Here is a 122,094-nt window from a genome sequence, read left to right as displayed (position 1 = left end):
GAATTTAACGAGTATGTGTAATTTATTAATTTCATTTTACTAGTTTCCCTTTTTCGAAAAACTGGGATTTTAGTCAGTACTTACTCACTAAAAATGGAATACAAGATATTTCTTCTCCCTTCACGCAACAATTTTTTTAATCTGTTAAATTTCTAAACACAAAATTTTTAAATAATAAAAAAAAAAATATGTCAATTTTCCTGGAATTACTAATAATATAAAATGAGAAAAAGAAATATCCAATCCAATATGAACTAATATGCATTGATATTTTTAATATTTGGAGCTATGTAACCGAAAAATATTTATAAATATTTTCGATTCCGTACATAAACTGATATCTTAGAATAATTAAAACTGTTTCCAGTTTATTACGCAACCATTTTTATGACTTATTTAATACAGAAATTCTTAATCAAATATAATCAGTTTCAGCAAATGACCGGCAAAAATTGAGCGATTTTTAAAACTATTCGCAAATGTAGATTTAATGAAATTTACCATGTCAATTTGTTATATTTTTCTGTTTATTTGACAGGAAATAGAAAAAAAAAATAATAATAATAAAAATGCATGAACGGATTCTATTTTGATAATTATTTTTTTTAATCCAAGTTAAAAATAATTACTTGTAAAAATCGTGTATTTGTCACATTTATTTACATCTGAAAGTATTGAAATAGGTTCAAATATTTTAATGGCTTTCTTATAGGAAGTATTCAATAATCAGAAGCAGGAATTTAATGCAATCAGAAAATAAGTTCCTATCATTCTCACCTGCATGATAACATATCTTAAGGATTTTATTATTTCTTTATTTCAAACGAATATATTCAAGTTTTTAATTAAAAATTTTACACAAGTAACAAAATATAAGCGCAATAACTGAATGAAAGAGGAAGAAGGTCATTATTTTAGTCAGTAAGCAAAGGAATTTTTCATATACTTTGACAAAATAAAACAAAATTGTAGATTTTTACAATAAGTGGCAAAAAAAAAAAAAAAATTAGAAATGGGAAGAACAGCGACAGAAAAAAGTCATTTATTTATTTAGACTAAATTAACAGATTTTATCATTATCATATACATTATGTTCATGAAAAAAAGAATTTAATTATTTTATACTTTTCCGATTTTCTAACACTCTGTCTTAAAATTTATTAGATTAAAAAAACAAATTAAAATTTTCCTTAACAAAAAAATTTTCAAATTGCTCAGTCCACTGTTCTCTATGCGCACAGTTGAAGGAAAATTAGTAAGGTCAGTGCTGCCATCTGTTTACAGTTTTCGAATTCATTCAAGTAAAAATAAACCTAATTTGTTCTCTTTTGTTAAACCCGATACGTTCTGAAGTAAATAATAAATTATTGTAATCTTTAATATAAATTATAAATATAAATTAAAGATAACACTTTTCATTTTATATAGCACTATTTTTAGAGAGAATATTAATAAATTAAAATTGCTTATTTGCAAGATTACATCCAGTTTTTAAAGAACGCTTTTAAATTGGCGCTAGTTCAATTCGTCATTTTTTTTATTACTTTTATCCCAATAATGTATTAAATTTGTTTTTACCCATATATGATGAATTTTTAATCAATAGAAATTAACTGTAAATGTATAAAAAATTGTGCACCATTCAAAGAAGCAAAAGAAAAAGCAAAAATATTCACAAACAATATCTAAGTCGAAAATCAATAAATTAAATTAATTTTATTATGTGTTCATTCAGGGTGAGATTCTTTCTGTTGATAGAATTGCATTTAAAAACTAACAGTAATGTATTTTCCCACATTAATTAAAATTCTTTGCATCGGCAACTAATGCTACTAAACATAATTTAGCCTAATTGAAAAAAAAAAAAAACGCATCAAACAAAAGCTAATTAGCGCAATTGAAAATAGCCGCGTCAAATATCCTCAACAACTTTCTCAACTTTTTCTCATTTTCTTGAGTTTTGATTGATTGTTTTGTTGATTGTTGCTTGCTTACTTGCTTTCTGTAGACTGAATCGTTTTTCCAGTAATTCCAGGTTACTGACGACGATGATTAATAAATTATAATTACTTGGTAAGTTATCAATCAGAGAAAGGTATGCTACAGGAAATATCTAATAGAAAAGAAAACGGGAAAGAAAATACAGATTTGCGAGGGAATGAATCTGAGAAAAACAGAAGCTGTGCTAAATGCTATCTGTTCCTAACATTTTAAAATCTTTATAAAATAGTATTGCTTTTTCCAGCAAAGAAGTAACGTCCTGATGGAAATGATAACCTCTAAATATTACTTTAAGCTGCTGTTTGTTAAGCACTCAACCATTAAGTTGCACAAAGAGGGATTTTTCTGACTTATGAAGTGAAGTGAAATTATTTTACGAATCGTCTGTCTGCTTTCAGAACTTGGACTTTCAGTTTGGATGAGATTTGTCTTGAATGTGCATTTCGTTGAAGTGTCTTAAGTTGATCGAAAATTTCTCTGCATGTTTCTTCTAATATTTTAAGGTTGTTAAACAACTTTTTAAAGATCCGCTTGTATAAGAACTTTTTTGCAATTTTATTTTTATTGTTTTTTTGCTAAGAAAAAACTTTTTCATTCGAAATTTTCTGATATAAAGTTTCCGGCATAAAGTTCCTATCCGTGAAAAAAGAACTTTCATCATGGGTAAGTCCATTATATTAACGTAATACTTGAAATTAAATTACGATCGCTATAAACTGTATTCTTAATTTGCTATTGAATGTTTTCAATCAGTTTTTAAATTCACATACAGAAAGAGATTATATCTGAGAGTATTTGACATTTTTCTATCTGTCTTTGGACATATGAATAATTTTGTATATTCTAAATAATTATAAATAAAATGTGTTATTTCTCTTTCATTCTCATTTTTCAAATTCTTTAATTTTTTATGTTGTCCAAAACCTATATCTAAATTATTCTGCTGTGTAAATATATTCCATTTTCAAAAAGCTTAATGTATTATAAAAAAAGATTAGTTTGGTTATGCAATTTAACTAATTATAATTTTTTTAGAAGCATTTTTCTTATTTATCTAAGGTTTCTATAACTGTAAACTGTTTATAATAAAATCTTTTTTTTTTAATGGTTCACATATTTGATATAACTTTTTATACTGAGTAGCATTTGGTATGATAACTTTAATTTTTAAGTTTATTTCATTTCATTTATAAGAACATCTGTTTAATAAAGTACATAGAATCTGTATGTTCAGAGTGTAACTAAAATATGATAAATTTATCCTAATTCAAGTTATTAACGAATGCTGATTTAGCTAAATTTGAGCAAACATATATGTTATGCATATATATTATTAACCATGTTATGCATATATATATTATTAACCATGCAATGTAATATTTGTTTCTTTCTTCACATTTTATATTTTTATTCATATTGAGAAAAAAAAAAAGGAAAATTTCATAGAATTTTGATATTATTTTTTAAAAATTAATGCCTGATTAAATTTCTGCCTTTGTCTTAATATTTTATCACTTTAGCCACTTTATATATATCAGATACATATAAAATATACTTTCTGATAAGTTGGTGTGGTGGGTATATGTGTGATAAGTGGTATAAATTCTTCACTTATTTTTGTAACTTTTAAAAGTTAATAACAGCTTGTGCATTTTTATATATCTTTATGAGCGGAATATAGAAAAATATAATAAATTTATTTAACATTTAGAGTAATATTTTTGTAATTGATACTAAAGTGATATCAAAATCGGATCATAAAATGTCACTTATCAGTAATTTGAATTGAGAAGATTAAATTTAGTCACATATAAGCAATAATGTAATATTACTGTCTTATCTTTAAGCAATTGCTTTTCCTTTTTAAGTGTCTCAAAGTTTTTATTATATTATTTAATAATTCTTGTTAAGTTTTCTGCAGAAAGCAGTTTAAGTTCCGATAATCTCATTTAGTATATCTTTTCAAGTAATAATTCAAGCAGTGATTTGATACAATAGTTTTCATATTAGCTGTTTTCAGCTTTAATTGTCAAAAAAATATGATTAATGATTAAAACAGTTTAATATTGATTAGTAATAGTCAACATGGTTTTATATATTAAGAATACATTTCCTTTAAAAAATTAAAATTTCATTAAATTTTAAAATCCAAAATGGATTCTTTATCATATTATTGATTTCATTTTAAGTTGTCGTTTTAATAATTTTGCCTGTTAAAATGTAAAGTAATTTCTGAGCAATGTATTAAAACCTAATTGTACCAAGTGTACTAATATATATTATAAAATATTTATAAACTAGTCTAGTTATTATAGGGGGAAAAAGTATGCATTCTGATTATTTGATTTTCTGAAGCTCTGAAATGCATAAATCATAGTACATTGTTTTAATAGGCAAAATGGACTTAAAACTGAAATTTTATAGTGAAGCTGTAAATTCTTATGTAGGACTGGTAATAAATATCAATTTTTAACCATTTCCTACATGATTGCTCTTAATCTTATATTTACAAATTAATAATTGTTCATCTGTATAGTGAGAAAATACCAAATTATTATACTTTCTGAATCTTCAAATGAGATTCAGCATTAATTTATTTTGTTAAATTATTTCCTCTAAATACTTATGTGTGTGTATATATATATATATCCTTTAACTGTTTATTCCAGTAAATGCATGAAGTTGCCATTTATCAAATACGTACATTTCATTCTTGCAATGAAGGAAAAAGTAATTTTGATATCATTCTTTCATAAAAAAATATATTTTTGTCAATTCTGAATAGATGATGTAAAAAATAAAACTACAATAACCTTTCTTCATGTAAAGAGTATGTATTCTATACCAGGAAAATTTTTCTTCTACATCTGAGCTTATACAAATGTTGTGCTGTTAAATGAATAGGATTTTATTCCTCTTAGTAGATCTTAGTTATTGATAATTAGATTTATTGCTAGAAGAAAATCAAAAATATGTTAACCTAAAAGTAGCCAGAGATCATCAATCTTATCTTGTAGTATTTAGAAATGGATGGGGAGGAGATGCTTTATTACCCACCATTTAAATGTCAAGTTTAAAAGGCTATTTGGGGTTTTTATCATTCCTTAATCTACGTATTTAGAAAATGCATGGTGATCAAAAGAAATCGAATTTGTATGACTTAAGAATGTCTATGTATATAGATTACATGACACAGTACATTGCATAAGTAGCCCACCTAATTCTGAGTAAATGCAATATGTGATATTTGAATAATAAAACAGTGAGTCATATTTATAAACAGAAATTATATGCATTTTCATTTTAAATCTTGATTTCATTTATGCTAAACTAAAAGTATTCGTTAACTGTATTTATCATTCCTACTGAAATTCTAAAGTTAGATTTATATTGTGAGTATCTGAACTGTGTGAAGATGATTAATATTTTTTATAAATAGGAATAACTTTGATTTGAGACAGTATTTAACTGAAGCAAAACTAAGACCATATTAAAAATTGATCATAAATTGTGCTTAATACTGTACTAATAATACTATTTAAGTACAACACTAATGAAAGTGCAGAACACAACATGAATATAAAAAGAGTTTGTAATGATCTTTATGCATTGTCAAATACCAAAAATAAAACATTGAGAGTTTTTTTTTTAAAGTTAAAATATTTAGCTTATATTTGATCTACAGCTGCCACACTATCAAAAAATAAGAATAAATCAGAGAGCTGTGATATAGTTATGAATTTTTGAATTATATATAAAATTTTCTTTATTAATTTTCTTCTCTAATTTTTGCACCATTAAATAAATGGCTATATGAGATTTTATTTATATGGCGAGATGGCTTATATTTGAAAACAATACAGAGATATTTTTCAGACTTCTAATATTTAAAACTTGATTTTGTTTTTAAAAAAATTGAAGGGATAAATTTGGGTGTAAAAGTTTCATCATTTAATTTTATATTAAATTTCATTAATTTTATTTACCATTTAATTTTATTTAAATTTTAAATATTTTCTTGTAAATTCTAGAATATACATATTTGTAATCAATGTTGCCTCCCTAAAAGTTGGATGAGGATTAGAAATTTGTGCATCATAATCTAAAGTTAGTTTGGGTATAAATAAAAATAATTCTTCTATCTCTGCTTTTACTTAAAATTTGTCGCTGTTATTTATCTTTGTTTCTCACTAAGCATAAAATATACATGAGCATACATTTTTCACACTGAAAAATTTGGCAGAATGAAGGTATGTGCAGCATAGCAAGCATATATTAAATTCTTTTATCGCTGCCAATTTTCTCGGTGTTGAGGGGCTTTATCTAGCTTCGTGATCAGACAGATATTTCTGGTTTAAAAATAAATTTCCGAGACTGAAAGAGAATTAAAAAAAAAAAGAAAAAAAGCGAAACTTGAAGGCTGAATAAATGGAATCATCTAAAAAAGAACTCGATTTGTACGCTTTCACTCATTTTATGCCCAGGCGGATTTCTGACTAGTCAAATGCCTAGGGCAGCATTTCTCATCATATAGTTCGCGTATCCCCAAGGGTGGGTGAAAGGTTTTCAGAGGGTATGTCATGGAAAAAAAGATTAAATGGTGGATATTGATTGATAGATTGAGTATAACAGAAAAGATAAAAGCTGTTTTTAACAGATGGCATTTCCGATCCATATTTTAAATTATTGAGTTCTGCCAAATAACCTCAAGATTCCCATTATATATATAGATAAATATATAATATAAGCACATTTAATATTAATACCTAATTACGAATATACGCCATTTTTGCGTAACTGGTAAAAATAAAAGACGTCTCCGTATTGTAATTTTATTATTGTACCTATATGTAGATGTTACTGATTATACATATTGATGTGTTAGTGGAGCAGTAATGATAGATTAAAGGGTAAAAAAGAGCTAAAAAAAAGGTTTAAAAAAATAAAAACGCTGGCCTTGGGCTTCCATGCTGAGGGGGATCGCAGGCAGTTTATTTAAAAAATGAGTGGCTAAATAAGTAAATTTTAAAAAAATGCATATTTTTTGTATCAAAAAATATTAATATAACATTAACACTTTGTCAAATATCATTGGGCAGGTTCTATCGATTTCGCTATATCCATTGAATCAATACAATATTTATATATACAAATCGTCTGTTTAAATAATATTGTGCATAAACCTATATGTCGAACAGTTATGAGTCATAATAAACACGTTAAATCTTTCATTAGAGGCCGGTGCAACTCGCCCGTAATCACTGTTACACCTTTAATTAATTTTAGTGCATAATCTAATCTCTAATTTATTTAATATTACTCTTATTTTTTAAATCCATTAAAGATCTAAAAGCATTTTGCCTATTAGCGATTTCAGTCTTTTGGCGAAATGCTGGAAAAAGAAAAGGTATACTTTCTTCATTTCGTAATGGATGAGGGATATTTTGAAATGCTGCAGTTTTATTTTACTGTACATGCGAAACAACAATGCTCCCCTCCCTTTTCTTCTACAACAATGGTAGAACGAAAAACTATATAGAAGAGTGCAATCTTAGAAATGTTAGAAAGATTTTTTTCTCTGCTGAAAAATATTTCACCCGCCTAAAATTTGAAAATAAGGAGAGAAAAAAATTACTGATTATTTAAAGAATATCGTATTATAAAATTTATATACATAAATACAATAATTTCCGTACATGCTTTGTTTTGACCATATACTTTAGGGATTTTATTATTATTATTATTAATGTTCAGCCACCATTCTGTAAATCTTGATAAACAAAGGAAGGGAGCATAAGTGAAACAATCTATTTTGAACTTCATTAAAAATTAGAACTTTTTTTACAATTTCTGTATTAGTAACATGCATACATCAAGTAAAAAAATTTATTAAATTTTTATTAACTGATTATTTTGAAAGTCGATATTTTTGCGGAAGTGCAAAATTGCACAGTGTAGTATTATTTATTAGTTACATCTCCATGATTATACTGTTTGAGTTGTCACTGACCAATGTGCCAGTAGAATATTTCATTTGTGTAGAATATAAATTCGAGGAGTCGGGACCGATGCTTCTGACGTCATTCCAAACTTATAAAGAACCAAATCAATAATTCTTGAAATTTAAAATTTAGTTTCATTATTTTATTGACCTGTTCGAGCTGGACGAGGAATATTTTGAAATTTATCTTGTCATTTTGAATTTTGATCGGATGACGGAGACGATACCTGAGCTGATACACCAACGGGATGACGTTTATCCCTCGACGGATTTGACATGTATCAAGTGCATATATATACTCGGTGAAAACCTGCGCCCCACTGATCTAGAAGTCTAGACTTGGCAGCGGGACACCATAACCTACGTGCTATTTTAAAACCATGACGCTAATCTTACAGATCAAATCAGATATGTATATTTGATTATCGGTGCGATGTTTCTTGTTCTGATCATGTAGAAATCTACTGCTATGAAAAAAGATTTGAAAAGTAATCATAACCAATCTCGAACTTCACTGCAAAAAATCTATTTACAGATGAGTATCTTTGTGCGGGGTTTTTAATTTGTAAAAAAAGCATAATCAAAAAATATTTTAATTTGATTTGTAATATTAATATTCTACTTTGAAAGTTCTTAAAGAAAATTCTTGAACAATTCTTGTAATTTGAATTGTGGTCAGCCGAAAATTAATCTGTTGAATAAAAATTCCATTTTTGAGGAACTATTCTTTCTTCCCGGTGACAATGTCTTGGTTTTATTATTAAAGGCCGCTGAATGATGATATTTAGCATGCTAAATTTGTGATATAAATTTCCTCGCACGTTTATAATAAAAGATTTCGGCCATTCGATCGCTCTTGTCAGCTGGCCGCGATTGAATGGCGTAATGTTTCCTCAGTTGCTTTTGGCTCATCTCCAAATAGGTCCTTAACCCAATAAATCAAATATGCAATGTTTGGGCAATGAATCCCGATATTAGTGGAGATAATTTAATTTATATTTTGTAACTGGAAAAGCATTGTGTATTTCTAAATAAATAAAATTGTATAACTTAAATTTGACTAATTGTCTTATTAGTTAAAAGGAATGACTAATGATAAAAGTGCCAAAAAAAAAGTGGGTTCATACAGCTGACTTCACAGAATAAATCCAATTAATATTTCATTGCATCTTAAATGCTTAACTCTTATTTGGTGCTATATAATCAGTCAAACATTAGGATTAATAGTAACTAATTCAAATCTTCGTGTATTAAACACTTGATTTTTTTTTAGCATCCAGTTAAAGGGTGGCAGCTTTCCATTAACCGAAAATCCGACGTGTATGTGGGGTTAGTAGCCCATTTAGTTTCGTAACCAATAAGCTGGCAAATCAAAATTTTCCCTCAATTAAAGATTAAAAAAAACAAAACTTTGTGAGTGAAAATATATTCTTTCTCTCTCAGATAATGAGCGAAATCTTTCCTATTTTACCAGAATCAATTATTTATATGGCGCCGTAAAAAGGAGAAATCGTATTTCTTATAAACGTCAGGAAACCAGAGAACATGTTTTCAGCAATGTAATACCCGGAATCAATTTAATTGAGCTAAAATTGAGAACAACTGCCGTCGAAGTCACTGTTGTAAAATATTAATGGACGTTTCATGATTTGAAGCATCTGTTAGCAATTAAAAGTAATTGATGAAAAATAAGAATTCTTAATCGCTTCTGAATCCGGCTAAACATTTCATTGTTTTTCGTTAATGTTTAATCGGTTTCATCATGTACGTGCAATTGATATTTTTGTTCGAAATGTTGTTTCGCCCTGTGAATTGGATTGTCTTCAGAACTTGGTCCCGCGAATAACAGTAAATTATTGTTTAGCTTAGATCCTAAATTCTAGCTAAATATTATTATAAATCCAATGAACTTTTTTGTATTTATTTCGTATAATTTAAAGAATTCTATACTTCAGTAATATTTCAATAGTATCCATATGCGCATTTGAATTAAGTTGCAAACTCTTGTCCGCAAATATATTTTTCTTTTAATTTGATTACTCTTCTGTTTGGATTGTTGACCATTTATAAATTATATTAGAAATCCAATAAAAGTATGTATCCACTTAATTAATGCTCTTAGTTACTTACCCACGTTTCGAAAGTAATTTTGCTGTCGTATTTTTCAATTTTATTTCACTTTTGGATCTGAAATTCATGAAAATAGAGTTGATCTTTTTCGTCGTGAAGGGCTTGCAATAAAAGGAATTTTGATTGACTTGATGAAATAAGCTGAATTTGGAAGCTTAGAAATTTTGAGAAATTGTGTTATCACCAGACTGTAGTACTAATTTGGTGTTTTATATAATTTATATGCATATTAAACACAGTTATTTTCACTTAATGCAAATTAAGAGGAAAAAAGAGGGGCAAAGGCAGCTTTCAAGCTGAAATTTCCTCACAAAAACATTTTGGAATTTTTACTCCCTTCTTGTAGGCGCTTAAACCTGCAATTTATTCAGAAATTACTCTTTGTAATAAAATTGAGTTTAATTCAATTCAATTTAATTTCTTAGATTTATAAAAGCATGTAAATTCTATATTGTAATTGCATAATAACTTATCTGGGATAATAAGAGTGATTTTTTCGGCAAATTATTTTTTATTTGAATATTTACATTTAAATTTCTTTGGATTCATTATATAGGATCCTGCTTCGGATTCCTTAGCTAGGAATAATTCTTGCATCAAAATTTTCAAATGCAGTGATGTAGCAGCAACTTTCACTTTCCGAAGGGGATTTGTAATGTTCCGCTTTTCCATTTCAAATTAAATTACACATAAACTTGAAAATAAAGAATTAAGGAAACAAATTTTATTTTATCGTGAAAATTTCTTTCCTATAAAATATAATCCTTTAATCGTATGCGGTGCTATCTTTTTGCAGTTCAAATAAAACAAAATCATTTTATTCTCTGAGATGTTTTTCAATTAGAATTAAAATACCGAAAATATCATTGAAGCAGACAAATTTAAAAACCGCCGATATCTGATTTTTTACCATAATTTTGTTATAATAGTACTACACATTTTGTTGACAAGTGTTGAAGTGTAAAAATGGTGTAATGTGTGTGTATACGTTCGGCATGAATTTTTTGAAAAACTCCATAAAATTATAATATTTTTTTTTAATTTTTGCACAAAATAGAATGAAAAAACATCCATGAAACTAAAATATACCAATTCAAAGACAGATTTTTTTTTAATTGGAAAAATGTAGGTGTTTTGGCTAAAAGCAGGTATAAAGCAAAAACCCTCTAGTTTAATAATTTATCAAATCGAATTTATCATTATCAAAATAATTTATCAAATATTTAATAAATATCGCAGATAGCTTAATAAACATGTTTCATAATTCCTGAACTAATAAACACGCTCCTTCTATCCAGTTGTTAAATATTGTGGTTCGACTGATACAAAACATGGAATTTTCAATTTTTTCACATTGTGAAACGTTAAAACGTTTATAGAATATTTTCAAATGAACAGATTTGTACCAAATTTGAACAAAAAGTATGCTCTAGATTTTAATTTATGATGGTTTTCATAAGAAAATTCTGCCAAAATTTGAATTTTAGGAAATAACATTTAAAGGTGTAAAATATCATTAAAACTTGTATTATATAAATATAATAATGCATCTTCCTGAAGAATACGTTTAGAAATAAAATTCAAACGTTTTATGAAGACTGTTCTGAAATTAAAAATACTGAATTTTTAAAAATATATTTTTGCGAAAAAAAAGATTTTTCAACGTAGTTACCTGTCTTAAAAATTTTGAGAGACAATTGAATAGTTAAATTTTCATTAACAAAAAACTTGAAAAAAATTAAATCCGCAGTTTTCCTGGTACAAATTGTTGTTCGTCTTAGCTTTTAATTTTTTTTTTTTTTTTTTTTTTTTTTCCTTGGAACTTGCGAAGAGCTGTTGCCTGATGTGCTCTGGTAAAAGCTCTTCGTATGTAATCTTGTTCTTAGCAATAATATATATATATTTGACTACAAAAAATTTACTTTCTGAAGCTTCGTTTGAATTTTAATGGAGCACTTATATTTTCATTCGATCATTGTTAAATCGCTACTTTAAAACAAAGAGTATTGTCAACAAGTATTAAAATAAGAGATTTAAAAAAAAATAGTGGTAGATTATTCAAAGTCATTGCTTAACCAAATGGTATCTTTAAATTTCCTTCTCGGAATGGTCAGCGCTAAATTTTATTAAAAATATTAATATCTATAGAAATAATTGCACAGAAAGGAAATTAATATCGTTGAAAAGATAAATTTTTGAATTTTAAGGTTTTGTGAAAATATATTTTCTAGGATAATTTTCTTCGAAATTACTATTAAAAAAACGGCCATCTTTTTGTTATTTCTCGTAACCTAAAATCGCTGCTATCGTTGAAATCTGTTTAATTTGTTTGCTAAACTTTACTTTTCCCATCTCCATCTGAGCAATTGACATTTGTTTTTAGGACATATTAAATCATTACGATGTTTTTTTCAACCCGGTATCAAAAGATATGTTTTAAAATAAGAGAAAAGTTTTAAAAAATAGTGTTAGAGTTGTTGAAAGACTTAATTTTGACCAGCAAAGGAGTAGTTACAGATTACCTTATTTCACAATGATCTGAGGTAAATTTTCTGAATTAATAACATTTGAAAGACAATTTAACAAAAATGAAATTATGTGTAACCTTTCAAGTGCTATGCGCTTAACAAAATATCAAAGTTCATTTCAGAGGTTGTTAAAATCTGATAATTTTTTTAAAACTCTGTTCTAGTTAAATTGTCAACTTGTCACGCAGGGTCTGAAAACTCTTTCTATCCTAGTTTTTCATCTAAATAATATTTTTTAGAAAAATGTGAGAGGATTAAGTGAGCTGTTTGCAAAATTGCTGTTATTACCACGATCATTATCATGCCGATATTATGGTGAAATTGTTAAGGTTGCTTATAATAAACTAAATTTATTTTTATAAACGGTACAAGATGAAAAAATGTTTTAATTGTCTGAAAACAAAGTAAATTAAATATCAAATTTAGTTCATTAAATATTTTTTGTCTTTTAATTTTTAAAATTCGCTTGCTTCTTATTTAAAACAATACTCATTCTTGGATGGATTTTTAATTTTTTTTTTTCCTTGCGCATTTGAATTTATCTTGTATTATGAATCATGTATTAAAGTAATATCTTTTAATATTACATAAACATATTTGTAAAAATATAAATAAAATATGTATGTTTTTTACATCGTCTTAATTTAGTTACATATTTGATCCGTAGCATTATCTTAACATTTGACAAAACTTTTGAGATTTTATTTAGAATTAGTTGATATGCTCGACATTACTTGGAATGAAAATACTTTCAAGTCTTTCAGTAATAAAAAATTAATTTCCCTGAAATTTTCAGTAAAACCTTCCTTATGCTTCAGTACTTGCTAGCGAAATTTGAAGATCTTATTATAAAGAAGACTTCACTTGTAACATCCAATCAGCTGCTGTCGGTTCCTTTGTTTAAATGTAACATGTAGAAAATTTAAAATTATGCGTATTAATAGTGCTCGATGGAATATCAATTCACATTGAAATAAACGCATTTAAAAAAAAACATGTATGATTTTTAAGTAAAATTGTACTTCACAAAATATCTTTCATTCGTAACTTTATTTTGAATTAAAGAGAATATCAGCAGGGGTGTTTGTGCTCCGGGGAAACCCCGGAATTCCGGGGATTTTGAACTTTGATACCCGGAAATTCCGGGGATCGTCGTTCAAAAGGAAGTAGGAATAATAATGAATTATTTATTTTGATCTGGGTAATTTTGTTTGCTTTGAAAGCAGAAAACGCAAGGTCAGTGTGTGTGGTGAAAACTTTTCCTTTCTTTCTCCAAAGGAAGTGATAATGCGTGAAAAGGGGGGAAAACTTCTTTTTTGTTCTTTCCTTATTGCGAGTTATGGCTCATTTCCCCGGTTCTCGGACATTCTCTTCTGGATTCTTTTCGGCAAGTAGGCGCGGCAGAAAAAAAAAAGGGAGAGACTTCGTTCGACCAGATGTGCGATTACGTGACTCTGGGTTCAAAGGTCTTATCTCTTCTGGCGTGGCGCCAATAAGTAGAGAAGGGGGATTTTTCGCCGTATTAGCTATTATTCATTGATCGCTTCGCAACTTTTTTTTCTCCGCTGTATAAAATTTTCGTTTCATTTATTGATGCACGTGTAAATTTTTCGTTTCGTTTATTGAAATATTTTTTTATTTATATACGCAAGAGAATTTCACTATGAAATTTCTCGATATAAATAGTGATATTATACAATTAGAAGAAGGTGTCCGGAATGCATTTAGGTGGAATTGGATTGAACGGAGAGATGGTAATGGGGATACCATCGGCACATGGTGCAAGAAAATAAATGTTGCTGGACAAGCATATTGTGTTTTTTGTAACTCACTGCTGAAGTATGGTGGGGAAGGATTCAAGGCTTTCACAAATCATTCTAAAACTGTGACGCACATAAAATATTCAAAGTGCATTAGACATTCAATGACTTTAAGTAATTATGCTAATTCAAAAAATACTGATGACTTACTGGAGACTGATGCTCGGCCATTGGATATAGTGACAAGAAAAGCACGCCAAAAGGTATTAATAACTTCGTTTATCGCCGAGAATTCTCTTTCTTTCAATGTAGCTCCCAATTTAATTGAACTGTGCAAACAGTTGAGCCGCGATCAGACGGCACTAAACTCGTTGGAAGCATGTTATAAGATGAAATATGGGCTCGCAAAAACTGTTAAGGAAAATATCATTAAAACTTTAAAGGAGACTCCATTTTCTCTAAATTTGGATGAAAGTACTAGCAATGCTCAAGAAAGTATACTGGCAATATTGGTGCAGTTTTATGACAACAATCAAAATGAAGTTGTAGTTCATCATTTTGCATCTCTAAAGATGGAATCTTGCAATTCAGAAGCTGTTTTCAAAGCAGTTGTTAATACTATTGAAGATAATAATATTCCATGGGCAAACTTAATTAGTGTATTAATGGACTCATGTCGTTGCGTGGAAAAAAAAAGGGTGTTGAAACCAGACTACGATCAAACAAAGCACCCCACTTATTAGATATTGAGGGTAACACATGTCACACAGCTAATAACTGTGCAAAAAAATTTGCTTCATGTTTTGATAGATACTTAGAAGATTTGTTTGATGACATCTATTTTGATATGAAAAGCTGCAGTAAAAGAGAAAATTTTTTCAAAATCTGTGAATCCCTTGCCATTAAAAAACTTAAGCCCTTGAAGAGACCAGACCATAGGTGGGTGTACATTTTATGTGTTTTAGAAAGAATCAAAGATCTGTGGGATGCTCTTATTGCATTTTATTTTCACTACTTGGATAAAACTGATAAAGGGGATTATTTTTCTTATGTTGAAACTGTATACAATAAAAGAAATATTTCTGCAGCTCAGAAAAAAATTGTTGAAGGGGTGTATTCTTGCTTGCATTCCCAACAACTCACAAAGGATGCTTTAGCTCGGAAAAAAAGAATACTAAATGGGTTATTTGTTATGCAAAACAAAACTTTATTGCATATGGCATTATATTCAGCAGTATTACCAGAGTTCAACACATATATTAAATTATTTGAAACAAAAAAACCAATGCTTCATTTAATACATTCCAGTATTTATAAATTGATGGCAAAATTTTTCTCTTTTTTTATGAAGCCAGAAAATATAGAGTGCACATCTTATAATGATTTATTAAAGGTTGATGCCACAAATCCAGAATTCCATCTACCTAGCAAAGTAATATTTACTGGTGCAGAAGCTTCCACTCTCCTGAAGAAATTATCAAAAAATCATCCAATAGCAAAAGAATTCCAAATTTCTCTGATGAAAGCTTATACTAATACAGCACAGCATATGAAACAGAAATTACCCCTTAAAAATTCATATCTAATTAGTTTTACAGCATTAGATCCAGAGCTAGGAGGTAAAACCAGTACAATATTAGCTTTTGAAAAATTATCATCTTTTATGTCCCATATTTTTAGTGATAATGAAAAGTCAAAAGTAGAAGCTGAAATAAGGTTATACCAGAGTGATATTGATATCACCAAAGAAATGCTTTACACATCTGATGAAAGTGGAAATCAAGTCAAGTGTACAATTGATAAATATTGGTCTAAAGTTTTTAATTTAAAAGATGATTTCACAAATGATTATAAGTATCCTACATTGGCTAAATTGGTCAAAGCCTGCCTTAGCTGCTTCCATGGCCCATTAGTGGAAAGTGCATTCAACTTAATGGATACACTTGTCACTGACTATAGAACCTCTCTTTGAGTCCCTAGATGCAGTGCAGACTATTAAATATGATTTAATGGCTTCTAAAGAAACCTCATGTGAAAAATATGGCTCAAAAAATCCAATGACTGATCCAATTCACAAAGATCTCTTACTCAATATGAACAGAAGTTGGAAAACATATCAAAAGGACTTAAAAACATGTATTTCAGATGAGTCACCTATAAAAGTCTCTGAAAAACCTTCTACATTAGCAGAAAAGCAAACTGCTTCTACCTCTGCATGTGCAGTTCTCGAGGAAATTTCTTCAACTGTAAATGAGAAAAATAAAAGTCAACCTTCCTGCAATTATGAAGTTCACCACAAAAGAAAGACAAGCCCACAAACATCAAAAAATAAAAAAAAGCAGCAGAAATTAGATAATTTTTTTTAAAGAATTAATTCAGGTAATTTAAAATATTTACATAAAATGTAGTAGTTTATATGTTTGAAAATTTATGGTTATTAATTTTGCAAAAAAAGTAATTCATTGAACTTTTATAATTAGGTCATTCAATACTTCATAATTGTAATTTTTCATTTCTCCCCCCCCCCCGCCTTCTCGAAACTCCAAAATGTCGGTAGTAAGTCCGTAAAAGTTTCAGGGGATTTTTTGGGGCCCCACAAACACCCCTGATATCATGTACTTCAAACGATTTTTAAATCTCGTAGTTTCTCGAAAAAATTACACTAAAAAATTTTTACAATCGCCAAAAGCCTTTTTTTTTCTCTTATTTATTAATAATTTTGGAAGAATAATGCAAAATTTAATTAAAAAAAACTTTGTAAATAGCAGATCAAAGACAAATAAAATGATTTGAAATATCTAATATTCTCATTCAACAGCATTTGTACGATTAAAATAAATATTTCTGTTTAAAGAAACATAGTTTTAATTAATAAAAAGTTAATAATTAAAGTCTGCACTGAAACTGTCGTATGCTTAATAATTTATGTGAACAAAATTTTAAGAACAGCTATTCAGTAGTTTGATTTTCTACAGTTTGAAAACTATTTAGGCGTTTCACTTTTATTTATATAAATTCTTCTTCTTTTTCATCTAAATTAATTTCCCCGATTGTTAATTATTTAATAAACATATAAAATAAATGATAGTATTTATTGAAGTTCAATGAATAAAATAAATACTCATAATTGTAATGCTCAAGTTATTTGTTTCCTCACGCAGTCTTAAAGCCAGAAAGACACGCGAATTCATTGACATGTGAAGGAAAACATCATTTCTGTAACCTGCTAACATAGCGAACAGTGATGAACGCTTCGCTCGTATTGATTTGTTGGGACGCTTCTCATTTATGACTTTCAGAACTGTTGGAGTTATTTGCTAGTAAAATATTAATGGCTTCTCGAGGTTTGAGTGGCTTGATAGATGTGTTTCTTTTTCTGTCCTGGTGTTTTTATGAGGTTTGCGGTTATTGGGAATATAAAGTAGTCTTATTGATTTTGCGACTGTTTAGAAATACGCATTAGAGCAAAATATGCTTCACATCTGTAATTTATTGCAGTATGGATTAAAAAAAAATTGATGCTGATGTGCTGTGTATTCAAAGAGTTCTAGAACTCAAAGGTTCTTAACCTCTGGACGTTACTATTGCTGGCAGAAAGTGATATTAAAAATTCAAGTACCTATTAAATATGTATGTGCCTTTCAAATATTTTATGAGTGCATAATGAGAAATGAATCATTTTAAACGCAAGTTGTAGAAGTAAAAAGTTGATGATTGGCATAAAAAGATTAATAATCTTTATGAAATATTTCTTCTATTATGTTTAAAATTATGTTTATGTGTTTATAAATTATGGATAAGCAATGGGAAAAATAAGTAATAGAAAGATCATCTGTAAATATTCTGTTAATTATGTGCCTGCCTTTCAGATATAAATGTTTGACCACAAACATGATAAATTATTGTTCATTAAAAATATTCATACATTATAATTTTTTAATATATCGAATCTATAATAATTGCGCTCAAGAGGATAAAAATATTCACTTGGTGCATTGTACCCACTGTATAAGTCTATGAAGCAAATACTTGGGTAAACAAGTTTTCTTTAAGAAAATGCCGGTTTTCTTCAAATATGGAGTTGATAATTTTTATTGAGATATCATTTTTAAAGTTAATTTATTGCTCATGTTAATATGAATCTTTCCCTTTTTTCTCCCACACCTTTCATTTCGTTTATTCTGTAATTTATTTTTCTTCTCTTCTCTGTGAAGCAAAGAAAATGTTTGATTGAAATGAAAGCAAGAATTTTTTGGACTTGGTTATATGCCATGAAAGAATTTACATAGTAGAAATAAACTTTCTTATTAAATGAATTATGGTAAATTGCATGTTCTCAACGCTTTGTTACTCCAGACAATTTAGACAAATGTGGAAGATTCTCCATAATCCAGCCTCTCCTTTAATTCGTCATTTTAAACCGATGAGGAGATTTGAGAAAACAAGTCACTGTCTGCCATTGTTAACGAATTTGGAGCGACGCAACTAATGGGTTACTGCACAGATTTTAAATTATGTTTTTTAATATTTTCTATATAAAGTATAATTTTCCATGTATATTTTTACATTAAACATAGGTTTCGCTTTCAGACTTTCAGTTTTGTAAAAACTGTCATTCCTGATCGCTCCTATAAAAGCTATTTTTTTATTAAATTTATATGCAGTAAAATGTTTGCTATAAAGTTACCCTGTTTTTTTTATAATGGAAAATAATGCCATAAAACGTAATTATGATATAAACTCTGTATTGCTTTGTATTTGTTTTTTAGAAGAAAAGTAAATTTCAGTTTAACTAATGGTTTTCAACGTTTTCTGTATCTTACGTGTCTGCCAGAAATAAAATTGACTCAACGTATGTGTTTCTTCATCTTTTCAGAACCGTTTTCCACCTCAGAAGAATGATGCATCCGAAATTCCCAACTTATAGTGGGTAGAGGGAAAAAATAGCATTCTTCAGTGCTTCCCCCTTTAGTTATATATACAGTAGTTAGGTTAAAAGTTAGTTACGGTAGATGAACTGCATCGTTAAACTTTCCACCTGAGTTAAATTTTTAACTGCGCATTTAGATTAACTTTCCATTTTTACTTTTGATTGTATCAGTGCCTTATTACTATTCAATTACCTTTTTAGATTTCAATGTATTACTTTATCTGCCATCTTATGTTTAGAATAATATTTCGACTATATATGTAATTAAATCCGGCTATTGTATCTTCAAATTTAACAAATCCGCCACAAGTTATGCATATTGTAGCTTTACTGTTTGAAAATAACCTGTATTATTAAACTTTAGTACTTATTATCTACGAAACTTATCGAACCAATATGAGAAGAAAGTAAATTTTAAAAACGTATTGATGATTTTTTCTTTTAAATAACTATCAGAATTCAAAAAGTGTTGCATAAATTAATACTAATGAATAAACAAATTTTTATATCGTTGCACTAAATCAGATCCCTGGTACATGAAAACCTACTTTTCTCCAAAGCTAAATGAAAGTTTAATTTCATTCCCATTTTTTTCTCTAGGAAAAATGCATTTTTGTAGCAAGTAAAATAGTTTTACACCAAAAAGATATACAGCACACGAATAGTTCACATTATATAGCTCAAAATTGAAAATTTTGTTTTATATGTTTTATCCTATTTGATATTTAATTTATGAGATTTTTTAAACGCTGCACAAAGTGAAACGCCATTCATATTTTTTGATGGAATAATTACATAAGTTTTTAAAATAACTTCATAATAAATTTCCTCTTAAATCAGTTTTTCATTAACAGCCACCTGTATAAAAAACTTTTTTTTTTCCTAGAAATTACTCAAAATAAAAAAAAATTTCTTTTGATTTTATTATAAAAATTTTTGTATTTTTTTAAAGTACTTAGTTTGTGTCTAAAAATATTTATCTATGACACTATCTATATAGAAAACAAAATATTTTATCTTGAGCACCGCCTCAACTATAGACATGTTCGTATGGAGAAGATATTTGTGCCACTTTACTGAACTTCACTTTTCTCTGTCCCAGTAACTTACTAACCAAGATCGGTGAAAAACACTCAAGTCATTAAAAAGTCGTAGAAAAATTCTCTACACCTGTTCTAGTTTTTTCTTCAACCATCTTATGTTACGCCACCAAGCGTGATTTGTGTGCCGAAATCCTTTCGCCTGAGACACAAAACGTGACAAAATTTGGCATCACTCTACCTATAGTGAGATATGAGGAACTGGACGACATCCAACGTTCCACCGGATTAAAATTAACTTAGAAGATGGAGAATCTTCTATCGTAAGGTTTCAATTTTATCTTTCCTCCATCTGTGCATTACATTGGTTTCCGGAAATTTATTCTATACACTTTAAAGTTGGAACATTCCTTTTTATTTGTTGAATTATTTATAACTTTCATTTTATCCGAAGTCATACATCAAAATAAGATCTTCTTTATTACTTTGGAGTAGCTTAGATGCACTAATAATAGAATGCTTTGATAAAACATTGGTAAAAACACATTGATATCTTAACAACTTTCTTCTCTATGAACAATTGGAACAGTTTTTCATTCTCCCTCCAGACACTTTCAGTATGCCTGACAAATATGCACTTCATTTTATAGTAAGGTTCTTTGTGCATCAGTTGCTATCTGGATGGTCGCCCATCACGATTGAGACAAATGAAACATTTGTTCCAAATACCTTTTCAATCATAATGACATTTCAACGAAACTAGTGTCGTTGTAAAAAGATCTTCCCAGTATGTGCCAAGTTTACTAGTATTCAATCTATAACTTTATCAGCATGCATGCACTGATAAAATAAATATTCCAAATGAAGACGATTAAGAAAACTACAAGAACCTAAGCCATTAATTTCTAGCATTAACCCAGCGGTTCTTAACCTATGGGTCGCGACCCAAAATTGGGTCGCGAAGCATATTTCTTGGGTCGCGCTGAGTCGAACCAAAAAAGTTAGTAATACACCAAATTTCAGACATTTTAGAAATGATGACTTGAATACAAGGAACGTGAATACAAGGAAGCATTTTTAGAATTGGGTTTTACTTGCATTTATGATCGAGGAGTGAACAAGCCGCAATGCGTGTTGTGCAGTGAAATATTAAGTAATGAATCGATGAAACCGAACAAACTTAAAAGACATTTTGATGCAAAACATAAAAATTTTTCCTTTGAGGGAAAAGATCGTACTTTTTTCGAAAGAAAAGAAGCCCATTTAAAAAGACAGCGTTTGGATGCACCAAGTAGTAGTGGTTTTATAAATTCTGCCAAACAAGCTACACTTGCTTCTTTTCATGTGGCTTGGCATATTGCAAGACAAAAGAAACCCCATAATATTGCTGAAAAACTTATAAAACCTGCTGCCATTGACATGCCACGTATCATGTGCGGAGATGAAAGTTCAAAGAAATTACAAAAGATACCATTATCAAATGATACAATTCGTGATGATATGTCATTGATATGATAATGATATGTCATTTGATATTAAGAATAAACTTATTTCTGCTATAAAAATTGCTGGTTTATTTAGTATTCAACTGGATGAAACGACAGATGTAAGTAAAGATGCTCAACTCATGGTTTATGTGCGGTATCCAGGTTTAAATGTCAATGTTTAAATGTAAATAAGTTAAAATGTCAATTATTTTCAAAAAGTTATAAATATATTTTAATTTGGTCAATAAAAATTATTAAAAACACTTGATTATTAATTAAATTTTCCTTGGATCGAAAAGTACTTTTGTTTATCTTTATTATTAAAAAATAAATAAAAAATTTGTAAGTTAAAAAAAATCATCATCGTAGGATTGAAGATTTTTTAAAAATACGATCTAAAATAAAGCAATGAAAAAATTTTGACTTTTTCTCAAATATTTCTCAAATTTGGGTCGCGGCTTAAAAAGGTTAAGAACCGCTGCATTAACCTGATTTCTGAAATTCGATCTGGACCCGAAATATATTGATTTTATGCTATTTTGATAGGAAAGTAATGTCAGGCCAATTCATTTTTTTAAGTCCTAAAATACTCAAAAATGGGCGAGGTTTCCGTCCTCTTTACTTGTACGAAAATATTTTGATAAATACTATTGTCGTTATGTGTACAGTTTTGTTTGGCTGTGGTTTAGTGACAGAATGGTCATGGGAAATCGATGCTCCAAACAGCAGTCTTGGGGAAGCCTTTGAAATGAAATCATAATTTAGAGAAGGACGAAAAAATTATATTTTGCCCCAGACGCCATTTACTTTTGTTGTCCATTGCTGATATGTGTGATAAAACCCAAATTTTTGTGTATACTCGAGCTGGCCCAACAGCTGAGTCTTTACCACAAATTAATGTATTTGTAACCGTAAAGTGCTTATTTTTGCGGACATGCTTTAAAACAAGCAGCGATATATAATAAAGAACAAGTAATGATAGTAACATTAAACTAAACACATCTGTGCATTTCGTTTTTTCTTCCTTGTATGATGCAGCATATGTTATTTCCATTAAATGAAATTCAGTTTAGAATACTTTTAGAGCTTTAGCCTAGAAAAAGTTTCAACTTGATTACCTGACCTGTGAAATGACTGTTTTAATTGTAGTTTGTGTATGAGCGAAATGTCGGTATGTCTGGTTGTTAAGAGCATACGCTTGTATTTGGCCCTGTATTTGTATATCTTTTCTTCCGATTCCGACCTGTAAAAAGTAAATGGTACGAAAATTCATTGTGGGTGAGAAATGTTGAAAAATAGTAGTGTTTTTATCATATTATGTAAGATTATTTAAATAAATATTTTATCCATATATGTAAAATGATAACATGCCTGACACAGAAATCTTTCTTGTTACTTATTGCCGAATGGCATCAGTCAAACGTAAGCAAATCCCACATGAATGTTTCAGACAGTTTTTACAGCTGCATTTAATTAATTCACCTCCATTCAATCAGAGGAAAGATGTAAAAAAAAGTCTAGATGATAATAGAAATAGGCGTCTAACAAATTTTATTCGAGCTCGAACACGTTTACTGTCGCATAATTAATTTTCCTGTGGTTTTCATCTACTTTTTAGGTGTTCCGATCCATCTATCTAATTAGATAGTCCTTCTCAAAAGAAGTAATCTAAGTAGATGGTCCGAATATGAGGCGTGAGTCTTGGCAAATAAAGTGTTTATTGTTGCCAGATAGGTAATCGCTATGACTTGCCTGTGGAAATTGTTTATATCTTACAAAACTATTATTTCAAAAAAAATATATTGTTATTATTATTATCTTAAAATGTATCTATATTATTATTATTATCTTAATAATATATCAGTTATTATTATCTCAGAAAATTACCTTTTTAATCATATCAGTTTTATTTTTATATAATTTCTTTATTTTCTATAAGCTTTTAAAATTTGATTTGATACGCAACCTGTAACAACGTTTTTAATATTATGATGAAATTCAAAGTCCACCAAAGCATTCAACTGCGTCCTTTTGTTAGTACTAAAATTGATTAAAAAATTGCTTTTTCTAGACATTAACTCAACGTCAATAATATTTTCATTTCTGCTTTTATTTTAAAGCATATGCACTTTTTAATTTGTACACACCGTAATTTGTAGTAGACTGAGTTAATTAAATACATATTTTCAGTCTTATCAACTGGTTAACGAGTTTCCCCCTTTATTAATAGTTTAATAGCAAAAAAAGTCAATAAATTGGGCGAGCAAGCTAGTCGCCAAAGGTGTTTGATTTTAATTATTGATTGAATCTAAGCGTTAGTTGTTAAAAATTGTCAACCCATCAAGTGTTGGTCTAAAGTCCAGTATTATCCCTAACCTGTGTAAACCCCTTGATATGCGAATTTATTTAATTTCCTAATTAGATTTCACATCCTATCTGGGACATTTATTGTTATTTTAATTCCAATAATAATATAAGGAGCTTTGAGATATTGAAGAGTCTGAGTGATTTTTGCATTTTAAATTACTTATTATTTTCACTTAATTGCAAATTTAAAACTTAAAATTCAGTAATTAGATTATTTGCGAAGGTGTTAAAGTCTTTATCACTCGATTCAATAGCCGATTTCCTAGATGGGACTGAATTTTTCTGTCCAAACTGTGAAAGTACTCTCCAAACTAAAAATTCATTTCAGTGGTAGAAAACTGGTTTCGGAGTGCAGAAACTTACATTTTCTCCAGAAAAATTCGCCCGTGTCTTAAGGGCTTAATAGTAATATACGTAAGTGTTTTAAAAATGCCAATCAGAAAGTGTCAAACAGTTCCATAGAGCTTCTCTGTTTCTTTGAAAAAAGAACCCATCAGCATAATCTAGTTTTTCAATTTTAGTGAGTAGTAGTTGACCTGTTAAGCAGTGAACAAATGGAGTGCGACCACTCCGTCTGGCACTTACTTAAATTGCTAAACATCATCGAAATGATTATTTACTTAATGCGATATTTTATTGTATTATTATTGAAGTTTCAAAAAGTTAATAAATAGTTTGTATGGTTTATATAGAAATATTTAATAATTTTTTTTTCTATTAAGCGGCGGTTTAAAGTCTGTCTTATTACTCAACTCAGGAGTTTTAAAATTTAAGCAATAAATTTCTTGAGATATTAAATTTTCAGTAAATATTAATGTATTAATTTTACATATTTAAATGTATTTTCTAAACATTACGTATAGGATTAGCAAACCATTCAGTTACTAAATTGTTATCTTGAAGATTCTTTTTTATAAGTGTCTTAATGGCAGTGCATAAGAATATTGATCGATTTATTGATTTCTGAACAATTACTACAATTTATGATCACTGACTATATGCAAATATTTTCTTAAACTAGAAATACAGAATTCTGAATAGCTTACGAAGTAATAGATAAATTACTTTTTTTTGTAAACATGCAAAAACACAATTTTATGTCTTGAATTAAGAGAGTTGGCGGTTCTTCATGGATTACAAATTACTCAAATGATTAAATATCTGGTGATAAATCCATTGAACTTTGATATTTCGTGTTTATAGAAAATTTTTCGACCTATGAATTATGTATTTTCTTTCTTGGTCTTGTCAAGTAAAGAGAATTAAGTAAATGGAATTTTTTTTTATTGATTTCTTCCTAAATTTACTGTTTTTGAGGCTTCGTCTGGTTAGCAGTCACGACATTACCTACCTTTTTCTTTTTAGAAATCATTATCATATCAGGGAAAAGTTTTTTATTGATTTTGATAGGATCTAAAATGTGCAAGCTTTTAAAAAGTTTAATAGTAAATTTTAACTGTATGAAGATTAAAGATGAATACGTCGAATTTAATGGATGGGGTATTTTATGATTTTTGTTCAGCTGCGCAAATGTATTCTAATTTTTTTTAAGTTTCCAAACGTAAAAGTAAAAATATTTTTCATATATTCAAATATTTGTTCTTTTATACATTCCACAATGTTGTTAGCACTTGCATCAGTTGGCCTAGATGTTGCTTTGTTGTAAGTAGCGAGATGAATGAGCCTCTGTTTTTTTTTTTTTTTTTCAAAGAAGTTATTTTTATAGACTTTCGCGGTAACAAGGCAAAAGATTTTTTACTTTGGTAGCCTCATCCGTGCTCTATTTGTAGCTCTCAATAGGGTTTGGGGCTAAAAATCACGTTGTGAGATTAGGGAGTTATTTCACGTAGGAGGATGCTCGTTTGCTCCTTTCCGTCCAGTTCGACATAAACCAATGCTTACTCATATACACTTTCTTTTTTACTGCCTGGCATTTAGAGTTCAGAACCTGATGAACGCAGTCTTTTTATACCTTTCTTTCCCTTGCTTTATCGCATCTTTTTGGAGTTATTTTTACCTGCCGCAGTCTCATTCACTAAAGCTTAGAAATCTTGTAAGCCTAAAAAGTAATCGAGTGTAACCTTGTTAGTTTTTTTCCCCCCTGCTCGTTAAATATATCCTAGGAATTTCATTCAGTTACCTGTTGTCATAATCTGTCGCCCTTTCATACTCTGTGAATACATCTTCTTTTAATTAGCTGCTGAATTTTTAAAATACTTATTTTTAGCTTCGCCCAGCTGACATAACAGCGAATGAAGCAGACTGCCACACCTAGGAATCTGGATTTGATTTTTCCGAACTTTATGGTTGTAGTCTGTTGCCAACTCCCTTGAGACTGATCCCACATGGCCACCACTAATCTGTTGGCAAAGCTCCAAAATGATGTGTATGCTCAATAATATTATGTGATATATAATAAAAGTTTTTGTTATGACTTAAGCTTTTCTATTGTTGAATAGTGTTAAACATCTGCTTTCACTGATTATTGCCCCTTGTTTAATATTAACTTCTATAACATAGTGCTTTACGAAACGATCTGTTTAGGCATATCTGTTAGGCATTTCTGCTAAGCAAATTAATCCAATTAACCCTGCTGTTCTGTTCGTAATTACTTCACGTATGTAGCGTTCGGTTCAATATGACCGGACTCAGAAAACTAACCTTTCTTCCAGTAATTGACAGGTGTCATATAAGAAATGGTTTAAACAATGGTAATATAAGTTTAAAAATAAATCTAATAATATAAAGCAGCTATAAAAATAACAGAAAAATATTCGAAATTGAAACTTTTATTTACAATTTGAACAATTATATTTTACATGAGATTTGCAAATGTGATTCTTACAATTGCAGCATAATATATTAGTTTTGCTGTCATTGCTTGACGGACAGAGCTTTCACTTTGCACGTTTGACACACGATGAAGTATTCTCTACAAATCCCGATGGTACGTTTTTCCTTTTTCTCTGTATTCGTTTCACTATTTTTATTGAGTCCTCACTTCTTGATAGGTGTGGCCTTGCTTCAATGTATGGAAAAATGAGTGATTTTCCCAGTTCTTCCAAAAATAGCCTTCGTTTAGTCAATTTGTTTTCGTTCCATTCATTATGTATTGAAGTCCATAGAACAAATGCATTCTACGCAGAAATTTCAAGCATGTTATAGAATATTATCATGGGCCAGCCATTTGTTTTTCTTTTACAAGTGTATGTGTTTAAAAGTTGATCATGAGTATCCGCAGCCCCTTTTGTTGAATTATAATCTAAAATCATTAATGGTTTTTGTCAGGTCTGCTAACTTCTTTGTTATGATGCAAAGTGCTCTTAAGAATAACATTCTTGTTCTTTTGGGGGATATAGTTTACAACTATTGTGTCTTCTGTAAAATAAAATAAGAAGCTGTGAATTTCTTTGTTTGGCATTTGTTCAGGAAGTTCTGCTTTATTTTTTCCAATGGTGCCAAGCATAATCATTTTCCTTTTTAGAAGAAGTTGTCCTAAGTTGTAAGATGTGAAAACATTATCACATGCCATATTGTGCCCCGAATACCCATAAGTAAGATCACACACACACACACACTGCTCACATTCCCCGATTTTTCTCTGGCTTTGACCCTTGTTCTTTTCCAGTGTAAATTTGTGTTTTCATTACCTACGAAGTTTTACTGTCACATAAAGTCCATATTTTGATCCCATATTTAGATGGCTTTTCTTGGTATATACTGTTTGAAAAGACATCGGCCACGAAATCCTACTAATTGTTTATCTACAGTAATATTTTCATTCGGATTGTATAATTTTGGCAGAATTTCTATCCATTTTTCCCAGATATTTCGCACTGCAGCTAATTTATCCAAATTTCTTTTTTCTTGACGAGTGGATTTATTGTCAAAACGAATAACTCCCGATATGGTGAAAAATATTTCGAGAGACATTGTCTCACGAAATATATTTCTGCCAGTTTCTTTATTCCATAAGCTCTTTGTTGATTCTCCATATGATTTATAAACACCAGCTAACAATAATAATCCAATATATCCTTGAAAAGTTTTACTTTCAATATTTTTCCACTTTTTTTCGTAAACCCTTTCTCCTACAATATTAGCCATATTTATGGTTTCGTTTTTAATTGTAGAATTGAATACTACCTCAAATGCACTTTTTACATCTGATATCATTGCCGTTGAATATCTTATGACCCCTGTAGTAGTTTTTATAATATTAGCAACGGTTGATTGAGAAAAAAGTGGCAACAGATCCAACTTCCACTTTATTTCACGATTCTTGGACTGAATACTCCCTTTATAGTTCATTTGTTGAATAGCGGTATCAAAATCGTTGTCAGAACTTTCACTCTCAAATTCATCATTTGTATGATTTTCATACTCCGATATTTCTGCGCTGTTAGAAGCTTCTATTAGTTTAGCTATATCACCGTGACTCAAATTTCTACGATTCGCCATTTTTTCTCTCACATTCGCAGGCACAACTCTTTTGCAGTGTATCAGAAAGTGAAATACAGCAGAAAAAAAGAAACGTTGCAATAAGAGCAAAGAGATTGGCCTCCTGCCAATTGTATCAACTTTTTCATGTGACCAAATACATACGTCAACGAAACATTTTTTGAAAACGGATAAATTACATATTGTTATTCTTTTCTTTTGAATTATTCCAAACAAAAGTGAACATATATGAGTAAAAATAAATGATTTTTTGCATTGGGTGATATTGACCCGAACGATACATTAGGTATAAATTGAAAAATATTCCTTCGAAATAAGAATAAACCTAAATCCGTCTAGGAATACATATATATATTATTTACCAAAGATGTCAAAAAGTTTCATGAAAATATCCCTGTACTATATATTTTTACGAAGGTATAAATATTATTTCGGGTCATATAGACCCGAACAGAACAGCAGGGTTTTAAAAGACCGAGATAACATACTGACTATTAACTGATTGTCTGTTGAAATGTGAAGCTACAAATAACCAATCTGCTTATTGATTTATACTTTTTATTATATTTTCTCAATAATAAACTGAAATTTTCAACTCCCAGTTTAGGTATTTCGATTATTTTTCAAAAATATATTTTGTTATCAATTTTTTGACATTAAGTTAAAATGCATTTTGTTATATTAAAAGATTTTTTACTGTGATTTTAAAACAAGAATTTATAATTGTATAGCTATTTCGTGATTATGATAGTTTATACATTATCAAATGGCTCCATGTATTAATGAAAAAAATTTGGGAGATGCGAATTGACATTAAAAATATTTTTGGAACAGTTCAGATGATTCTTCATTTTGTATTTTATTAGATATACAACATAGTTTAATGCAAAGAATCTGTAAAGCAAGCGTGAAAGATATCAAAACGTTAGTCTTTTCCAAACGTTTTTAGTTTTTAATAATTATCCGTTTTCGGGTATCTTGTGGTATCTTTCAAATAAAACATTTTGGGATAATTTTTTAATTGTTCTTTCCTATCGTTTATGATTACATCCATTTTTTCCGCTATGATGATATTCCTAAACTATCGGTATGGCCACATCTGGCTCTTGTGCCATACACTTCAAACTCAAACTATCGGTATGTAAAAACTCAAAATAATTAAACGGATCACCTCTTTTTTTAGGGGGAGGGGAGAAGGCCTATTTTTAGACCCATCCCCAATGACTATTATATGTTGATTCTGTATTTTCATTATACCTTAGATTTAAAAAAATCAATTTCATTTTGATGGCCATTGGCACCGTAATTTTCTTAATCGCTTTTTTTTTTTTTTTTTACTTGACCCAGCAATTTTAGAAGTATCGCATTAATTTTGAAATTTACGCTTATGATAAATTTGTTGTTAGTTGATACTATTAAGTTTGTCAACCCTCATTTTTCATTGACTAAATTAAAATTTCTGTTACTTAGCTTAATTTCTTTTAATCAGCTAATTTTTCAAATTGTGAACACAATTATATTTACAATGTAAGGAAGAATAAACTGAATACATTAAATGCATAAGTAATTAACAATTTTGAATAATTGAATATAATATAAAATTAAAACATATATGTTTGATCATATAATAAAGAAATACTGAATACTCTAGTGTATATTCTCCATAATTGGTAATGAGGCAACGATCGCCTGGTTTGCAAGGTTTCGATTTCGAGGCCGGAGGGTTCCAGTTTCAAAACCAAATTCCAACAAAAAACTCTGTTTATGGGTCTAGTGCTCGTTAAATCCGTCGAAACCAAAAGCTCTCCTGTTAAGGTGGTGTAGAAGTTCAGAAATGTCGCCCTTGTCATCTGACTGCGGTTCAAAATTATGAGGTCTGTCCCAAAATAGTCGTAGTATTGCGAATAAACAAGTAGTTGCCTAGTAAATGAGACATCAACAAATTAACCTTCAAAAACGATGCATTTACGAAGGGAAAAAAAACAACTTTGGCGCACTTTCCATTGATAAATTTTTTGTTGTTGTTTCTTATGCAAACACTTTCTTATGGCACTTGCCATGGACAAGCCCGCTGTTCGAAGACAGCCGATTTAAGCCTGAGGGGGAGCGTCTCTTGTTTCTATAGTAGCGCCATCTAGGGCCAAGAGAACGACTTTAGCTACACACAGGTCACAACCCTTTTTACGGGGCGGACTTCATTCACGCATCCACAGATCGTAATTTTGACCTGAATCAGAGAACGATCACCCCTGATCTAGTACCCCTAATGGTATTATTCTCGACATGGAGGACTTTGTGACCACGACAGATTTATACGCCACCAAGCACGCGGGGAATCTTCGGCCGGTGGGATTCGAACTCGCAACCTAAAGGACTCCAACGCTTTACCAACCAGGCTATCCAGGCCACAAGCTCATAAATCTGGGATCACTAGTTCTATTTCAAATTGCGTTATCAAAATATATTCGTGCCCAATTCCTTAATTAGAAATGTGTTTCAAGAATACTTCTGTTCATTATGTTTTGAATTTTATGAAGTAAAACTTCAGTTCAATATTTGCACGTTGTTTTGCCAAAGTTTAATATTCCGAAGGTTGTTTTCTGTTCTGTGGATTCAGACTGAAACTTTAAATCGGTTTTATTTACTGGTCGGTTTCTTTGTAGTGGAATATGTACCACTGAACAAATATGAAGATAATTTAACTTCTGAATTTGCTTTATAATTGTTGTTTGTAACCCAGTTGATTTCATAATTTGAATTTAGTTGCCTTCCATTGAAATTTGACTTATCGCTTGATGAATCAACTTCTGAAACACAGTTTGTCAACTATTTGAATAAGGAGTTTGAAGCTGAGTGTCAAATGTTAGTAAAAATAAGTAGTTGGAAAACTTCACATGTAACTCTTCCGCTTAAAAATTTATAGTAAAAATCTCTAGGTAATTACGTGATAATTTTTTCGATTTTTTTTTTTTTTTTTTTTTTTTTTTTTTTAATTTTCTAAGTAGCATCAGCACCTCAGTAAAATTTCAATATCATTTAATTTTTGCAGCATGAATATTTATTTAAGTAGAATGTTAAATAAGATCGTTACCGCGCCTTAGTCATCTAAAGATAAGAAAAAACTCTTCTTAAACAAATGTTTAATAATTCATTCTGTTAAACGCTATTTAAATTTTTTTGATGAATTTAGAATCTTATTATCTACCTCTTTCTGTAAATATATTTCACTTACATCTCATCACTTCTCAGCAGTCACTTTTCAGCAGTTTTCCTTATTTGCAAAGTTCTCATCACTTAACTATGTAAATTGCGTTGATTCCGAGTTATTTATTTTGAAAACAGTCTAAATTTTAGCAGCCAAATATTTAAAAAATATCTTACCTTCACACTTTCTTTAGTACTGACTAATGTAAATTCATCATAACTATATACACTATTTGATTAGGTTTTCTAATTTAGTTATACTTTTATGTACTTTTGATGTTATTTCCTTTGAGTGAGTTAAAATACATTTGCTATAAAGAAACAACTGTTACAAATTTTAATGAAACATTTAAGTATGCCAGTATTTATTGCAAATGGCAAACTATTCAAATTTAGAAATATGTTAATACAAACAATATCGTCTACCTGAATAGCATGAATGTGGTGAGACGTTTGTGAATTTATTAATTTTCTTTGAAATTCGAAGCGTAATAATGTCTTTTATGAATGTAATCTGTATAGATTATTGGAATCGATAGTTTTAGATTCTAAATAGTGACTTAGTTTTTTTTTAAACTTAATTATTCGTATTAGAATTATACATCTCGCTCAAAACTTTTTTGTTATTATGGTCAAGAGCCAACTTTGGGCATAGTGCACCATGCACGTGTTGAGCTTAAAGACTAAAGTAATTTAATAAGATTGCGAAAACAACTGTCTGTCAGTTCAAGCATTATTTAGACAGATTTTGAAGAAAACAAGATTCAAACAAAGTAGTTCACATGAACAGCTTTCATGTATTCATTTTTACTTTATCACCAACATATGAGTTTTATTCACTGGCAATGTTCCAGTACTTTATTACTTAATTGCTACTATTATGCTTAATTATGTTGTTAAAAATGTTTATTATTAAAGCTTTGTATTTAGCATGGCGGTGACCATTGGTATTTTTAAAAATTATTATATTTTTACAAAACAGGCCTACTTATTATTCACTTAATCTGATTTTCAAATTCTCAGCAAATCTTTCCACTTTATTAAAAATACGTAATTTGGGCATTTATTGCAATAATTTTTAATGTTTGGATGTTGTACTTTCGATGTTGTAATTATATTAATGATTCGAATCCTACAAAAATAGGTTGTGTAAACCATTTTATTGGTGTTTAACTAAAATTACATTTGTTCTAATAGTCTTTATGAAAGCAAAACGAAAATTTCATTTATTTTATTACCCAGCCTCCAATACCCTAGCTCTTTCATCAACTTTGAACAGCGCCATCTTGTACTGCTAGTATAAGTGGCACATATCTCGTTTTATTTTCAGAATTAAATAAATTTATATAGCCAACCATACTTACCAGTCTAAAGAATTTATTATTACTATCTATATATGACAGTCAATTTAATCAGTGTGAGAAGTGGATCCAAAATCGGAATCAGAAAATAAAGCAGAATCTAATATTAGTTACAGAAAAAAAAAATTCTCTCTGTAGGGAAAAAGTTTGTGTTGGATTTTTTTTTAATGTTTAATATTATTTTGTACTATTATGACTATATGTTGGATGATTCTAAAGGGTTCCAACTTACTTTAAGGATTAATCATACATACCAAAAAAAAAAATTAAAAAATCTTGGTGGAAACTATCTGTTTGCGGTCTCCGAGACAAAGCAATAAAGTAAGATGAATCTTCATTTCGGCGGCCCTGGCTAGAGAGTATTGTTTCTCTAAGGAGACTTAACTAATTCCATGTGACATGTTTTAACAAAGTTGTTGAGACATTATGAAGGAGTTGTGCAATAATTATAAACTGGCAGGCTTGCATTTAGTTTTATGAAATAGCTAATAGAAGTGAGCGAGCTGCAATGTGTTTATGCCGTGGAATTTTCCAACATTTATGATTTTCTATGTGAGAATAATGACTCAAATAGGTCACCAACTGACATACTGGTAAATGGTAAACTTAAAACTTTAACTGATAAAATTCTTTAAATAATTACCAATATTTCGTGATATATTTTTTGTAAAATGAAATATAAAAATCAACTTTTTATGGGAATTATGGGAACTATGTTATTGGATGGGAGGATGTTAATGGAAAATATCAATCAATATTCTATACTGGTGTAAACATCTTTTTTAAGCAAAACTTGTGATTATTTTTTATTGAAAGCGTAATGACGATTTATTTTTTAAAAGAATCTTCATTCAAGAACGTTCCGCGGCATTAGATCGAGAATTCTGTCAAGCAAAAATTTTCCGTTTTCAAAGAGTTATTAAAGCATTACACAATATCGTTTAATATTATAGTATTCCCATTAAGATTGCGAAGATTAGCTCTCTTTATTAAAAATGCTTTCTTCTGATTGTTGGCACACTTATTGCATGTGGCTTGTTTGCAAAGTGGTTTATTACTTGATGTTTTTTCTTAATCGTGGAGGAAATATACCTGAATGGCTGCTGCGCAATGAGTTGATTGATTTATAAAAAATTATATCTCATTAGGAGTTCCTGTAAATGTATAGAATTCATCTACAATCTACTCTTTGTAACTAATCTGTTAGTTGCAGATGGGCATTTTATATTAATATTTAATATTTTCTTTAACATTTAATATAATTCTTTAATAAAATATATATATTTAATATTTCTATAATATATATTATTTTATATTTAATAATTGTTTAAGTTAAGTTAAACTAAGTTACCTATAAATATTCCAGTTTTAAAGAAGACATATATGAGTGTACTACTTTCCAACGTAAATTTAATTCGTGTAATTCTATTTGAGTTGAAAGATTTGGAGAAAAGTGTGTAAAATATTATTCATTTTGAAAGATTTAAATGGGAAAGAGAAAGAAAAAAACTTTTTCACCTAGAGAGTGTAGAAACTATAAACTGCGGTGAATTCTTCTTAGCAGAAATTATTGCTTGTAGTATATAAATAAGAAACAAAGAATCATACATGTATAACACATATTTTGAATAAAAGGCAAGGGTTGTAATAATAGAGGCAAACTTGTTATACAAACGAACTTACGTCATTTGGCTGGTATAAAATATGTGTTAATCGTTAGTCTTATGATAATGGTGTATTTCATTCTTGGATATTACAAAACTTGCTTTATCATTTATCATCACGAACTACTAACAAATATGTCCGTCGCTTTTAATCGCATCATCATTCCATTGTGAATGACGTCTGAAAGTTAGATGACACAGAGAAATATAGGAAGCTTTTACCAGCGGTGGTTATATTGAACATCTTTTTCTGTGAGCATAATATCTTACGCAAATATCGATGCTGATATTTCTCATAATGCTTATTTTCTTTGGCATATTGTGTCATGCTTCTATCCCTCCCCCTTCTCGGAATATATGGATTAAAAGGTCTTTGTTTATTATATTTTACCACTGCAGGCAAGGGTTCTGGTTGTACAAAATACCTGATCTTGATGGAACCCCTGTTTAAATTTATTTGAATATTTATGATGGTAGCTTTAAAATTCAATCGCTGTTCTATTAATAAATGCACTGCGTTTCATGATGATAAAAAAAAAATCGGAGTTCTTTTTGTAACTTATGGTTGGTTAATATTGAATATAAATGCTTGAATATTAAACATCGTACAATCAGTTTTAAACATCACTATATTTAACATAAATGAGGAAATATATGTCAAAACGATCTTCCACAACTGACCATTATGTGATTGAAGACTCAGTTCCAACAGTTATTTAGTTCTAACATTTAACTTTTTACTTAGTATTTTAACATTTTACATTTTTACTTAGTATTTTCTTTTATTAATTCTCTTCGTTTATCTGTGTATTGCTAAAATTAAGCATTTTTAATAATTATCAGTAAACATAAATATATTCGCAGTTATTTGCAGTTTATGCAACAGTTTATCTGAGAATGGGTTTATATGGATCAGTTTTCTTCCATCTCTTTTTTTACCCTTTCAAAATTTTAGTAATGCTAGAGAGGTTATTTTTCCATGCATACTTTATGAATGAAACAAAATTAACACAATCCTTAAGTTAAATAGAAATCTTTTATGGAAGAAATCATGCTTTCCTATATCAAATGCATTAAAACCTTTAAATATCATTCAAAGCATTACTATTATAAGAAAAAAAGTTATTTGCTCTATAGTTTCATTTTGAGAAAAAATAATTACTTTGCTTCGTTTTTGCATATTATATAAATTTGGAACTAGGCAAGTGTAACGTTAATCCTATCGCCTCTCATTCCACGGATGTTGGAAGCCCATCTATCTTCTATTGCATTTCGCAATATTTACTATCTAATGTGTTAATCTTTGATGGCTTTTAATTATATTATACTGTTATAAAGTAGTATATAAATAACAGTTCGCTTCCTTTTCAAAATATTTGAACAATTTGTAAAGTTTTCATCTGAATAGGGATTTTTAAAAAAAATTGTCTGTTCGAGGATTAATATCGTACTGCAACTTCGATGAAACAAAAGAAAGGGTTCCTAAAAATAATTTAAAAAATATTTTGAAAAGTTTGTAAGGATCTAACACTATATATTTCAGTTTCTTGATTTTACATCGAGTAGTGTCCTTTCATGGAAATTGGAAACGTGGCAGCTGGAAAATACAGGATGATTGATTATAAATGAATATTCCAACTTTGTAGCTCTGTTAAAAGAAAATAGAGTACAGCTTTTATGTCCTCTGGTATCAAATATAACAACTGAAAATTGAAATTCAACACAGTTATAAGCGTTCAATGTGAGTTACTTGAGAAATGCAAAGAATATCGAAGCAGTACGATAACTCATCCCACAATTTTTTCTACATGCGTGGTATGTAGCTTTGAAAGGATGCAGATATGAGTGTGTGGTAGTATTTGATTTTTTTGGAGGGGGGGATATCAAACAGCAGGTGTTTGTGTCCCTGCTACCAACTGACGTTACCGAACTTGAGACATGAATATGTTCAAGCTGTCAAAAGCCTCGCGTCAAAGATGCTGAAAAAGTATGGAATGAGCTATTGTATCGTCTTATTATCGTTCATATTTTGGAGGAGCTTACAATAAACTCTTATAAATGCGTTGAATTTAAACTTTTACCTGTTATTTGACATTTCAATCTAGCAACAGGGTTGTACTTTGCAGGACTATTAAAAGAAAACATAGTTGGAATATTCATTTATAATCACCCAGTACAACTATTAAATGTTATGAATTCATGATGCTGTATTGTTCTTATCAAACATTATATCGCTATTTAAATAACCTATTGAGAAGATTTTTAGAATTTACTAAACATTTCTCTGCAGTGCATTTAACTTTTCTTGCTTCTGTTTCTTTCAGGAAAAGTTTTGTGCGAAAGCTGCAAGAAAAAATGTGTTGGAAGCACTTTAAAAGTGCAAAGCAAACATTTTCACGTCAATTGCTTCAAATGTGTTGGTAAGTTCATAAATTGTTATAAATTTCGTTTATTTTCCTTCTGTTTATTTTTATCATAAAATTGTTGCTTTATAGTTTTATGGAGTAGCATCCATTTTATTGTGACTAAAGCTTTTATAACTTAAATTTCAAACCTGAAACTTCTTTAAGCACTTTTTTTATTCTGATTTTGTAGTGTTTGTTATTTTAAGCATAAAAATTACTAAAACCATTGTGCATGATAAAAAGTAATTAGTTTAGCTTGCAATTTTAAATCTTCCAGGAGATGTTTTCTAAGTGAATTTATTTTTATAAGATTTTAATGAAACATTTGTTATATTTGCTAAAATAAGGATGAGTTTTTTATAAATATCTGCACAGAACAGGATAGAATATTGACATTTTCAGTTGATAGTAAGTTTATGGTTTATAAAGAAGAATATAGGTATGAAAATAGATATAAATCTGTATTCAAGTCTTATAATGTTGCATACCTTTTGTTGCTGTAGTTAATTATGAAATTTCTTTATTTTAAATTTGTTTCGAAATCGTGGTTGATTCTATTATAAAGATACTACAATATAAGACAAAAAAATTTAATAATCGAAATTAGACGTTGAATTGCTGACTTGTTTTCTATTACTACTGAAAGTGCATGATTTAATTTTGGAATTTATTAACACTTCGATTTGGGTAATGGAAACATGTTTAGGTAAGATAGATATGCAAGTGCTCTGCTACTTAATATTTAATATGCATTTTTAGCAACAATAAAAAAATCTTAAATTATCCATATTTTGTGTTTTTTTTAGTGTGTTCCTCTTCTTTGGCACAAGGGGGTTTCTTTTTCAAAGAAGGAAAATATTATTGCACAGCTGATTATCAACGAATGTTTGGAACTAAATGCGCTGCATGCAATAAATATGTCGAAGGTGAAGTTGTTACTGCTTTAGGAAGCACTTACCATCAAAGATGTTTTGTATGTGCTAGATGTCAGTAAGTTTATTTCTCTGATTCGTTGCTAATTTTTTTTAGTATTCTTTCCTAAGACATTCCCTAATGGATATTTTAACATTGCAGTCAACCATTTCCTCCCGGAGAAAAGGTTACATTTACTGGTAAAGAATGTCTTTGTTCCAAATGCATACAGATTCCTGTTGTAAATGCAGCTGTTCCAGAGTCGCCTACAAATTTGTCAAGGCGTATGTATTGCTTTGTTGTAAAAATTTTCATAATGTACGAGTATTATGATTTTCTAATTTCCTGGGGGAGTTGTTTTGTATTAGTTTTAAATGTTGTGAATGATTTTTTTAAAATTATCTTATAAGTAATTATATTGATATAGATGCATACGGAATATCTTTATATATCTAATTTTAAGGGATTCGAATGAAAAATTCACAATTTATAATAAATTAAAATCCTTATAATAGCTTATAAACTATTACAGTAGACTCCCGATTATCCGCGGGCGGGTTATCCGAGGAGCGGATTATCCGCGCCTACCGCACAAAGTTTTTTTGACTGATTTCTTCAAAAAGGTGCAGTTTTACAGTTATGCTTTTGTATTTACATAATACATTACAATATTAAAATAGTACATATGTATTAATTTTTCTGTGTAACCTCGACGCCTCTCGTAAGTACAAAGCACTTTTCTGTTTTCATTAACAAAATGCAATTTAGGTTAGTTTTGAGTGATATACTAAAATATTAAGCGTTAGTTAAACATTTCCTGCTGTTTATTTTATGTTTTATTGTAGATAAAACGATTTTTCAAAGTTGGAATGACTGTTTTCTCTTTTGCTATACCCATTTTTAGCTTTTTTCGGATTATCCGCGATTTTCGTTATCCGCGGCGGACGCGCCACCCAATTCCGCGGATAATCGGGAGTGTACTGTACTTACTTCTGTAGATCCTGAGATTTTTTTCATGCATACTCTTCAATTTTCATCATATATTTATCTTCATTGTAAAATTATTTTGAAATTGGCTTTAAAAAAATTAAAGGCTAAATTAAAATTGGCTAAAATTTAAGGCTTTACGCTAGAATATGTTGCTTTTTGAATTAATTTACTTGAAGTAGTAAGATAATGAAGTGAAATAAACTATATCAAAAATGCATATTTAATTTTGAATGCTTATAATCAAAGTAAACTCCACCCTGCTGTGTCATCTGAAGTGACTGGAAGAACGATCCGCCACAAGAAATAATATTCTATACTTTGGTCCCTCCATTATGAGCGTCACATGTGCCGACCCCTCGCACAGACAAAGGCACCACCCATCATCAGAGATGAATGCAGAGAATAACGCTGCCATTTCTTTATCCTTCAGGGAAATAGAAACCTGCTTACATATATGGTGACTTCTTATGCCCTTATCTAAAATACCCTCTAGGTGAGATTATGAAAGATGGTGAATGCTTATAAGCAGTAATTTTGAAAATACATTGAAATAGATATTATGTATTTGGAATAAATATGCTTTATTTTTGATTCTATAGGGGAGGAATTTGTGATCCGAATGAAATTTCTGCAACTGATTATACCTTATTTATGATTGTCTTAATTATTTATCCAATTTATTACATTGTCGGAGCATTTTAGTTTTAGTTGTTCGTATTAACCAGACAATGAGATCCTGAATTAGAAAATCTGACCCAGTACTTGCTCAAATTTGTACTTCGAACAAAACTGAATTTCACATTGCTTGTTACTGTTTCAAATTAGGCACAAACTTTGAATTTGAAAATTTTTGCCATTATTTTATTTTCCCGTTTCATACTGGATTATATCTTAGAATTTCTTACATTTTAACTTGCGTCGTAATAGTATATATTTCCCTTGTCACAGTTATCATTTTATGCCATTTCAAGAAATTTATAATAATCGTTTTATTCTGATTTTACTTAATTATAATTTTATAAACAGGATGCGGTGGATGTAAAGAAGAATTACAAGAAGGACAAGCTCTTATTGCTCTTGATAAGCAATGGCATATTTGGTGTTTTAAATGTGTCACTTGTAACACTGTTTTGCACGGCGAATATATGGGAAAGTAAGCATATTTTGAAAGTATTTACATTTTTTTCTTGTAATAACTGTGGTGATAGTTGAAAATGTGTAAAATGTGGCATTTTTATTGTCACTTATTTCTCAATCTAGAATTTGATTTCTGGTAGAGATGTCGTTAACCGTTTTCGAGATTTTATTTTTCTCTCCATTAATATTGCTGCCTATACATTACTCTAAACAATTTAAAGATATCATAAGTTTCTTAGAAATAACTGTATGATCGAATTTGTATTTCATGACAATGAAACAAAACAAAGAAAAATGCAAAGTTTCCTCATTTTTATGTATCGGAATTTTCATATTTAGTCTGTAACAATGAAGATCATATGCTATCGCTTGAAAACGAAATACATTGACTATGTATCAATGAGTGCAATTTCAAAAGATTTTGCAATTTTGCAGATAACAAGCCCATTATCACATAAATGGAATGGAATATTTTAAAGAAAACAAACCTTCATTTCTGCAAGAAGAAATGATTTTTGGAAAAAGTGGTTTAGTGGTCTTGGCCAGTCTCTCTATTCTCCACCGATTTCCACATCATTAGAAATGAATCTGGCGGTTCGAAGGATACAGAGATGAAATTATTTTACAGTGCAGCATTCAGAGGGAATTCCTTTTAGTAAACTATTATTGCAGGCCACATCAAGTTCAATTATTGAACGACTTCTTTAACAGCAAAAAGATCGTTCATATGAATTGCTCTTCGATATGAATCCATAGAACATGTTTAGGACACGCTAAATAGACGAGGTACAGATCAGATATCGCGCAAACGTAGGTTCCCTGGGGTAACTAATGATTTGGGGACTTCCATCTTTATTATTTCTCCTAAGCGTAACCATTTTTTTAGTTAATATTGATCGTTTTCTTAATAATTAAAGCAGCATTATACTTTTTTTATGAAATGAAAAAATGTTTAGATAAGTACCTCGTCGATGTGTGCTATTTGTTATTTTTCATATGTTATGTTGATATGTTATTTTTGATTTCCAATTAATTTGGTTTACACCAAAAAAAATTCTGTTCGAAGTTATCCGATGTTTTACAGAGCATGTTATCAAATATGGGTAAGGTAAGAAGTTTACTTGAAAATAATTCTGAATACTTTATTTTTGCACATATGTTACAAAACATTCTGTTTTGTAACTATAAAAAGACAAAACGCTTGAATTATTTTGTCAAGAATAATTTTGGGGGTTCAGTCTATAGCAAAGCTGAACAGGTAAACCTTTTTCGTCCCTTACTGCTTCGCAAATAGGTTATATATATATATAATATAAATTTCAGATTCGAAAATTATCGTCCAATTTAATTACAGTCTCATGAACATTAAGTACTTGATGCAGACTGGGCTTGTATCAGGAAATCTTGACGGAAGTAAACTAGAATTTATTAACTATTCTGCTAATTCTTTGACGTTATTAATTTTTTTCAAGCTCCTATTTTTAAGTGTTTTAACTGAAGATATTTTGGTTGAAAATGTTAATGACATATACTCTGGAAACTTTAACCCTAAATCTACTGCTTTATTGTAGGTCTCTTCATTTCCTTTCATTAAAAATTTGTGTTGAATTGCTTGATAAGTGACGAATATATTTTTTATATTATGAAACGGTGATGAAACTGAACGTTTAAAATATCTGTTAAGTTAAACATATTTACCCTAAAATCTTTACTTTAACGTCTTTTAATCACTTATTTTCACATAATTTATTATAATGTTTCCACTTACCTAACCTTTCTTCTGCAAAATTCTTTAACTATTCCTTATTCTCAAAGATCTCTGAAGCGATAAGTACCGAGATTTCCAAATTTTCGATTACAATAAAAGTCAGTTTTCTCTAATAATCCTTATGCTGATAATAGATTTTCAGTTTCAGATTGTAGAGAATTGAGAACAGTACTTAAGAATCCTAAAAGTTCACTGTATAACTAGAAGTAGAAAAAGTCAAAGGTTTCGTGTTTTTTCTTGTCTCTTAGTTGCTCGTTATTGATGTTTTAGTTTATTGTGTTTTCCTTTTCTTACTTTTTTGGCTATTCAGAATTTTGTGATTGAAACATTTTATGACATCACCAGACCTATGCTTTAAATCATACAATGCATCATATCTACTAGCGCAACTAAATTGGATTGAAAACGTATAGTATCATATTAAATGATTCACATTCTGTTGTATTTTTCCCAGTGAGCAATGTTATGACCAAATTAGCAATACACATTTTAGGCATATTTTTCGAAAAATTGAGAAGTTTCTATATTTCCTTCTGTGACATCTTTAAAACTAAATTTAGTTAATGAATCGCAGGATGTTCAAAATAAGTATATGGTACATTTTTTTTTTTTTTTCGTCTTTCACTAAATTTATATATCTATAAACTTCATTCATTTGGGAAACTTGAAACATTTTAGGTTGTATTCAAAATCAGTGGGGGAAAAAATGGGGACATTTTGAAGTTCCTTCAACTTCAGATACTAGGAATTCGATAAGCTCATTTTGGAATTTCGGATTTGAATATTATACCTACCATGTAAACATTGGAGCAGTTTGTATAACACCGAATCTCATATTTTGACAAACGATGTTTGATTTTAAAAAAAAAATCCTTTTATTGTGCAATTATCTCACTAATCCCACGAAAAGTGAGCCTGCATATTACAAAAGTTAAGGTAACATTCAGGATTCTCTTAATACCTCTGAGCCAGTAGCTTTTTTCATCCCGTGGAGCTGACACAACCTGATTAAACATTGATCATTTCACAGCTATCAAGTTTTAATAAATTAGAAATAAATTTGGTTTCTAATTAGATAATTTCTCAATCTGATTAGTGAAAATGTGAATAATAATAATGAAGTTTAATTTTTCTTTTTAAAATAAAATCTGTAATATAAAAAAACTGTATTTATCCCTCACTCCTGGACCTGTTAAAATCGAAGGCACCTTCTCTGCTATTTTTGTGATAGTTTCGGCCCTGATATCATCAGCTGCATAATGAAGGTAAATGGCACCAGAGCATAGTATTTTTTTCACACACACGAATAAAATAGTATGGCTGGACATCTAGCCACACTTGGAATAAAAAACACGAAAAAACTATGATATTGTATCTTTGCTGCTCCTCCTAAATCTGAAAACCAGGGTATCTAAAATTTCTCATTAATATTCTGATAAAATTCAAAAATCACAAATATTCATTATGAATGTCCAACAGGGGAACCATACTCTCCAACAAACGTGATTTTCTATCTGTATTTTTCCTTTCATACTTTAAACGCAGTAAATTTCATACTAAAACATTTTATAAAATTCATTCCCCCTAGTTCCAAAACTTTTCTTCATCTGCAATAACAATTCAAACCTCATTACTCTTTGTTTTTATCTGCACATAATTTTTAGTGCCATATTAAGGCTGTGATATTTATGCTCTATGCCCATGTATCTGTTATTCTTGTCTTTTAGGGCGTGGTTAGATTTTAGACAAATGTCTGAAACTCTTTTTTGTTCAGTTAAGTAAGATTGTGGGGTAACTTTAGCTCCTATTTACTTTCTGCTTTCCTATTTAAAAGCATATATCTGAATGATATATAAACAAGTTATTTATATTAAAATTTAATCAATATTATCTGAAGAATGGTGACGTTTCATTTTGGATTCTTGTTTGGGTGTTTTGATTGAAATGGTGTGCTTACCAATTATTTTGATCTATAAATGGTTTCAATTTTGTTAAAAACAAATTTTTCTTTAAAGCTGAAAGTTATTTCTTTTTAAAGCTATTTCTTTTAAAACTGAAACTCGAATTTGAAACCCAGTATCTTATTAACATTAGATTTTATTAATCATGTGATGCATTGCTCTAGATATCGTTCTTTTCATATATATTTGCTTAAATTCTTGAAAAACAGGTTGTATTGTTGAATTGCAGCTTAGATTATTAGAAAAATATTCAGAAGTTATTACACATCTAAAACAGAATAACAGAATTTTATCGTGCTCGGCCTTTGGAAATATTCAAATTTTTTGTGCTTTATAGATTAAAAGTTTTCATTCGAAAAATAACGTGCTAGCCAATATTAATCAAAAAATTGTTTGTAATGCTATACGCTCGTGTTTATTTAAAAACTGACAATGGTTTTAAATATTTCCTTCTAAATTTATTTTTAATCCTTTTTCTTATTCTGGTATTATAAAATTGTATTTCTTGCTTATCCATGCTACTTTTTTTTTCTACTGCAAAATATTTTGCGTGAATTGTTCTCAAAAAATCTCTAAATTTTGAACTAAATTTGACTTGTTTTACTTCTTTATTTAATTTTTACAGAGATGGAAACCCATATTGTGAAAAGGATTACCAAAAGCTCTTTGGAGTAAAATGTGTTCACTGCGATAGATTTATAGCTGGGAAAGTGTTGCAGGTGTTGTTTTTTATTATTCTGTTAAAAATTGTTTTGTGCTAAACTAAGCACTGTTATCAGACATACATATACTATGTAATATGTAACATTTTGCAGGCTGGTGATAATCATCACTTTCATCCAACATGTGCTCGATGCTCTAAATGTGGTGACCCATTTGGAGATGGAGAAGAAATGTATTTACAAGGTAATTTAATTTCATTCAAAATAATGATGCATTAATTGACCTAAAGTTTCACATTTAACTGAGAATGAGCGTAACTGTCATTTAAGTTGAAAACAAACAGCCAATCGGCTAAATATATGGCTAAAGAATTTATTTTTCCGAATGGAGTTTTCATCATTCCTGCTCTAAATTTTCTTTATTCTTTAATTATTTTTGGAATTTATTTGAGCTTATTAAAAATTTTAGTCTCTTGTAAAATTTTTACTTTAAACTTTTATTTTAAAAAATGGATTACAATCACTACAGAATGTTTAGTACTAATTACTGAATATAAAGTCATTGTTTTTCAGTCTATATTATCCCTTTAGTGTATACAGTTTTGAAAGTATTTGAGTACAGTACAAAGTAAAGTAACACTTTACTTTTTAAAAGTGTACAAAGTAAAGTGTTTGCATTAAAGTAATGCAAAGTAAATACTTTATTGTGAATACTATACAAAGTGAATACAGTACCTAAAAGATTGAGATTTCATTATTTTCTTTAAAAAAAATTGCGAGATCTTTATTAGTTAATATTCTTCCCTCATTTATTTTAATTGAATATTATAAATTTTTAAAAATATCTATACCAGAAATATTAAAACTATTTATGGATGTGAAATGAATTCATTACAGTTCTTTTTATATTTTATTTGTAAATATTTCTTATGCATAATTTTCACTTTCTGATCAGTTTATTCAATGTTCGGAAAATCAGTGCCATCTAACTTGGAGATGTTAGAATAGTTTGTAAACATTTTTTTATCCTACATAGAATTGCTTATATTTTGTTGAATTTTTCTTTATTTTATATATAGATGTTTGAAAAATTATGAAAAATCAGCTGTGTTTTATTATGCTGATTAGACATGCTTGTGCCTGTTAGATGTATTTACTCGGAATTTATTTTTGTTTGAAGGAGGAGCTATCTGGCATCCTCGATGTGGCCCTGCTCATGATGGCCTAGTAGAAGACAGTGATTTAGATGATTCAAAGAAAGATTTGTCCATCGATGGAATCCAAGTAAGTTACAAAAATCTTGAATAAGTTATTCAATCTTCTGTTAAACTTTTGCAGTTTTGTAAATGCAGAATTTAATTTTTTGTATAAAAATTGTATTTACTTTTTAGTCTAAGTGATTGAATTATTAATACTTTAAACATTTTTTTTAAATATTCAGGTTGTTGTTCACTATGTTAATTTATAACAATAACTTGGTAAAATCCATCATTTTTAGTTCTTGGCAATCTACTTTAAGCTGAAAATGATTTACATATTATTAGTAATTTTTCACCATAAAATAGGGAATGAAATTTCATTCAAAATCAAATTATTTGCAATGTATGGAAGATTTTGATATTTTAGTTTATTTCAAAATTTGTAAAGAAAATAATAAATCATTTCAAATCCGGTTTTATAATTAGCAGATTTGCTGCTGGGAGAGGTTTCCAGTAATTTACTGAAGATTTCTGTTTTCGTCATGAAATCAACAAATTTCTAAAATATACTGGTGCTTCATTGGCTGTTAGTTGATTGTACTAAGTGACATTATTGCCAATGAATGTTTTAAATTTGTAATATGCCCTGAATATTTAAGAAATTTTCAATTATCATTAACTTTCTCTGTGGAAAATGTTATATCTCGGCAGTTATCTCTTATATTCAGGCTTATACATTTGTCGGTAAAAAATTTTAAATTCTTGATCTAAATATATTCATAACACATTATAGTGAGAGCTATTTGTCCTTGCTTGAAATAACTACGTAATTTTTAAGTGAAGTAAGAAACTTTTTCTCTTAATAATTTCAAGTTTTTATTTGCCTAATATTTTTATTATTAGCATGATATTTTTTATTTCTTTTTAAGTTTGCAGTGACACTTGCATGCATAGTCACAATATCTTTGTTCTGAATGATGCATGATGAAAGCATTCCACCCCTCATGCTGATTTGATAGTTTTACTGCACTTCACTTCCCTCAATATTCCTGATTTGCATATGTACAAAAGACAGGTTAGTCAATTTACAGTAGCTTGTCTACGGTTTTTTAAAAGGTGAAGTTTTTGAAAGGTGAAGAAATTCTATGAAAATATCCCGAAACGTTGTGTGCGTGTGTGTGTGTGTGTGTGCGCGTGCGCGCGTGTACGTGTGTGTGTGATTATAAATTTATTCCTTATAAAGTATTATTCTATTTATGCTTTTGTGCCATTTTACAAACTGTCCTAACTATTAAATAAATTAGTGTAAAAACTGAGTAGTGAATTAAGAAATTCAATTGCGACATCTTATGAGGAAATAATAAAAGATAAAAGTAATAAACCAGATTATTACTGATGTACTTTTTAAAATCAAACTATTGAAAGTTATGTTTATTTTGTTCTTCAATTCGTCATTGATTTTTGTTGTTGTGTTGGGATTAGTATTAAATTAGACCATTCTAGTTTAGCTTAGCTGATATTCATCTAAAATGTCTATGAATTGCTGTAGTGGTAGACTAGGTCTGAAAATATTGATTGCCCAGAGGCAATAGGGTTTCACACCTACAATGCTATAATTCAATTCTTATAAAGAATGGATTTAAAAATAATTTAAATGCATGAATTAAAACGAATGAATATAATTTCTGCCGTGAGAAATTATTATTATTTTCTATACAAGTATTTTTCGCATAAAAATATTATAATTGTTTCTAAAAAACAATTATTTACATTACATCGGTATTTTATGAAGTGCTATTATTTCATAATTTTTCCCCCTTCTTTAAAACAATGTTTAACTACATACCCAATAATAATTGATCGAATGTAATGACTGTAGCTTTTGTCATGCTATAAGCTCTTAAAATTATTTGTGAAGTTCTTACTTATATGGAAGATTAAAAAAGTATAAATGAATGTTTTGTGGCATTTGCATATTTAATATTTTATTAATGCAAAATATTTTCAGCCCAATAAACATTAAACTTCGGATGTATCAGCTAGTAAGTAAATATAAAAAATAAGCGCCGATAAGTTGAAGTTCTTTTAATTTGTTCCTAATTTGAAAATCTGCTATATTTATTACTAATTGCAGTATATACGCACTACATGTATGCTATCGGAATTTATGCAGTGGACTTTTGGTAGTTGTATAGCATACTATTATTTTGAGAATTTTTAATAGACTCTCTACAAATTTCTTTAAGATTTAAATAACATTTCTTAATTAAACATTAACAATTCAAAAATATAAAAGTGTATTTTAAAGAGTCCACTTCATAAAGAATTTCAAACAAAAAAAAAAAAATCAACCGTACAATGTCATACCATAAAACTGGGTTCCATAATAAAACTTCGGGGTTTTGATGCAATTTTTTTTAATTCAGTCATAAAATTAAGTTAACTTTATATATATGTGCTTAAAGGTTAATTTATCAAGATTTTTACCATTTAGTAGATTTCAGTGCGTGCACGGTACACATGTAAACAGTATTCAACCTCTTCCCATGTCCTGGCCAGCATGTCCGGAGTGATTTTTGAGTCACAAGTGATTATCCTCTGTCTGAGATGGTTTACATCCTGAATTTTCTCAGCATAAAAAAGATTCTTGACATGTCGCCAAAAGAAAAAAAAATCTAATAGTCAGACCCGAACTCTTTGGAGGCCATGAAATAGGCCCTGCCCTTCCACAATCCATTTATTGTTGAATAGAGTATCCAATGCTTCCTGTATACGCAGACTGAAGTGAGGTAGTGTTCCATCTTGCTGAAAGTAGACAAAGCCGTTATACTTCTCAGTATCAACCAATTGAGGAAAAACATACATGTATAACATATAAAGCGTAAGCAAATACTAGACTGTATAATAAATACAAAATAACAATCTGAAAAGAAAGAGTCAATTTTAACAACTAACTTAACTTTTTAAAATTTATTCATACAGCCTTCTATTTCAAAAATTGATTTCAATTTTTGTATGAAAAGTTTTTGATATTTTCCAACGATTCAAGTCTTTTTAAGATCGATTGAACCAAAAAAAATTAGAAAATTTTGAGTGGAAAAGCAAAAACAAGCATATTTATTGTTATTACTGAGTAATTATCTGAAATATAATTAGACTATTAACTAAATCAAATCTAAATTAATATCGAGGGTATTTTTATCACATATAAGAATAATTAAATGTTTATTAATTGGTAATCATAGTCGTTGGGTATATAATTCCCCAGGCATATGGGGAAGAATGCATCCTAAATTCTTTAAATTTTTGACGGTTACATCGTTTAGAAATATTTTAGAAGAGAAAAAAAAAGTAAAGAGTAAGAGTTTAATTTAGAGTAAAAAGTAAGAGTTTTGAATTTATGATATTTGATCAGGGATGATTGCCTTATCAAAATAGACTGTCAACTTATGCCCTAAGTTTTCAAAATGTACTGCGACGAAGTTGAGACTTCGCTTTCGTTGAAAACCTTATAAGTGACATCTATACCTAATACAAATTTGTATTTGATTGCAGTACTTTTTAATAATCAAGTAGCAAATAGACAGCGAAAGTTATTGTTTTGTCAATGTTCACCGAGGTACACTCTGTCTCAGTACTAATTTCTGGCAGCTCAATCTGAAGAACTTTTGAGCCATCCTGGGGGACCCGCATTGTCTTAAGTGTAACGAGCCCACTTCTTGTCAGGCAAACTGACAACCTAGCTAGTCTGCCCGTAAATTGCTGTAAGAATATTTATATGGTCTTTTCCCACCTATTAGCATGAATTGGTATTGAAGGAAAGTATACATTTTGCTCTACTTGGTGTGCTCGCCAGCTTGTGGCACAAATAAAGTAATGTGGTTTTCTGGTTTCTAGATGTAGACTCTAGTCGCCTAAGATATGGCATTTGATGTTCCTGTTGTATTATAGTAAACCTTGTTATAATAACTTGGACATAATTCTAAATTCTCTGTTGAACATATTTAAAAAACATATATAATACGTATTTAAAAAAATTATTCTTGTAACAAATTAATTCTTGGTGCTGTTAATAAACAATAAGATTTACATTTTTCGGAATAAAGTACATAAATTCATCTTGATTCTTATATTTTATGTAGGGTAAGAAATGAATTTTTAAACAAAGCATGTGTTTTTTATTGCAAGAATTTCCCCTTGAATGTCATTTCATGATATTGTTATAAAATTATTTTTAGATGCATTCATGCTACTATGATGTATTGTGCTTATTAATAAATGTATTTTCTAAAACATATGAAGCTAAAATGGCCGTAAATCCGTAGATTATTCTGCCATTTTTAAAAAATCCTTAAATTAAGTGTGCATCAATTATTGATAACTAATCTGAATAACAAGTGCTAAAATTTGTTCTTATTACTCAGTTTGATTTCAGTTGTAATGTTTATAGAGGAAAATTTTTCACAAATCTTAGAGCACTATTTGTAGTGATCTTCAAAAGAATCCATATTCCATTTATTTTATTTCTTGCATGCTATTATTCATTTCTTGCATTATGGTCATCAAATAGTTTCTTGAAACTTTTTGTATTTATTTATTTTGTTTCCCCTGATATCACAATATGAATCATATCTGCACCACAGATTATATTAGTACTCATACTTTCCTAATTGAATTTGGGTAGTATTAAGAGAAACTTTTTATAACTTTGTCTACCATTTAATTAGATGAGTGATGGCGAAATTTCTCTGAAATATACGGATCTCAATCAAGTAGGAAAAATATTTTTAATATTTTTTAATTGTCTTGACTGTATATTTAATAGTCTGAGTCATATGCTGTTAGCTGAATATATATATATATATAATATACTGTTTTATTGAAGACAGAAAATCAAATATTGAATTAAGTATATATTGGAAAATAGATTTCAGATTGTAATGAATTTAATCTCTTGTGGCTTTTATAATAGTATTCCAGAAACATTTTCAGATTTTGTAAAAAAAATTTAAAAAGCATTCATTATTGATGCAATGTTTTTACATGGTTTTTTTTAATATAAAATTCTCTTTTTAAAGCCTCAGATACATTATTTTCTTTGAATTTTTTCCTTCTAGTATGGAAGATCTAGTCCTGGAAGCTACTTTGAAAGAGATCCACTTTTATCTGACCTTAGTAGAGTATATACATACAGTTATTTAACTGCAGAACCAACTCAGGGCTACTTGAAACGTCCTATTGAACCCAAACCACCGAAGTCGCCTCAGTTCCACCGACCACCCGGTATGCGTTAATTTTTTTTTTTTTTTTAATCTTAAAAAGGGTATTTTGTTTTTGCCATTAACATGTAGATGAATTTCTCAATATAAATTAGTTAGGGACATAAAAACCTCCAGTAAAGTATTATTTGAATTATAATTTGTAAAATCTTCTTAAAGACGGAAAAAACCAGACATGTATATGATTAGAAAAAAAAAACATTTTGACTTATTTCCATGTAAACATAAACCTTGGATCAAATAATGATACTTCTATCTCTGATTTTAAAAAATAGCTGATGACATTTAATAAATTTTATGATTTTTTACTAAATATTCAGTAAGTATTTTATATATTCTTGAAGTTTTTTTTTTTTTCTATTTAAATTTTATAAATCGTTATTGTCTGCATAATAATTAGTTGTTTGAAAATTTGTTTTGAAAATTTAATATATAGCCTCTGAAATTTTATTTTGAGTCGTTATGATTGTATTTTCCTTCATGTCCAAGTACGTAAATCCTTTTTACTGCATTTTAAAGGTATTGTCATGAACGAATTATATATTTCAATGTATAAAACATTGTTACTTATTTTGTTTTATTTTATCAATGAATAACAGATGGGTCCGAAAGAAGACGAACCTGGTGTAAAAGCCCAAGTCACAAGGCAGGTACTATAAAACTTGTAAAAATTTATTTTCTAAATTAACTTTTTTTATTTTTTATTCTTAATTACATTATGTTTGTATAAGATTGTTCAATCGGATATAGTGTTCATGACACAAAAGAAAGTCTAGAAAAATACAGATGACGTCTCTTTTAATTTATATCATTCATTAAAACTTCAGCTGCTCAGTGATATAAAATTAGTATAGGATAACAAAAAAATGTAAGGCTAATTTAATGATTTCTTAATATTTTATATTAAATAGAAATTAATATGGAAAAGATAAAAAGGAAACATTTGTACGAACAAGGAAAATACGCAAGATTTATTGGCAAATTGTGTTATGAAGAAGTTATTGTCCTTGTGACATTTAGAGAGAATTTTTGACCAAGTTGGGATTCAAGTAAACGCATATGAAATAAAAATAAATTGTTATTTGTACATGTCTTTCCAGTTTTTACGGTTTTATTGCTCGTTGTTTTATGAAGAAAGTTTTAATGCAGAAATGAAAACTCAAAATAAAATAATCCTTGCTAGAAATCTTTATCAATATTTTTTGCAATATGTCAATACCATCAACATTCAATGCTGCTTCCTTCAATAATATGTAGGAATATAATCTAATTTGTAACTTGAAACAGTTCTTCAGAAATTAAATTTTAGCTGAAATTTCATCGTAATCGAATTTTTAGTTGAAATTATTGAAATCGTATATCATGCTGGGTTAAATTTTCGCTGCTCACTTATACAATTCTTTTATTTTGCCGTGTACAAGGATTTAAAGATACTGAATTGGAAAAGAAACTTGACAATATCTTGTTTCAAATTACCGAGTTGTTTTAGGAACTTATGATGGAAGAATCTATGCATTATAGACTATAGAGTATAGCTTTATACATGCTATCCTCTACAGTTTTAATAGTAACAAATAATTCAACTATCTGCTAGAAAAGTTTAAATTTACTATTGGTAAAGTTAACATTACATGTATTTATTAACATAACATGTATTTATTCATCCAGTTCAAAATCCATTGAAATGTTTATTACTGCAATTTCCTGATGTATATTTTTATATTGAATTAAGACCATATGAACTAAATCTATCACTTCATTAGCTAAAATTGCAATATTTTTCATATGCTGTAGAATCAACCTTTATGTAATTTTTTTACTGGAAAGCTTTACTTAAAGTTTTGCCTACGATATAGAAAATTTATTTATTTAAGAATATTACTTTAGCTTTTGAGCCAGATTTTCTGTTTCAGACTTGCATAATAATTTGTAAATTTTTGTATGTATATAGCAAATATTGTAACTTTTGTTGCAATCGTTGCTGTAATTTTTTCTATTTATATATTACAAATATATTGTTAAATACTTTGTTGGTATTTTTTTTCTGACATGCATTTTCTTTTTCATGTTTGGCACTTTTAAAGGGATGCAAGCACTTGGTAAGTTTAAGATTATTTTATTCCATTTACAAAAGAGAAAATTATGTGCTTTATATTATAACTCAGCAATATTTCTTCTGTGGAAAATAAATCTTTTTTTTTTTTTTTTTTCATCAAGAATGTGTCTTTTAAAGAATTATGATTTTTAAAATATTACCATATAATATAAATTTTACATAGACAGAGTTGCATTTTGTGATCTGCTGCTTAATATTGTTACAAAATATGCAACTTCTTTTAATTATATCTGCTTTATTAATAAGATGTAAACCCTTTTGAAGTTTTCTTTAAATGAATTGATTTTTAATTATATTTATACTCATCAGTATATTTAAAGTGTTCAGATTAAGAGAAGGAATGAAAACAAAATCTTTAATTTAAAGTTAAAGATTAAATTCTTGTTTTTATCCCTTAACGTTAATGTTTGAGATTTGGCAAAAATTGAAGCAAATGGTATCATGTAATGCGCTGAAAGGTGAAAGAGAGAGAATTTCTTTATATTTAAGAACAACAATAAATAAAAATGTATATATTTGATCTGCTATATAGTGCTTTGATTTGTTTTTAAAAATTTCATTTTTGTAACAGATTTTGAAACGTATTTAATAAAGCATCGATTAAAAACATGTGTTAATTCTTTTTGTGCAAAACATTAAGTCTCAGAAATTTCTGAAGATATTTTTTGGCTTGCCTAATAAGTAACTATATATTTTTTTTTTTTAAAAAAAAGCAATTTTGATTTCAAGATTTAGAGTATTATCGAAATTTTTTTTGACTTAAGTTCGGTCAAATGATGAATGTTTTCTAACTTTTTGTCCCCATTTTAATTCTTTAAAATTTTTTTCTGAATTTAATGAAAGAGCTTATAAAGTTAAATAAACTCTTCTTTCATATGAAAGTTTATTAATACTGCATTATTTTTAATTAGTTGAGTCAATACAATCATCAACTCCTCGACCTCGGTCTCCTCATATGAATAATGAAGAACCTATTGAATACTCCCATTATCCTGGTGGACAACCTCCCCCGCCTAATGATGTTCCTCGTATAGAGAGAGATGATTTTCCGGCTCCTCCTTTTCCATTTACGGATCCAGGTATATTTGGAACGATTCTAAATTGCTGGAATAAAATGTATTTTCTTTGTGCCAAATTTTCTCTGTTTTTATATGTATTTGTATTTTTTCATTGCCTAGCTGATTAACATAAGATATTTTCTTTTTTGGGATTTGTATTTTACAGTTTCCTTAAATGAGTTTCTATATTAAATGATTTTTCTTTGAAGTTATTCTCAGTTTAAAATATTTTTGTGGTATAACGTTTGTTTTGGATACATTTAAAAGAGTAAGTTGTATATATGCGTAAGAATCATCTGAACTTTTATTTCGTAAATTTTGATGTGTTTTAAATGAATGAGTGCAATATTGAAAAATTATCCATTTTTACATTTTTCGGTTTTAGTTTGAATTTTATTATTACATTTGTTACATTTTGTTTAAGGAATTATTATTTCATAAAATATTGTTTCGCGTTTTAGAACGTCGCCGGCGATGGAGTGGTAGCTCAAAAGGAATGGAAGAAGAAGTAGACGTAGATGTAGAATTTAAAGAACCTGTGCCAGAAATTGATCCCCAATTAAAAAGAGAAGAAGAAGAACTGTCAAAGATTGCCACGGGGATTGGAAAGGTAAGAAAAATAACAGTGCAGGATTTGCGAATAATATATTTTTTGTGGCGCTGTTGGAAATTGTTTTATGGATGATGAGGAGGATGCTCTATGGCAAAGTATGATATGTTGATTATCTTCTTGAAAATAAAATGTCATATACAGTAGCCAGTATATTCACCTGACCCAAGTCCATAAAACATGTCTGGATTGCGTTTTGGAGGCGCATGGCAGTCCGTCTAGTTCAGCAAAAAAGACTTTATTGTAGAACTTAAATAGGAATGATTGCATCTCAAATTCTACAGGATAATTTGGTCTAGAATATGCGCAGCTGATATTATGCCTGCAAATAATGAAAGATGAATCATATTTTACAAAGATTTCTTGAAAGAAATCATAATTAAATTGTTATGATTATTTTGTTTATTCTTCCAAAAAAAATAAGGTGTTAGGCTTTGTTTTTGTATTGCATTTCCTATATATTTTCATAAATTTATTTTTTGTATTATATTTTTTCTTAAGATTTGTATTTTATATTTTTCGCATTATATTTTTGCCTAAGGTATGTTTGTATTTTATATTGATACCTTTAATAACATAACTGTTGCAGTTTATTTTTTCTTATAAGATGTTGTGGACTCCTAATTAATGGACACTAGTGTATTAATTCAAGATATTAAGATATTAGTAATTTTTAATTGAATGTTGCAAATGAAATTTATAATTCATTTATTATTTACATTTAGTACTCAGCCACTGCGCCTCCTTCAGTTCCTAACTTATGAAATTTTTTTTTACCATAATAATTCGTTTTTATGATGTTGAAAGCAAAATATTACTTCCACTTTTAAGTAATGAAAGTTGAAGTTTAAAAATTATTTACCTTTTTTTTTATTTTATTTATTTTAGGTGTTCTTGAAAACTGTAAAAGAGAGAGAGAAAATTAAAGCGTGGAAAAAAGCAAATTTAGATCCTAGGAATGCTTCAAGGACTGCTTCAGCAAGCAAAGAGCCTTTTGTTCGTCTGCGATATGATAATCCTGTTAATGCATGTAAGAAATTTAAAATGCGATTTCAAAGGGGTTTTTTTTTCCCCTCAAAGTCTGATATGAAATGTCTTCTGTTTCTTGGAAAATTTTCCACATTGAATAGATGGCTGCTTGTATAGCAGTTTAAAATAATTATAATACTTCATTGAGACGAATTTCTCTTTTAATAGGGCAAAAATCAATTTTATGAAATAATATACTAATATAGTATAGTATTAATAATCAAACATTTGTTAAGGATGTTGAAGATGTTAAATGTGTGATAATAAAATAATGTTTGTTTTGCGCTTAGTTTAATTGTCTAGATTTTTGTAACATTAATCAACTGGCATAATATTTTTCTGGTCTTTATCGATTCTGTATAAATTAGTACCCAATTTAGTATTTGTTTATCTTATTACCTGGCTGATATAATCACTAATCAACAGTTAAAAATTCACTACTTTTGATTACGATATGTTCACGACGTTGTACAGAAGCAGAATATCGAACAAAATCGTAAAGAAATATCTTGTTTTAATAGATTAGTAGAAAAATCAAGACTCTTGAAACTTATTGTAACCTACAATTCTGCATGCAAATGCAATATAAGATCTAGAGTGAGATCAACATTTTCATTTTATTATTGGGAAATTATGAAATTCTTAATAATGCAATTTTATTGTGACTTCAGTGAATTAAATTAAAAACTATGAAGTGAAGCTTCATTAAATTGTATTTAGAGTTTTGCAAAAATTCAAGCGTAAACTTTCATAAAATTCTTATAAAACCTGATGATTAATTTTCAAAGAACTGGTTTTGTTGATTGTAGAGGATAAAACTAATAATTAACTGAAAATCACGCGGGTAAAATTGTACAGGATTTAAAGAATTTATAAGCAATTAATTTAAATTCTTGTTCTGTATTACCTATTACTAATTTATTAAGTCTGAAATAGAAATTTTTACTATACTTATAGTTATATTTATTTATTCGATTCTTTCATACTTTTGAACTGTCAAATATATCACTTTTACTGAGAAATTTCTTCATTACTTCTAGCATTAAACTTGCTGTGTATATCATTTAAAAATTGAACAAAAAAATGAAAATACGAGGCCTTATTTTTTTCCCCTCCTTCAAGCTTCGATTTGCCGTAAAAAGAGACAATTATAGAGAACAAAGTGAATTCATTTCCAAAAATTAATGTACTTTCATGGTTACTTTCTGACATAAATCGCCTTGGAGATGGAGGCGTTTGTTATATCTGTGAATCAGCTTTTCTGTGCTCTCCTCGAAAGATGTGAGTGATGCGAGATGTGGATTGAAGAACTGGCTTTAACTTCCCTTTGAAGCTCCTCATTAGTGTGGATTTGTTATTTTGGCATCTTATCAAGTTCTTCAATCCAGGGAAGAAATGAAGAAGAATTTTGTTGATTTGCAAATTTAAGTAGCAGTTTGCACTAATACTTCCTTTTATTTCTTACGAAATTAATGTCAGTTACGAAAACAGCTTTAATTTTGCATTTAAAGCAGTCATACAACGTATAACGTCTTATTCCTTGCCGAATCGGGAACTTTTTGTTGACCTCTTAAATCTGTCTGAAAAAGTTTGCATCAAAGACTATATTCTTTAGCATGACTTCCACTAAAATTTAAGTCTGTATCCGCATCTGGATATGGGAAATACCTAATCTTTATGGCGATTATGTCAAAGCATAATTGTACTTAACTTTTGGTAATAAATTCATTTTGTTCTCTACACCTTCCTTTTATGGCCCATACGAGGGTCATTTTTTAAATGACCCTCGTATATTGTATAATTTATGTCGTAGTGCTTAACTTCTGAAACAAACATTTGAAAAGAGTTGCAATATTAATTGAATGAATCTTTGTATAGCACCATCGAGAGACTCTGATCATCCTAGACCCTGGGAAGAGGAAGATTTTGACAGGAAATCTAGTTTTAGGTCTTCTACTGGGCGTCTGGTTGGAACTATGCCAAATTACAATGGTAGCTGATTTTAGCTTTATTTAAGGAGTTATCAGTAAAATTGAGCGCTGTTATATGTTAAAAATGTTGTTTAGTGACATTTTTATAACTACCATGGTATTGTGTGACTACAAAAAAAAAATTGTAAAATCATAAATTATGAGTATTATTTTAGAAATATTTTTGCTATTTTTAAGAATTATGCTTATATTTCTCTCCTTTTAAAATTTATTTTCCATATTCATTTCAAAAGAATTGTGCGATTTAAAGTTGCAAAATACGGGAGATATTGAACATAAAAAAAACTTGTGATGCCCTTCCTTGTTAAAAAAAAAAAAGTGACTGTATTTTATTTTTATGAAACTTTAGTCTTATTTTCGCATTTTTTCACAAAATTTAGAAAGATTTTCTTTTTTTTTATGGTACAGATATATAGAATATATTATGTTTGTTACAGCTTCACGCCGATAGATGGCGTATCTGTCGAGTACAAAGTTTTTGTTAATTCTTTTTTGTATCTGAACGTAGTGTGTGTAAGAACGATTCTGTGACTTAGACGTGGCATCCAACTGTGAGAGGTGTCCTAATCTGTAACAGTCTACCTGAAGAGGCACAAAAAATGTGTCCGAAAATAAAATGGTGTTCACCAGAAAGAAATAAGTAATTATCTGAAGAGAATTACATTAAGTGGTCCGTCGAGCCGGAGTCGAACCAGCGACCTATGGATTTAATCCCGCGTTAGCATTTTGCGAAAGAGTTTACAATTTGCGGTCGTGAAAACACATTACTATCGTTTTTAAATTTTGACGATACATAAATATCGCAATGCCTGGCCAAATCTGGTGGCAAAATGTTAATGAACAAAAGATTTGAATTATGTTCCTTTAAAAGAGGGGAATATATATTTGAATAAGGACAGAAGTTTTTACAGCAGTTTTCATACCTAAATTCGATAGTTGCTATTAGTTTGTTTGTTCGAATATTTTAACCATCAGTTTAAATTTTTCCATGTTTTCATTCTTATGAATAAGTTCATTCAGTTTATAAAAGCTGTTAAAGGTTATTAACATTTTAATTAAACAAATTAACATTATATTTTAAACAAATTGTAGGTATTAACGGAAGAAGATTCATTATGTTTCTAGTATCTATATGTAATAAATATGGATTTGGTGTGCCATACATCTTAAAGGAATTGCAATCATTTAAATAAAAAATAACTTGTATTTAAAGTATTCACTTACTGTTATTATGGATGAAAAAGTGGACTTAAAATCTTCAGAAGGTATTTAGTCAAGTAAAACTTTTGCGTGCAAAGCGACATGGATCGCTCGAAAGAAAATGTCCAAAACAAAACGGGAAATTTGGAAATGCGATGCAAATGTTATAAATTCCAAAAGGAATTCGCTTTGTTTTTGTTACTTTAAGGTAGTTTATGAAAATTTACGAATTATTCAACTCATTGATAAACTAGAGGAAATTTTTGCTTCGAATTAAAATGCTAGTGCTTTTAAGTTTAAAATTTGAGTGATGTGAAAAGATTTAAAAAAAAAAAAAAACTCGGATAGAATGAATTTATTATAAATATTTGTTCTTGTATTATTGTGCGTCGTCATTTGAAAAATATGTACCCTTTGTTAAAGAACAAGTTTCTCGTTTGCATTCTGGTTATTTTCTACTTTTCAGAGAAAAGGAAACTTTATCTCTTAAAATTGTATCCTTGAAATTTTAAGCGAGACCGAAAGTGAAATATTGTTTTTTTTTTTTTTTGTTTTTTTTTTTTTTTTTTTTTTTGAAATATTCTTTATTTCATTTTTTTTTTTTAATCTTCATTAAAAGCAATTTTACGCAGATTATTTTGTATATATGATAACATATCAAGAATAAGGACATAAAGTAATTGGAATTCTTTTTATTTCACTTTGTCTTATAAATAAAAGTTATTTATTCTTTTTTTATTACTATTCGTAGTTGTTTCTTCTCTCCGCAATGTACCTAAGCCTGGTTACGGTTTAGCATCTAGGTCTCCTGGGCCAATGACTGGGAGAGACAGTGGTTTAGGTTATGTTGTAAGTTTTTTTTATCTTTCTTTTTTGCAATATAAATCAAATTGAATGCTTAATTTCATTTCAATGTCAATATCTCATTGCGTAGACTTTAGCTTTGCATAAATAGTGTATATTTAATTAACTGATTAATGCTTTATGCTTCGCTGAATATTGTATTATATATTAAACTGATGTTTTTTTTTTTTTTTTTTTTTCAGAGTGATTTAACATTTGGAAGATTAGAAAAGACTCAAAGTTCGGAATTTAGTAGTGGTAAATCTGATAGTAAGTATGAAAGATATATTTTTAAAAGCTCCCTGTTTTAGACTATTTATGCTATCAGCTACTGTTGGTTATTTTGTTTCTAATTTTAATTAATCAAAGGTATTAAATGCGAATATATCTAAGTTGTTTCAGAGCTAGTACTTTTTAATTGTTCGGACTTATATTTTAACATATGTTTAATGATTCAGTTTGATTTAACATTTTTTAAATTATATTTATACAAAATCTTAATTAAATATATTTTCTTGTATTTGAATTTTGAAAAGTAATATTTCTTGTTACTCATTTCAGTTTCCACATTATCTGAACAAGGTGAAAGATTATGTATAGTAAGTATGATGTTAAAATACTCTTTTTACAATACAAACTTCAGAATCCTTTTTCAAGAGCTTATTTGCAGATTACCATTGATTTCTATTTCTTTTATTTATTAATCTATTTCTGCTACATAAATGTTGTTCTTTATTTTTTGTTTTAAAATATTTAAAATTTATCTTAAGAAATTGTTTTCAGCTTAGAAATGTTTTAATTTAATAGACATATTTATACAATTCTAAAGAAAATTTGTAATCTTGTAAGAAAATTTTTATTTTTAAATAATTGCATAACAGAACAATTTCAACTGCAACTGTCTTTTAGGAGGAAGATATGGGAAACTCATATTTGGGAATAAGTGGAATTTGTAAAGATTATTTTTTACTATACATACTATGTATGCACATTTTTGTAATTCTTTTAAGTACATGTAACTAATCAAGCAATTTCAATTAATTAGTAAAATTGTGGTCGCAAAGTTGCAAATAATAAAACTAACTCAAATGATCCTTTTCCATTATTAATTTATTTGTTCGCATCTAAAACAAACTTAAAAGTTAGTGCTTTGCATTAATTCTGATACATAATGTTATTATGTTTTTAGTCAAAATAACATTTTGAGTTTGTTTTTTTTATTCCTTGCATCTTAATTCAGGATCTGGAAAGAGAGGTCTTTGTAATGTTATTTATATATTTTTATTATAAGGCTTTTATTTGTTTTGATCAATTTAGAAGATTGTATAAAAAGTCCACTTTCTTATTTTAATGCATAGTTATGTGAAATTTCAATTATTTCTATATAAGTGAATCATTTTAGTTAACCATTAATTTTAATCGCCAGTTTTTAGAAAAGTTATCACTTATTCAATTTCTGTTGGGCAAAGTTTTCTTTATTACAAAATTCCTTTTCCTCTCCTACTAATATCTGAGTGTTGATATATAATGAATATTTTGAAAGTTTTCTTTAAAATGATAGAAATATTGATTTGTTTTAAATTTTAGAATCATAGTGGCAGTGGACTTTTCAGAGGAACTCCATATTCTGAAGGTTTCAGAGGATTTCGTTACCCTACATACAGTCCTCATTTACGACATTCATTACCAAATGTTACTCTCCATCTTTCTACAGAACCACCGAAGGTATACTTATCATCATTTATATTTCATTACATATGCAAGAACTTTTTTGACAACTTTCATATGCATGCCAGGCTCAAATGATATTCAAATATTAAAGAAAATATTTTCATAGAATCCTATTACCAATTTCATTATTCCCAGTTTTGTTCTAAGTCATTAAGAATAGACTCATTTTTCGAGTTACAGTTACCATTTTTAATATACTTGTGGTGAATAACTTATAAACCAGTCAACAGCTACGCTACACGAGCAACTGCTTTTGTATTGTGGTCATGTTACTAGGCTGCGAACCACAAGGTCCCAGGTTCTATCCTCGCTCATAACAATCCACCATATACTAATACATAATCACTAAGGATTTAATTTGTTGATGCATTACATTAGAACATCTTTATGAAAGTTAGTATTATAAGTTCACAGCGAGTGAAATTTTCCCACTATTACGCATAAAATTCATAAATATTAATAACTGTGTTTGTGATTTAATTGCCTAGATAAGTCGCAGAATCATAAATTATAATTTTTGTATCTAATATTTATATAAGGATTGGTTATATTTTTAAATGATTATATACTATAGATTTAACTTTTTCATGGTAAATTCTTTTTTCTCCTTACGTTTTGGCAGAAATTAAAAACAGAAATTTTCCATGCATGGATTGGAATTTCAAAGCATTTTTACTCTTCTATTATATAAATTTTATATACTTCATAAGTTACCGTTATCTTTTAGTTTTTCAAACTAAAATTGTTTTCCATTTTTTTAAAATTTGTTTTATGTTATACTCTTAAAAATTTTTTATATTCGCTCCTTTTAAAAAGAAAGAACTGTTCAGATTTTTTTATATAGATTGTGGTGGTGCACTAACCGATCTGAAGTGTGTGTGTGTGTTTGTGTGTGTGTGTGTGTCAATTTTCAAAAAAAAAAATCTAAATTTCTTCCCAAGAATTCTCGGAAAATTAAATTAACTTCATAATTTTAGTGTTTCGACAACCATCAAACTTCAAGTATATATCAAAACTTTCAAGTGTTGAAAATAGCCTAATTTATATTTGTTTAATAGCATAAATTGATTTGTTGCATTGCATAGAGATATCTTTTCTGTGATAAGGAAAGTTTTAAACGATCCAAAATAAATCGAAAGTATTTTGTTGCTGTTCAAAACTTTAATTAAGCTTCAAATAATACTTTTCCAATCTGGTTTTGTACTGTAAGAACTTTTACCATTGGTTGAGATAAAATAATTGATAAAATCAAAGAGATAATTGAAATTGAATTTAACATAAAAACTTTTGCGTAAAGCCTGCAAAACTTTAAAACTGTATAAAAAATTTCTTGTAATAATATTTTGCTATTCTGCGAAAATGACCTAGAATTTTTGTAATCGTAAATCTAAGCAAGAAAAAAAAACATAGGCATAGCGTAATTTTAAATAATCATAATTTAAGTGTTAGATGGAGAAAAGCGCTTTTTATAATCTATATATTTACATAAATGTAGCTTTGCTATGTGTAAATGGACGAGGTTATATTCTAAATAAGTATTTTTTTTTTGTTGTTGTTGTTTAATCTTTCGGGAAACTGTAATATTTTTCTTCATTTTTTTCACTTTTTTATTAGTATTTTAAAACGATTTTCATAAAATAAATGAGAATAATTTTACTTGAATGTATGTATAATAAAAGTATATCAATTTCTTTAAGCTGTATCCTTACCATCTACTTATGACAACAAATTATCGACTTCCACCTGATGTTGATCGTTGTCACTTAGAGGTAAGTTTGGTATTAATAATATTTTCTTTAGTTTTATTATTTAGTTCACAGAGATATACCTACAAATTTTACAGTTTATGATCTTTCTGTACCTTTCAGTGTAATTTTAAACAATATAATTTCAGTGTAATTTTAGAACAATATAAGGAAACTGAAAAAAATAGCTTCAGATATTTTAGTTCAGCTCTACTATTTTGTGTAAAAGTCATAATTTGCGTTACATGATATTTTTTTTTTTATTATCTCAAAATATATATACTTTCTTATTCTGTCGATATTTTATCAGTCCTTGCACTTTTTTTATATATCATTGTGGAAGTTTTGGAAGTTAGATGCATGAATTTTATTATGCGTTTCCTACACAAAAATTGTTGTTGAGTTTTTAATTTTAAACTAAATTTATCTTGGGCAAAAATTACTATTCCAAAATGCACACTCGTTTCTTTTCATTATTCGACAAAGCTTCACACAATGCAGAGCATTTTATGGAGCTAAAGCTTATAATCGAGAGAAAACTTTTACAGAAAAGAGTATCACATAAAGATGTTATCATATTGCTTGTTTATGCATGTAGGATAATATATGGAAACAAAAGTGAGTTATTTCATGTGTGATGCATTATACCTAATATTTTGCATTTTGCTAAAAAATTCCATGTTTTTTAAGATAAATTCTTTCTAGAAATATAATAAATACATTTTTCGTTTTTTCCTGTTATTGGAAATATTCCAAGTGAATTATGTTGGCCTATCATGGAATATATTTTTTTAAACTATAGCTGTTAATTTGCAAGTGAAAATATTTTACTTGCTGTGCCTGATCACTGACATTTATTCATTATATTTGTTTTCTTTATATGTTTGACTGTGGGTCTTAATTAATGATTAAATCTTAATGAAAAGCAATATATAAAAGTTTCGGTTTTCTTTAAGTTTTTTAAAATGATGCAAATGTCACTGCTTTGGTTTTCTCTTTGGCTGTATTTAATGTAAACTCAACTTAAATGAATTTGAAAATGTTTCATAACTAAACAGAAAACTAAATCAGATTTTAGGAAATTTTTTGTAAGACGCACTTTTCTCTTCCTTTATGTATTTTTGCACTAACTATTCACTGATAGAAGGCATTACAAAATTCGCATGTATCATGCTTTTTTTATTGCAGAATTCTCATGTATCATGCTATACAGGTTTTGTTTATTGAAAATAATTCAATAAATTTAGTTTATCTTATAATGTCGATCATATTTTTTAATTGTGAAGTTGATTTGTTCTTTTTACATTTTCAGAGGCATTTATCAAATGAGGAATTTCAAGCTCTATTTCATTTAACTCGCCTTCAGTTTTATCGTTTACCAGAATGGAAAAGAAATGACTTGAAAAAAAGAGCACGATTATTCTAATATTATTGATGAAAACTGATTTTTACTTCTGTAAATTAAAGTCATTATATATTTATATTACTTTCATCTGTTATTCATACATGAAATATTTCATACTCTTATTTTCATTTTTTGAATATGGTTACTATACATTCAAATTGATTACATGTTTGTATGAAGATTTATGGATAAAAGGTAGTTTTTATTAATGCTAATTTACTACGTTGCTTCTTGTCATTTTTCCCGCAGATATTTGTCGTACTGAAGTTGGAATTTGACATAAAAATGCCAACCCTTTTTTCTTCATCTTGTAATCATGATATTAATTGTCTTCATTGTGAATATTTATAAGCTTCCTGTTAAATGTCCTGTCTTATAAAATCTATCGCGCCATAATTTAATATTTGATTCTCTTAAGAGCAGAAATTCTAAATTATTAATTTTCTGCAATAAAAATGGCATGAATAAAATTCTCATACTGTTTTCATTGCATTAGTGTGTTCTTGCTTTTGAACAAACAGTTTAGCTATTTGTATGCTTAAATGAAATATCTTATTTATAATGTACAGCATCGCGCCACAAACTATATGAAAGTGAATTGTTCTTAGTTGAATATTTGAAAATATTGCTCTTTAAAAAAAAGCTTTCTTGTCTTCTTATGTCTATAAAACTATCATTCATGACAAAATTACCATTTAATGATGATTCATCTATTTCATGCATATTTTATTTAAAGCAAGAAGTAGTTTTGCAACATCAGAGCTTAATATATAACTGTATATTGCAGTGTTTATACCTGTTGAACATCGTTGTTAAATTTTGCATTAAAAAGTATTGTATATATATAAATTTATGTGTCGTTATACATATTTACAAATACGGGAAGCAATAGATGTACCTTTCGAAGATACTGTCTCACTCCTTAACAATTATTAAAACCTTTCTACCCATTTTGGGATGTTAATCAAATAATCAGTGCATTATTTTGTTTTTACTACTTATTAAGTATCATAAATCCCATTATAAAACAATATGTATTAAATTACATTTACAAGATTTTTCATTTATTGTTTGCATAATAATGATGATATAAAAAATATACGAATCTAGATAATTTTGTAATACTTAACATTAAAAGTAAATTTGTAATAGTAGAGCTTTCAATAACACTATGCCCTTAGCTTCTGTTGTATTTTCTATACAGTTTTTCTTAGTCTTAAAAATATGTGTCATTTCTTGAATTCCTAGATTTTGAAAAATAGTTATTGAATTAATGGCATAATTTTGTTTGTAAATTAAAAATCATAAAATGATTTCTATTTCTGAACGTAAAATTACATTTTATCATTCTTTTAAAATGTAGTTTTTAATGTCCTAAATTCAGTTTTTTCTCTGCTAAATTTTTCTTGGTTCTTTATTTGTATTGAATGAATGGTAAGTAACTATTTTTGTTTGGGAAGTTTTATTAATGCTGAGAACTTATTAATGTTGTGAAAAAATCTTGTTAAAATATGATTGCTTTAATAGTGAAAATTGAAATTATAGTTCTACCCTAAAAAGAAAAACTGTTATTAATTTAATATATATTGTTATCCCTCTTCAATAATATAAAACTGATGTTAGTTCTGACTGAAATGTGAGCAGTCTTGTGAAACTTATATTTTTAACCAAACGAATGCATGTTTTGCACCAGAACAAATTACAATGTATGGATTGGAAATTCGAACGATTTTTACTCTTATATACTTCATAAGTTACTATTATTTTTTAGTTCCTCAAAATCTAAAAAGTTTTCCCATATATTTTTTTAATTTGCTTTATGATATTCTCTGAAATCTTTTTTCTAATCGCGTTTTTAATTTTTTAAAAAATATATTGAGATTGCTGTAGTGTACTAGCCAATCTGAGATGTTAGTGTGTGTGAATCAGTCTTCAATTCAAAGATATGTCTGAGTTCGCATGAATCACAAATTCTCTAATTTAGCTTTTTATACATTGATTGATATGGATGTGAATAAGGTTAAAAGTGAAGAAAATTTCAGTCATATTCTGATATTTTATTATCAAAATTTGCTATATTTTATTGTTTATTCTGTTTTTTATATTTATCTGTTGATTCTTTTTGAAATTATGAGGAGCAACCTAAAATGCGAATATTTTAAATAGCAAAATGGCATTTCCTAAGACATTTTCATTTTAATCATATTATTTTTAATTTTTTGAAAAGTTATGTACCTAATATTCAGTGCATCAAAATAATCTGAATGTTTATTCAATCATATTTCTGTTATTCATATTAAACTTTGTTTACAGTTTTCCTCTTTGTCAAAGGTTTTCTATTTTACATATTATGTCAACTAGTGTAAGACATTGTCTTACGCTATTGGTGGCTATTCAATATGTAATGATCATGGCAATTTTTGTGACTTGAAAGATTTTGGTTTATTTTTCTCTTCCATATTCTTTAATATTATATGCAAAAGTTTTAAAAACTGTTTCTATTGATGTCTGTGTGATTCAACAGAACTGAGTATGTGATTTTCGTAAAACTTCGAAAATGTAAAAAATCTTCATGGTTTTTTTTTTTTTTTTTTTTTTTTTTGACATGCTTTATTTATTTTTCACATTTTTATAAAAAAAATGATTTATTCTTTCATTTACCTTCATTTCTTCCTGTTTTCAGCTTTATCAGACTAAATTTTCAATATTTAAACATAAATGTACTTATATGAGTTTTTTATTAAAGAATTCGTATTTAAGTCTTTAATTTTGTAAAATATCTATGAATGCATAAGTTATATATAATTTGACTACTTTGCTCATATTGTACAGATTTTTACTGATATTTTTTAATAATATTGAACAGAAAATGGTATATAGAAAGTATTTATGCTGGAAAATATGAATTATAATTGGCACATGAAATTGTTTATTGAAGAAATAATATTTTGTAATTGTTTTCTTGTGCAACACTCAATTAGTCATTTGCTAAGTATTCACATGTATAAAATGCCAATGAGATTTTCAGACCTAAATACTATACTTAAACAACTTGATGGCATTGGCCCTGTAGATTTTAGCACTATTAATTTGTTGTAGTGCTGAATGTCAAATTTCATAAAATAGATATATTCATAGATATAAAAACTTGATTTTTTTTTTGCCGCCATTTAGTTTAAATGCTATTAATATCACAGCATATACTTAATTCCTTATTTTATCAGGAGAGACATGCAATAAATTTTGTAGAGAAAGTAACCAAATTAGATATTTTGTGTGCAATTCTAAATTTTTAAATTTATCTTTAAAATTATAAGTCTTTTATTCTGCTATTAAACGTTCTGAATTAAATTCTGGCTAGAATGGTAAATTATGTTTCTGTCTTAGTTAGAAAAATTATTATTTATCTTTGACTTGAGCAACTAATTATGTTATCAAAATAGTATATAAAAAGACTCATAACTGAGAAATGTCAGTGTCATTGTTGAGATGCAAAATGTATTCCTTGAGCCTCTAAAATTAGTTCTCTTCTGCAGTTACCTGAAAGTAATCTTTAAAGTGAGAAAATACATAATTCAACTCTATGAATTAAAAGTAAAAAGAATTTCGGAAGCTCAATTTTGTTAGTAATAACTTATAAATTTTTAAATTATGGAAATGAAACCTGAACTTATTTTAAATATCAAAACTTGGATGTGTGTAGGAAATTTCGTAGTAATTTTGTAGGGGTCCATTTTAATTCCTTTACGCAAATGCAGTTTATAAGAATATTCAAAAGTATAATTAAGATGTGTGACCACTTTCAGTTGGAAAAAATTATACGACAACGTTTCTAAATAAAAGCAATGTTTTCCTTTTCTCAGCTACGAAGTCAATACATTGAGAAAACATATGTTTATGCATATATATGTCTAATTTTTAATCTATCTTTTGTTTCTTTATTTCAAAAATTAATCCATATTTTCAATTTTAACTTTGTTCATTGACTTAAAAATTTTTCAAAATGATGCTTTCTTACAATTTCTGATGAAGATAATTAACGAAAGTAAAAATCAGATGTAAAATGCTGACGTCTCACCAGTAAATAATCACAAGCAAGTAATAACCACATTAAAAGCAAATAAGATTGAAATTTTTTTTTATTTATTGAAAATAGGAAAACTATTATATAGATGTAAAATAACTATATTATGAACATTTGTCAAATAGCTCATGAATATAAAGATAGTAAAGCGCCAGCATTATTGACACAAATTTTAAATCTATAACACTTACTTCTTGATTGATTACTTGAAGATGAATTTTATGTTTTTTCCATCTTCAGGTTTATTCTCTACCATCTATATTAATCTATTGTGATTCTCAAATAGAAGTTCTTAGACTTTTCTTCTACAGCTTGATGCTTGTATAAAACAGTTACTCTTGTCGATTCAATTTGTAAACACTTTTTAGATAATTCATGAATTAGTATATCAGTGCATAATTTATTGTTTTCTAGTTATAATGCTTCGTATAATTTTTTATCAATTACCTAAAGGCTGCCATGTTTTTAAAATAGTTGAATTTTCATATCTAAAAATACATATTTTTATTTCAAAATTCACTATAAAAATTCGAAATATTCAACATATAAGACTTAGCATTGCTTTACATTTTAAAATGTATTTTTTGAGATTATTTTATTTTTAAATTATATTTCCTGAAATCGGATTAATATTTTTTACAAAAAAATCAAAGTGAACATTCTAATTTATTAATTATCCAAACATGTTAGTTGAAAACTAGTGACCAATTTCAAGGTTTTCTTCCTTCATTTTTTTATTCTTTGACTTGGTTTGTTTATATTTTAAGATAGATTTTCACGAAAATTACTAGTTCTTTACTGTTTTGAAAATTAAATCTCTTCATTGAATTTCTTTTTAAAATTAGTGTAAATATAGAAAATTATCTAATAATTGAAAATACACGAATCTTCTTTACTTTAAAAATAAAATAGTCTTCCTAAGATGGTAAATAAGCTTCATTTTTATTCCAAGAGATGATGCTATAAATTTAATAAATTATTCAGTTTTATTTTTGAAATTTACTAAAATATATTTTTTTATGCAGTTCGGAAATTTTTTCTGTTGTGTTGCATGTTGTTCAGAATTTTTAGGTTAAAATTCTTTTATTCAAATATCTGAGGAGTTTTCTTTTTGGTATTTTTAAATGCATAAAAAATTTTCAAATTCATATTAGCAATTACTTTTGTAGTAGATCCTGCGCATCGATATATTTCATTATCATGTAATTTGTTAGTCATTCATCAATATACCTTGGACCACTTTTTCATACCTTTAGAAAATTATCCATTTTTTTTTTTTTCTATTTCTTTAATATCATTCCCCTCTTTATAAGAAGCTGGCTTTTGTGGCTTTAAGCTATTATTGCTTTTGCTTGAATAGTTTTTTTAAAAAAAAGTTTGATAGTTCCTAGTCCTTTCTTTTTTTTATGATAGTTGACTTGTTTGAAGAGGCAAATTTAATGTAAAGACAGTTGAATACCAGAACTCTGTAATTTTCTCATTTATTAATAATTTAAGAAAATTATTTTTTATATGTAATGCACCTTCATTAAAAATGTTTAGCATTGAGAGAGTCCCTATGACTTGAATAGCCTCAGATATATTTTTTTATATTAAATAAAAAATATAAATATTTATAATCAATTTTTCAAGGTTAACTTTTTATGCAAAGATTTTCTATAATAAAATTACCATTCACTTGAATAGCCTCAGTGTTATTACCTTAAATTAAGGCAGAAAACATATTTTAGTGCTTTGTTTCCTAACTTGTGTCCTTTATCAGTTCAAAAATTGTGTTTGCTCAGCAATCATATAAAAGTTTTTATATCTGAAAGACAATCTTCTCTGTAAGGACAAACCATATCCATTGTGCTGATTAAGTCATAGCCAGGGATGTAACTAATTCAAAGATCCATGAATTTTTAATTCTAATTTTATTGCTGTTTTTGAATCAAAAAATTATTTCATTATTATTTTAAACATGTTAATAGTAAAAATATTATTAGTATTTGTTACTGGACAGTCATTGTTCTCTTCATGTAACAGATTACTCTTCTTGTTACATAAACATGTATCATTTCAAAAGTATTCATAACGACTTGTTCAGTGAAACATTTCTGAATAACGCATGTAAAAAAAACTTATATGAATAACGATAAAGTAGGTAGATGCACGTTGATACTTAATATCATAGTATTGTACTATATTTAATTCTTTAATCACACTATAGAACGCTATGTTAAAGAATATAAGCGTTCAAACGCCTCGTTATAATTCTGATAAGGCTCTAGACTATTCTATCCCAAGGATTCAGATTTATAAAGGCAGCTGGGCTGCTTTCATGGTTTGGATTAAGTCATTGCGAATACCATATTGCTTATCATCACGAGACAAGGCGCCTCAGATATTTTCTATTGTATTTAAGTCTTGGGTAAGAGAGAGTTTTCTTAAAAGCTTGGATATTTTGAAGAACAACCCACTGTTTAGCCATATTTTTAGATATGTATCGCTGCATTATCCTGTTGAAAAATATAAAAAAATTGGATGTGATGTGTTTAAATCCTTGGTTGCATGACTTGTAATATCGATTGATGAATTTGCTTTATCTATATGCCGTATAAAATATAAATATCGAAGACACCATTGTTCTAGATATAATAACAGAAATAAGATGCGAATGGGATGTGAAAAATATCATTCTTCCTTTCTTTCTTAAATTATTGTTATAATAGAGCAACTCGTCCGGTCTATCCATATTGAATTTCTTTTGTTGGTATAAATTATGATTCTCCATGCAGAAACACGTTGCATCTTGTATTGAGTTGGGGTTTGCACTTTATTTAAACTGTTTTATATTTCTTGAGTATCTTTCTGACGATCGAAATTAGAACTATGATTTTTTATTTTTTTATAGCAATTCTTGTTGATAGACACGAATTATATGCATACCGAAGAATCAAAAGAAATTCTTTGGCTGTTGTAGATAAAATAGTTCCTTCATTTTTTTTTCTTTTAAATTATTGATACACATCTTTCAAAATATTTATAATTTAAAGACTTGGATTAATTTATTTTGCAATTGCCCGCCTCGAGAAACCTTAGATTACAAAGTTTTAATTTGTGCTATTTTTTATTTTCTATGGCTGTTTTACAAAAGAATTAAGTTTTAATTTTAGTTTACTTATTGATTGCAGGCAATTAAATAGAAAATTTTTGTTTTAGAATTCGTAATTTTGTTAAATTCAAACTCGTGAGGTTATTCATGTGAAACGGTATTTACTGCGTCAACTCATGAAACTGAAATTTAATTAAAAGATAAATATAAATAATTCTCTTAATTAAATGAGTTATAAAAGTTTCACTACTGTTGCTAACATTTATTTATCGGAAAAATAACTGTAATTTATCATATTTTATGTTTTATTCTTGGTAATGCTATTCAAGTGATTCGAACTGTGTGAGATTTATACTTTAATTGCTATTTAATCTTCTAAAATTATTTTTGATGCTTTCTAAGCAAAATAACGTGTTGAAAATTTGCACCGATTTTATATAAACTTTTTTAAATTCTGTTCAACTTGATATTGTTTTCTAAATATCTTTTTAATTCTTTTCATCTAGAATATTTTGAAATGTGGTGACTGATATATCGTTTTAAGCAAACCATTTTAACCTGTTAGTTTCAAATTGTGTTTAAATTTTCATGTCATTGTTGCTGAAATTGCATTTAAAAACATACTGTCCTACTCATGTGTTAAAGCCCACTGTTGCTTAGAGACCAATGATTTTTTTTGAGTGCTATATTGCATCATTTGAAATGCAATTTTTTTACGTCAATTTATATGATTCTTACTTGATTTTAAATAAAAATGAAAGTGAACTGTATTAATTCACTTGCATCAATTAAACTAAAAGGCTTCTATTAATACTATTGATAACAGCATGTGATCAATTGTAAGCTATTATTTTTCTGATGAAACCTCTGTATATTTGCATTTTATACATGAAAATTAGTTTGGAAATTTGCTACAATTTTTACTTGCTAAGTGCTGATAATGAAGTATGCCACAATATTTATTGAAATATGTATTATATTTACGACCTGAAAATTTAAGAAGATTGTAACTTTAGCCACAACCTGCCATAAGAATAAATGTATTTAAATTGTAAGTCTGATTTTTTTTTATTATTATTATTAAGGATATCTTGATTGTTCACTATTTCGTAAAGAACGTTTTATAAGTTTCTGAAATAAGATTTAATTGGTACACTGTATAAATGTGTATACTTAAAAAAATCATTTCTTACATTTATTTATGTTTTTCAGCAGAATTAAAACAAATAATCGCCATGCAAATTATTGCTTTGTAGAATAAAAAGTAAACGCAATAATAAGTAAAAATTTATAAAAAAAAGAAATAGAAATAATGCTTTAACAAAGAGCCATTTCTAATGTAACTGTTGTCATTTTTTACAGGAAAAAATTCAAATTTGATATATCGTGCGTGCTTTATTTTAATGGTTTAATGTATAAAACGTGTGCCTGTTTTTATTTCTAAATTTAAAACATTTCTGATAACTAGAAAGTTACAGATATAGTTAAATTGTAACTTTTGGGTGTATAATTTTACTTCGTTTACAGTGTTTGGTTTTCTCACATTTATATGATATACAGGTGCAGTAAAGCAAAGTAAGCAATAATAATTTTTCGCATTAATCCCCTACTAATTATAATTTTTTAGAACTTGAATATATAATAGAATATTATAATAATGAGAGAGATCAGTTATAGTATGGGTCATGCAGTAATTATATCCAAGAAAAAAAATATGTAGAAATATTTTTCATAGAGTTCCACTTTTTCTCTCTCCATTTCAAATTTTTTCTGCCCTTTTTAAAATTTCGTTGAATTTCATTTTTTCTTTTCGAATAGAAAAATTCATGAAAATAATTATTACTCTCTAACAGTCGCATAAAGACTGTCAGAGATTAATTGAAAATTATCACTCCGTTTTTCGCTGTGAAAGTTTAATGTATGTAGTATGCTTGAAAATATTTTAAATTCATAATTTGAGCCATGAAGTTTTATAAGCAAGATATTAATGTTTCTTGGAACTCTGAAAAAAATTATGACTGGCCCCCTGCATCCAATTGAAATTTTTAATATAACGAATACTGAAGATTCTTAGAATAGAAACTTGATTTTATTTTCCGTTCTTTCTACGTAAAATTTCGAACCAGTATTAAGGTGGGGAGGTACCAAAAGATAATTATACAATATTTCCAAAGATATATTAAATGATATATTGTATATACACGGTAAGATATATTGTTGAATCATACATATATTTCCACTTGAAAATGTATGTATGATTCAAAAATTTGAAGTACATTTAAAAATAATTGCTTGATGACTTTTATCGTTGCACAATGGAAAAATGGGTTTGTAAAAGTTTTGATTAGATGACTATTATTCAGTTGTTACATTTCACGTTTTTTTTTTTTTTTTTTTTTTTCAAAAAGTAGTATTTTGTGACATGTAGGCTTCTATTATTCTTTTAATTATTATTTTTAAACACTTCTTTTATTTCGCTTAACTTGTTTCATGTTTATCTCATTTCGTAATGCGCTTCAGTTTTAAAATGTCATGCACTTATGTTTTCAGTGACTATGCAATATATTAATATTTCTGAAACTTAATTATTTTACTCATTAAGATAACTAAATTTAACTTTATTTCATAGTTGGAGCGTCATCTAGCAATGAATTTCAGAAAAATTCATATGAAGACTGTTATATTTATAATAATGAATAATAAATTGAAGACTGAAAAGGGAAAATTATATATAAAAAAAGAGGACATCATCTCTCATTATCAGCCAAGCTTTTTTTCGCCTTGCATCTATGGAATTATGTTTGCAACATAATAATGATTGCTAATTTGTTCGTTTTGAGATAGTTTGTTTTAGCAAGCTCTGAACGACGAGTTGTAAAAAATTGCATACAATAGCTTCTATATTTTGTTGGAACTATCCTCCCCCCCCCCTTGAAGGATTTAGAATTAATGGACCTTTCTTCCCCTTAAATAATAATAATAAAAAAAAAAACTTAGTTTTGACTTAAAATTCCAAGCTCAGTCTTGCACAATCTGGTAATGCCAAGCAGAGCACGTGCACTGCATTTCTCAACCTTCATTACTTCATCTTGTTAGTGGGGAGTAGATTGCACTCTGACGCGTGGCCTTGTTCCAATCGGCAACTACACGTACTTTTTAATTTCATTATTACCTGAAAATGCGACCAGTGTATATCTAGATAAAAGATCTAAATTTTCAAGAAGCATAATTTTTTTAAAAATATTTAAATTATATTTATAATTAATAAATTTTAAAATATATTTTCTTATAATTAATTGATAGTATTAAATAGTTTCACGATATCATGCTGTATTTTAATGAAATTTAACATTTTACTTGGCGATAAAATGATCCGTTTTAAATCAGTAATGAATTGATTTTGAGAGAAGTTTGGTGTCTATCCTCTAAGATAAAATATTATTAAACAACTGATGAAATATTTGAAATAATAGAATTGTTTTCTCCGCTCAAAAAGTTATTGTGAGTGGTGAAAATTTTAGTAGCCATGAGCTAGACTATTTAAATAAATTTAACGTATTATTCATTAATGTCAAATGAAGATGGTTTTTTCAGGCAATTTATGTACTGCTGTGTGCATAATTGTTTAAAATTATACATTTATTTATCGTAAATGCATATGAGCTTATTATTTTAGTTATAGTTGCCGTAAAAAGACAATTTTTACGATAATTAAGTAGACCTTTTCAAATATCTTTTATAAAATTAGCATTAAAAAGAATTTTTTAAAGATTATTAGAAAGCGAGGGTGAAGTCTTTAAATGTCACTTAGGTAGTGAGAAAAAAAATGAATCGGTCAAAAATAATATTTTGTGATTTGAAAACAATCAAGTTTAATAGTATCTTCAATTTTAATGCTAATTTGCATTTATTCTCTATGTATTCTCTTTAAATTTGTAAACATTCCAATAAGTGTGAGATATATCCATATATGAAGCACTAAACAAACAAATGAATAGGAAGTGAACAATTTTTTATTTTCAAACTCTAAATTTTGACAACAATATGAAAATCTTATTCATTGGTAAATATCGCTGCAAAAGAGGAGAATGTCTAAATATTCTTGCTAGTGCTAATATTCTTGTTTAGTATCAGTAGACAGTTGATAGTTTTCCAAATGCTAATTAGACTACTTTGACTGGAACCAGAACACAGACTACATCTTCGTTGTTGTCATCCTTCAATTCCCATTTCACATCAGCTCGGAGCTACATTTAAGAAGGGGGGGGCAAATTCCGGTTAGATTCAAACATTTATAATTAACATTTCCTGAAATTGAATTTTTCATTATTTAAATTTAGTTATAAGATAATGGTGTTTCTTGCCTGTAAGGTCTGCCACGAGAACTATACTTTGGTAAAAAGTCTGACTTGTGACAATAATTATAGAAACAAATGTCGTAATTTTGAGCGAATAAAGGAAAATGTTCATTTTTATTACTGCTATCTCTAAAATCATACTACTGAATTATTAACGTATTTTGAGAATCAAAGGTCAAAAAACCAACAGAGACGCAGTGGCCTAGTAGTAAGGTCTCAATTCCAGGGCCTGGGCTCCAGGCTCGAATATATATTTCACTAAAGATATGTCGTGCAGGCTAAACCCGACATCGTGAATCAAACATTCTCCTGTTGGTGCAGTGCGGAAGCTTGGAGAGGGAGGTGCTAGTTCAAGTATCGCCCTCGTTATTTGGCTGGTGTTCAAAATTTCGAGATCTACCTTAAGATAGCCTTCGAGTTGCTTCCAAACGGAAAATTAATATAACTAAACTAAAACTTTACAGAAAATGGTATGCTGTATAGTTTTTGAGACAGCGGATGCCAACAACGTTTATTCCCGATATGATGTTTTGGAGGGATAAGTACTTAGTGAAGATATGCTTCAATTATGTAGATAAGAGAAACATCAAAACATTGTGTTATGATAATATTTATATTTCATGCATTTTATTCGGATATTAAGAATGAATAACAGTGTAAAGAGCTATGTTGTTTATAGTGCATTGTCAAAACTTTAAAAATGTTTCTATCTGTAAAATTATTCGCATAATATCCACCGTACATCATTAACTTTTTTTATATTTATATAAATATAAATTAGATGTAATGTTGATAGCTTAAATTATCTATTTATTATTGTAAAAAATTAGCAATTGAATAAAATATTTAAATACAAACTATCAAAATTTGAAACAAAATATAAATTATAACATTAAATTTAATCATTCTTGAGACATTTCTTTTTAAACATTTTCATTTTTTATTCATATCAACAAGATTAAGGCTTTAAAGTTATGAATATGTATCTTAAGTTCCCAAAAATTTTATCCTGTTCCATTTGAAATTTTTTTATCATTCAAAATGAAATTCATAACTAACATTTATTAAAAATATTGGGAATAAATTATGCTTTTATCTTCATCCATATGATGAAACACTGTTACAACATTGTATCGGAATTTAAGCCTGTAAAACATTTAATTTCCATTGGTATTTGACTTTTTTATACAAACGTTTTTTTCAAGGTGGAGAATTAATTTTGAAATTGATAAGCTGAACAAAACTTTAATACTTACTGCTGGATATGATTTGCGAACTTCAATTTCGTAACCGTAACTGTAAGTTTGGCCAGTTTGCAGAGGGCATTCGATGTCACTGCTTTCACAAGCATTGGGATTTTGTACAGGGAAAGGCAGAGCAACTCCTCCAATAATACCATGCACCACAGTTTTCAGAGTTTCGCTGTCCTTAACTGAAATTGATATGTATAGTCGTATATATTGATAAGCAACGTAATGTTTTTTTTTCATGTAAAAATATACATAATTAACTTTTTGAATTACTTATAATCTTTGCATTGCAATGTAAAAGAAAGAATTAAAAAATAAAAAATTAACGTGTAGAAGAACACAGCAAAAAATTATATTAATTGCTTTTGTCTAATTAAGAAATATTTTTAGTGTTTTGTCAAAAACACATTGCGTAGAAAACTGGAATTCCCCCCCCCCTTTCAATGCCACATTTTAAACACAGACTTTATTTAATCCAACAGTGCTGATATACCAAGATTAAAGTCGTCTGTGTCCTCGAGGGAGATTTATTTAGATGCAGAAAAATTATATGTTTCTATGTCTCTTGATTGTTCTCGTTTAATAGCAGCTACATAAGTAACGATTTATCCATTAGAGTTAAAGCACCTTTTGAAATTATTTTTTAAAGTTGCCTTTTCCTTATTTTATCTGATTTACTAACTTTTTCCCTCTGTGCTTAATTTATCACTCTGAGAGTTCGAAGGGAGGGGATACTATAAAAAAACGTGAAGAGAAGACGGAGAATAAATTAAAAAGCATGAGAGACGCAGGTCAGAGCTAGACAATTGGAGCCCATGAAAGCTTACTACGCACATAGTTTATTAAGTGATTCAAAGTCTAAAATCATCATTTCCTTCCTTTAAATTTAGAGACCCCAAAGCTGCAATTCTATCTATCTATTCTATCAAATCAGTCTCCACGAAACAATGAATTCTACTTTTTTTTTTAACTTTCATCTAACGTTCGACTTTATTTTCCAAGATTTTTTTCTCTCTTTTTTGCTCTGCTTCCTCTCGTCGGTTATGGATGAATTTCGGTTTCGCTTTTTGTTGCCACGATGTAAACATATTTGGTTTATTGAATTTTCATTTTTTTTTTTTTTTATTATTATTATTAGAGGTCGCTCTTCGAATTATTACTTGTAACAAACGATGAACATTTAAGAGTTTCGCAATTTTCACTGAACGAAAAATTGAATATAAAAAATATAAGTCCCTATATGCCGGATTTGAGTATTATTCAAAAGTCTCTAAGCAGGGAAACCTAGAGGTAATGAAAATTTTGCAGCGAAATTTATTCTAAACATTCTATGTTATATGGCTATAGTGTTAAAAAATTTTAAAAAATTGTTTTGTCTCCTATGTTTCCTTAACGGTAGAGACGATACGTGGACTGTTGCTGGTGTGAATGATTTAAGTCATGTTTCTGAAAAAATAAAGCATGGAAATTCTGAAAAACATTTAAGAAATGAAATAGATATAAGTGATGCTGAATAGGAACAAATTTCATATATGGTTTTGAAATTTAAAAATATAAGCTACTTATAGGTTAAGTAGAATTTTTTTAAAAAATACAATTTCTTATAAATATTTTTGCAGCACTGTTAATTTCTGGGATGACGAACCGCACTGATCTATCTATATATTCGTTTGGCCTCTAATTCTATCGCAGGAGAAAGCTCGGTGGATCCTATAACCCGTGGCCTCTCGTAGGGACGTTAGGGTTCTATAAATAGCTATAAACGGAGTTGCATTTATGTCAGGGAAGGACCCCAGGCAGAAAAAAAGTACCTGGACCAAATTCATGAATGTAACAAAGTCTACTCGTGTCATTCAATTACTCTGAATATGTGGGTGACGGCGCAGAAAGAGAAGGAAACGTATATATTGTATCAGAAATCAGTAAATCGTTCACCACTACATGAGGATGATCTGCATTAAGAGTATTTTAATTTTTGCAGCGTTTAACGCAGTTAACACTGTTAATCTTTGTTGGATAGTACATAATTTTTAACGTTAGGTTTCTGAAAATAGATCTAAAACAGAACTGCATTGAAAATGAATAAATGTAGAAAAATACTGTTGAATATTTTCAACAATATTCAGTTGAAATCTATCTACAGAAGACAGCTGTGGAATTTTACTTAACATTTCTTAAATTATATTAAATTAAAAGGAACCATTTTTATAGCATTGTAATTTTGAACGTCGAAGCAAAGTCACAGCTGGTAATTTATAAACTTGATTAAATTGTGCTACACTATCTGTAAGTCTTGAAATATTTCAAGCTGGGAAAAAAAAAAAAAAAGCTCTTTTTATATTTTAAATATATAAAAGGGTAAAATGCTGTATTTCCAATAAGTGTAGCTTTCTACTCTCTTATTGTATTTCAAAGAATAAAGAACAACATTGTATTTTAAGTATTTATATATATATTTGTATATAAATAATAAAGTTAGTATTCCTAAATTAAGGTATGCAAAATCTTAACTGAAATTATATATATTACTTTTCCTTTTTTATTTGAATTCCAAAATAATTGCTTATTCTGTTCTGATTTTCTCAATGCATTTTCCTACCAAATAATTAACTATACATTGAAAAACATTATTATTTTACTTTACTGATATTTTAAAAATAAAAGTATTAATTTTGATAATTTCGTGTCGTTAAAATCATAAATGAATCAACTAATATATTTTCTTTATGTTTGTTACATGCTTGCTAATGTTAAATGCTTTTTAACTGATTACTTGTTCATTCTATTAAAAAAAATTAGAATATATGTCTAGTAGAAGAAATAATTAAATTAACTTGATTTTTTTATGAAATGTTTTCTTAGAATTGTATTTCCCCGATATTTATACTATACTATACTATATTGTATTGTATTGTATTGTACAAAAATCAACACATCCATTTCCAGAATCATTAAAATTATAGTTTAAAATTTTGAGGTTCCAATTAATACACGGCACTTATATATACTTAATGAAGAAACCTTTAACGTAACATAATTTATTTAAAATGAATATCTTTATTTATTCATTCATTCATTTCTTATCATTTATTGCATTACTCATCGAATTTAATTATTCATCACTGTTATTGAGCTTGACCTATTCACCAGACACCATAAAAATACAATACGAAGCACACCGAATTAAGTATAGAAGACGAATCAATTAAAGCACGTAAAATAAACTTCTTTTCGGAAAAAAGTAAAGAAATTAATAATAAATAAGACAAAGTTTTATAATAATTAATAAATAGAGCTTTAAGAACTTAAAGGTATACTTTGTCTTAATCCATCTAATATATCTTTTAAACATAACAGAAAAAAAAAGCAACAACTTTCTTAGTTTATCCTTTAGTTTCTTGTAATTTTTTCAAATCAAAAAGTATGCGATAGCTTCCAAACAATTTCCTCCGTTCAAAGAATTGGCCAATATAAGCCAAAAATAATAAGTTCAGCTGATAACTGGAGCTGCTATTTTTGAAATTCTTTGTACGTGTATGAGAATAATTTAACGAGAGTATCATGCAAATATATAAATATGATAAAAAGATTTTTTTGTATGTGTTTTTAATGGAAGTTCTTCAAGCTTGTTGTCTAAAATGAAGTTTCGGGCGTTGTGAAAATTTATTCGCTTTGTTCCTTTTCCTCATCTTTTCTTTGCGAAGAAAATAACTTACGATCGTCGGATAAAATCCACTAGAAGTAATTACTTTCCCTCTTTGGAAACCGGATGAAATTTTACGTGGGAATAAATACGCTTGGATGCAATTTTGATAACGTTTTCTTCTCAGCTGCAAATTCCATAAAATATAATTTCTTACATTCTACGCTGCAGTTTCTCTTAACACAATATTTCAAATATTTCCCCACATTTTGAATTTGTTACGTTGAAGATTGTAACAAATATATTGAAAATGAATCTTTTTTTTACGGAAAATATAGGTACTGCACCAGCAGATTTCCCCCCCCCCCCATTTCCTCTGTAACTGATAGGCAAAGAACTTGAATTGCCCTGAAGTTCATTTTAATCCCCCCCCCATCCTATTGTATTACTAAACACGTGATAGTAAATTGACTGCTAATAAGGTGAAAGAGATAAGAAATCGAAAAGGCGGTCGAAAGAGAAGTCAAATCTTACCTTCAACAACATAAAAAGCGAAAAAGCACTTCACTATTTCTTCTTCGAATTCCTTTTTCAAAACAATATTTAAGATTTTACCTTCTGTAATCTACAAGAGCTTGGTTATCTGCTATTCCGTTTAAAATTCACCGGCTTTGAATTTATTCAAAGCGTCTTTAATGGGAAAATTTAATTTGTAGTTTTCATAATTATTATATGGATATAAATTTTAGTATTTGTTGGCACGAATATTTTATATTCGTATAGGCTATATGTTGACATGTAAATTTCATGCGCATTCTTTATATGTTGGCACTTGTGACATCCGGCTGTTAGACTTTCTAAGACCAGGCCGATTCAACCACTGTAGTGTTGAATGTCATTATTAATCTTTCATTAATTATTTAGCAGGTTTTTATGCTTTAATTAGTCAGAACTTCTTTTGTGTTTTTCTATTTTTTTTTCTCTGAAAGCTAAAAAGAAATAAATTCTAGTTTCTATGGTCAAGCTTGAAGATGAGACAAATGCGGCCAGTAATACTAAAATGACCCTTAAAGATGACTGATGATACTGACGCAGTCTTAAAATACATTGAGCTTCAAGAAGAATCGTTAAGTAAGGATATGATGCTTTTTCATGAAATAGCCTTATACAGCAGCCAGAAAATATGTATTTATGATTACAAAATGATTTTCTACCACAATTTTTTTCAAAAAAGAAACCTAACTGTTTTGCCAGTATAGTATATTGATTTAATTCTGCTCAACTTCTTTTTTTTCATTACTATCAAACTATGTCTGAATTGTTGGTTTGTAGGTCATTAATCATTCTTTTTCTGTCTTAAGTTTCTGAATATTATAAAAGATATTAATTTTAATACACGCCACTAACTATATTATGTATGCATTTTTCTGTTTCCTATTATCCAACACTTTTGCTTACTAAGCATAGTTAATTATTACTCGACTGTAACTGCAAAGTAGTAAATATTGATAAGCACTTCTCTACTTTAGAAGAAAATAATTTTTAAGTTTTATGAGTTCCAGTTGGGTTTTTTTAAATCATTTAATTTTCTTATATTCTGAAAACAAAAACATATCAGGACAAAGGGAAAACGTTTACGATAACTTTTAAATATCGACAAAGGAACTTTTTTTTTTATTGTTGATAATGGGCTGGAGCTCATGTTCGCTTCTCGCTAGTAAAATTCTGTCTAATTTTACAGTTCATACTAAGCTGTGCCACTGTTCTTGAAGCGTATGTGCCTTTAACACAATATAGATTAAATGTTTCATACTTTACAAGCATTTATTTTAGAACATGCTTTAAAATAAAATAATTTTTTTTGATACTTACGGGACTCAAATGATACGTCATATTTGTATGTCTCGCCTCTTTTAAACTCGCACACGTCTGTTTCTTCACAGCCTGTTATTTGAACACTCAGGATCTTGCCTGTCTTGGTTCCTAAGGATTAAAAAAATGTTTATATAAATTCTTTGTGAATTATTAAAATGTGATTTTGATTATTTCTATAATATATTACCTTTTACTTTACAACAATTATTTACAATAAATTAATAGGTAATTTTTATTATTCTTGCTTGGAAACTTACTTTGCTGAAAAACGGTTCAAAGTTAGACTCAGAATTAATATGTAGAGCTCAAATGAAAAGAACGTATAATAGTTTAATTTATAAAATAAAGACTTCGTTAGAATCGTGAAGTACACTTATTAACTCTCAGCAGTACAACCATTTATATTTACATAAAGTGGCATATGAATAAAAGTAAGAAATTCGGAAAAAAAAAATAATTGGAAAATTGAATTTGGAATGAGGTTTCTTTAAATTAAGTAATTAAAAAGATGAATAATTTAATTAAAAGTTCTATACGAAAATTTTTCTCCGGGACAAAAATTTATGAAATAAATTTATTAATCAGTTATTATTAAATTTCCAAAATCAATTAAAAGATCGCAAACATGAACATGAATTAGTATAGGATAAAGTTTTAGAATTACTTGTGAACTGTGAGAGGAGAGTAAAAGCCTCTGTAAATCTATTGTTATTCAAACATCATATTAGATTTTCTTGTCCGACCTCGGTTCTAAACTGCGAGATTTGTTTCTATTAGACCATATTATAACTTAAAAGAAGATGTTAATGTAACTATTACGTGCTTTATTTTATTTACGACATCGATTATATATCGATTTTAGTAAATGAAAATCAACTATTTTGATATAAAGTTCGTTTTCTTGACAAAAATATTCTTTAAATAATGTCAATGATTAAGAAAAATATATACAGCAAAATCTTAAATATCGGGCTTAATTTTTTTGATATCCAGCAGATGGAATATTAAAAAATCTAGATAGACTTAAACTCTGAAAATACTCGCTTTTTGCCCATACCATTAAAAACAATCTTTTAATACCATAACTCGCTCATATTCATGTTTTCTGAATTTTAAGAATAGGGAATCTCTTAATGAATGTTTGTTATATACTGTACATTTTAATACATCCCCTATAAACTTATCATAGGAATAAAAATATTGTACGTATTTTTAAGTTAAATAAAAAATAAGTTGTGATATCTAACTTAATTACAAGTAACATAAAATCATGCACACTCTATCGAACGAATAATATACACTTTTAAAATAAAAAAAAAAGCATTAATACCCAACTACAAAAATTATTTAATATTATTTTATTATTCCTTGCTAAACGATTGTTCTGATTTGGAAGGGTAAGCCTAAGATGGAAACATCAATACCGAGAGTTTTTGTTTTCGAAAATGATCAGCCTTGATTGATGATGACTATTCCTCAACTTGCGCAAGCAGATGATAATTAGCTGCCGTTGTTTCCTCCTGCTCCTAATACACTGTAGAACTGCCTGTATCGTTTCGAGCACTTCTGAATGCGATATGAGAATTTTCCTGTCATCTAAGGATTATTATTCCTCATTTATTAAGGAACATTAAGTCAAATAGTCGAGCATCTTTTGCATTTTTCCTCCCTTCATTACTTTTCATTCTTTACAAATACGCGTTATAATCACACAGTGTGATTAAACGGTTATTATTGATAATAACCGAGTAATGGGATAAATCGATTGGCCACTTTTACTGGCTATTATTAAGGAATAATCGATTAATCATTAATAATTACCAGTTAAAGTAGACTGCAACATACATTTCGCGTAAGAGATAGAAAATCTCGCATTGATCTGAAAGGCAAATAATATTTTTATATTTTGGGCGCTTCGTAATAATTCTTTTTAACAATTTGTTCGAACATAAGGAAGGAAATTCTTAGAACATTCCTTCAGATATTTTATCCCATGAGTATATTCATTCCATTATTTTTATCAATCGTACGTTTGATTTGAAATTGCGCCATCGTAGTGGTGATAAATATTGCTGTTAGATTGTCGTTGATCAAGTTAGCAAACTTCAAACGCAGCGAGCTCTCGTTATCTTGTATGCAGCCAGCTAAAGTCCGGGGTGCTATATATCTTTTTTTTATTTGCATTATGTATGCATCAAACTTTCCCAACAGACAGATAGAATATCAAAATACTGATAAGAGTTTGTGTAAAAACGAAACCAGCCAAAATAATTGTAATGGTGGAGAGGGACTTAAATGAAGCAGATATAAAATTTAATCTCAAAAATTCTGATTTAAAAAATAAGAATGTTTTCCCCGCAAATTTCTTGTATTGACGCACTATATAGCATTTTGTGTTTAGCGGTATTGGGAAGAAAGTCAATTATGTATTTTGAACATCTTCCCTTTGTCGGACTGGAACCAAAGTTTGGTGTCAAGCCCGAATATTAAATTTCATCTATATAGAATTCATCTACCTATCATCTAAATTTCATCTATCTTATTTTCTTTTTGAGTTATTTTGCTCCTATACACAAGATTAAAGAGATCTCCATACTGTTAATTATCGGCGGATTTGTTTCGATTCAAAAATTATGGTCATAAAGCTGTATTCCAAATTTCATCATTCTAGTTGTTGTGTTTTTTTTTTTAATAAATTATTCGTCAGCACAAGTGCTGGCAAGCTTTGTTTTGACAAATTCCACCCAAAATTTTATAGATATCTTTAGTTTTTGAAGTCTGACCTCGCCTCAACAAACATTATATTTATCAAAATTTGGAGTTCTAATTTTTTGATGAGTACACTTTTTCCTCGTCATACTTCATACACGAAAAAGTAAAATAAACTTTTTAAATAATGTAATTGAAAACACTTATGAGAACAATATCGACTGAGTTGAGAGAAACTCTTTGATTTCCGGACATTAAAAATATATATCCACACCAGATAAAACTTGCACTGCAATTACTTACCACAATCTGTGTATTTCAAGGCCCATGCTTGTGAAATCAGAATAGTAGACAAAATAACAGCAGACAACATCTTGTGCACGGTAGTTTTTCCTTTGCCAATGTATAACAACGGATGCTGAAGAGGAAACTGATGCTCAGTTGCAGTCCGGTTCGGTATATAAAGGGAACTTCAACCCGCACCTTTTTATTAAATACCACTATAAGAATTGCTTCATACAACACAGATCAGTTTAAAGCAAACAAATGCTATGCTTTATTAGCCCTCATGGAAATACTTGAGTTGTGTCATTCCCCCATGCATTTGAAAACTCTTCTTTTACGTTAGTGCTGAGGGTCAGATAAGAACTTTTCATAACAAGTGAAAGTATATATTTAAAAAAAATCAACAAATAATGATTTTCGAAATAATTTTTCTTAGTTAATTTTTAATGTGCGGGTTGCTAACATGTTTCTCGAAATTGTTTCTTAAAAGAGAAAAACTAACAAAATACACAAAAGTTTTTAAAATGATGAGAAAAAATTTGAAGAGAACATTGTCTTTTCTTTTAATGTATGAATATAGACACTTCCAGAATCTAAACTCAGATCAGAGATGGATTTAAGTATCTTGAGGCCCTAAGCAGTGCACATTATGATGTCTATATTTTAATAAACTCTCTAATTTAGTCTTGAGGCCCTAAGCAGCGCACATCATGATATCTATATTTTAATAAACTCTCTAATTTAGTCTTGAGGCCCTAAGCAGTGCACATTATGACGTCTATATTTCAATAAACTGTCTAATTTAGTCTTGAGGTCCTAAGCAGTGCATATTAGGATGTCTATATTTTAATAAACTGTCTAATTTAGTTTCGCATTTTTCTCTTAACATGTCAATGATTTATTTCAGACTAATTTTTTATTTTAGTAATTTTGTGAGACTGAACACGTTTTTATTAATGTTTTATGACTAATGACAGTACGGTCCATGATTGCACGCAACTTTATTAATAGACCCTCCGTCTTTATAAATATTATAATAATGAAGTGAATGTAATAAAATAGGTAGGAACCTGAGCAGTAGTGTTTGGTAATATTCTCCTAATATTTAATAATTCATAGAATTTGTATTTTTTACAAATTTATTTATTTGTCAATTAGGCTAAAAGGCCTCTTTAATCGACCACCTGCGCCTTCTTAGTCTAGAGACCTTTGTCTGCATAGTCAGAAATTCCCCACTGAATCAGGTTAAAATAGTATAAATATATTTTAAAAATAATTCATAAATGAATGCAGAATAAATAAATTACTAATCCATTCATATGGTAGCGTTGGCCGCACATTCAAACCACGAAATTGCAATTAGTTAGAATGGAAGATTCGTATTTTTGGCGTTGTACTTACGACATGTAAACTTTAGTCTATTGCTTTACACCGGTTTCACTGTAGTGTAAAATATTGTTCTTTGGCATGAATATTTAAAAAGCTAAGTTATATGATCCTGATTTTATGCTTACTAAAATAGATAATTGAATCAATTGTGATTTTGTGAAAATTTTAGTTGTGTGACGAAACTGATCAAGAAAATAAGAAAACTTATTTTATCTTTATTTTCTTTCTAAAATATTATGTTTCTTTTACTTTAAAATAAGTCAATGAGATATTATGTCATAGTCAATTTCACTGAACATTGTAGAACAGTTCAAATGTAACTGAATAGACCCAGCATTATCTAACATAGGTCAAATAATTCCTATAAATTCTTTTAGTTCAATCATTTTTCATAGTCTCTGATAATATAAAATATGGGTTGCATACTTTATTGATATAACTTTGTACAATAATATTTTTTTAGTATTCTAAAAATTAATTCCAGAATCTAGTATATTGCTTTTTTTGATATTATAGTCATTAATGTTCGAATAATACAATTTATACACCATGCATAAAATTTAATAACTAAAAGTTATACACTTATACGCAAAATTATAATAATATATTTTATATAAATTTACAGTTCCACCGAAATGCGAATATTGTTTGAATGATCTAGACGCAACAACAGCATTAGCGAGAATTTGATTGAGTCCTAAGGGCCGTCACCGGCCAGGGTAAAACCCCTCCCGTAGGACACATGCTCCGTCATTGGTAGGAGATAGACAACCCCACAACATTACTATATTCACCAGGGTGGTGAGAATCAACCACCATAACGGAAGTTTCCCATCCCCATATCTAAGGTGCCCGCCGGTGGAAGTTTTTTTTTTTAATTCTTATTATCTATAAACAATAATTTTCAAACTTGGAGTTGAACTTCTCACAATCCACTTTTCAGCAACACTCGTATTGTTCCTGAAATGAAGCTAATCTAACATCAACTAAATTTGAACTGTATTTTAAAATAATTACTTAGAAAATATCTCTTTACAAAATAAATCTCGACACTGTTTGGATTCATGCAAATTCATTTTAGGACCTAAAAATGCTGAAAGTAAGTGCTTCTGTCACGCATTCTTTATAATTTATAAGCAAAAGTAATTCATGGAACTATCTGAATTTGAGACATTTGATTGAAATTTGCTTAAATATATTATTACCAATTAAAGGTTCATCTTCTTTGTTCTGTTTTCTTAAGTGTATGAATACGTGTAGACCCGGTTCTTGAGATAAAGCCGCTATCAGGCCATTTAATTTCAGCTCCCCCCCCCCTCATCATAAATTACAGAGGTTCCCAATCTCTTTACATTTTGTATATCATAAATAAGAATCTAAATAAATATACTATCACAAAAACAGTTTCTGATTAAAAATTAGTACATCCAAAACGAAGTGTTTGTAATCATAAAAAATATTTTAAACTTATATTCGTGAATAACAATAATATGTGTAACTGAAACTTTTACATTACGATAAGATATTAATATATAATATACTGTAGTAAACAGTGAATAATAGCAAATATTAAGGTTCATTATTTATGAGGATTAATCTGACAAATGTGATAGTAATTAATTGTTGTAACAAATTTCAATATGTCAGACTTTTATCTTTATTTATTGTAAGCGTATGTCAAGTTCAAGTCACAAACATATCCTATAGTTATGGCTAAAAATCATCTTCGCAAAGATATGATGTGTTAAAAAAAGGTATTAAAACTTTTATCACCGTCTCGGAAATATATTCATCATTTCTTTTGAGACAAAATTTGCATAAGTTATTTTTTTTGTACTCATTCATGAGATTTCTGTTACATGAAAAATCCAAAAGCTCATTTTCTCTTGAACTAAAATATTAGCTAGCTTTTTGTTCAAAATAGAAATTCAATTTCTTATCCAGATTTCATTTTCTAAATTTTCAGAAAAGTAGTGACCCAGAGTCCTAACTATCATATGACAAGGGTCGCAGGTACGTATTTAAGGAGGGGAGGGGGGGGGAACGGAACAAAAACGAAATATATGTGTATGCATGTATATGCATAATGAAAACCAAATACAAAATGTTAAAAGGAATGCCATTTTTAGAACATTTATTTAAACCATTTATGTACCACCAAATATAATGTAGCTTATATCGACAATAAAAAATAATCTAATAAATAATGTAATGAACTGAGGCTTGAAAAACCTTACTATAATAACTTCATTCATTTTCCAAATCAGTGCATTTCAAATAAAAATTTCTGCTACTTTCTAAATGTCAAAAAAGTAATAAAATTTGTTCATAAATAGAAGTAAACCTGATTTACGCATTTAACAAATCAGGAGAAAGGTTAATTAATTCATCAGTAAAATTCAGAAGAAAAAAGACATAAGTTAATATATTTCAGTTCCGCTTTTTCAATAGTAAAAAAAAAAAAAGTTTGCTTAAGAAACTCTGAAAGATACGAAAACTTTTGATTGATGTAACTGCGTACTTCAGGTGTTGCAATTCACGCGTTAAAACTTGTTCATTATTTTTATCGCAAGTTAATGACGCTCGACGGAAAAAGACGAACCTCCGTTGCGCAGAGGCGGCGGTAGCAGGGGGCCAATTGCCCTCCTGTCGGCAGCGTCTTGCCCCCCCCCCCCCGTCGGCGAGAGATTCAGAATTTCGTCGGTAAAAGTGTTTTCCACTTCAGGATGATGAGGATGGTGGTATGTGAGGGATGCGCATTTTCGAATATGATTATTTAAAAATAGCCTTGAAGTTAATATAATGTAAACAGTCGAAATATCCAAGTAGCGATTTAAGTGTTTTGACTATATTTGGCAAAATAGCTTTTAATTTTCACTACTTTTGGCAATGTAACAGACAAGGTGACATGTGAATAAGACATAAAATATGTCGCATTTTGCCAAAAAATTTTGATCGGTCGACCCAAACTTCAATGCGATGGATGTCGACGACGTAAAGTCCAAATTCTCAGTCATCTGATTTAAATGTTATAATTTTCATTCAGCATATACTTTATATTATATTTAGCAGAATAATCAATAAACTGACAAGTGAATAAGACGTCACATTTTTCTCGACTAATCTTTTTCCCTTCGGCTAAGATTTTATTATATATTAAGGGGGAAAAAATTATTTTCATCGAGCACTTCGATTACCTTCCAGTGGAATTATTAGAGAAATTGAAGCTTTTATATTATTCATAAATAGAACGATAGAGTTGTTTTCCATAATTCATCATTCAAATTCAAGTTCTAAAGTTAATCGTCGTCTTATTCATCTAATTGTTACTTCTTCGGTAACGAATCGGTAAATTTATTTTATTCATTTCACTATGAGAATTGCCTGACTAAAATCTAATTAATGGTTAAATTAAATTTAATCAAACACTCTTTTTTTTTTTTTTTTGACACGGTTGTGCATATGTATGCTAAAAAAAGTTACTTTACTGTAGCGAAATTATCTGGCTTCATTATAAATTACTGAAGTAAGTAAATTGTACAATTGCAAATTAAGTTTATTTACAGTAAAATATCTGTTTCCTTTCGCAATCTAATTTATGAAGCTACAATTATTACACTAAAGAAGTATTATCGACTACAACTGACGACAAAAAAAATATTTGTAGTATCGTAGCTTTTTAGCTACCTTAAAAGAGTTTAACCAAGTATGCACTAAATTTGCTAAATAAATTACTTTCTAAATTATTCAAACTCTGCATTCAATATTATGACTATGTAATCGGGGAACATATCTTTTTATTTTTTTTCTTTCAATTACTAATCGCAGCAAAAACTATATGATTTCAGATGTTTTTAAATTTTTAATAGACTTTATATAAATATGTCTTCTTGATAAAAGGATGATTAAAATTGTTATTCATAGAATATTCATATATAACCCTTGACATACGAATTTACTTAACTTCCTAATTAGATGGCAGATCTTATTTGGGATAATTATTGTTATTTTAATCCCTAGAATAATATAAGGGCATTTGAGGTAATGATGCGTTATCCAGCGATTTTTTGCATTTTAAATTATTTAATAGTTTCCCTTAATTGCAGATTTAAAGTTAAAAATTTAGTAATTCCATAGCGAATCAGACTCGTCATTGTATACGAAGGGGTTAAGAAAAACCAATGCATGCAATTGAGGGGATAAAACTCACTTTTGGGGAGGAAAATATTAGTTTGCAATAACTTTGAATTAAAAAAGTAATTAACGATAAGAACGCATGCCTAAAAATAAAGATAGGGGAATTCATATTCAAGATCTAATTGTTTCTTAGTAAAATTCACAGGATTTTTAAGCCTAAATATATATTGAAAAATAAATATATAGGGGATCTAATGTTTAAGCAGTCCATTTTTCATGAGAATATTTTTCATATCCTACATAAAATAGTATTTGTACATATATTTACAAAATATTTTCACCAGTATTCTTAAGAAACGACATCATTGTATTTTTTCCGCATTCTATATTGATCGTGTCAGAACTATAGAAATTTTTTTGTTGTATTACATGTAATTTGTTGTATTTTTGTTGCGCACTAAAATCCTCGGATTCGAAACATATCTGAATTCCTGCTCGTTGCTGCAAATATTTTACGGGGGGGGGGGGGGGGAGAGCTACGCTAAAAAATCGGTTTTTGATGAAAACATCGAATATTTTTTATTTTAGATTTCTGAAAAAGTTTCTTTTATAAAACGTTTTCTTTGAACTTTTATTTTATATAGCTTCTGATATAAAATAAAAGCCTGCATTTATTCATTTAGCATGACGCGTCATTCTGGCGCAATCTGTGTTTCTATCTATATACTACAATCTAGAAAGGAATATAACATATTTTTTCTAATTTTAGATATCAGAGAAATTAAATCTCAACAGTCTCATAAAGAAATAGACTAAAATATTGACAATTTTTTTATGGTCATTAAAAGATACTGAGAACATTTTTTTTTACAAATTCCTTTGTAAAGTTTTAACATTTAACAATGAAAGAAAGGATCCGCATCTGAATAAAAAAAGAAGTTAAATAATACTTAATTTTCTTTAATTAAATGTAAAATTAATTGTTATGAGTTATTTTGAACCCAAATGAGAGATATTGTGCTTGCCCCCCCCCCACTGTCGGCTTTGTCTTGCCTCCCCGTCGGCAAATCTCTGCCGTCGCCTTTGCCGCTGCGTTTCGTCGAAGGCGACCATTCTCTAAGCCAGTCCGTCTATGCGCACGTTGCACGCCTAGCAAAATTCGCTGAACGCATTTGATTCAAGAATAAATGGTCTGAAAAACTCTCACAGAAAGCAAAAGAAAAGTTCCTATATGTGTTTACTTATTTTTCAGCCATAAGTATGCTTAGCAAAATAGTATTTAAGTTAATTAAATTGCATTCTGAATTGGAAAATTCATTTATTCCTTTAATGGTTTTAAAATATGTTCTTTCATTTTTCAGCCATCGAGGTATTTAACAAGATTGAAGGAAAAGACAAATAAGTTGAAAAGTACTTAAAAACTATTATGAAAAGTAAAATAATAGTAATCTGTACGCTTATGTTTCTGCTATAAAAAGAAAAACAAAATAGTATTTTGGATAGTCAAAAACATTTTTAATTAGGCATGTTCATTTATATAGGTCTATCTCGAGTTACGACCGTGTTTTTCTTTCCGAATGAAGTCTATACGTTGGATTTATATTTTTCAGCCCTATTTTCATTCAAATGAATTATAAAAATTGCATATAAAACACAAAAATTCAATATGTGTGTGTGTGTGTGTGTGTGTGTGTGTGTGTGTGTGTGTGTGTGTGTGTGTGTGTGTGTGTGTGTGTGTGTGTGTGTGTGTGTGTGTGTGTGTGTGTGTGTGTGTGTGTAATGATATTTTGAAACTTAATTTAAATCTTAATTAATTTCCTAATTTTTATATTAATTTAGCATATATTAACTTCATTCTAAAATTGTCTCTTATTTCATGATCCAATTATATTTTTTATTTAATTAATTAAACACGCCCTCTGTAAAACTACTTACTTCAACATTTTCCCATGCTTTGAGTGAAGGGATAAAAATACCTGATGCTTTCAACATTCTTTTAAAGATACCTAAAATTCCCTTACCTAAATCGACACGTGGCAAAAAAATCCCTATAAAAATCTCATAGTAAAATGATCGAAGGGAAAAATTTTGATCTCTTTTGCACATGTGTTGCGATGTAAATGTATGTCAGTTTTATCATCGCTTTTTGTATGTAAATTATGCCTCCCGGAATGAAATAAAACGTTTTTAGATTTCAAAAGTTCTTCTATACGGCCACGCAAATATATATATATATATTGTAAAAATAAAATACATATCCTATTTCATGTACAGCAGAAAAAAACAAAGTAAAATTAATTCCATTTTAATGAATCAGAATGAGAGCTAACAGGTAAGATTAAGGCCGAAAAAATACTAATACTTTATCAAATAGAAATCGTAATCTAAACTGAATGCATAACGTTATTTTAGATATTTATTTTGCCTAACGGATGAAAGATATTCAAGATTTTTTACTAGGTTTTTTTTTATTAGTGCATCTTTTAAAATATTACTAGATTTAAAATAATCAATCATTTTAAAGTAAAATTGAAATTTAATAAGTTATTACTTTATTTTTACATACGTTTTCTCATGCCATAAGAAATTTTTAATTAAGAAAATTAAATTTAGATTAAGAAATTGAATTTAAGGCGAGAGCAAAGTTAAGTTATATTTTTTGGAGCAAAGGAATTCGAAAAAAAAAAGAAAAAAAAATTGGAAAAGGAAAGGATTCGAAAAGGAATAAAAATAAAATAGAATCAATAATTGTGAGGATGTGCTAGACCATTAGCTGGCAAACCTTTCTTCCAAATGCGGCCATTTTTTTAATTCCATTTACCAAAGTATAGCCAAAAGTCAGAAAATTAAATTATGGAAGTTTTTTAAAACAAAGCCTAAAATTTGTTTTTTTATTGTTGTGTAATAAAAATGAATATTTTTTCTTTGTATAATTGTACTCCATTAAAATAGCATTATTTATAATCACTGTCAAGTTAGTCGAAGTTATAATTCTTAGGAAGCATAATTATTAAAGTTAAAAATAAATTATTTTAAACATTCTATCATTATTATTTTTTTTCGTCAATGTTGGAATGCATGTCAGAATTTCAAACATTTTATAATATATTCACTTTCTAAGAATAAAGTTAAAACATGAACAAAAAGGAGAATAATGTATAATTTCTAATTCTATTGAGGTTTTTGTTCCTGACCTATTAGAGAATATTAATCGAAATTCGATGAATATGAAGTGATCTACACTGTTAAAAAGACAGCTGACTTATATAAACGCATGTTCGAAAAAAAAAGTCGATCGAAAATCGACAGATGTCATAGGCCTTTAAATTTTTAATTTTCTAAATTGATGCTAGTTATTATTAAACCGAATATGCAGCATTTTCTTATGGTTTTCGTGAAATTGAGTGCGTTTTAATTCGCGAAGATGGGGAGAGTTTTATTTAAAAGAAAGTTTTAGAGCTAAACAACAACATGTAAGCACACAAAAAATGATATATTCAGAATTTTTGCTTTTGCCTAATATTTTATTTTGTTATACGCATATTTTTTATTAGCTTAAAGCAAGAAGCATTTGTATATTTTAGGCGCCACGCGCGGCTTTGGAATCACGGATTGCAGTCCCTCAAGGCTGATCAATGAATGCGCAATCGCGGCCAACTGTTGCGCAACCATTGGAAAACCATTTCCATTTGCGGAGTAATCAAGGCCACTTCGAATGATTGAATGTGCAACCTTTGCTATGTATGAATTCGGTTAAAAATTATTCTGTTTGCTATCAGCTTGTTGCAATGAGCACTCTGAAAAAAATTCAGGCTTCGAAATATATTCATGCTATCATATCCGTCTTTTGCTTCATATATCTTTATCTTAACCCTTTAAAGGGCCATTTTTTTCTAGTCATATCATGTTAAAATATTTTTAGGCTTGAAATTAGAATAAGAAAAGGGATTCATTTAGCTTATTAGATAAATTTAATTTGATTAATTAATTAATTTGGTTAATTAATAATTAAGTAACAAATCAAGACACATCATTTTGTCTGAGATAAAGAACTGACGCATCTAAGTTTCTGACTTACTAAAAAAATTTGTCAGAACTTATGCCAACCTACATAATTTCATACAAAGATTGATAAATTTGGTGGGAAGCATACTCCCCACGGCCCTAGAAAGGGTTAAAAGATTCGTCATAAGTGTATTTTTTCCTTCACTTTCTATGAAAAAAAAATAGTTTAACTCCTTATGTAACCTTCTAGTTTCGTAAATTTCATTTTTATAATGTATTTTAAATAAGTTTTTCCTTCTTTTTCTGTTTGTAATTTAATTCTTTCCTTGACTTATTTCTAATAAGCCTCCTAAACATGTTAAGATAAAAATCTAGGGATGCGAACTAGATGCAAAGAATGGAAAAATCATCTAGCTTGTTTCAAACATTGTGTCTCCCAAATTACGTTTTATAGTAGTCTCCTTCATTGAAGAACTAAGCAATAAAATTGTGAAATAAGAAATTGAATTAAATAGAGGTTAAACATTAAATGATTAAATGACTGCAGAAACATTTATCAAATTCATTTAATGTTAGATAACATGACAAAAATAACTAACACATAATCTAACAACTAATTACTTATACATTCTGTTGTGACTACATGTTCTTTTTCCACCTACAAGCTGCAACATCGATTCTAAAATATTCGTGTGGGGATATTGGTATGTATCACGTGAGCATGAATTCACTCCAATGATCAAAATTATCGATTTCCTCATTATCTTTTCTAAAGGCACCCTAGCAATATCCAATCACGTAATCATTTGGCGAAAATCAGTCACCTAGAGACCAGGTGGCCAAATGGGTATAGATATCCCGGACATATAAAACAGGTTACTTTTTAGGAACGCCATGAAGATAGATTTTATAACCAAAATATGAAAAAAGCGGGTGAGGGCAAAAAGTTAATATCCTGGTCCAGACACCAATTGCATTTGCTGTCATTGGTGACAGCTAGGCGAAAAAATGAAACCATGCACGGATACCATTTACCATCGCCATTTTCCTGGCTAAAAAATTCCAATTCGAGCGCATCGAAATCTGCATTCATCAGTTCGAATTTCCTGCCAGTGTTCACAATAATCCATAATTTAATAAATATTCAGCGATGTGTTGTTTCTTATTTCAACTTTGCTACTTAACTTTTCGTTCATAATTTTTTTTAAAAATTGTTTTTAAAATTTATTTGCTTATCAGTGCACTTACATAAAACAAAAATTACCAAGAAGAGAAAGAGCCCCGCAGAGAAATTGTAGCAAATTGTTTCCGTAAAATGCTTTCTTTGTGTGACGTATCGAAAATAAAGTATAATAATTATTCGGATTTAAAAGCTATGTTATCTTAAAAGTAATGCAAGTACAACAGTAATAAATGTAAGGATAGATTTCTCGTATTTTACATTACATAAGCATGTGAACCTATGCATCAAGGAATGATGGTAAGCGAAAACTCAAGATGACAGGTTGTGCCTAGAAAGTCACAAACTATGAGGGGCGTTACATGTGCTTCTAAACGGTTGTAGATTCCATTTTCACGATTTCATGCTATTAAATTAATTTCTTTATGAATATAGAATTTCATTACACACATATTTTTACATGGCGTGTAAGGGTATTTTGAAGCCCTTTGAAGAGCACATTATGAAGCACTTGTTTTAACAACTGGTCAATTTAATTTTTCAATAAATTTTTTAATCAACATGTTAATTATTTAATGTATTTTATTTATTATGAAAATAAAATTGATTAAATAAAATAAATAATAAATTAATAAAATAATTTTCATTTATTTTTTATTTAATACTCATATTATGGAAAAAATTACTGAAGTAATAAAATTCTTGAAAAATTAACCATAATTATTAGTTAATGATCTCCTTACTTGAAAAATAAAGGCATTTAATTATTACGATAGATTACCATAAAATAATAAACTTCCATCACATAGAGTATTAAAAATTATTGTTTTATAGGATCTGTTGAGTGGGCTATAAAATGAACAGTTAAATAAATAATTAATAGTTATTATACTATAAACAAGTAATTAATTATGCTTTTATTTATTTCATAATTCAATGTAAGTCTCCACTATAGTCCTCATCGTTTATAATTAAAAATTTCCGTTTATTACAGTTTTTTTTATTTAATTTTAAATTAAGTTTATTTATTTATTTGGCTACATGGCTAATAATATTTTCTAGTTCGACATGCCTGCTGCCCCTCTCAGTCAAGCTGCTTTATGCAGCTGGCAAATCTGTCTTATCAGAAATTCTCCGCTGATCAACATGATTTCCTATAATGCGAAATGTAACAACGCATAAACCTTAACATATTCACAAGGGAAATTAATTGCACACTTTATAAGCAAAAGGCGTGTTCATTAATTGGGATTTCTCATTTTTGGAATTTTTATGCATTTATGGAAGAATTCTTTACTTAAAAATAAAAGCTTAAATCAAGACACACCTGAATTGTTAAGACTAGAAACTGAGAACAATAAAAATTTCAGATATATTGCTACTTCTTTTAGGCAGTATCTTTCTTTATCTGAAGATTTGTGAGAATATTTGTTCCTATAGGGCACTCATGAGTAATCTCATGACATTCGTTTGACATTTGTTTTCTGTTAATCAATGATAAAGGTTATGAGGTCGGAGCTCGTTTATCGTTGGTCGAATGTTGAATTTTTTTTTCTTCTTTTTTTGTTTGTTTGTTTGTTCCAAATCAGTTTTTCGGATAGAGATAGAACTTTCAGGTTTACAAACAATGAAAATGATTTTTCTTTTATGTACAGATGTTAGAAAATTTCGAGTGAATGATTTTATAATACAATTGGTTCGATCATGATATTTTTATTTTTATAATAGATGTATATATAATAGAATTAGATATTTTATAATGGTTATTCCCAATTTATATTATGCATAACGCTTAATATCAAACAAAATGTTTTGGGATTATTTCGTAAGGACCTTAAAATTTTAAAATCAGTAGTCATATTTCTGATGATTTATTAGTGATTAGCTATCTATTTACGTTAAGATTTAAGATAATCTATATGCATTAAGAAAAATATATTATGAACAAAAATCTTAACGTTTGTATCTATAAACTCTTCGCTTATTTAAAGTAGAATTTAAGCAATATTTCCTAAAGAAGACGCATCCATTAAAATTTCTTAGTCAAGTTTCCTAATTGGGTCGCTTCAATGAATTTTAAAGTTGTGAAAATTTCAACACTCACGTCAAAATTATCTATTGCATCATTCTTTACTTCTGTTGGTTCTTTGTTAATTCTTTGACATAGAATTTACTTAACATTCTAATTAGATGTCACATCCTATTTCGAATACTTCTTGTTATTTCATCCACTATAATAAGAGAAAGCACACTTGAGATATATTAGGTGTTTTCAAGTCATTTTCGCGTTTTAAATTAATTATCAAATCCATTTAATCGCAGATTTAAATTTTAAAAATTCAATAATTCGCTGCACGTGTCAGATAAATCATTGTCAATGAAGGGGTTAATGTGGAAAGTATCCGAAAAAATTACATTAATAGGCAAAAATGTTTTTTAAATAAATGTTTTTAATTACGAAATAATTGCAATAAATTTAATGAATTTTTATCTGTCTTGAATATTACTTACGCTTGCTTAATTTATACTTTCTTATTACACAAATAATTTCTGATTGAATTGAATTGAATTGGCGAGTATAAGATGTTTAAGAAAATATGACTTAGGATTTCCCATATGAAATAGCATTCTATTCACCCACAGAAATTTTTAGAAGATGCATCATTAAAATTAATTTTCAATTCTTTTATTCGTGTAGGAATTTAAATGATAATATAGTTATAAAATTATTGATAAACGTAAGTTAATGCCAAACATAAAGACTAGAGCTCAAACTACATTAATAAGATGAAAAGCATGATTATATTCTCGAGTTAATGGTTTCGAGAAATCATTGTTCATGTATATATAGGGTTGTACTTTACAAAACTGCATGTAAAGTTTTCTCAAACATTTTTGAGGGACTTTAGCCCCGAGTCTTTTTTTTTAAGTTAGTACGGAGTATATTTTAAAATAATGATCATATTTACTGAGCAACAATCTCAAAAATAGTGAGACTGTAGTGTTATGATCAAGAGTGAGTGTTATAATCAAAAAATTATAGCACTCAAGCATTAAATCCCGGGAAATGGCTAAAGGTATGAGTATAAAAAAAATGCAATTAATAATGAAATAAAATTTCAAAGCAATAAGATGGTTGTTATAAAAAAATAAAGATAGAAAGAGATAAAGAAATACAAATAGCGTATATTGCTATGACTTTTATATTGTGTCCTTCAAGCTGTCATCCATATTAGCTGTAGTAGGATGATCATGTTATATGTACAACAAAATTTGGATTACAAAATTCTTTAGAAGCTAATTTTTAATTGGTTTATTTTTTCTGTTATGAATGATAAACGGTAAAATTTGAGACATTTAATTCAAATCCAGGAAATATTTTCAATCTATTGAAAGTGAAATTAAAATAGAGATTGACCCGATGATCCACTTTAGCAGAACAAAATTCACTTTCTTTTATCCAAGTTAGGTAACCACATTGTGCGTATAGAAAATTTGGAGGGTAAAGTTCAGTTTTACTTTACCTTTTTCAGAAATCAATCTTTTACAATCAATTTTTAATTCAATCAATTGATTGTTTTTATGCATACGAATTATTTTCTCATGCACAAAAACGGGATAAATCTGATAAAATCTTTTAGTCCATACTGAGATGATTTTGAAAAATTAGTCATGTTAATTTTATCCAATTTAGTATATGATGGAAAAACCCCTATTTTGAGGAAGGAGGGGGAACTGTATTCATACTCTGACTATCACCTGATTACGTCAAAATCTTGATCCTTGAAGGAGAGGTTGATTGTATAGAATATAAAACAAACTGCAAATAAAATCAATGTAATAACTTTATATTGCAACCTTAAGATCAATGAAATATACAGAAGTGAAAAATAAAATATTAAACTAATTTATGGTTTAGACCAATTAGAAATTCACCAGGAAGCCATGACTGATCACTTTCACACTTAAGTTCGACTATAATATATATGTTAAATTCTATTATAGAATTTTATTTTTAATATTGCTTTCCTATAGTAAAATGTTCATTCAATAGAATTATAAAATTTAACCTCAAAATAAAAAAGTATTTACGTGCTCAAACTTTCCATATATATATATATATATATATATATATATATATATATATATTCTATATTTTATAGCAATTTTTCAATACATCACAGTTATTTTAATACATTCTATTGTAAATATTGGTATTTTAAATAAAATGCCTATTTTGTTTTTATTTCTGCCTTCGAAATACAACAAAATTTACAAAAATAATCGTTAAAAATTTCTATCGAAAATAAACATTGCGAAAGTACATTTCAATATCGTCGAAACTTTTAATAGATAAAGCATAAAACAAATAACTAAATTTACATTGAACTGATTAAACACAGATAAAATATCAACAGTTATTTAAATGCTGCCATTGGAGAAATCTGAATCATGCAATCTCGAAGCTAAGACAAGGGTAAACTAGTAAGTCGATCAAAACTAAAATAAAATTCTTGAAAAGGAATTAAGATCTTTTTTTTAAACAAACGTGTTATGATTTTGAATTTCGAGTAACGTGAAAAGGGAAGAATAAAGGGAAGTTCTGAATTCATGTTTTACATTATATTCAGGTTTTCTTCTCAAGGAAATAAGATTTATATCGCTTTTAAAATGTCAACTAATTTAAAGAAAAATTATTCCATCTCTACATTCGCCTATTCATAACAAAATTACTTCGGAGCAGTGATAGATTTTGCGGCCCTAGGCAGTGCATATTATAAGGCCCTTTTTTGAATATTTGGTAGATTAAATTTGAAGAAAGTTTTTAAATGTTAGATTAATATTTTATTTTACTAATTTATGAAAGTGCAATTGTTTTTATTTATTTACTATGATTACAAACTCCTCTGAATATACCTTTGCGCACAATTTTAATAAAGTAGATGTTCAATTTTGTTAATATTCTAATAATATAGAAATCTGGCCAATTATATTTGATAAAATATTACTGTTATTCTAAGATTTTATAACTCATATAATTCGTATTTTTTAAATACAAATACATTATATTTGGTAATTTTCGAAATTGCTAATTTCTTATATAATTTTCGAAATAGTGCTTTATGAAATCGACAGATTTTAAAAAATTATAAAAATGTGTTATTCAAAATAAGAAGTTTCGAAAATAAACAATTCTTAAACAATAGTTTTTCTTTCTTCAATTCTTGAATATTTACTCGAAATATTTAAAATCACAATTATTATAAAATACTTTAATAGGTATGCATTTTAATGCAGGGTTTCGACTTGTCCTTCGCACGTTTACTCGAAATAGTTTGTGGGTTTATTGTTTGTACTGCATTTATTGTTTCTACTTGACTATTGCCAAGTTGCCAACGACTTTTAATAATGGGCTGAGGTATTAAACAGGAAAGGAATTCCGCAGCTTTGTGGGAGTGGGGGGGAAGACACTTGATTTCTTATATTTTTGCAGTGTTTTCGAAGCTGTTTAAGTCTCAAACTTTCATATAAACGATTCTTTTTAAACATAATGATAAAACTCTCTTAATTATAAAGGTCGTATAACCCAACTTAATCGAATTAAAATCAAGTATTGTTTAAATTTTGAAACATTATACAAATAATATTCCCAATCAATCTGAATTTCCAATACTAATATTATTTCCAATCAACCATTTGCAATTTTTGTATTATGCTATTTTATAATTCTAAAAAATATTGCGTTTTATAATTTAAATAAATGTCCGAACCTACAGTTAAATGTTATTTAGAGTGTGTTAAATTTTTTTTTTTTTTTTTTTTTTTTTTTTGCAATTTTGTTTAAAGCTACTGAGCTGCTGAGAATTCATAGTTGATTAAATCTATTTTGCATTCCATAACTTTGTTCAAAATCTTTTAGTTAGCAAAAATAATCAAAAAAGTATTTTTTTTTTTTTTTTTTTTTTTTTTTGTTCTACTATTTTTTCCAAGTAAAAGATTTTGAACAAAGTTATGAAATGCAATCTCTATTTAATCAGTTATAAATTCTTATTGCAATTTACTTTTAGAATTTTATTGGAATTTTTTATACGCGATAGACTGAAGCCAACTCTTTTGAAAGCGATCCGCAATTAAAAATTTTGCTATTTCAGTTTTCTGAAATTTGCTACTTAAAGATGTATAAAGATGAAAGTAAATCGATCAAAAAAAATAATAATAATTTTAAAAACTGAGATAAGGAGAAGATGTCATATGAACTTTCATTGCCTAAGGGCCCCTAGAAGAATAAACCCGGCCCTGATTTTAATGTTGTTGTCAGTGTAACCATATCGCTTTATTATTGTGAATTTGTATTCCATTAATCTTGGTATATCCTTTTCTTTTACTTGATCCTATAAAAAAAGGCTTCTATAACAGTTCCCCTTTACATTTACCAACCCATGTTCTGTTGTAAAATTGACTTGTTTCTATATTTCTATCCTTAAAGTTTATTTCATGATTTTATGGTAATGAAATAAAAATTATTTCCATTGTGTGTGAATGTAAAATAAGAGTTATTATAAAGAGCTATAATTAATGTTGTGAACTTTTTCTCTGTTTTAACTCATGGGAATTCTCAGTAAAGGTCTACCTTTAGAGACACTATTCCACGAAACATTCATTTGTGTTCAAGCTTGGTACACATTACATTTTCCAAAGATCAACCATCTTCTCGCTGATATGGAATGAAAATTTCGATAGGAAAGTGGCAATCAGATGTTGTCTTCATCAACTGGGTACGATTCAAGATTTCGAGATCCATCCTAGAATGACCCTCGTCTAGATTCAAAACTCACTTAATTATTATTATTTGCTTCATAACAGCATTTAACAAAAAATTCATATATACCGCATAAAATCAAAATACCTTCTATATAGCTGCTTTATTAATAAAAACTAGCGGAAACTAAATTAACAGTAAATTGCGCATGTTTCAAACAAGCATCTTCATTGTTGCATGCCTCTATGAAAAGTTTCCTTTGTATACGAATCTGATGGTGACATCAGATAATTTCATTCAACAATCGTCAAAATACGAGGTAGATACCAAAGTTTTACGTAATGATGAAGAATATTTGATTGTTTTGCATTATTGTGCTTATTTCGGGTGCTGTTGAACTTATGGAAAGACACCGAAAATTGTTGCGGTATAATTTCTCTATTTAGAATTTTAAAATATATAAATGTGAAATTTGTTTACAGTAGCTCCAGAAGTATGTAGATAAATATACTGATTCCATAATTTTAATAAATTCACGAGATACTGCAATTTTTTAACGTACATTTATCAAAAAAAATTTCTCGAAAATTTCAAGAAAATGAAAATAAAGAGAATTAATTTTTAATTCCTTCTTTATCTTTGTTTTAATCATTACTACAAAATATCACGGGGAATACTTTTATTCTCAGTTTCAGTTTTAACTATTTCTGTTGTTGTTTAAAATGGCACTTGCCATGGACAAGCTCGCTGACGAAGTCAGTGATTTTAAGCCAAGGGAGCGTCTCTTGTTTTAATAGCGCCAACTAGGGCCAAGAGTACGTCTTAGCTATTCACGCATCACATTCGCTTGCACAATCCCTTTTTACAGGAAGGCACATTCACACCTCTCACAGATAGAACAGGAAGAACAACCATGCCCGAACCGGGACTCGAACCCAGGACGCCCAGGTCATGGGGAAGACGCGCTACCCCTATGCCAGGACGCCGGCTTTAACTATTTCTTACAACCAAAAGTCAAAACTGCGTCTTTGAGAGAAGACAGCAAGTTTTATTTGTAATAATTTCGTTAAATAATTTTTAAAGATAATATCTAAGATTCAGATAATCATTTTTGTTGATTTGACTCTAACGTTTTGATGCTAACTCTCAATCTCTCTTTGGAGCATAATGATTTTATAAATTTGTCCTCCTCCTCTGTATATATGACATAAATTATATATCCCATATCTTCTAGCACACAAAATGTATATAAAAAATTTATATATAATGTATATAAAAGTTCAGATCGCCTCTCCTCGCATAAAATTATTAACCTTGGAAAAGGTCGCGAATGCCTTGCATGGCATTGGCGAACAATAATTACTAAATATACATCTTTGGTGAGAACCTAACATTTTTACTGATCTATCATATGATCTTTTGCGATTAATTCCTGGCATGCGGTCAGTACACAAGAGCTCGAAACTGGAATTTGTATTTCTGGAGCCATTTTTCCGAAAGATTGAAGCCAAAATTTTATATAGCATTACAATTGTAGTCACAAGATCGCATCCAAATTTCTTTGATTTAAGTCATTGCGGTTTCGAATGATCGCTTTTATATACATGTGAAAGTACAGACCGGCAACTCTTGACGGATTTGTTTCAAAATTTTTTAAAAATCTACATTTTAGATGCTAAATCTGTGCATCAAATTTTACTCAACTAGCCCGTAACGTTTTGTAACTATTGAGTTCATTTGTACTCGGAACAGCCGGACACATAGATTTCTCCTAAAATGGATTTAGCTCAGAGTCTTGGTATCAAGTCTATATATCAAATTTTATCCGCCTAGCTCAGAGCGTTTTTGAATAATCGTGTTCGAAAAATAGCTACGAAATATTTATCTCTGATATGAATTTAACATTTTTACTGTATCTATCGTATGATCTCTTTTGATTTTTCAGGCGATTATTCGATGGCATGCAATTAAGAATAGCCGAAAATCGAATCTGTATCTTAGATATGTTTTTTTCAACCGACTAAAACCAAAATTTGATAAAGAGCTACAATTGTAGTCACAAAATCATATCCAAACTTCATATATTTAATTCATTACGATTTCATGTTACCGCTTTTAGATGCTTGTGAAAGTACAGATCAGCAGTCCGATCAACGTCTTGATGGATTTTGATACAAATTTGATTTCAAACGTTTAGCTCAAAGTATTTTTTTTTTAGTTATCGCGTTCATAGACAGACATAATATCAAAAAATGTGCTTTCCGAACTCAGAGAGATCTGAAATAAGAAGATCGTCAAAATTTCGAATTCGAATTGCATTACATGATGATTACAATACAGGGTGTTTATAAAGTCCCGGACCCATTTTGAGGTTTAATAACTCATAAAATAATAAAGATAGATTTAAATTAATAGCATAAATGGTTAAATAGACTCAAAAAGTTTCATGACCCTTGTCAATGAACTTCCACGTGTGCCTCCTTCGTCGCACGGAGAATATCAAGTCGATAGTCAATTTCACGCCAGGTAGCGACAAGCATGTCGGCATCCACAGAGCCATTTGAGCACTTTATGGCGATTAACAATGCCAGAAACATGAAAGGATGCTTCATCGGAGAACATTATGCTCTTCAGAAAATCAGCAGCATCTTCTATCCTCCTTAGCATATCTGTTGCAAAGGCCATCCTCCTAGGTCTATCGTTCGGTTCCAAAACTTGAACAATTTGAACTTTGTATGCATGCAGTCTTAATTTTTTCTTAATAACCTTGTACACCGTCGAAATTGGCATATCCAATTCTGTTGCCGCTGATCTCACAGATATTCTAGGATTGTGTAAAAATGTCTCTCTGACACGCTCAACATCAAAATCACTTGTGCAAGGACGTCTGGAACGTTTCTTATCTTCGATACTTCCAATTTGTAGAAAATTCTTTTTCCACCGCAAGGTGCTGTTTTTGGATGGAGGATCTTTTTGGTAAATTCTTCTGAAATTTCTCTGTGCTTGCACTATCGATTTCATTTCTATGAACCACCATAAAATCTGTGCTTTCTCTTGTGGTGTATGCATTCTCCTTAATAACCGCTCGAATAAAACATCACATACAAAAGTACTACATAGAACAAACACATCAAAAGTAAACATAACATTGCAATAGTTGACAAAAACAAAAGAGAGAAAAATGCAATTAATAAGCAGACAATATTTAGAAAAGTACAGATATTTAGACTGGAAAATGAAATTATCTGAAATTAACCACACGCGCAGACGATATTTACAAAAGTAAAAATATTCAAACCTGAAAAGGAAAATATATGAGTTATTCCATCAATAAATGTCATAAGTGTGTTTATATCTTTATTATTTTATGAATTATTAAACATCAAAATGGGCCCGGGACTTTATAAACACCCTGTACTTTATCTATACTTCGTATACGAGAATTTAAAATGTCAGCTCTCGAAACTATCAAATCCTTGATAGCAAAGTTTGAATCTAAAAAAGGAAAATATTTTGTACATCATATTTTTTTATAATGACTAATAAATTAAATCAATTATCCGAATTCTGCTGCTCTTGTGATGAATTATAAAATTCCAATTTGCATTTTGGAAATTTTGCACCTTAACTAATTTAGTACTCAGATATGTAGAGCTTCTCTCATTAAATGTTTTGGATGTAAATACATTTTATAGTAACGAGATTTTTTCTTAGGGCATTAAAAAAATTGTATTCCTAATTAAAAATTTTGATAATCAATTGTCTGCACAGATTTTTAATATCTTTTCTTGACAGTCGTCGTAGAAGCAACGTGACTCTTTTGTGACGTAAGTAGTACTCTTTGTAACATAATTCAGATAATAATATTACTAAATTTTTGAAAACCATTTGACAATTACAACACATGACACTTTAACAAAATGTTATGATAATGAAAATAAGGTTTATTATTTTCCCACGTGAAATCTTCCTAAGAAAACCACGACACGAATTTAAAGAAAGGTTAGAACTGTGCGATGATTTTGCAAAATGTGCTATCAAAAAAATCCAAAGTAATTAGAGAGAGCAGTTGTGAAAACAAAACTCTACTAAAAAAAAGTCATAAAATATTGTTAAGACTATGTTGGAATCCCTTTCTTTGTTTGGAATATTTCAATACGACACGTCACAATGTATGCGAAATATATGTCTATATTTTATGTATAAATGAAACTAATTTTATATGTTTTACACTACATTAATTTCTTCACATCATTGAAAATTTTATAAATATTGACATTTGTTCAAATTAAGCATTTCTAGAGATCTTGGCGCTCCAGTCATCGGTGGCCTCCACTTTACCACAGTCAAGACGAATACCGGTCACCGTTGAGCCTCACGGCATTCAACATGTTAATCAACTTTTGTTACACAGATAGAGTATATAATTGGTAGAATCGACCGATTATCGCAATTATTTCAATAAATTTTTAATTAAAACACGTTGAATAAATTACTTATTTAGTGTATCATTCATTAATCAAAGATTTATTGAAATATCAATCGATCGGTTCTTTCTGTTTTCATTTTGTTATATACCAAATTATTTTGGAGGTACATTCCAGCCTTCGGAGGAGCTCGGAATACAGTGAAACTTCGCTTAAACGACTTTCTTGCAAAAGGCATGTATTAGAAATAATGAATTATATTATTATAAACTTGCATGAGCATTTTTTTTTTTTTTTTTTTTTTTGGAATGGAACGCATTGTCCTATTTGACATTGATTCTTATGGGGAAAAAAATGTTTCACTTAACAAATGTTTCGCAATACAGCGGATTCGTGAACATATTATGCTCATTAAAGACATTTGTCTAAGTCTCAATATGTGGCGAAAATGAAACTCGGCGTTATCATAAAGTGAATTTGTAGGGTTCATAGCTGCCTTGTTAAGGTGATGCTTCTCAATATATGATGTAACAGTTTCCTTTACTTTCAACACCTTCCCTTACTTCATAGGAAGGTTCTTGCTTTGCTGAGGGTATTATTTCTTCTTCTGCTGACCAAATGTCATCCGCAGTTTTTTTACTGACACACAGAAGGAAGCTCCATAAGTTCTTCGGTAATTCTCAATGCCGCTGCTATCCACCTCTAGTCTCATCATCTTGCTCAATTCCCTTAAACCCCTCGTTGTTCGTTTCGAGCACGCTATCCGGTCAATTCTTCTTCCATGCAAAAATAAGATTCAAACAAACGCTCAACACAAGCTGATACCTGAGATAAAGAACAATACAGCATATGATGTCACAATGTCTCCTTGTCATTCATTCTGCGAAACATCTCTCGTTAAGAGAGTCATTTTTTTACATTGTCTTTTATTCGTGATGAGAGATGCTCGTTAACAGAAATATGATTGTTTTTCTAATTGCCATTTATATTTACAAGAATATTTCCAAGGAAAGGAATTGCTATTTATGTGTAATCTTAGAACAGCATAATACAGGATTATTCAGAATTAAATATTATAAAAAATAAACGATGCGTGATATAGGTAATATATGAAAGCAAAGAAAAAATATGTAAGTTTTATATTCCATCTGCGATTCGTAGCATTCGAAAGTGATAACGTCAGTTTGAGAGCAGTGGATAGTTTTGTAAAGGGAAAAGTGAAGGGCGATCAGGTATATCTGCAGAAAATGGGGACAAAGTGAGAGACATTTTTCTACGGAGCCCAAAGAAATCGACTATTTGCGCTACTCAAAAACTAGGCATTCCTTAATCAACTTTTTGCTGAGTGTTAAGGAAAAACATTTTGTTATAATATCTACAAATTGCAATCCTTGGAAGCACTGTGGCGCAGTATGGCCAAATATGGCTCTTGCGCCAATAAGTCACACAAACCAAACCAAACCTTGGAAGCACTAAGGCCTAGTATTGGAACCTGACTTGTTTTCAGTGACGAGGCCACTTTCCATTTGAGTGGGAAACTGAACCGTCATAATGTGTACTTATGAGGCTTAACAAATCTTTATACATAGATTAAAAATGAACAGCACATTTTTTAATGCAATATCTGTCTCAAAGATTTATTGATCTTTCTTCTTTACAGAAAAAATAGTCCCATGCAATAACTTATCTGGATATATTAGAAATCTACTTTTCTCCCCAAATAAGGAAAGACCTCTCGAATTTCGTTTTCCAGAAAGAAGGGACTATTCCCTACTGGTTAACAGGGATTCATCGTTTACTTAATGCAGAGATACCTGGCAGCTGAATTGGTCGCACTGGACCATTTAACTTGGCGTTACACATCTGGTCACCTAGATCATCTGATATGACTCCATGCGATTTCTTCTTGTGCTGTTTGTAAAAAATAAAGTTTATGTGCCACCATTAGCCACGAATGTATATGAATTTAAACAACGAATTTCTGATGCTTTATAATTAATTACCAGTGGCAATTTACAACGTGCTTGGTAATAATTTGCATATCACCTTGACATTATATGCATAACTAAAGGGTATTATATGGAATAATTGCAAAAACTTCCCTATTTTTCCTATGTATTCTTGTATTATTTATTATTCTGTGTAGTTTATATATGAAAATATAAAATTTTGAAATTGGAATATTCATTTTGAATAACCCTGCCTATATCAGCACCATAAGAAAATAATAAATTCAACATTTATATAGTATACAACTTTCCAATAGTATAATGTAATTTATTTAAGCAATGCACTATAATAATGTAAAGCTCGAAACTGAATGGAATTACTGTAATGTGATGGTTTTTACGCTACTACTTCGTATTATTTTTGGATTAACTTTCGAGCATTATCTCGTTGTAGCCCAATAAACCTTTGCTGAGAGTGAATTTGCAGTACGCAATTTTGCAGCACGTTATTTCAACCTTTCGTGCATGGATATGTCGTATACAGCGAGTCAGTATGTTTGTATTTTTAAGCCAAATAAATTGCATATCATCTTGGAATATATCGCAAATATGCCACATAGACAAATATAGTAAGTCTAATATAAAGTCTCATCTAATGTCTAAATGGCATTCCCCTAACTTGCTCCAATAGTTTTCCCACTGACCTTGAGGCAATTAATTCAGATTCATCCTAAGTACATGAAACAATCTGGGGAGCATTCCGTACGACAACCTGACAATCATAAGACGTCGGAAAACTATCTTCTCAGAACAATCTGACACTGTTTTTGAAGAATTAACCCCTTAAAAGAGCCATTTTTTAGTAACGGTTAGGGATTGCAATACCGGTATACCGGGATACCGAATACCGGTATTTTGAGCCATTTTACAATTTTGTAATACCGGTATTCCCAAGTTTAAATACCGGTTTTTCGGTATTTACTAGAAATTTCTTAAATTGTCTCCACTATATGTTCAGGGATCGCCAACATAGCAAAATAGTATACGTTTTTGTTTTTATGTCTCCCTAACGGGCGAAATTAATTAGCGAATTAATGGCTTAATTAATTTCCTAAATCTAAATGAGCGAAACATGGATTATCGATGAAAGAAGATATTGTATCCATAACGATTAAAGGTGCAACAGTTATAAAAAAATTTGGAAAGTTGATTGGTGCAAATCAGCAATTGTGCTATGCTCATGGAATTGAATTAGGAGTAACAGATATATTATACCAAAAAAATAAAGAACAGAAGAATCCAAATATTGTGGATATAGAAACTTCGGATTCCGACATTGAAGAGAGTAAGAGTGAGAGTGATATTGACAATGAAGATAATGACAATATAATTGTTGAAGAAGATATGGCTAATGAGGATGAAATATTAACCCATCAAGAACTGCTTCCTATAATTTATAAAGTTCGAAAAATTGTTAAGATATTTAAACTTTCCCCTACAAAAAATGCCATATTACAAAAATATATACTAACTGAAAATAAAACAGAATATATGTTAATAATAGATTCTAAGACACGTTGGAACAGTTTACTCCTAATGATGGAACGGTTTTTGAAATTTAGAAATCCAATCTAAAAAGCAATAATCGACTTAAACCTGCAAATTAATTTTTCAGACAGTGAATTCGACTTAATATCCAGAACTATATCAGCTCTACTTCCAATAAAACTGACTATAGAGGCATTATGTCGGAGAGATTTTAATTTATTAACAGCTAATGCAACAATAAATTTCATGTTGCAATCATGAAAGAACATCACGCATCACTATCTGAAGAATTATATATTACATTGAAAAATCGCACAGAAGAAAGGCATACCGAAATAGAAAATGTCTTATGGTATTTACATAATTATAATGATTTTAAAAATGAAAATGAAAAAGAAGAAAAGAAAATAATCAATTCAAATCTGATTAATGTTATAGTAAATTTTCTTACAATTTTTTACCCACAAACCTATCCACATTCAGAAGAATTCGGTTCAGTTATCGAAAATTTTGATGACACTAATGTCGATAGTGAAAAGGAATTGTCTCTTGAACAAAAATTAGAATTATCGATAAATAAAAAAAAATTCAACGAACCAAAATACAATACAAAAATCAGCTATATCCAAAACCATCCGACGAGAAATTGATTCATTTGAAGATGAGGGATTTAGAGGTAAATACTTTGAAAAAGTATATCGCGTATTGCAAACAGTATCACCAACTAGCGTAGATGTCGAAAGAGCGTTTTAGACAGCTGGTAATTTTTACACAAAATTACTTTTCAGGCTTAATGACAGTACAATGGATGCATTATGTTTTTTAAGATCACATTTCAAAAATTTGTAATAGTACCACAGACTGAATAGTGATATGTACACTTTTTTTGTGATTTAAATAAATAAGTTGTTCCTTTACTTTTTTGTGATTCTTTATATACTGTTATAATTTTATAAGTTCCATATTATTTTTTGTGATATTTACACTCTCTTATAAAACTGGCAAATAAAACAAAGAAACACCTTGTTTTCTTTCTTTTTCTAAAATTTCTAATACCGGTATTAAAACCGGTATCCCGGTATTAAGATCTAAAAAATACCGAATACCGGTATTGAAATTTTGGTCCGGTATTGCAATCCCTAGTAACGGTGTATTAAAATATTTTTCGGATTGAGTCTGATTTCAAAAAAGTGATTCATTAAACTTATTATTAATTTTTTACATGACTCGCTAGAACAGGTGTGTCATATTCTCAGATCTACCTAAAGTCAGCGGCAAAATTGATGTACAGATTCAAAAACTAGGCATAATTGTGGACTAAAATAAAAATAAACTTGATGTAGTGGACCAACTGAGTGGAAATTACACGAGGCCATAATATAGAATCTACAGGTGGTTAATTTTCTTGTAGGTATTGGAACGATAATTACTCAAGATCTGCTGGATTTGAAGGAACAAATTTCTCTCCAGATCATAGACTTTTTTTAAAGATATGGCAATTACGTTCAAAGGTCAACTTTAAAAACGTTTGCATACGAAAAGTATTTCATCTGGTAACAAAGCGTGAACACAAAAATCGCTGTCTTTACACGAAACACTCTTGGAACTGAATTTTAATAAATAAATAAATAATAATGAAGAAAATAAAATATGAACGATGTTCTGTTTGTGGTATAGCTGAAAACAATTACACCCTTACCGATTGTGTCGGATTGCCACATTTTGCGTATAAAACACAAATTAGCACTATGAAACATACATGTAAAATACGCAATAAAAATAGATGAGAAAGATGATGAAGAACGAAATAAGAAAACATATATACCAATATGATCTCATTTATTAATGAAAAGTTCATATATATTTTGATTCTTAGTTTTGATAATTTAGCAAAAATGAAAGTTCTAAGTTCCTATATTTTATCTTGTGAATTTTTAGTAACTGTTTGAAGCCGTGTATTCATTTATTTGATTTCCAGTTTTGTAAGATTTGTAAATTTGAAATTTAGGAAAACTCCTGTATATTCTGTGATTTATTTCTTTGAAAATTAAGCAACAAGGTTAAATGACTACATTTCACAATATTTTTATTAGGAACCTAAAATCATGTAAGTCTTTTTGCCAAGCAAAAAATCCATTTAAATTTAAACCTTATTTTGTGAATGTTAAATGTTATTTCCAATTTTTAAGAATTAAAAAAATGTTATTTACCTGTCTATAATTTATCTGTTAAATCTGGAATCTTATTATATCATAAAAAATGAAGTTGTGTATGTTTAAATAAGTTAATAAAAACAGGATGGCACATAAAGCGAGCTACACTGCTAAAGCGTGCTTCACGAAAATAAACTGCTTGCAGAAGTTTATTAGTTCCCGTTTAATTTGCCCAAAGGAAAAATTTCTTCCATATTTCATATATTTATTGGCTTCAGCTTTGGCCAGGAGTTATCAACAACTTTAAAAAAAAAACTTCATCGGTTGAAAGTAAAATCAAAGAAATCGCGCAAATCGCAAAAACTATTGGCAGTGGAGGATTTTCAAACATGAAAAAAAGAAAGTCTAGAATAACAATCAAAGAATAGCGAATGAAGATATGGATGATCTTTGAATAAGCAATTGTGAAAGCAGAAATAAGAAAGTGTCTTTCACTTATAAGAAGTGATATGATGTGTGAAAAACACACACATAAATTCTTTGATTTTACAATGGGAATTGATTTGATTGAAGAAAGGAGAGGGAGCTTTATGAGCGGGATGGAAAAACTCTATGCTGCTCCAAACAAAAATTTCTAGCCTTAAAAAAATAATTGTGTCAGTCTCAACTTATTAATCTGATAATAAATTTTTTGCTTAACAAACGCTTCAATTCCCCCCTTAATTACAGAAATAATTAGGCTAGTTTAAATTATACATACTCTCTTAATTAAAACCATAACTTACGAAAGAAAATTAGTTTTGTGGAACATGATTTTTCCATAAGCACAATGTATTAATGTCGTAATCCCCATGATCGGCAAGGTTTGACTATATTATTTGTATGTAATAATAAAAATATTTCTTTTATGAAAGTATATTGTACAAAGTTTTATATAGTAGAAAAATAAAGCTTTGTACAATATATCGCATTCGTATAAGGTTCAATTTCTTTTTATTTGTTTCTTTTTCTGTAACTATTATTGGTAAATAAGAGGAAGAATGCCTGTTAAAAAATACCTTTTCTCGAAGGAAGGATAAAATTTTCCCTTTCTAGCGAAAAAATAAGTCGGAAACTCCTGAGAATTTTCTGTTTCAGAAATAAACATGGTTTTGATTGTTTGTTATGAGATTTATACTAATGTTATTTGGTTTCCAGCAAACAATATCTATTACGCTTCAACATTTTTTACTTCAAGAGCGAAAGGAAATGAAGAAGAAAAGACAGTAGGAAAAATTTCACTCTTCCTTTATTCCTCTCTTTATTCTTTTTAGAATTTTTTTAGATAAACATCTCTCTTTGAAGAAATATTAAAAATAGACATCATGCTTTTTGAACCATGCTGTGGAGAATGAACGTGACTTGTGAACCCCCATCCCACTATCCACACAAGCACATCACACCAGCCAGATGACATTTGACCTCAACAAGATCCACATACTCGGCATAGTTTTAGTAGAATCACGTTTAGAATATACTATTCTCTGACGTACATCATCGAGCCATTGACAAAAACATCTGAATCAGAAGATGGAAAATATATGTTATAAACTGAAAAGACTGAGAGTAGAATCTTCTATTACGCGTTGTTTTCTTTTGCTTATTACATCGAACAAAAAACTCAGTGGATGGACGTGATAACTTAAAATGTCATCTTTCAATGAAGTTGCAAAGGATAAGATATCAGAATCCCATAATTTCTCATTTGGATTACCATTAGTTATTTTTATGACCCAAATGTAACTGAAGGTATTATCTAGCTTCACGTTCCATCATCTAACTACACTAATGCGCTGGTTTGGAGGAAGTAGAGAACACAAAAATATTACAATTTTTCGGTTATGTTTTTAAGATCAAATATGAATCACCGAATGAAACTAGCGGGAGTTGTCTCCCGAAACATTTTCGCATAGTTTCCGATCATTTTTATCTCCCTCCCTTCGCATAAAATTGTGGACCTTAGGAAAGTCTGTGGACACCTTGCATGGCATTTCAGAAAAATAGTTACGAAATACAGACTTTTGAAATGAATATAGACCTTTCGCATTTTAAATGAATCTGTTATGCAAATATATATTTTCAATGCCTTTTTTCCGACCGATTGGAACCAAAATTTGAAACGGAACTACAGTTGTAGTTATAAGATCCCATACCGAATTTCATTGATTTAAGTAATTGCCTTTATAAGTTATTACATTTACATGCTTTTGAAAATATAGACATGCAGACGATTAGTCGTTTGACAGACTGGTTTAAAATTTAGTAAGAATCCAGATTTTAAATACTAAACCTGTATATCAAATTGTATCTATTTAGATAAGCTTAAAAATCAAGTTTATTACTCCTTAGGTTTTATCGATTTCACTTGTACTCGAACAGCCAGTCAGGTAGATTTTTTCTGATTGGATTTCGTTCAAAATTTGCTAGAAATTTGCCCTAAAATCCACATGCCGAATTTCATCCTTCAAGTTCAAAGCGTTTTTGAATTATCGTGTGTGAACACGATAGCAAGACAGCCATAAAGATATAGTGGCAAAAATATGTTTTTAGAACACAGGTAGGTCTGAAAGGAAGATGATTTTTTTGACGATTATAATACTTTGTCTATACTTCGTATACTTGAATAATAAGAATTGCATTGATTTTAGCTTCATGTACTCCCACTACGCCATTGATCATAGAAAAAATTGACACTGTCACATTGATTCCCCCCCCCCTCCTTCTACTCTATCTCCGAATGATTGTTTAGAGTAGCTAGTGTTTCAATAATCTCTGTTTAATTTGGTTTCGGTTCATCAAGTTCGCACATCAATTTTCTATAAAAGTATGCATTTTCTATCTAGATTTCAAGGTTTCTAAGATTATAGTATGTAGTAGCAATAAGATAGTATGTAGTTTTTTTTTTCAAGTTTATTGATTTGTCAGTTTATACATTTTAGAAAAACTATTGCTTTGAAATATTGTTAAGATTCGAATTATATCTATATTTATCTGAAATACAGATATTTTCTTAAAACATTTTAAGGTTATGATATTATTACATGTATAGCAAGAATAGTAAAAGAGAGAGAATATTCAGCAAAACAACTCAATTTAAAGCAAAATACTTATAAAATATTTCAGGAAAGACAGATTCAACACCACAGAGATTGAGAGAAAACTCATAGAATATTCAGCTGTGAGATTTTCAGGATCTTCAGCATCGACCTAAACACAGCAGGGGCTTTGATTAAAGTATTCACTGTTATCTTAACAAGGAATGCACAAAGAGTAAAGAAATATTTACCTCGTTAAGAAATTTAAAGGTATACTACACACTTTGTATAGTAAGTAAGTAGTAATTCTTGATGGGTGTCAATAAAATCTCTCCCTTTATCTATAAAATTTAGTTTTCGTTTCTCTCTTTCATTTAAACATTTTGAATAATTGAATTGATTTCTGTTAAAATTTCAATTAATTATTTTTTTAATTCTTCCTCTTTACAATATGTTATTTTCAAAACAATTATTTTCTTTGCAATGTCTTTCAGTTTTTCCTTGTTAAATGCTTGTTTACTAAAAATTTGTATTTTTGTCAGTATTGGTAAGTATTTACTTAGCTCTAGAGTGACATTAATTCGGCTAATTGAATCGAAAAGAAATGAGTTTTTTCTTAAAGAAGTAATTAATGCAATACACCTACTTTTATGAATGATAGTAGAGTTAATCTTTATTACGCAGTCATTCAAACATTTTCCTCCTCGAGCCATCGTAGGGAAAAATCAGTCACTATTGGATGAGGCTTTCCCTAAGCATGAGAAATTCTATACCGACAGTCTCCATTCTCATGGAACCGCGCCATTGTGCATGAAATCAGTGTTTGAGAAGTTACCACCTAAGATTTTGATCTTATTCCATCTGTTGACCAAAAGGGTCATATCAAGATGGAAAACGCATATGGGATTGGTGTGAAAAATAGATATGAACTATTTTATGATGAAGATGTTGACCCGTTGGAAATTATTCGACAACAGGAGGAAGAAAAGGAAAAACGCAAGTCGGATAAAAGTCATCCCAAAGACAAGAGTAAAACCACAAAAACAGGAAAAATAACCCCTGCCACTGCATTATCAAAAAAATCTAAGGACAACTCTACGATAACCCCTCAAAAACCTTCAGAAACGACAGGTAGATAAAAACTTTTTTCTATGATAATATTCTTAACCACATGGTTCAATAAAGGTAAATAAACCGACATGTTGAGACTGCTTTTGCATGAATTATTCTTGCTGTTGACTTTGAATGTGAAAGTTTTTTGTTATAATGAATTTTAGTTAATATCCGTATATTATTTTGCATTGCAATTTGTAAAGGCTATTTTTGAAACGTATTTTCAAAACACGTGTTCAGCGTATAGAGCTTTTGTATTGAACAGCATGTTTTTAAGTACTGCGTTTTAAGGACTTCGGAAAGAAAGTAGATCTTCAAGAATATTTATGAATTTATTATAAGTGAAAAGTGTTATGTTAATCTCTTAATAAGTGCATATTAGAATTTAATGGAATCTGATACTGTTATACCTTGAAATTTTCAGCATTTAAAGTTTGTAGGTACATTTAGGTTAATGTTGTTTCTAGGAAATTTTTGTAAATTGGACGGCTAAGTAATAAAATGTAACGATTTAAAAATTCCGTGTCTGGGATTAAATGACGAGAGAATTGATTTGCGTTAATGTTCTTGATGTTTCTTGAAACTGAATTTTCTTATACTGCATAGCATTACAGAATGAGGCATTGGTCGTTTTATACATTTTTAATCTTTTGTGTAAGATTTACAAAATATCTTTTTGATAAAGATATTTGGCTAGTGCTTTTATATGTGGAAGTTGTCTGAAAATAGAACATAGAAAGCAAAGTTTAATTTATATCCATTTCATTTAAACAGTTACTTGTTTTATATATAAAACGTTGTATTGGATATCTATAAGCATGAGATTTCTTCCCACAGTAGTTTCATTCACTAATGAGAAATAATGCTGTGAGAATTTTAATACTATGCAATGAATTAAGTTACAACTTTTAAAATTATTCTAGATTTGATTTCAAATTTACTTCAGCTGTTTCTTTCTGTGTGAGCCAGTCAGTATAACAACAAATTAATAGTAATTCTGATAAATTATGCATTACAAATTCAAATATAATACTTATTTAAATCTCTTGATACATTGTTTTTTACTATAGAAATTGTTATACTTTAAAATAGTGTTGCTTTCTCAAAATTGTGTTAAAAGTCCATTAGAATTGTACAATTAAAAAGTTTATGCTTTTAAAAATATTTTTTCATGTGTCTATATGGATAAAATGTTTAAATTTGCATTTCTTGTTAAAAATATAGGTAAAAGATATATCGGCTTAATTTTTACCATTGACTTTTGCCAAAGTCTGCATTGACTCTTTCAAGCCTGGTGGCTTATTTTCTAAACTTGTTAGGGCAAATCTTGCACTTTAACAATTGATAGTCTTGGATATTTGTTCTATCTAAATCTGTTAAAGGAAGGCATTAATCTGAGATTCATTTAATTAAGTAGATAATATAGTTACAATGTAGTGGCTTTAGCACAAATTCTTTTTCCTGCAGTTGTCAGGATTTCATTCTTAATTTTATTTTAAGAAAGGTAATGAAGTATTCTAGTATCATTCTTAAAAATTAATTCTTAGAGTATTATGAAATTAACAGTATCAATCTTGGTGACTTAAGGTACTACTTTCAACCATAATTGTCATATGACTATTTGAATATCACTGCATAATATTCTATTGGATTTAAAATTGAAAGTAACTGTAGAACAATTTTAAGATTTCTCATCACTTTGGAACTGGATTTCATGAATGTAATTATTCCAATTGCTAGAATTGAAGGTGTTGAGACTTGCCCATTTTTTAGCAACCATGTATTCATGTTGATATGGAAGTTTTATTTATTTGCTTAAAATCCTGTTATTGGACAAATTGAGACTATCAGTGAAAAAAAGGAGGGGGGGGGTCTACATATATCAATATGTTTAGATAAGCTTAAAAGCAAATTCTTATGTCATATTGCCACTTCTTATATTCTTTGATACCAATATGGATATAAATTAGGGTTGGGTAATATTGTATCAACCTGATACTTAGTATAATGATATACTGATGATATACTTGGTTGATATAACCTAATTTGCTGCCTTCCCACCAATGTTTATTTGTAACATCAGCAACATGCATTTTATATACTATATATATTTTGTCTAACCATCATCCTTTATCCCATATAATGTACATACCACTCAAGAATTCCTACCTTCTATTATACTAATTACATCAGCAAAGTCATTCTTTTTCTTTTCTTGCCTGCCTGTCATTTACTGTCAAAATTAATGCTACAGCTGGATTGTCAGTACTTCTAAAAAAGTAAAATCATGATTTTTATCATTCATGTCAATATCGCCTATCTGTCTTCGTGTAAGTGTGAGAATTAATACTAGTTAAAAACCCAGTTTCATTCCAATGTGTGGGGAGGGAGAGATTGCTTCTGGCTGTATCATAATTGTGAGTATTGGTATAAACTAGATACGGCAAAATTTGGTATTAGCTTAAATCTATAATAACTATTGTGCCTCTGAAATCATTCTAACTTATGAGACAATTTCGATGAGTCTCTAAAAATGCTCCTGTGAAGTTAAATTTTGCTTCGACTGAAAACAGATATGAAGATGCAAATATCCAAAATTATAATCAGAATCGGCTTATTATATTTTACAGTATTTTTTCAGTTGCTTGGTATTAAAAAAAAAAAATTGAGGTGATTTTTATAATTGCTCATTATATGTAATTGCTCAAAATTGTATAATTTCTGAAACTTTAAATCATACAGTTAGGAAATTATAAATTGCATATGTTTTCAGAAGACTATTTTTCATATTTGACGATTCAGTATTTTTTGAATTCTGATTTCTGGAAATTTTTATATAATGCAGGTTTTTATAAACCTAATGGATGTTGCATAAAACGTGTTTAACCTTGTTAATCAGAAAACAGTATGCATGTGTTTATTTGTAACGACTGGTCAGTTCCTTCCCATGTTCTGGTAAATGAATGTTATGTTTATGAATTTTATTCCTGTTACCTTATTAAGCTACAAAATGTTTGGTTTTCTTCATGGAATTTTATCTTGGAATTATTTGGCAAAGCATTTAAAATTGGCTGATTTGTGTTTTTGAAGTTACTCAATTAAAGTTAATTTTTTTTCATTCATTTCATTGATGGGCTTAAATTTGATCCATCTTTTTACTTTTATTTGAAGATCAATAAGCCAAATGAATATTGAAAATATAATTAAAAGTAATACCTGTAAACTTTAAAAAAAATTTGAAAGAATTTTTTTGAATTAAATTTAATTGAATTTTTAAAAGCTGTCATTGAATAGAGTATATATTTTAAAATCTGAAATGCAGTTGGTGTCTAAACCAAGTATACTATTCTGATCTTCGCTGCTTTAGTAATTTCTAAATATGCGGGAACTTCTCTTGCTAGGAAATCATTTATTCCCTCTGATAATTGGAATCGCTGGAAAGGATAGTTTCATCAATTTGCATAAATTTCAGATTAGAAAAGTCCTAGTATTTAATATAGAAACCTAATGTTAATTAGAAAATTCTTGCATGGATTTAAAAATGCATGCATATTTTATGTATTTAATAGATTTTAACCGATACTGAAAATGTTCCAATTGATAAACTGTGTCCTTCTTGAATTAGAATACTAAAAAGTTGCCTTAGAAAAAAATACAATGATTGATTTTATATGAAGTTTATGTTAATTATTTCATTTTATTGAATTTTTAATTTAAACCGTCGCAAGTTTCTGTCAGTATAAATATCTTTATTGGATGTTAATTGCTTTGAAAATTGTTTTGTGATTTAATATTAACTATCAAAATTTTTATACCTAATTTAGATTTATTTTTTAATGTATATTTTTGGTGTTAACAATAAGCTGGAATATTGTTTATTCTTTTTTAAAATGTACATTTTAAACAAAAGAGAAATACTGATTGCTTGCTTTCAAATGTTTTAAAGCAGAATAATTTTGTTAATTATTCACCTCGGGTAACCAGCTGGTTTGTCGGGAGTATTGGCTATATTTAATTTCAGATAAATTGTTTTTTATAACTCATATTCAGGATTTTGCCATGTTGACTGATGTTAGAACTGTCATT

General features: G+C 28.7%; 3 protein-coding genes across 3 annotated transcripts in view; 2 read left to right on the top strand and 1 right to left on the bottom strand.

The window, feature by feature from the left end:
- The first annotated feature begins 2,407 nt into the window (after positions 1 to 2,407).
- On the top strand, positions 2,408 to 65,051 carry LOC129958945 (actin-binding LIM protein 1-like). Its single transcript, XM_056071699.1, has 21 exons — positions 2,408 to 2,664; positions 37,259 to 37,354; positions 38,146 to 38,329; positions 38,414 to 38,535; positions 40,268 to 40,394; positions 44,733 to 44,826; positions 44,923 to 45,013; positions 45,950 to 46,053; positions 51,086 to 51,251; positions 51,847 to 51,897; positions 53,332 to 53,346; positions 54,275 to 54,442; positions 54,883 to 55,031; positions 55,920 to 56,061; positions 57,939 to 58,052; positions 60,003 to 60,100; positions 60,298 to 60,364; positions 60,656 to 60,693; positions 61,682 to 61,819; positions 63,523 to 63,594; positions 64,883 to 65,051. The coding sequence occupies exons 1-21, from the start codon at positions 2,661 to 2,663 to the stop codon at positions 64,994 to 64,996; spliced, it is 2,154 nt and encodes a 717-aa protein (XP_055927674.1). The 5' UTR covers positions 2,408 to 2,660; the 3' UTR covers positions 64,997 to 65,051.
- Positions 65,052 to 76,144: 11,093 nt separating this feature from the next.
- LOC129958941 (NPC intracellular cholesterol transporter 2 homolog a-like) lies at positions 76,145 to 86,429 on the bottom strand. Its single transcript, XM_056071691.1, has 4 exons — positions 86,292 to 86,429; positions 83,277 to 83,387; positions 77,768 to 77,943; positions 76,145 to 76,400 (listed from the first exon to the last, which is right to left on the bottom strand). The coding sequence occupies exons 1-4, from the start codon at positions 86,359 to 86,361 to the stop codon at positions 76,317 to 76,319; spliced, it is 441 nt and encodes a 146-aa protein (XP_055927666.1). The 5' UTR covers positions 86,362 to 86,429; the 3' UTR covers positions 76,145 to 76,316.
- Positions 86,430 to 117,595: 31,166 nt separating this feature from the next.
- LOC129958319 (plasminogen activator inhibitor 1 RNA-binding protein-like) overlaps positions 117,596 to 122,094 on the top strand; it is a 13,984-nt gene continuing 9,485 nt past the window's right edge. Inside the window, exon 1 of the mRNA XM_056070717.1 lies at positions 117,596 to 118,026. Coding sequence (XP_055926692.1) covers positions 117,783 to 118,026 — 244 coding nt within the window. The 5' untranslated portion in view covers positions 117,596 to 117,782. The remainder of the gene's footprint in view (positions 118,027 to 122,094) is intronic.

This window comes from Argiope bruennichi, chromosome X1 (genome assembly GCF_947563725.1).
Source record: "Argiope bruennichi chromosome X1, qqArgBrue1.1, whole genome shotgun sequence".
NCBI lineage: Eukaryota > Metazoa > Arthropoda > Arachnida > Araneae > Araneidae > Argiope > Argiope bruennichi.
The sequence above is the reverse complement of the archived record's forward strand: the minus strand, read 5'-3'. Positions and strand labels throughout refer to the sequence as shown.

Bases quoted from the DNA above. Each gene is read 5' to 3' on its own strand.
- LOC129958941 (XM_056071691.1), bottom strand. From the start codon at position 86,361: ATGTTGTCTGCTGTTATTTTGTCTACTATTCTGATTTCACAAGCATGG. The intron at 77,944-83,276 runs GTAAGTATCAAA...TATCAATTTCAG, and splicing joins TGACGTATCATTTGAGTCCC to TTAAGGACAGCGAAACTCTG. The intron at 76,401-77,767 runs GTAAGTATTAAA...TCTTAAATGTAG, and splicing joins TTCGCAAATCATATCCAGCA to CTCCGAGCTGATGTGAAATG.
- LOC129958945 (XM_056071699.1), top strand. The intron at 51,252-51,846 runs GTATGCGTTAAT...AATGAATAACAG, and splicing joins TCAGTTCCACCGACCACCCG to ATGGGTCCGAAAGAAGACGA. The intron at 60,365-60,655 runs GTAAGTATGAAA...TACTCATTTCAG, and splicing joins TAGTAGTGGTAAATCTGATA to TTTCCACATTATCTGAACAA.